The sequence below is a fragment of the Capra hircus genome, chromosome 28 (genome assembly GCF_001704415.2).
Source record: "Capra hircus breed San Clemente chromosome 28, ASM170441v1, whole genome shotgun sequence".
Taxonomy (NCBI): domain Eukaryota; kingdom Metazoa; phylum Chordata; class Mammalia; order Artiodactyla; family Bovidae; genus Capra; species Capra hircus.
In genome coordinates, this window is record NC_030835.1 from 18,177,817 (window position 1) to 18,320,838 (window position 143,022).

General features: G+C 50.6%; 1 protein-coding gene across 2 annotated transcripts; it reads right to left on the reverse strand.

Annotated features, from left to right (window-relative positions):
• On the reverse strand, nucleotides 285-88,704 carry UNC5B (unc-5 netrin receptor B). Of its 2 annotated transcripts, XM_018042461.1 has the most exons (17): nucleotides 88,144-88,704; nucleotides 20,813-21,037; nucleotides 13,789-13,932; nucleotides 13,228-13,331; nucleotides 11,776-11,956; nucleotides 10,887-11,054; nucleotides 10,570-10,734; nucleotides 10,321-10,353; nucleotides 8,246-8,440; nucleotides 7,402-7,791; nucleotides 6,740-6,827; nucleotides 5,734-5,902; nucleotides 5,367-5,600; nucleotides 3,320-3,469; nucleotides 2,592-2,756; nucleotides 1,595-1,776; nucleotides 285-1,096 (listed from the first exon to the last, which is right to left on the reverse strand). In XM_018042461.1, the coding sequence occupies exons 1-17, from the start codon at nucleotides 88,220-88,222 to the stop codon at nucleotides 931-933; spliced, it is 2,838 nt and encodes a 945-aa protein (XP_017897950.1). In that variant the 5' UTR covers nucleotides 88,223-88,704; the 3' UTR covers nucleotides 285-930. The 2 variants fall into 2 exon arrangements, with proteins under 2 accessions (XP_017897950.1, XP_017897951.1); XM_018042462.1 differs by lacking the exon at nucleotides 10,321-10,353 and having other exon boundaries at nucleotides 395-1,096.

Consider the following 143,022-nt stretch of genomic DNA (forward strand, 5'->3'; position numbering starts at 1 on the left):
CTTGGCTTTACTGATTCAGCATCTGTTTAAGATTTCAGAAACACGGGACCACGGCTCAGACCTCATCTGACCCTGGAGAAGTGCGGAAGCTGAGGGCTTGTTAGAATTTAGTCTAAGATGGAATCATTAGCAGCAAAGGGTTCCTATTCAGTCTCTCTCTCTGATTCTCTCTCTCTCTCTTACACACGTACACACACACAGGCTGCTGGCCAGAATCACAAGCACGCCCACACCCACACTCAAGAAAAGCGTTTTCTATTTTTGTGTGTTGTTTTTTCATTTTCTTTTTTTTTTTTTTTTCTTAAAAAGAACTTATCCAAATATCTGGATAATAAATCATTTGCGTTTCCTAAGAAACTGGGTTTTCCTTTCCCTTGTGGTTTTGGTGTTTTTCTTTTTTTTTTTTTTTTGAGCCTTACTAGTGGTTGGAAGCTTTCTTTCTTTCCTCTTCCTTTTCGCGTATGGACAGGAGAAAGCAGTTTCTCTGAATTGTACTTGACTCTTCAAAGAGGAAAACGGTGTGAACGGAGAGGGAGGAGGGAGAATCAATAACCGAGGAAGAGAATAAAGAACACAGCTAAAACAGGTGCCCCGAGAGTTCCCGGGGCTGAGGGTGGGAGGGCCACCTCCTTGTTCCCCTAGCTGCCTGCAGAGGGCCTGGCCCCTCCCGCTTCCTGCACAGAGGTCTGAGGTCAGGAGAGACAGCGTGGGGTGGAGAAGGACCGCCGAGTCCTCCCAACAACGAAGTCCATGGATCTCCTAAGGCTGGTTGCGGTCTGCAGGTGGGGCAAGGTGGGGGAGGAGGAGGAGGGGCGATTCTGGCTGTGAGCTCGGGGGCAGAGGAGGCCCCGCTGCCCCCCGGGAGGCTGCCCCGGGCCTGCCTGTGCCCGCCTCCCGCTGGCGCCTCCCAGCCCGCAGGTGCAGGCCAGCTCAGCACTCCCCATTGGTGGCCACAGCCACCAGCATCTCACTCTTGCCCATCTCCTCCAAGGCACTCGCCAGGCTGTTGAGGTCCCCGTCGTCCTGCTGCAGAGCTTCCCAGAGGTCCAGGATCACACCCGTGGGGCTTGCTTTGGTGGCAAAGTAGTTCAGGTACCTGACGGAGGGAAGGAGAAGGACCCTGGGCTCCCCAGATGCTCAGCCCCTCCCAGGGGCCGCGGGTTGAGGGGCCCCTGGGAGGACCTCCCCAGAGCACCGGGACTGTGGGCTCTGGACCCCCACAGTCCTGGGTCTGAGTCCCAGCCCCTCTGCTTGCAGGCTGTACGGCCCCCGGCCATACACTGCTCCTCTTTGAGCCCCACTGAGGATGACTATTGCCATTATATTTGTCCAGCATTTTAAGTTCTCCAGAAGAGTTCTGACACCTCGATGGATTCTGCCACCCAGCAAGCATTTCCAGAACACCTGATGTTCTGGGCACAGGGCTGCTGCTGCTGATCACACCTGGCTGGTATCCTGGCTTGACCTCATCCTCACGGGCTGGCACTCTGAGCATGATGCTCTTCAAGGAACCACTATCAGGCTGCTTACCCCATGCGGACACCGGGAGAGGGGAAGCTGTGGTCCCAGCCCGGCAGACCATCTTCACACTCACCGGTCCATGGAGAGCTTCTGTGCCAACAGCCGCCAGTCGTTGCCACGTGAGTTGGGGGCATCCAGGCTGTTGCATATCTTCTGGCGGATGGACAGGGGGATCTTGAAGGCGTAGGGTCCCAGTTGGGTGGTGACCACACTGCTGGGGGCGGAGCAGAGGGCGTCGAGGGAGCCAGCGGGCGTCTGGAAGGACAGGAAGCAAGGGGGAGATGGGGAGAGGGCTCCCTGTGTGCAATGCCACTGGGCATCTGTCCCTCCAGCCTCCCTGCCCAGGGACTGTGAGCTCAGGGAGTCTCCGGCACCTCTCTGTGCTCTGAGTGGGCTCCAGCTGCTCAAAGGCCTCGTCCCCTGGAAGGTGAGCTCTCCAGGACTGGGGCGGGACACCCTTCCGCAGCCTCAGGGCATGTGCTAATGCACGTCGGGCCAGTGCTGATGCTGTCTCGTGATTACAAAGCCACGAGGGCCTCAGCCACAGTCTCATCCACATGGACCCACTTTTACACAAGCAAAAATGAAGTCTAGAAAGGGGAAGTGACTATGGTCACATGGTGAGTCAGTGACAGGGCTGAGTCTAGATGGCTTCCAGCACTCTCTCCACTGCACGGCAGGGAGTGCCCAGCACTGTCCCCAGGGGTGCCTCAGGTTTTATAAGCCTCAGTCTGGGTTATAGTGCTGGAGAACTGCAATCTGGGTTATCATGGAGATACAAGAACCACGATCCCTGCCCGCCATGAAATCTTTTCTCATCTCCCAGGTGGGAATCCTTGTATCTGTCTCCCTGGTGGCTGTGAAGATGTGGTGAGATTTGGTGCAGGTCAGGCCCAGGCTTGCACTCAGTAAGTCACAGCTGTTGGCCAAGAGTGAGCACGTCCCAGCTCAGACATGGGGGGTGAGGGCACATTTCTGTGGGAGGTGGCCCTTCCCCCAGATGAGGGGGAGCCTCGGGTCTGCGCCCTGCAGCGCCCAGCCCCACAGGGTGTCTGCACTCTGGCCCTCACCTCTGCCAGCGTGGTATGAAGCTGGAATATCTGGCCCTCCCCCTCCACCTGCCGCACGCAGATCTTGCAGGTGAGCTCCGTGGAGGCCAGGCTGTGCCTCTCCAGCGTGAAGGTGCAGTGCAGGGCCTTCTGGCTGCCACTCCAAATGTGGTAGAAGGGGATCTCCTGGGGGAGGCAGGCAGGGTTAAGGAGGTGAGGCCAGCTGGCCCTGCCCTCAGGGAACGGAGGCATGGGCAGGGGAGGGGGCCAGCCTCAGGGAAGGCTAGGACCTTCCCATCCAGGTAGGCAGAGGAAGAAGAGCTGGGCAAGGGCCCTCCAACTGAGAAAGAGAGTATACGGGCAAGAAGGCACGAGTCTGAATATATGACTGTGTGTGTGTGTGTGTGTACTTATGTGTGTGTGAGACTGTGGGACTGGGAAGCCTTGTGGACTCAATAGCTTCACACAGACGGGTATGGGCAAAGGGGTGTGACCATCAGAGATTAGTCTGGACAATCTGGCAGGCATGAATGCTCTTAGAGATGGTAAGACCTCTTTACAGATGATGCATACAGACAGTGTGCGTGGGAGTGTATGACTGGGGTACCGGGGGAGAAAGAGGGAGACACAAGGGTGGGTGTGGGGACCAGGGCTGCAGGTCAGAGAGGGAAGGTGGGAGGAGGGATTGGTCTTCTCTGGGCAGCCCCTCCCCAGCTCCATCCCTCCCCCTCCTTAGGCCCAGCCCTCACCTGGTACTTGGCCAGCAGCTTGCTCCTCCAGTGGGCATGGGGGATGTCGTGGAGGGAGAGGCGCAGGTTATGGTAACTGTCCTTAAACAGCAAGGGTTTTGGCTCCTCCACTAGGTAGCCACCCAGTGTCCGTTCCAGCTCCAGAACCTCCTGTGGGCCAGGGAGCAATGAGAAAGGGGAGCCCATCACATTGGGCCAACAGGCTCTTTCTTGCTGCAGGTTTGAGACTTGGGGACACATGTGGGCAGAGGGAACCAGGCTGTAACATTGAGAGCAGGGTCCATCCGAGGCACAGGACTGGACATTTGGTAAGTACTCAAAGAAAACTTACTGTGTGGGTGGATATATGGGTGGATAGACAGAAAAATGGATTAATGAATGGACAGATAGTGGGACAAGAGGATGGATGGATGGATTTATAGATGGCCAAATAGACACATGAATGGCTCAATAGACAGGTTGACAAATAGATGGGTGGATAGATACAGACAGACAAAATGACGTGTAGATGAAAATACAAATGGATGGGTGTGTAAACGGAAGAAGGAAGAAAAGATAAATGGATTGGTGAGTGATGGCTGGATGACTGGATGGATGGACAGAGATTGAATAAACAAAGAATGACATCAAACCAACATGTGGCAACTTCCCTCTTGATCTCCATTCCATTCTCTGACCATAACTGGATGTTAGCCAGTGCCCTAGTACCAAGAGATCCAGGCTGCAAGAACATTTCCCCAGAGCCTCTAACCCATTACGGGCCTCCTGGAATTTCAGGTCAGCCTGGTCTCAGGAGGAGACTCTCTCCCATGAGGCCTTTTCACCTGTGTTGCATCAGTCAGCAACTTGGAGTCTGAGACAAGTCACATGAGACTGGGAGGCAAAGGAGCTAGAAGAGCCCACAGATCATGGGTGGAAGAAGCCACAGGAGCTCTTCCCTGGAGCCACAGGAATGGAGGAGGCTTCACAGAGCCGGGAGACGGAAAGATGGAAAAGGAAAAGGGGTTTAAACAGGGCCAAGGGTCTGTGCTCTCCCACGGTGGCAGGATGAGACTGAGGTCCTGGGAACCGCTGGGAGGGTGAGCAGAGAATGGGCAGGGTCTTAGAGGCTAGGGAGACAGGGAGGTACTAATACCTGCTGTTATCGGGTTGCAGGTGCTGAAATCCTCTCTACCTGCCCTGAACCCCTCCTCATCTGCCACGGCCCCCCTCACTTAGGGGCGCTATCCACTGTTCTGCACACACTAGGAGCTTGGCTGTCAGTCCTGACCCTTCCTCACCTCCCCTCTCCATTGGTCACTGCTTCTGTCCATTCTACTAACTAAACAGAGTTCAGCCCCCTTGCCTGCCTGTTGTCCAGGGTCCAGCGGAAGGCCTGGCTGCAGCCTCCCAGTCTTTTATCTATCCACCCCCACAGTGTAGCTTTCAAGAGAGCACCTGTGAATAAGTGTCCACCAGGTTTCTGCCCCGACCCACTGGATGGCTTCCAAATTCCCTGGCATGACCCCAAGGCTGTTGGGAGGCCGAGCCCTGCCATCTCTCGAGCCCTGGCTCTCATACCCCAGCACGCTTTGGCACACAGGACCCCACACCTGCCTCTGCTTAAACTGTTCTGTCTCCCGGAATGTCCTTCTCCCTTCTCTGCCTGGAGCTCCCACCTGTCCTTGCGAGCTTAGGGCCAAGGTCAGCTCTGAGAAGGCTGTTGGGCAGACCCCCTCCCCAACAACCAAGCCCCGCCAGCCCGCATCCCCAGGCTGATGCTCCCGCAGCCCTGCATCAGTGATGCTCAGGTCTGGCTCCACCTCTAGCCCGCAGCTTGGTGAGGGCTGAACTGTGCCCGACTCATCTCTGTATCACGAGGGTCTGATGCCATTTCAATGTTTGAGGAATGAAGGAATGACTGGATGAGGCTGAGGCTGGCAGAGGGTGCCTGGCAGGTGCCATGATCCTGGGGAGGGAGTACTGGAAGGTACCATGCAGTGGGCTGGCTGTGGGCGAGGCACCTGCAGTGTGTGGGCCTGCGCGGGCGTCCATGGTCTGGCCTTACCTTCAGCGCTACAGGTGTGTCCTCCAGGCAGTAGACTCTGAGGCTGTACTCCAGGGAGGTGCAGAGGGCCGGGGCAAAGATGGCCAGCTGGAGCCGCTTGACTGCCGAGCGGGAGTAAGACTCACCCGTGAACACGTAGGTACCCAGCTGGTCCAGCAGGATGTGGCAGGACCTGGCCTCCAGCTGGCAGTAGCAGGGAGTATTCAGGGTCTCCTCATCCAGGGTCACCACTTCCTGTAGTGTCACAGAGGGTGGGGGTGAAGTGGTCGGGCTCCCTCCAGCCAAGGCCCTGGAAGGGGTCCATCCAGGTTGGGCCAGGATGAAAGGGGCTTTCAGATCCTAAGGCCCCCCAGCCTTGCCTCCTCACCTCCCAGTGGCCCTGATGGGCCTGGGTCTTGAGCTGGAAAATCCAGTTGCCAGCACTGACTTCTGCACAGTGGGGCACCGTGAGGATGACGGGGCGGCACAGCAGGAGGCCCGTGGGCCCGCAGGTCACTGCGGGGCTCAATACTGTCTGGGTCCCTTCTGAAAGCGGGCTGGGGCAGGGTGGAGGGTGAGAGGGAGGCAGTGAGGAAGCGGGGCTGGGCTCCCCCCGCCCTGGCTGCTGGGGTGAGAGAAGGCAGTTCTGTATCCCTGGGGCTCCCAGAGTTAAGGGAAAATGGTACAGGCCTTGAAATCGTTTCTAGATTTTTGCTATTACATTGCAACATTCTCATAGCCAAACCTTTGCTCCTATTTTCAAAGATTCTGCACTCTGCAGATTCTGTGGATAGGTACTGCTAAAAAGCCCTCTGGAAAACTGGTACCCATCCACACTCCCACCAACGTTCCATGGGAGGGCTGTGTTCCCACACTCTTGCCAGCATGAAGGTACTATGACATTTGAAAATATCTTTGCAAATTCACAAGCAGGGAAACTTCCAGCGCCTCATAGCTCTTTCTTTTACTATTTCTCTGATTTCAAATTAAGTTGAACATTTTCCCATAACCTACTGGCCACTGTGTGTATGTGTGCATGCATCTGTGCGTATGACATTGTGTGTGTGAATCACTCGTTCATACCCTGTGCCCATTTTTGTACTGAGATGTTCAGTTTTTCTTACTGGTCTCCCAAACCTCTTCATACAGTTAGGATATTAGCTCTTTGTCATACTGTAGCCAGCTGGTCATCTGGCTTTCAGTTTTATGATTTGTTGAGCTGGTTTTGCATGACTTAGATGGGAACAAATATCAAGCAATGTTTTCCTTGGAGAACTATCTCTGGTCTTGGCACTGGGTTTAGAAGGGGATATACTTGAGCTCAAGGTGGGTAAGCAGCAGGGAGACAGGCTAAGCAGGGGACAGCCAGGCTGGGGCTGGGTCTCTCTACTCACAGGGTGTTTTCTGCCTTGTTGATGAGGAGGTACATCTCATAGAACTTGCCCTGGGGGATGGCTCCATTGGGCACCAGCAGGCTGACCCCTAGTGGGAGAGAGAGGTCAGTAGGGAGGGGCTAGAAGGAGTCCAGAACCTTAGCACAGGGGATGAGGGGATGACGCATGGGGAGAGTGGTTGGGTGCCAGGAAAGGCCCCTAGCCTTTCACTGACCACAGTGGGGCTGTCCAGAGGGACTGCACAGGGGAGGTATTGCAATGGGATATAGAGATAGGCCAGAGTCCTGGAGGCCGAAGGGGTGGTTCCAGCCCCAGCCTAGCTCAGGGTATGACACGGGGAAACTGTCAACTGCTGGCTATGCAACTGAGCTGGGCAGCCCTGTCTTTTTAACAGCACCCTGTGGTTTCTTGACTACATGGCAGTATTCTTTCCCACTTACTCGATAGTGAAATTGAGGTTTAGCGAGATTGCCTCCCCTAGCGAGGCAGAGGCAGGCCTGGACCTCAGGTCTTCATTTATCATCACTTTATCCTCTTGGGCCTCACTTCTCATGTCTGTGAAATGGGACCAGGAAGTCCTATTTTTGGCTGGGTGAATGTTGGACTGTCTAGAGGGGAACATGCCGAGGCCAGGCTGACGGGCAAGCAGAGCAGGGACTCACCTGTGCCAGGGATGCTGAGCCTCCCGCCCAGGCAGCCAAAGGTGCTGCTGACACTGCTCCCCGGGTCACGGGGCAGACCCAGGAGCTGCTGGGAGCCAAGGCTGGCACTGCGCAGGTGCAGGAACTGGGTGTCCCGGGAAAAGTCACCAGGGTACGTGCCGGGCGGCAGGACTCCCAGCAGGTCAGCCCCGTCTGCCAGGCCTGGCCCAGAGCCGGTGGTGCCAGAGCTGTAGACCTTGATCTTGAGGTTGGGCAGCGGGTCCAGCAGCGGCGAGTTGGTCATGGGGATCTTGTCGGCTGAGTCCTGCAGGGCGTACTTTGGCCCACGGTAGACGCTGGCGCTGGCAGTGAGGTCAGGAGGCACGGATGGGTGCAGGAGCTGTGGGTTGTCTGCAGGGAGGGGCTGCAGTCAGACTCAGCCTGTGGTGCCTCCCTGGCCCCATCCCACCCTCTGCTACTGTTGGGGGCCCTTCTTTCACAAAATCCCACCCAGATTCCAGCTCTGAAAGGTTCCACTGCCAACTGAGGCAGGAAGCTTAGGGACTTGCCACCTGAGTTATTTCTTCTCTTTCCTGCATCGCTCTCATCCATACTTGTCCAGTGATCTTTATTTTAAAAAATTCACGTACACCTGTGGTGGCTTCATGTCAATGTATGGCAAAACCAATACAGTATTGTAAAAAAATAAAATTTAAATTAAAAAAATAAAATAAAAAAATAAAAAAACTCTAGAGAACCCTCAGGAGGGAGTCAGACGCCTCTGCTCTGGTCTGGCTCGCCTGGCTGCCAAGCCCCCTGGGGACCCTGTCCGCACCCACCACCCCAGGTGTTCCCAGGTGCTCACTGGGCCTTGCAGTCTTGAAGTTGACTGGGTGGAAGCCGCCGGTGAGGGCGGCGGATGAGTCGGTGATGTCGGTGTCAAAGTCCCGGCAGTTGCGGCGGTACACCACCACTGCCACCACTATGAGGACAGCCACCACCACGAAGATGGACACCACAAGGCCTGCATACAGCGCCATGTCCCCCGAGGTCTCCAGGACTGTGGGGACAGGAGGGCTGAGTGAGGGGCAGGGGGCAGAGACCCAGGCCTTGGGGGAGCCAGATTCCCTTGGTCCCCGGGGAGAGGCAGGGCCTGGGACAGACTGGCGCTGTCCTAGGTTTAAATCTGAGCCCTGCCAGACAGGCTGGTGACCTCAGGCAAGCCTTGAACCTCTCTGAGCATCAGTCTCTATAAGTGTACCGGTCTAAATGCCCCTGCCCCCATGCTCTGCTTCCTTCCCAGTGTAGTAAGGAGAGGCACAGGCGCTCTTGGAGTGGACACTCCCAAGACCGAGGTCACTGCTCTCTGCTCAGGAGGTGACAGGGCCTGTGGCTCAAAATCAGGGGGCCACAGAGTCTCCCGTCCAAGGTGAGAGTAAACCCAGGGCCTCACTTGCAGCCTGCAGCAACCTCCGTAGGACCCAAGGTCCTGGTTCCCAGAAATCTCTGCAAGTAGCCACTCTGAGCTCACTTCCATTCTGGGCTGAGGACGGGAGGGGGAAGGGAAGCAGGAGGAGAATGAGATGCATGGTGATGGATGGAGAGGAGGGAGGGGAAGGGAGAGCTGGAAGGGAAGGAAGGGGCTCAGGGAGGCAACCCCAGGTTATACTCCCCACCCCAGACAGGCTGCTAGGCTGGAGGACACCCCGCTCTGGACAGTGGGCAGGGCAGGCTGCTACACAGCTAGAATCAGCTCCACACAGCCAGGCAGAGAGGTGTTCTGTCCAACAGAACTTTCTAGGATGATGGCGTATCCCATGTCTACGCTGTTTCCCATGACAGCTGCCAGCCACGTGCGGTTATTAAACAACTAAAATGCGGCTGGCTTGGCTGAGGAAAAGAGTTTTTAGACATATTTATTTTCAGCTAAGACAAACAGAATTTTCAAGCCACACATGTCTAGCGGCTACTACACTGGACAGCGCAGCAGAGCCAAGACGGCTGCCCCCACCCCATCCCATTTCCTCTGGGAGCTCTGGGAAGCCCCTGTCTACTCTCCCCCAACCCCCAGGGCCCTCAGAGAGGGAGGCTGGCTTTCCTGCCTGAACTGGGGGGAGGCCTGAGCTTCAGCAAGGTGGGGCAGGGCCCTCAGCCCTGAGGTTTGGCTGATTCCACCACCTACTGGACCTCCATCTCTCCTCATTCTTGGGCTCCCTGGGAGAGCTGCCAGAGAAGGTCCCCAGGGCTGGGCTCCCATCTCTCTGGGGGCTCTGCCTCATCACATCATCGCTATCATGGGGGGTGGTCACTTGCCTGGTGATTTACAATATCTAATCAGTCACTCGTCTGCCCCCGCTGTTAGCTGCATTCAGGGCCTCACTACCGATTTTATAATTCTGGAATTATTTGGAAATTGTGGCTTAATTACTGCAGGCCAATCTGCCCAAGCTGCAGCACAGCCCCTGGGGGCTGACGCAGGGCAGCGGGTGTCCCAGGGACCTAGGAGGTGTCCGTCGGCTGCTGGAGGGAACGGTGAGAGGCACTGGGAGGGGTAGGTGTGGGCCTGCCTGCCGGTCCCACCCCGCAGAGGAAAACTGAAGGGTGGGGCTAGGAGCAGCTCTGGCCAAATATTTAGGTTCCAATCGTAACCGGATCCTCGGGTAAGTCCCTTCTCTCTGAGACTCAGTTTCCTCTCCTATAATGAGAGGGCAAGACAGTGCCTGGGGGCCCTCCTTTCAGCCGAGGGTCTGCCCGTCTGACAGTGATGGAGACCATGCCACATGCAGTGCTGGGTGCTGGGAGCCCCACAGAGCTTGTAGGGGGCACCCTCAACTCTCCCTGCCCCTTGCCCTGCCCTGCACTCCACCCCTTGAACAAGTCAGCCAAGGAAAACCCGGGGTCCCCCCAGAGGAAAGAGGACAGCCATGAAACGGGACTTACGGTGGCTTTTGGGGTCACTTAGAGTTTTCTTATCTGTCGAGGGAAATAAAGGGAAAGAAAGACAATGACACAGATGACAGGGAGAGGGTGGTAGAGAGGGTGATGGGGAGATGCGTGGATGAGATGACAGGCTGGCGGGCGGGCAGGGCCCAAGGGACTGCTTCAGTGCAGGCCAGGCGGTGGGGGCTGGGTGGGGGGCTTATCTGGCTCCAGAGCCGCCACCCTGGGCCCCGCCCTCTGGAGACTCACTCTGCACGCACAGCCCATCAGTGCAGTTCTTGGAGTCGAGCAGTGTCCCGCTGCAGTCGCGGCCTCCGTTCTGGGGTGGGGGCGCCATGCACTCGCGGCTGCGCCAGTGCGCACACTCGGTGCTACAGGCTGACCACTTGCTCCACTCTGTCCACCCGCCGTCGACTGTGGGGACACAGCATGTGGTCCATGGGCACATGGGCACACACAGGCGCCTGCACACACGGCCGCATGTGCACAACAGCAGTGCACACACACACATAGCACAGAAGGCAGGGCTGGGCGCGAGTGCGGTGCCACCTGGCTTGCAGCCTTACCTGGGCACACGGTGGTGCAGGCAGTCTTCTGGAAGGCCTGGCCCTCGCAGAAGGCGCCTCCATTGAGCGGGGCAGGGTTGGTGCAGGTCCGCGTGCGCTTCTGCCAGCCGCGGCCACAGCGGTTAGAGCAGGGCGACCACTCTGCCCAGCTGGACCAGCCACCATTCACTGCGAGGGTAGTAGGTGTCACCCAGCTGGCCTGGCTCTTCACCCTGTGGGGCCGCCAGGCCCCATCCCACAGCCCTGAGGAGGCCCCTCTACTGAAGACTGGCCTTCTGGAGTTGGAGCCTTCTGCCATCAAGGCTGGGGACTCAGACACCAGCAGGCAGACCTGGGTTGCACTCAGGACCAGAGGGGAACCAATGACTCCCTGCCTTTCTGTACAATGGCAAGTAGAGGTCCAGAGAGGGCTGGCACCCAAGGTCTCCCCTTGAGGAATGGAGGGTGTCTGTAACTGGAACGCAGTACAGGGTTCTATCTACAACACTCATCTCAGCCATGGCTCCACCCTCCCACTCAAGGGGACAGCAAGGAATTACTGAGGGGCCCAAGCAGCAGTCCCCAACTCTGCGCTTGGGGATAGGGACCCGAAGTGGGCCCTGCCTCAGCCCTGACTCCCAGAGAACTGGGTCTTCTTCAGGGATAAGCAAAGGGCTTGAGAAGGGGCGAGTGATCCTGGCTGGGGGCCCAGGAGTGCCTGGCCTCACTAATAAATTTGCTGTGTGAGCTTGGAGAAGCTACCTCTCCTCTCTTGGGCCTCCTCCTCCCCACCTGTTCACCAGGGTCCTGCTGGCTTTTGGGTAGAACAGGGTCAGGTGGGCTATATAGCCCCAGGTTCCCGCCCACCTCCACCACGCGCCCTCTCCCCACCGCCCACTCTGGGCCACACCGTAGACAATGACGGTGGCCGTGGTGCTGCGGCGCTTTGCCACGATGTTCTTGGCCACGCAGGTGTAGTTGGCCGTGTCCGACAGGCGGGCCTGGCGGATAATGAGGTTGTGGTCGATGGTGAGCAGGAAGTTGGTGTCCTGGGTGGGGTCGATGACGTCCTCATTCTTGAGCCATTCCACCTGCAAGGGAGAGGTTGGGGGTGTGTGAGGGCCAGTGCCTGATCCCTGCACCCCGGAGAGTGGGCCCTCTCTGCAGGGGGTAGGTGGGGAAGGCTGAACTAAATAGGCCAGCAGTTCTATCCCTGTCCAACCTTGGTGGTGACCCAGGAAGCAGGGCCTCTACAGGCCAGGCACTGTGCGGGACACTGCAGAACACAGTGGTTAAGAAGACCACCCACCAGCTGGCGGCCTTGGGAAGGGACTTCCGCTCAGCCCGTTTCATCAGCTATATGTTGATATTCAGTAGCACTATCCAAAGGGCTACTGTGAGGATGAAATGAATCCATATATAGAAGTGTGAAGCACATGCCTGGCTCACAGTAAGTACTAAATAAATGCGTGTCTTCATCATTAACTCTGTAAACCGACTCCCTTAGTCGCGGTAAGAGGCCTGGCAGGTGATTAGAACCAGGGTCCCCATTTTAGCAGCTCTGGGTGCGCAAATCCCAGCTCCACCACTCACTAGCTGGGTGACCCTGGTTGACCGCTTCGCCTGTCCCAGTGCTGTGCTCCCAGCCGTTAAGATGGGATGACGTGGGTTGCTATGAGGACCACTGTGCCAGGTGCTGGGCACATGTGGGAGCCCCACGAGGGTACCTGTCATGAAGGGAGTCTGAGTTCATTTCCAGATGGTGGCCTGGGCTGGGGGGAGTGATTAGAGCCAAGATTCTGATGTCTGATTCGGAGCTGGAAGCCCAGGGGTCCATCTTCCCCAACCCTGCGCTACTAAGGTCCCTGGCAGCAAAGCTGTTTCCCCACGCCCTGCTCTGACTCCAGGACCACCGGTGCGGGCAGTGGGAGAGAGGAAGCAGGTCTGGAATACAAGCAGGGCAGTGAGGGGACAGGCGGGCATCTCCCAGGGATACACATGCAGCACCAGAAGGTGTGATGAACTCAGACACGCGCGTCGTGAGACTCTCTGGTGTCCATAAACCCGGGTTCTTGGCTTCTGGGAGATGGTGTGTGCAGCCACTCCCCTTGCAGGAGACCGAGCCTGGGGTCAGCCCAAGGCGTCCTGGGGGTTCCTTCCCCAGTTCTGCCCCATCCATGAGGTTAGATTATGCCTGTGGAGGGCCCAGCTGGGATCTGGGATGTGCCGAGTTCTAAAGAGATGGCAGTTCTTTCCTCTGTAAAATGGGAGGACTCTGGGAGGCTGAGTTACCGTGGCTGGCGGTAAACACCACACCTGGGTGGCCTCTGCCATGCCCAGTATTTCCCACCCCCTCACTCACCTCAGCCACAGGCACGCCCTCCGGTGGGCGGCACTGCAGGAGAACTTCATGGTCCAGGGGCACTTCCTTGCCCAGAGGCTCCTGATCAAAGTTCTTGCGCAGGTCTGGGAGAAGGGAAAGGGTTCCAAGGCACCGTCAGGCCAGGGCAGGGGGGAGGCCAGTCAGGCAGAGCTGGATCCTGAAGTGCCCCCTTCTAGCCACGAGGTGGCAGTACACACCAAGGAAATTTCACCAGGACTCCGGGCCTTTATCAGGGGAATCTCTTCTCCAAGATAGGGGCCTTACCAGGTAGACTGAGGGGAACCAAGTTCCCGCCCTAACTCTGGGATCCTATGCACATGATGACTAGGGAAGCTGATGGCTTTGTTATATAAATAAGTAGGCAAAAAAGGGTCATTAGAAATTCTGGCCAAAGGTGGCACAGGCTCTGGGTCTTGGAGCCTTCCTCTAAGCTGGTGGCCCCCGTGCCCTCATGTCTGTGTGTAGAACTCTCCCTCCAGGATCCACGGGGAAAGGGGAGAGGGCCCAAGGGAGCGGGGTCGGGGCGTCTGGGCAGCGTACATGCGATGCGGACGTAGGCCCGGCGACTCTTGGTGGTGCCCGCAGAGCTCCAGGCTACGCACTGGCACCAGTAGTCCTCCAGCCCGAACAGCTCCTCTACCTGCTGCCGCGACACCTCGATCTGCACCTCTCGCACCTGCAGGCCTGGGAGGAGGAGAGAGGCGTGGTGGGCGGGGGGCAGGCCTGGGAGGAGGAGAGAGGCGCGGGCGGGGGGCAGGCCTGGGAGGAGGAGAGAGATGCGGTGGGGGGCAGGCCTGGGAGGAGGAGAGAGATGCGGGGGTGGGGTGGGCGGGGGCAGGTCTGAGGGCAGGAGACACAGGATGTGGGACCATGACATCTCACTCCCTACCCTCCAGTCCTGGGGGCTCCTCTCCCACTGCCTCCTGTTTCCCTTTTTCTCATCTCTTCTGCTTCGAGCCCGGCCCAAGCCACCACCACAGCTCCCCTGGAAACTCAATAATGGCTAACCCAAGCCCTCTGCCCTCATCAGTCCACTTGCCACCCTGCAGACAGCGCGTGCTCTCTGAAAGGTCCAAGTGGCATGCCGCTCCCCTGCTACGTCCCTGCCATCCCAGTGTAAAGACCCAGACCCTCCGTGCGGCCTCCAGGCCCTGTACGATCTATCCACTGCAGCCTCATTGGGCGTCTTTGAGGCCCTCATGCTCCCCCAGCCTCCCTAGTCACAGAGCCTTTGCTCATCCAGTCCCTTGCCTGAGACTCTTCCTCTGTCCTTTCTGTGTCCAGTGAACTCCCAGTGAGCATCTGCTTTGGGCTAGGTCTCACTTTGGAGGGAAGCCCCTCAATGCTGGCCCACCCCCACCAGCTCTCAGAGAACCACTCAGCACTCCCATGGGTGCACTGGACACTGGTCTCTGCAGTTACCATTCCCCACCCAGCCCGACTCCTCATGGCACTGCCATGGTCTGAAACTATACTATGTATTGCCATGTTCAGGCATTAACTGTAACTCCTGCAGGAGAATGAGGTGGGGCTTTGCCCTGTTCACTGCTGTGGCCCAGGGTCTGGGACAGTCAGCAAGCTCAACCAATATGAGGTAAGCGTGTGGTCTCTGGTCACTGCTCAGGAGACTGCAGGGCTGAAGCTAAGAGGAGGCCCCTTTTCTCAAAGGCTCCTTGTTGGGGCCCGAGGGGTTCCCTGGATAACTGGATCCACCGGCACACACAAAAGGAATCATTTACTCTTTTGCCATCGCTCCCTCAATGACAAAATGCTCTATGTTCAAGTAAGGGATGAAGCCTCCTGGATGAGGGTGTCCATCTGAAGCTCCTCCCAAAGCTTGTGAAAGAAGTGAGACTGCCTCCTCCAGGAAGCCCTCCCTGACTGCCCTGTCTCTCCTCCTTGACATCAGGTATCTCAGTTCATCCTCTCCTGGTTGCACGTGGGTTCTGATAAGCCCCTCGAGGGCAGGAATGTTGAGTGTACACCTTGTGGAACTACGGCATGCTGGTTAGGTGGAGGACTGGATGGGTTCTTGACAGGTTTGAAGCCTAGCCCCACCCTCACTCCCCATCTGTGTGACCTTAGCTAAGTTATGGATACTTAGCCTCTCTGAACCTTGGTTCCCTCATCAGAGTAAAACACTCAAGGTAAATTCTAAATGAGTCATGGCAATTACAGTACCCAGACCAGGCTGGACACACATCTACTCTGGCAGCCCATATGGATCTCATTCAGTTCTAGGGAGAAACTGAAACGCAGAGATGGTAGGTGGCAGGCCCAAAGTCCCACAGCAAGTTGCCAGCAAAGCTGAGATCAGCTACTAGGCATCTTGCCCCAGTTAGAGCTCTGCCTGGTAATAAATGACACCTCTCTGGACCTCTCCCAATGAAATCACTGCCTTAACTCTCCTGCATCCTAAGGGAGGGGGGCCCTTACACTGGGAGCTGAGGCAGTAAGGAATCCCCTCCTGATGGCAGGGGATCTAAATTGGGGGTGGGGGCTGGGAGTTTGCTAGCAGGGAGCACCAGGAGGGAAGAGGCTTCTTGCAGAGGGCTTTCCGGGGGGTCAGGGGGAGCGGTGCCTGGCCCACAGGCAGCCACTGCTACCTGGAGTGCTTGCTTCCAAGAGATGCTGCATGGTCTGGGGTAGGAGAGTGGGGCCCCGCCCTTTACTTACCAGGCTGGGAGCCTGGAGGAATGGCCTTTCTCAAAGGGGCCATCCATCCAGGTTTCAGGAGCACCCAAGAATTGGACAGACAAACCACCACCCAGTAGGGCTGGACACCTTGGCAGTGGTCACCAGCAGGAAGACAGGAGGCCAGGGGCCTTCAGTCTTCTGGACTTGGGCCCCAGGTGAGGTGTCCCCCAGCACGACAGGCAGTGCCTGACCTGACACCCAGGGTTGGGCTGCCTGCCTCGATCTGGCATGAGCTACTGGGTGGGCTTGCCCTGCCTCTGTTGGCCCCCTCTGTCATCCTCTGTGTTTCCAGGGCTTCAGGGAGGGCCAAGGAGGGCCAGGGGCAGGAGCAGGAGGAATCAGCCACAGTGCTGCCAAGGGTGTGGCCTGCTGGACCATTGTCCATTCTTTGTAGCTAATGGGGACAACGGTGCCTTGATTTCTAGGATGGGCAGGGCTTGTGTGCCTGGTAGCAGAGGACTAAGAGCCACCCTGTTGCCAGTAGTCACAGGGTCTGTGAGGGGCCTTCAGGGCCAGAGGGGGTCAGGGGGACAGAGAAGTAACAACAAGTTTCCAGAGGAAAGAGGCAAACAAAAACCCAGAAGGAAGATGGAGGAAATGGGCATTTATTAAGCACCTGCCGAGTCCCGGCAGTGTGCTCAATGCTGTGTAGGCACCACCTTGCTCCGTCCTCACTAGGGCCTTCTGTTAATATCCCAGTTTATAAGGAGAGGAACTGAGGCATAGAGAGGTTGAATGACTTCCTCAGGGTCACACAGCCAGAGCATGGAGGCAGCTGGGATACAGGTTATTTTTTCCTTTTAAAAATTCTTCTTTTAAGATTTTGGGTGAGAATGGGATTCCAAATCTAACTTTTTAAATTCTTGAGATTCTTTAAAAAATTTTGGTGAAATATACATAAACCTACAACTTACCATTTTAACCAATTTTTAGGATATAGTGTTGGGTGGCATGAAGTACCTTCTGGGGTATGATTTTGAACCTGAATGGTTCTGAAATCTGTCAGCTTTTCATAGAAAAATAGAAGTTGAAGAAGGAGAGAGAATGAAAGAGAGTATGTCAGGGGAGAGACACTAGAATGAAAAAGAGAGACACACAAGAAAAGAGAGACGTAAAGAAAAAAGACAATATACAAAATACAGAACTGATGAGAATCTACAGTATAGCTCAGGGAACTCTACTCAATGTTCTGTGGTGACCTAAATGGGAAGGAAATCCGAAAAAGAGGGGATATATGTATACATGTAACTATCCACTTTGCTACAGCAGAAACTAAGACAACATTATAAAGCAACTATACTCCACTAAAAGTTAGTTAAAAGAAAAAAGGAGAAAAGGCAGACACAAAAAGGAGACAGGGATGAGAAGGGAGAGGCAGAGAGACAGCAGGAAGGAGGGAAGGGATGAATGAGGAGGAGAAAGAAAAGATCAGGGAAGAGAGGTTAAAAATGAAATCAAAGACAAGGCAGGCTCTGGGGTGAAGGAACCACCTGGAGGCTGGGGTTGGCTGGCATTGCATAAAGCTGGCCGCCCACAGGCAACCAGAGTGGATGGCCCGCGTTGCTGGCCTGAGTCTAGGAAAGGCTTTCTACCCTCAAGGGTCCTGTACTGTAAATAGGGGCTGGGCTCATGAGATGAGAGGAACCTGGGGCTCTGCCTCCTGCCCGGAGCTGGGGGTTGCCCGGGGAGCCGCACACACCTCACTTTTCCTCCTCGTTTCCCACGCTTCTGTCACCCTCCTTTCCTGCAGGACTCGGGTGACATCCTAGCACCACCTCTATGGTTATTTACGTAGTATTATTAAGCTGGGTTTTTTTTTTAATTTGTTTATTGAAGGATAATTGCTTTACAGAATTTTGTTCTTTTCTGTCGAACCTCAACATGAATCAGCCATAGGTATACGTATATCCCCTCTTTTTTGAAGCTCCCTCGCATCTCCCGTCCCATCCCACCCCTCTAGGTTGATACACAGCCCCTGTTTGAGTTTGCTGAGCCATACAGCAAATTCCCGTGGCCATCTATTTTACATATGGTAATGTAAATTTCCATGTTACTCTTTCCATACATCTCACCCTCTCCTCCCCTCTTTCCAATTCCATGAGTCTATTCTCTATGTCTGTTTCTCCACTGCTGCCCTGTAAATAAATTCTTCAGTACCATTTTTCTAGATTCCATTTATATGCATTAGAATACAATATTTATCTTTCTCTTTCTGACTCACTTCACTCTGTATAATAGGTTCTAGGTTCATCCACTTCATCAGAACTGCCTCAAATGCCTTCCTTTTTATGACTGAGTAATACCCCATTGTATATATGTACCACAGCTTCTTTATCCATTCATCTGTCGATGGATATCTAGGTTGCTTTCATGTTCTGGCTATTGTAAATTGTGCTGCAATGAACAATGGGATACATGTGTTTTTTTAAATTTTGGTTTCCTCAGGTACATGCCTAGGAGTTAGATTGCTTGGTCATATGGTGGTTTTATTCCTAGTTTTTTAAGGAATCTCCATACCATCTTCCATAGTGACTGTATCAATTTACATTCCCACCAACAGTGCAAGAGCATTCCCTTTTCTCCACACCCTCTCCAGCATTTATTGTTTGTAGACTTTTTGATGATGGCCATTCTGACCAATGTGAGGTGATATCTGATTGTGGTTTTGATTAGCATTTCTCTAATAAGGAGGGATGTTGAGCATCTTTTCATGTGTTTGTTAGCCATCTGTATGTCTTCTTTGGAGAAACGTCTGTTTAGGTCTTTTCCCCACTTTTTGATTGGCTTGTTTTGAATGGGGCAATAAACAATTGCCCCATTGTATACTCTTGCCTCCTCTGTCGAAAATAAGGTTCCCACAGGTGCATGGGTTCATTTCTGGGCTTTCTATCTTGTTCCATTTGTCTATATTTCTGTTTTTGTGCCAGGACCATACTGTCTTGATGACTGTAGTTTTGTCCATTTCCTCATTGAGTTGTACAAGCTGCTTGTATATTTTGGAAATTAATCCTTTGTCAGCTGTTTCATTTGCTATTATTTTCTCCCATTCTGAGGGTTGTCTTTTCACCTTGCTTATAGTTTCCTTTGCTGTGCAAAAGCTTTTAAGTTTAATCAGGTCCCGCTTGTTTACTTTTGGTTTTATTTCCGTTACTCTAGGAGGTGGGTCATAGAGGCTCTTGCTTTATGTCATCGAGTGTTCTGCCTATGTTTCCCTCTAAGAGTTTTATAGTTCCTGGTCTTCCATTTAGGTCTTTAATCCATTTTGAGTTTACCTTGTGTATGGTGTTAGGAAGTGTTCTAATTTTGTTCTTTTACATGTAGCTGTCCCGTTTTTCAGCACCATTTATTGACGAGGCTGTCTTTGCCCCATTGTATATTCTTCCCTCCTTTGTCGAAAATAAGGTTCCCACAGGTGCATGGGTTCATTTCTGGGCTTTCTATCTTGTTCCATTGGTCTATATTTCTGTTTTTGTGACGTACTGTCTTGATGACTGTAGTTTTGCCTGTTTCCCCTTCATTTATTTGGACTTCTGTGTTTCTAGTTTGTTCCTTCATTTATGTAGTATTTCTCTGCCTTTTCATCATTTTTTTTAAGTTATTGTGTTTGAGGTCTCCTTTTCCCGGGCTTCAAGGTTGAATTCTTTCTTCCTTTTGGTCTCTGCCCTCCTAAGGTTGGTCCAGTGGTTTGTGTAAGCTTAGGGTGAGATTTGTGCTGAGTTTTTGTTTGTTTTTCCTCTGATGGGCAAGGCTGAGTGAGGTGGTGATCCTGTCTGCTGATGATTGGGATTGTATTTTTGTTTTATTTGTTGTTTAGATGAGGCGTCCTGCACAGGGTGCTACTGGTGTTTGGGTGATGCTAGGTCTTATAGTCAAGTGGTTTCCTTTGTGTGAGTTCTCACTATTTGATACTCCCTAGAGTTAGTTCCGGAGAAGGCGATGGCACCCCACTCCAATACTCTTGCCTGGAAAATCCCATGGATGGAGGGGCCTGGTGGGCTGCAGTCCATGGGGTCGCTAAGGATCGGACACAACTGAATGACTTCCCTTTCACTTTTCACTTTCATGCATTGGAGAAGGAAATGGCAACCCACTCCAATGTTCTTGCCTGGAGAATCCCTGGGACGGAGGAGCCTGGTGGGCTTCCGTCTATGGTGTCGCACAGAGTCAGACATGACTGAAGCGACTTAGCAGCAGCGGCAGCAGCAGCAGGGTTAGTTCTCTGGTGGCCTAGGGTCTTGGAGTCAGTGCTTCCACTCCAAAGGATCAGGGCTTGATCTCCTTCTTAATATTCTCTTCTCCTCCTCTTTCACTTCCTGCTACCCTTACCCAAGAACACCTGCACCGCTGCACTTGCCGGGCCTCTCTGCGCCTAAGCTGGTTTGCTTTAAAATAAAAAAACCTAAACCAACTAATTTCTATGAATGAAGTGTTGCATCAGTATCGTGAACAGAAAGCAGTATCACTTCTCACAAACCCAGAGGACCTGGTTGAGTATTCTGGTTGGGGCTGGGGGCAGGGCTGTGAGACAGGACCAGCTCCTCTCTCTCAACAGGGAGCAGAGCAGGTGCTGGGGAGAGGGGGGAAGAACCCTAGTGCCGGACTGGACCTGCTCTCTGATGCAAGCAGAGGCTGGAAGGGAACTGGAGCAGGGAGCAAGCACTCAGCAAGCGATGTGGTGCTGTTTCAGCTGGTCACCCAAAGTCAGACACTGATCCAGGGTGAACCCGAGGGGAACCCGAGGCCCTGGGGGGACCGTGGCTGTGTGAGGGCTCACACGGAGCCAGTGTGGAGCCAGGCCCAGAGCCCTCTGGGCTCGGAGTGGCCGGGGGGTGCCGGCGGGGGGTGGGGTGGGGTGGCGCAGGCTCACCGGTGGCCTCGTCCAGGCCCTCTTGGGTGATGTGGCCACTCTGGCTGACCCACTCGCCGTTGCACTTAAAGTAGATCTGTGTGGCAGGGAAGGCGCGGCAGCCCAGCTCCACGGGCTTGTTCTTCACGATGTAGGCGTCCTGCGGCTCCTGCAGGAAGTGGGGCAGCGTCTCTGCTGGCGCCGATGGGAAGGAGTCGGGGAGCTCTTCCCTGCCCGAGTCAGTGCCTGCGGAGAGTGGAGGGCTCTGTGAGGCCACGGGTGGGAGGTCCCAGGTCCCTTCCATCCCCTGGGGGCTGCGACAGAGAGAGGAGCTGGGGGGAGACAGAGGGGTGGGTAGCTGGAGGAGACCTGCCAGGATGCCCGCTGTGACCTAGGCAAGGTCTGGCACTTCTGGGGCCTCAGTTTCCCCACTGTGCCCTGCTTTTAGGATTGTGTATTTTGGAGCCAGTCCCAGCTCTATGATGCTATGTGAGTCTATTTCTTTACAGATGGAGGAGGCAGGGGAGCCCAGGGAGGTGAGGCAATCCATCAGGGCAAGGACACCCCTCTCCGGTCCTCTCCAGGATCCCCTGCACTGGCCTTCCAGGGTCTTCCTCCAGTTTCCCGTGGTGATGCCACAGCATGTGAAAAGCTGGAAAAGGGCCTGAGGCTGGAGCGCAAACCCAGCCAGCTCTGCCCCGAGGCCACAGCTGCCCTTTGCAGCCCCAGCCAGGCAGGCTGATGGACATGGGAAGATGAGCCAAGTCCCGCAGGGGTGAAGGGAGGGGTGAGGTGAGGTGGCAGCGCCAGGCTGGGCTCCCCAGTGCTTGTTCCCAGAGTGCCTCCTCTTCCCGGAAGTCCAAGGCAGGCAGCAACGTGGAGGGGCAGACCACGTTCCTTGCAGCCTCTCCCCCCACCCCCTCCTCTCCTCTGGTCTGTGGCTCTGATCCACCCACTTCAGCCAAATCCACACCCTTGGCCTATGGATGAGGACACGGGGAGGCTGGGAAGTCACTGAGGCTGTGCCGGCAGCCATCTCCTCCCCCAAAGGGGCCAAATGGAAACCCTGGCCCTGCCCGCGTCCCTGGAAAGAACAGCACCTCGGGAGGTGAGACAAACAGGAAGGGAGAGGGGCCTGGCCACCACCAGCGGAGGGAGGGAGGAAAACCAGGCCGGGCCAGGCGACTAGTTTACAATCCACTTAGGAAAATTGACTTTCCAGTGCCAAGCGCCAAACAATCAGTTGGCTGGGGACAAGCGGTGGGGGGCTTGTCCTCCTCTGCTAACTGCTCCTGAGGAAACAGCAAATTAAGCTGCAAGGGTGCGTGTCTGCCCAGCCCCTTGCCAGCCTTCTGCACGCCTGTCCCTGTCCCAGCGCTGCGTCCCTCAAGTGCAGCTGGGGTCCCAGGAGGCCAAGGGTGGGACACACTCTAGGGAGTCCCCCTGCGGGTAGAGCTGCCAAAAGGACACCTAGCTCTTCAAGAGCAGAATGAACAACATGTGCCCGCCATGTCTAAGCCATGTCATCTCCTGGGGGACCATGAGCTCCTGCTAAGATGTGGGCTCTGAGAAAACGCACAGGTTGTCACTGGCTCTCAGCTCTGGGGCCTGGGTTGGGTGTGTGTGCACGGCCTGGGGGAGCGAAGGGGAAGCCAGCAAGGAGGAGGAGGAATCCAGCTCCATCTGGCATGTTCTGTGTGACCCAAGGAGAGCCCATACTCCTCTGTCTCATTACTCCGACCTTATTCCTCTGTCTCTGAAGTGAACGGGCAAATGAACACACTTCCTCTCTCTGGGCTCTTTTGAGGATCAGGCGAGATAAACGAGCATGAGTGCCTAGGAGAAGAGGTCTAGCACCATAGGTACAAATTGCTGCATCAAAATAGCAACGAATGCTTCCCTGGAATTAGCTGCTATGTTTTCAGTTACACAGTTAACTTACCGAATTCTTGCAACAACTTTGTAAGGTATGATATATTGGTCCCCAGTTTATTGATGGGGAAGCTGAGGTTCAGAGCAGTTAAGCAACCTGCCCAAGGTCACACAGCTAGTGAGAGGCAGAGCCAAGGTCTGAACCCAGGAAATCAGATTTCAGTGTTTGGGATGCTGCCTATCCCAAACAGGACTCCACACTGCCTATCCCTGGAGTAGCTTCATAACACTGTGAGTGTCCCCGTACCTGAGAATCCTAATAGACCCTGACACTGGCCAGGTGTCTACAATTATGGGACTCTCTCACAAAAAGACTGGGCTTCTCCAGTGGCTCAGCGGTAAAGAATCCACCTACAATGCAGGAGACACAAGTTTGATGTCTGGGTCAGGAAGATCCCCTGGAGGAGGGCATGGCAACCCACTCCAATATTCTCGCCTGGAGAAACCCACGGACAGAGGAGCCTTGTGGGTGACAGTCCATAAGGTTGCACAGAGTCGGACGCAACTGGGCATGCACACATGTACACCAAAGGGCTAGCAAGGCCAGGACTTGTTTTTCTTGTTTCAAAGTTGGGGAAGTTGAAGTCCATCCAAACTAATGCACGGTCACCTGGTTAGTGGGCATCAAAGCTGCGGATTCCTAAGGCCAGGCCAGGACTCCCCCACACCTGCTTCCCTCTGCCAGACAGGGAGACACCTTCTCTGTAGGTAAACTGGCAGTCTAGGGTCTAGGAGTGTGGGCAGTTGATGGCGAGATGACACTGTGGCCTGAGAGCTGCTCACTGTGGCCCTCCCGCCAGGCCAGGCAGTTTTAGGGAGAGCAGGGTGGAGCCAAGAGGACTCCACACCCACCTCCTGCCACAGCATCCTGCATCAGTCTTGGGACCGAGGAGTGTTGGGCTCAGGCTTCAGACCCAGACACCCCTTGGTCTCAACCAGTCCTTACTGGCCTCAGGAGCGTCATCTGTGAAACGGGGGGAATGGGCCTCCCTCTGGGGATGGTGGCCACAAGGGCAGCTCATGGGTGCAGTTACAGACTTGCCCTGCCTCCTAACCATGCAGCCCCCAGCTGCCAGGTGACAGAGCCCTGGCTTTATGTGGCACTGCGGGGTGCGTTTACGACTTTGTCTTATAACCCTAATGCAGCTCATTTGTAAAGCAGGTGCAGACTCGACTGAGGAAAGTAAACATGAGAGATCTATTAGGGCAGCAGGCCTGAGTCTGGTGGCCCCGGGGCCCCCGCCCTGCCTACCCCACCCCTCCTCTCAACCCTGGCTCAAAGACTCTGCTCTAGTCTCGGCTGGAGGATGCCTGGGTTTTCTCGTCACGGCCTCCCCGTCATTCAGGGCAGCGCCAGTGGCTCTCGACGCAGCCGCTGCCCACTCGTCAAGGTCCCTAGCCCCCAGGCGTCCCAGACGACAAAGAAGAACCAAGGGCGACCTGAGGTTCCTATCCCCAGGGCCCCATCAGCAGACTAGGCGCTGGCCGGCACACAGCAGGTGCTCAGTGAACACAAATGAAAGGTGTGTGTGTGTGTGTGGGGGGGTGCTGCCAGCCCTGGGTAGCGGTTGAGTTGGGCCCCAGTCCCGACCGGTGGACACATCACCCCCTTCTTGGCCCTGGCTTGGGCCAAGGGCTTGCTGGCCCTTAGTGGCTGAGGAAGGCTCCTCAGGGATCCTCGGGAGGGCCACCTGAGCCTGCCCTCTCCAGCTTAAGAGGGGAAGGAAGAATAAAGCCTTGGAGCTCCTGGGCGCTTCCTCTACCAGAGGCTTTTAGAAGGTATTTTCAATGAACTCACTGAGCCCCTCAACAGTCCTAGACCAAACTTCCCGAACTTTTTTGGTCTTCAGTGTTTTGGTCAGTTTTACCCAGTAATTTTACCCCAAAGCCAAAAGAAATTCCTAATGGTTCTGTTTATTAAGTAGTTAAATCCAACCAGCTTACGTGTCTGTGTGAGGGTGTGATCTCCTAATAACTCAGTAGCATTGGCAGGCGGATTCTTTACCACTAGTGCCACCTGGGAAGCCTATTAGAATAAATAATACTCATAAATTAAAAGAAAAAATAATATTAGTATTCCATTTCTAAATGGCCACACTGACTTATAATGAGGATGTATGTGTGCCTGTTGGACATGGCACAATACCTCAAATCTTAGAATCACAGCAGACACTGCTACCTCATAATTTGCCTTGGGGTACTCCCAAATGCCAAAATTCCCAGCTTTGCAAAGGCATGGTGCCATGTAAAGGAAAGAAGTGTGATGTGATGCTAAAATTGTAAGCTATCTTGAGCTAGTAGTTGTTGCAGTATCTGGCAGCTGTCCAGTATCGCTGTGTTTCTTTGAAGATTCAAAATAGCCCACAGTACCCCTGTGAATTTGCTATACCACCCTAAGGTGCCTAAGCACACAGTTTGAGAACCATATCCCTCTGGTAACAACATCTCTATCAGATAGGTACTATAATTATTCCCATAACACAGATGAGGAAACTGAGACCAAGAGAGTTTATAAGTAACCGGCACAGGGCTGTAAAACCATATAGCAGAGTTGGGAAGCACATTTAGGCAGCTGGATGCCTGAATCTGACTTCTACACTGGGAACTGGCATTTATGTCCACTGTTTGGGGGATGTTGCAAACAGTTCGCCTAGGTGAGCATTATCTTCCCGTGTTACAGATGAAGACACGGGGCATCAAGGGACTTGCCTGAGTCACCTGGTCAGTGGGAGGAAGCCACTTCTGCAGGCTCAGAGCTGCAGCCCTTGGTCGCCATCTCCCTGGGTTCACTACCACTCTCCCCACTGCCCCATCTTCACAGGGGAGAATAAAATACCTTTAAGAGAAGGTCCCTGAGGAGGAGGCTTTGCCACTGCCAGGCCAGATCTGGATTTCCTCCTGGTGGGAAAATGACTCACATAAAGTGTAGTTTTCCAGTAGCAGAATGCATTTGAACCTATAGTTGCAAAAATGCAACCTGCCTTACAGCTGCATCCACAAATGGCCCAGCTAATTTGCCGACTAAGGTCCGTCTAGTCAAGGCTATGGTTTTTCCAGTGGTCATGTATGGATGTGAGAGTTGGACTGAAGAAAGCTGAGCGCCGAAGAACTGATCCTTTTGAACTGTGGTGCTGGAGAAGACTCTTGAGAGTCCCTTGGACTGCAAGGAGATCCAACCAGTCCCTTCTGAAGGAGATCAGCCCTGGGATTTCTTTGGAGAGAATGATGCTAAAGCTGAAACTCCAGTACTTTGGCCACCTCATGTGAAGAGCTGACTCATTGGAAAAGACTCTGATGCTGGGAGGGATTGGGGGCAGGAGGGGAAGGGGACGACAGAGGATGAGATGGCTGGATGGCATCACTGACTCGGTGGACGTGAGTCTGAGTGAACTGCGGGAGTTGGTGATGGACAGGGAGGCCTGGCGTGCTGCGATTCATGGGGTCGCAAACAGTCGGACACAACTGATCGACTGAACTGAACTGAATCCAAAACGAAGGTATGAAAGAGGAAGCATCCTTACACAGATGTAACCAAAGACAGTCAAACACAGGAAAAGAAAAACCACTGAAGTCAGGACCCTGGGTTTGCAGCCCAGCTGGGGACTGGCACTGCCATGTGGCTTTCCTCTCAGGCCTCAGGAACCCCATCTGTAAAATCAGGAAGTTGGTTGAGTCAACTTCCTGAGTGACACTCTGGTTTCCACATTTTGATATTTGAAGATGGCCTGCTGGGGAATCTGTTAATGGAGGACATGGCCCTGTTGGGTAAAGTTTTTCTCATGAAGCAAATTTGCTTAAAGTGGGGTCAACTTTCTTGCCGTTGTTATTCTGGCTCAAAGACCCAGCACCTACTGGGGCCCTAAGGCACAATGTTGTGGGGAGGCCGGGGAGGGAGGAGGAGGAACTGTTTGTTGGTGGTGGGTTCCATTCAAACCCTCACTTCTCATTTACCTGTTCCTGCCTGTATGGGATCTCCTGTCAGTTAATCTCACTTGGATGCACAGATTCACAGGGATAGAGGTTACTCCAAGGGCTGTCTTGCACAACACCCACCCCGCCCCCATCAATTCTGTATCCAACCTTGACTCACATACCTCCAGGGACGGAGACCTCACCACGCCTTTCTCAGCCAGGTTCTCCTTTAGACAGATCTAACAGAAAAGTCTTCCTTACTTTCACCTGAAATTTGCTGCTGGAGGTTCTAGCCATCACTATAATTTCAGCCTCTGAGGTCACGCAAAACAGTGCACTTCCTCTTCCCCATGATGGCGTCCTAGCCTCTGCCTACGAGCCCTAGCCTTCTTGTCTTTCTCACCAACATTCACGAGGCACCATTCTGCATGCCCTCGTTACCAACCCGGCTTCCTCGTGGGCAAGTTCCTTTTTGCTCACAATCCGCTTAAAACGTAGGGAGAGGAGGTGACGAGGATGCGGGTCTGGTGGCGCCTGCTTGCTTTGGGCAGCTCAAAGCTTCCTTGGTAGAGCTGGATGGCTGCTTCTAGAAAGCAGGGAGCACGTCACACTGTTCTTGGGGTCCCCATGATGTTCAGGACAGGGTACCTATGCCCTGGGAGGGGCGTGGAGCTTGCAGGACACAGGGAGTCTGAGCTTGGTCTCTGCCTACCGGCAGGATCCATGCCAGGCTGCATGCTCCTTCCCAGGGCTGGGCTTGGGCAGTGCCCAGTGTGGCGACACACCTGGCAAGTGGGAGGTCTGATGGGGTGGAAGTCAAGGCGCTGGGCTTATTTAAGAGGTACCAGAATCTAAGCTATTAGAATAAACAAAGTCCGGGGGCCTTAAAGATGAAGGAAGGTACTTTAGGACAAAGGTAAATTAAAGACCCTGATGCCGGAAAAGATCGAGGGCAGGAGGAAAAGAAGGTGACAGAGGATGAGATGGTTGGATGGCATCACCAACTCAATGGACATGAGTTTGTGCAAACTCCAGGAGATAGTGAAGGACAGAGAGGCCTGGCGTGCTGGAGTCCATGGGGTCGCAAAGTGTCGGACATGACTTAGTGACTGAACAATAACAAAGAAACCATATTTACCAGAGCTACACCTGGGAGGAGAGGGTAAGGGACTAAAACCAGTGCTCAGACATCCCTGGAGGGGAGACTGCCACCAGTTGCTAGGGAGACCAGAGGGGTTGCGCTTCCCTTATGGTGACCCTGAGCATGGGGTCCAGCTTGGACAGGCACACATTGGAATGGGTTGGCCTGACAGCCAGCAGACCAGTTCAAACACTCACTCTGCCGCTGAGACCTTGGGAAGGCCTGTTTCTCCACTGATGAGAAAAGGACCAACAAGTGCTGCCCTGTCAGTTCTGAGGTGTGGTGGGGAAGGTCAGCTGAGCATACAGATGCAAATGTGCAGTATTAACTGGGAAGAGCTCATGCCAGCCACATGGAGAAGTGCCAGGCAGGAAGGATTCTCCAGCTGAGCCCTGTACGGGGAGTCCTGAAACCTGTTCTACCAGCTCAGAGAGGGGAAGTGACCAATGCCACATCACGCAGCAAATTAACAGCCAAGCTCGACCAGAGCCCCATTTCTGATTCAGGGCTGAGGGAGACAGCACAGCATGGCATGGCTATGGGTCAAAGTTCGGGTTCTGTATGTCCCATGCCTGGGATGGAAACTCACTATGTCCATCTTAGCCAGGTCCATCACTGCCCAATAGCACTGAGACCTCAGAGGCGGCAGTGATTTAGTATAGGGGGCCTTGATGCCTCCGTCCCCTGGTTTCTGTGCCCATATGGATGACAAGGTCTGGCCTGGGTCCCTCAGGCTTAACTGCAGGGGACAGGCATCTGTAGCTGAGCAGGGCTGGCTGGTGCAGGATGGTGCCCACAATGGGGGGCAGGACTGGGAAGGGAGAATAGGGGGCAGGCGGGAGGTGAAGGAGAAAGAAACACTCCATGCTGGGCACATTTATCATCAGCAATCACAGTCTTTCTCTAGCCCCTGGACACCGGCTAATTCTCGCCAGACTTGACCTCCCACTGCATGGAAAATCTCTCCCATTCAGTGCGAGGTGGATGTGCTCAGTGGGGAATGGGGAGAGTTGTGGGGGGAGAGGAGCTCGCTTATTATTATGTTTTAAAACACACAAACCCCATATGCAAGGACCCCTCCCTGGACACAAAGCTCTTCTTCCATCTGGCCCTGGCCTCTGGCGGCTGTGGGGTTCAGGCCGGGGCTCCCCTCAGAGGTGGCTACAATGGCTGTTACTGATGACGGATGGGGGCTGGTGGGCTTGGGGGGCGCCAAGTTCTTCCTAACAAAGGAGGCCGCTTGCACAGTCCTTTTCCCATACCCTCTGCAGACCTGCCTGGGCCCATGACATCATTTCCTCTGCTGGCTACAGGAAATAGCCTCACCAAGATGGCCATTTGGGGCAGGAGCCTGCATCCGAAAGGGGTGCCTGGCTGATCCTGAGAAATCTTTCCCCTGGAAGGACTTGGGGCAAGTAAAGGATCTCATGGGAGGCTGGGGACAAGCTTCAGGGCAGGCACAGATTCCTGGCATGAAGCCAAGGGCCACACAGCTTCCAAAACAGAGAGAGGACACTTCAGGTCCCGGGCCGCTGGTCTGCCCTAGACTCTCAGTGGTGCCTGGGAAGCTGTACTCCACACCCATGGGCCCAGAATCCCCCCCTCCCCCAGACCCTTCCTCTGGCTCCTGGGTTCCCCCGGCCTGAGCCTCGGTCCTTCTGGGGCTAATTTTCAGTTCCCCTTCCAAGTCCTGGACTTCCCTGGTGGCTCAGATGGTAAATTGTCTGTCTACAATGCGAGAGACCTGGGTTTGATCCCAGGATTGGGAAGATTCCCTGGAGAAGGAAATGGCAACCCACTCCAGTACTCTTGCCTTGAAAATCCCATGGAGGGAGCAGCTTGGTGCAGGCTACTGTCCATGGGGTCACAAAGAGTCGGGCACAACTGAGCGACTTCACTTTCACTTCCAAGTCTAGTCACTGTGCCTAGAGGTCTGGGCCCTGAGCAGGGGGCATTCTGCTTCCACTTCCTCTCTTAGACAAGGAACGCAAAACTCTCTCATCCATCACCCTCCAGATAATAACCACTTATCCAGTACACAATGGGATAATAAACACCATCAATATAATAATCCTGTGAAGCAGGCATTCCATTTCACAGAAGAAACTGAGGCTCACCACTTCTCATCACTGAGAAGTGAAAAGGCAAGCTCAGGCTCTCAGCTACCAAGAAACAAAAGTTCTTCCCATTAAATCACAGGTGTCCTCTGGCTGACAATACCCCCTGAGGGATCCTTGGGCAGCAGCTGAGTCCACGAGCTTGCTGGAAGGGAAGAGGGCCTCAACTTCCTAACTCCAGCACTTGGCCCCCTTTCCTGTCTGGGCCTGACAAGTTTTGGACTTGTATGAGGTGCCCCAACCAGACATTTAGCCTAGCCTGGGAAGGGCCCGCTGATAGCCTGGTGCCAGCCCCCAGGATGTCACACTCAGACACACATGCTCACACCAGCAGAACTACCCATGCCTCGCCCAGGGTCACAAGCCTCAATCACCTCCCTGGACACCCAGAGAGCCCCAGCCAGGCTGGGACCATGGCTCCTTTCTTAGGGCTGCTGACATCTACTTCAAGGCAATGACAGTGACTTTGGCCTGTGAGGAACCTCCTATCTTATTTGGTCATCTCTCCCCCATCCAGAGTTAGATGCTGTGAGTTTGAGCTGCAGTACCAGGTTCCATCAAACACCCACTAGCTTGGGTCCCACATAGGGAGTCCCCTCCTTCTCTGGGATGGATATGTACGCACTGCTATATTTTAAATAGGCAACCAACAAGGACCTAATGCATAGCGCAGGGAGTTCTGCTCAATGTTACACGGCAGCCTGGATAGGAAGGGGTTTAGGGGAGAATGGATACATGTATATGTACGGCTAAGTCCCTTCACTGTTCACTTGAAACCACCACCACATTGTTAATCAGCTATATCCCAACACAAAATAAAGTTTTTTTTTTTTAAAAGAAAAAGATTTGCTTCAAACTGCATGACCAAACTCCTACAGTCTCCAAGCCCACATCTTCCAGCCCAGACCCCGCCGCACTGTGTTCCCCCTTTTCCCCTCTTGCTCCCTCAAATCCACTCTCCTCACAACAGCTGGGGCAATCTTACAAAATGCAAACAGATCACTCCCCTGCTCATACCCTCCAATGGCTTCCATTTGCACCTGGAATGAAGTCTGAACCTCTACCAAACCCCCAGACTTCAAAGGTTCCAGGCCACCCAAGGGTGCTTCCTGCCATCGAACATGCCTGGTTAATGTCATGGCAGGACCTTTGCTGCTCTCTCCTTCTGAAAAGCACCCCTCCCCTCCTGTCTCCCGATATTCCTGGGGCTAACTCCTGTCACTGACATCTCAGTTCAGGCCACCTCCCCAGTGAGGCCTTCCCTGATCACCCAATGCAAATTCATTCTCTCCCCTCCCTGATGCTATCTCCACACTGTCCTGTTTGTTTTTCTTGACAGTATTCATCTCTCTCTGGAATTACCTTCTCTATTTGATTGTTTGATGTCTGTCTGGACAGGTCTACTCTCTGAAAGGCGAGCTTCTTGAGAGCCTGGAAATCCTGTTTGCTTGTTTAGCTGGGTTCGCTGAGGATACAAGCTGGCCAGCTACACTGCCCAGCCTCTCTGGAGATACCTACGGTGGCAGGTCGGGGTGGGAGGGAGCAGCCAGAGGTGGTGGACACAGGCAGGGCTAACCTGGGCCCTGGGAACCAGTCCCTCTGGAAACTCCATCCTGTAGGATGCCACCAACTGATAGAACCTCAGAGACCATCTAATTAGTGTTCTCCAGGACAGAAACCAGAAGGGCATGTGCTAGTCTTAGATCACACAGCATCTGAGCAGCAGAACTCATCAAAGAAACTGGGCTCTAGATTCCTGAGGGAGTAGGACTCTATTTTATAAATACTCTTTTTTTTTTTCCTGATGAAAGTACTTTTCTTGGCCTTTTCTGACTACAATTTAGGAAAAAATGATGATGAAGATAAAAATCACCCATTCCCAGCTCCAGCTGAGCAGAATTAACACTGGACATTGGTCTTAACATGTTTTCTTAGATGTGCCCATGTTCTGTGACCTGCAGGGTCTCACCATACACAGTCTGTATCCTACGCTTTCCTTCAAGGCTGTTAACCGAAGACTTTTAAACCTTTTAAACAAGCAAAGTGCACGAGGCATCCCGCTCTCCCTCTCCCAGTCACATACATCACACGGGGTGCTTGCCAGCTGGGCTGACTGCCCCTGTGCGGCATTCCAGGTAGCTGGAGGAGCCACAGGACGCAGAGCTGGTGCAGACACCCACTGGACAGTGGACGTCAGGAGCTCTTTGCATGCTTGGGCGCTGGGAAGAAAGACGCCAGTATCCTGTACCCATGTCCCAGAAAAGTCAAAACGCCCAGGTGTATAGCCTCTGGCCCTGGGGCTGCCTGATGGGTTATGTCCACGTTGCTCTTCCAGGCAAAGTGTCCCCATGCCGCCCTGGAAAGCTCAGAGTCGGGACTGTTCTTGGAGTGCCCCAAGGCACAAAGTTCCCCTGCCTTCCCAGCGTCTTGCTCTAGCTGCCAAAACGTTGCAAAGTGGAAAAACTGTGGCACTGTCGCCCGCTGCCGTCAGCACCATCACCACGCCTGGCCAGACCCCACCCCAGGGCTGGCTGTGGGCACCCAGGCGGTACTAGGAGGTGGCTCAGACCCCTGGGCTGTGGGGCCCTTAGAACTTCCAAGGGCTTGGAATCCAAGCCCTTCACTTCCAGAGAGGGGCCTGAGGCCAGAGGGGAGCTATGGATTGTCCCAGTGCAAAAGGCCCGTCAGTGGCTGTGGCACGACTGGTACCTCGGCATCACACTGGCATAAAGAGAATTGCAACCAGGAGAGACAAAGGCGTTGCCTGGATTCTGGCCTTTGTCAGTCTGTGAGATGGGTGTTGGACAAGCCGGGCGAGGTGGAGAGAGGTAGAGATGGAGTCGCAGTGACAGGGACAGAGAGAGAGAAGTTTGAGAGCACCCAGCAGCTGGGGGTGGGGTGGGGTGGGGGAGGGGGAGGCTCTGTGGGCGCTTCTTGTGCTTTTCTGAACCTGGAATCCGCTTGGGCTCCTAATGGGCCCCAGGGGCAAGGGAGGAAGGTGGCTCCCCACCTCCAGCCTTCCACCACACTCTGCTCTGCCTCTTCCACAAGGCTGGCACTGAGCTAAGGCTCCACGGGCCCCAGGGGAGGCGCCCCTTACGGACTAGGCTCCTGGGAATTCCCTGTGCACCAGATGAGGGGAGCTTCTGGTCTCAGGCCACACAGAGGGTTGAAAGCAAAGCTAGGACTGGAATGTGGGTACCCGGGCACTCAGCCAAAAGCTATTGCCCTGGCCTCCCTCTGGTTCCGACACTCTAGCCCTGAGTTCAGGTGAGCAGCTGAGCTGTCAGGGGTGGAGACGTGGGAAGATGGGTGCCACTGGCCCAGAGGAAGGCCTAGATGGCTGTGCAGGTGCACTTTGAGGCGGGCAAGGCAACGGGTAGGGACTCACCTCCATTCTTCCATTCATTCATCAGATATTTCCTGAGTGCGTCCCCTCCATCATGCCTATCGCAGGGTGTGGAGAGCAATGACCAAGCTTCACCTCCGCCAACAGGGAGCTCACAATAAAGGGTCAAGGTTAAGGACCCAGACACCCTGACTCAGGCTCCTGCTCAGTCCACTTCCAGCCTAGCCCCCCAGTCATGTGGTGGCCCTTCTGCCTGCTGACCCACCGTCAGTGCAGAAGTTAAGTCTACAGCTTTGTCTGTAGCTCTCTCCTTCTACAAAGGAGTCAGGCCCCCTCCTCCAGGAAGTAGGCTTTGACTACTTCTGCCTTGGTGACTATAGGGATTTCTCATCTTCCAGTCTCCTAAAATCCTTTGTATTTCTTGGGCTGAAGCACACAGGTGCTTCCACTGGCTCATGAGGTGATACTGGGTAAACCGCTTCCCTCTAGACCATAATCTCTCCTTCTGGGAAATGGGGCCACTTTGACTTGCTTTACCCTTCAGGGTTGTTGGGAACATCAAGGTCAGAAGTGTGACTCTGTTTTACTAGCTGGGCTGCCTTGTGTGTTTGCTAATTTTTATGATTTCTCTGTGTAGTGAAAAACAATAGCTTTCTCAGGGCTGGCAGGGGCACTGGCTGACATCTTGAACAACAGCTCCAGGGTCTTCCTTTACCTTCCAGGCGCTGGCCAGGTGTCCTCCTCCCCACCCCCTACCTTGCTTGCCCTCCCAGCTGCTGCCCAGCCCACTCAGTGATGACACGGAGCTGCAAAAGGCTGATGCAAGCTGGAAGGAGGGAATGAAACAGACTTGAGTGGGGCGGACAGAGCTCCACCCCCAGCCCCATGGGATGCTGGGCCCGGCCCCTGCCTGCTTGTTTGCACCTGCTGATGTAATTGCTGGGCCTCCTTGGCTCAGGGCTCGGCCTGCTCGCCTCGGCTTTCGGAGCCAGAGGAAGGGTGTAAGGTCACAGCCGCGTGTACCACGAAAGGGCCCTTCTCTAGGGAGGGTGGCTGTGCCCCAGAGAGGGGAGGGTGAGGAAAGAGCTAGAAGAACAGCATGAAAAAGAGCATGGTCCAGAGGTAAACAGGATCTCGGTCAACCCAACTTTGTTACTCTGTCACTTCAAGGGAGGGAGGGGTCTCATGTCTCTGAGTCTCAACAGGCCCTCAGCTCGTCACTTTTTTCCAGGGATGTCTCAAGGGGGATGAAGAAGTCTGAGAAGGGAAAAGAGAAAGGATGGAAGCATGGCTCTGTTGAATGAAAACACTGGAACAGTCCAGGACTGGCCACCAGCTCATTTCCTGGGGCCTCAAGCTTGCTGATCTGTAAAATGGGCACAACATCTCTGTGGGCCACCTCACAGAGACAGCTGGGGCCAAAGGTATGAAAGTGTGAGATGACACTAAAGTCCATGGATAGCTCGGTGGTGGTAGGGGGCTGGGGATAGTTGAGGGAGGTTCTTGCCAGGAGCCTGGGGTGCCCAGAGGCTGGGTAAGGGAGGAAAGAGCCGCACATAGTTCACGAGTCTTTTTGGTGGACACTGAAGCAAAAAGACAGGGACCAGCCAGGTGGGGAGGAGACGTCCATCTCAGCCGTGCCTACCTCCTCAGTCTGGGAGAGGATTGCCTTTCCTAACTGGGCCCTCAGTTCTGCCTGATTGCGCTGGACAGGGGAGCTGCACTCCAGCTGGAACTCACGCACTTCCTGGCCACAAGAGACCCGCCTTCCCTTCGGGCAGAGACAGCTACTGTTTTCAGACTAACCCACTCCCAGGCACTGCACAAATCACTTGGTGTGCGTACATCACCTACCTGAATCCTTCCAAGAACCATGAAGGCAGGTACTCTAAATCTGATCCCCAGATTGCAGGTAAGGAGACTCCGAGAGAGAGAGGTTAAGTAACTTGCCCAAGGTCACAGAACAGGGTTGTCAGCACTTCAACCTGGATCTCCCTGACCCTAAGACCATACTTGTTAACCTCTGTGCCAGTGGTTCTGAAACTGCAGCATGTCCCAGGATTAGCTGGAGGCTTGGTAAAAAACCTCTGCCTCCACCCGGAGGTTTGCACTTAGCAGGTCTTGAGGATGTATCCCGTCTAACAAGTTCCTAGGTGCCGCCTCTGGTCCGCTTCTCGTTGCTCCCGTGCCTCCCGACAGAAACATACAACACCAGCACACATAATGCTGCTTAATGCAAGTCAGCTCCTTCCCCGGAGCACATCTGCAATTCAGCTGGAGACCTTTCAAGAGGAACAGTGGAATTACATGGCAGCGCGGTGCCGGCTGCTTTTGCTTGAGTCAGGCCCCAGCGTGTGGTAATCAAGATTACGATAGCCATCACCTGCTCCTCTGTTCTTGCAAATTACTTAGCCTCTCTGGGCCTCAGTTTTTTTATCTGCAAAATGGGAGTAATAATACTTCTAGGAAATACACTATCCATGCAAGTTGCTTAGTGCCTGGCACATCCAAAGGGTTTATTGAGTACAGGCTGTATTATAGTTTTTCTTTTTAATTACCATTGTTACTATCTACTTCATCTATGTTATATTTCCAACAACCCTATCCACCTCCACTGTTTACACACAGTCGCTCGGGGGATAAGCAACTGGCCCAACTCACACAGTCGCTAAGTTGCAGAGGGAAGATTCTAAGCCAGGTTTGGGACTTGAGTGGTAGAAACCGTCTACCATGAGCAAAGACAGAAGCCTATTCTGGCTGCTTTCCTTCCAGAAAGGATGAAGAGTTATTTTCTTATGTTTCCTGTGCTTTCTTCTAGACCCCTGAGCTTAGCTCAGGGTTCCATCAGGTCACCAGCAGGGGAGCAGAGGCTGTCAGCCACCCACACTTGGTGACCTTGGATGGCCAGACTCCTGCCCCCTATGTCTGTCCATCTACCCCCTGCCTGCTCCTCCTTACTGGGCATCCTCGAGGTGTGAGGGCTGGCCAGGCCTTGGCTAGTCCAGATCCTGGGAGAGGAGACACTTACTTGCTTATCCGGAGACTCCCTGCCCCCACACCCCCTGGGATCCCCAGTTCAAAACAATGGAGGCTTCAGGGTTCCCTTGATGTAAAGGCTCAGTAGGTGGCTAATTTTAGCTGAAAAATACTCGGCATTTTCCCAGCCGCCGTCACTGCCGCACTCTGTGCTGGACAAATGGCCTAGGTTTTCCTCCCCAATTGTTCTCGGCTGGGGGGCTAGGGGCTGACTCCAGCTCAGGACAATGCCCTTTGTGTCTGCTTCCGGGTGGCTCTTACTAACTCGTGGGGACAGCCTGGAGCTCTCAGGCCCCCACCCCCATCCAGGCTGCAGGGCTCCTGGCTTCACCATCAGGGCATCTCAAAACACAGCACTGAAATAGGACCACCTCCTCAGGGGTGGAGGCAGAGAGGACTTGTGGTCTGATTCAGGGGCCTCGTGTGGACAGCTGGGGAAGCCAAGGCGCAAAGAGGGTGTGACGGGCCTAAAGTCACACGGCACTCTGGCAGACTGAGGCCTGGCCTGCAAGTCTACAGACACAGAGTCCAGCGCTCTCGGCACCATGTGCAGGGGAAATCCCTGCTTTGTCCAGGCTGCCCCCCAGCGTGGGCGCACCTCAGAGGATGAGGTCCCAGACTGCAGGCCTCCATGCTCCTGGCCTCCAGTGGACACACCTACCCTCTCCTCCACCCCCAGTGGCTGAATCCCTCCATCCTCAGGTCTTACATTGAAGGTCACCTCCTCAGAGAGCCTGGCCCTGTCTGCACCCTCCCAACCACACTGGGGCCCTGGCTCTTTATCTGGTATTTCTTTTCCTTATTGCCCTCATCACCTTTTTAAGTTATATACTCATTTTAAGTTATATACTCATTTTAAAGTTATATTTCCTTATTTAATGCCAGGTCCCCACCAGACTCTGGGGTCTCAGGGGCAGACACATATAACCACCTTTGTGGGCCTTGGGCCAGGGTCTCGGAGCTTCTGCTGTACTAAGGGAGGCTGGGGGTCCCAGGAGAGTGACTAGGGGCATTCAAGGCTCAGGATAGGTAGTATATTCAGCTATTCTCAGCAGCAGGACAGCACTTTCTGCTGGATGCCATCCCTGGCTGGATGGCACCTGTGCACCCACTGATGACCCCCAGTACCAGCCCAGCACACAGCAGGTGGTCAATAAATGCTTCTTACATGAATGAATGAACCTTGTGGGCTCCTTTGGTTCCTCTTCTCCCTGAAAGAGGACCCCAGATTCAACCTATGCCCCACCCTTCCCATGGACGACTCTGGAAGCAAGAGAAATGAGGAGACTTAGGGAAGGCACCCAGGGCCCAGGGTGGCTCCACCCACAAGGGCTGTTTGTTGGTCTCGCAGCCCCCAGCTCTGCATAGCCCCCCACCGCCCCAGCCGGGACCCAGCATGCTATAATTAGAGTCCTCCTTCCAGGCTCCAGTAATGAGGGGTGTTGGGTGCCAGCTGTAATTACAGCCTGGTTAAAACGAACAGGAGCCGCCCCCAAGCCAAATTACAAAGTCTGCAGCCGGACTCCCTCCTGCCCTGCTCCCTTTTTATGGGGCTGGTTACAGGGAGGGACTGGGAGTTTACAGAGAAGCCAGCTCGCGCTGGAGCTGCGGTTTCAGAAGAGTGGAGAGCCGAGGAGAGCCGAGGAGAGCCGAAAGTCTGGCCTGCGCTGCTTTGAAACTGTCCTCAAACCTCCTTTGGCCCCACCCTCATCAGAAATGCCCATCCAAAGCCGAGGTCAGGAATGGGCAAAGAAACCAGCTGAGGTTGCTTCTGCAGTCCTTTCATCAGCAACCCCATCTCGGCACTGAGCTCTCTGCCAGGCCCAGCTAATGGCTCTGCACAGTCGTATTTCATGGGCATAGCCAACATCAACCCTGTGATACTAACCGAGGTTTGGTGCTCAACTAACTGCCCCAGATCACACAGCCAGTAAGAGGCAGACCCAGGCTTGAGCCAGGCCCACACAGGGAGAAGGTTCTGGAGTGTGGGTACATTCCATCTTGTGCCCCTCATTGCACTGGGCACAGGGTAGAGGACAAAGAAGGGCTCAGCGAATCCCGAGAACGATGTGTTTTTCAGATCAAGGCGTGAGAGGTCCAGCTGAGTCCTCTTCTCCCTTGTAGAGATGGAGAAATCGGGATTCTGATTTTCACTGGCATCTCAGGATCCAGAGGCAGAGCCAGGATGTCGGTGGCCTTATTAGTCTCAGATTAACCAGTGAGACCTCTAGAGAAAATCTCATTCAGGGGCAAACACACAGCAGCCTGGCCCACCTCAAGGCTGTGGCAGATATCACTAATTGATCATCATGGCAGGTCTGGATGAGGCCTCAGATTCCTTCTCAGTCCAGGACCACACAGCCATTACCAATCAAGCAATGAAGATGATTCCATCGTCCCTGATCTGATTAATTTCCACTCACTCTCACTTACCCCAGGGGAAAATGAAGCCCAGAGAGTTGGGGTGACTTGCCCCAGTAATGGAGTGGCTCTTAATCCTCAATGGCCCAGCCTCTGTGGATGCCAACACACCATTCCCACTGCACCCTCAGCCCAGCCCTGTTAACTCAGGGCTTCCTGTGTGGAAAAGACTTCCTTAAGGCTCCCTGCAGGCCCTGCAGTATTGACCCAGCTGGCTGATCTGCAGCCCTGACCAGAAGGAGGGTTTCATAAGGGGCTGTGGGGAAGCAGGCTTGCTCACTGGAGGAGGGGCCCCAGCAGCAGCAACCTCCCCACACGACCCTCAGCTGCCCATATGCCCCTTCCTGGGCCTCTTGGCTGGGCTCGCCTCCCAGCCCAAAAAGCTGGCTCCAGCCACCCGCTGCCCACTCACCGCAACTGGCCTGCGGTGATTCAGTCTCTTCATTACGCACCCCCTCCTCCCCACGTCTTCTGCCCTCGGCGGCCCCGCTCTGACAAGCCTCTTCAATAGCGCCTTTGATCCAGGCTCTCCAGCCTCTTAAACAAGGATGGCGTGCAGCCTTCAGCGAGGGGTGTTGGAAAGAGGTGGTTCTGGGAGGACAGGGATCATGACAGGACAGGCACCACCGGGAGGTCTCGCTTTCACGTGACCCCGCCCCCCGACCCCCATCCAGAGCCTCACTAGGATGACCAAAGGCCCTGAGCTCAGGGGCCCTCCAGGGAAGGTGTGAAAGCCGCTGAGCTTTCTGGGAGGTGCCTCTGCCTCACCCAGCAGTTCCAGGCCTGGACCGGAGGGCATTTTCAAAAGGACACTTTAATTAGGGAACAGGGCGGCCAGCCAGCGGGATTATAGGCCACACCCGGAGCCGTCCGAGGCCTCTCAACTCCCAGGCCCAGCCTTCTGCTCCAGCCTCCATCTATTGCCACCTCCTCCCCGGGACTATGGGAGGGGAGAGCCCTGAACATCCCTGTATGCTGCCCCCATGGTGGGTCCCCGAGAAAGGAACACTGGATGTGTCAGGGGTGGCTTCTTGAGCTGAGGTTTGGGTCTCAGGCATGAAAACCAGGGCAGTGAAGACTGGCATGCCTGGAGAAGCCATCCTCAGGCAGGAAGAGGGAGCAGTGGCCGCCCCTATGCTGGGCCACAAAAAGGACTGGGCACGGGAGAGCCCACCCCTGGCCCTCCGCGCCCTCACCTCTCTCCACCAGTACAGACAGTGACAAAGGTCTGTCTGTCTCCTAGCAGCTCTGGCTTAAACCCAAACCGTGCTGTTCCAGGCGTCCTCCCCAGCAGACAGCGTTCTCCCACATTGAAGGTGGGCAGCCTTGGAGCTGCCCAGGGCTGTCTGCCCCTAAAGGTCAGGAGTGGGACAGAGGGCCCAGGCCCACTGCCCTGGCTGAGTTTGGCTGTGGCTGAGGCCCAGTGCCCACAGGTTTTTCTACATGCCCTAAGTTCTTTCTCTATAAAATGGGGCGAGCCACAGGAATCACCTAGGCCCATAGTTCATGTAAACAGTCATGAATGTGAAAGAAATCAGCACAGGATCTGGCTGGGCTGCTCAGAAAACTCATGTCCAATTTGGTTTACGTTGAAGTCCTGTCCATATACTAAATTCACCTCTCTGGGCCTCGGTTTCTCAATCTTCAGATAGGGTGAACAGTGCATTCTTCTTAGAGATATGAGAAGTGCTTTATAACCTATAAAAGGCTGTCCAAGGCTAAGATTACTCATTGTGATTTTTCTAACAAACAGCTACACTTACCCTCCCTCCACCCTGCCCACAAGGTAAGGCTAGCCCATTCTAACCCAGGTCGCCTGTGCGAATCTGGTGACATCTGGCTCACCTGGCCCCACGCAGCCACCTGCCCTGAGGCTCAGGCTGTTGAGCCTTGGACAGGGAGGTGATCGGGGGGTCCTGGGCAGGGAGGATGGATAGAGGCTTTGGATGCTCGGTTCTCAGGGGAAGAAGTCTTCAACCATCAGGCGAATCCTCTGCCCAGCTGGGCATCAACTCCGAGAGAAAAGGCAATGTTGGGCCCAGATTGGGGTGGGGACCCTCAGGGCAGACGGGCATGGGTGGGAGCCTGCTGGGCAAAGCCCATCCTTGGTTCTTCCTGCTCTTTCTCTGAGGGAGCTTCAGAAAGATTCCCTGGAATGCTCCTGCTGTGTAACCCTAGACAAGTTCCTCCTCTTTCTGGAATTACTTCCTCTGAAAGGAGACCTGTCAAGTACATGGCTTGTCCTGCTGCTCTTGGGTTGGCAGGAGGTGGGGTGGGGGGGCGGCGGCGGAGGGGGGGTCCTGGGAAAGGCACGAGGGAAGCCAGCCCTTCCTCACAGCTCAGTGAGGGGCCAGGTGTCCTGGAAGGGCCTGGTCTGGAGGGACATGGGATGGCCTCTGGACACTCTGGAAGCAAGAGTGGTTGAGACCACGAGGGCTGCACTCCCGTCCTGCTGGTGTCCAGAGACCAGCATGTAAGTAGCGCACAGGTTCCTCCAGCCTAGATGGAGAAGTGGGGAGCCCTGGCTGGAGCTGAGGCGTGGGGAAGGTGAATGGGAAGAGCCAGACACACTCAGGAGAGACTCAGCATCAGCAGCTGCGGGATTTCAGGCATAAGACTTTACCTCTCTGGGCCTTGATTTCTTCACCTGTGTCAGCCCCAGCCTAGAGGATAACTGGGAGGAATGAGTGGGGCCACATGTGGAATACTTAGCACACCAACAGCTCCCAGTGAAGCAGTCCTTGGACATGTCGCTTCAAGCCCCCAGGCCTCTGCTTTTTGGTCTGTTAATTGGGTATCAGGATCTTGCCAGCCTTCGATGGATCACACGTATAAGAGGCTCTAGCAGAGGCCTGGTGCACAGTAGGCTTGCTAGGTGTCTGGTGAAAGCTGCCATAGCCAGGTGACCTGGCAGACTCTCCCAAACACCTGGCCACACAGCCCATCCTAGTTCCAGGGAGGGGACCAAACGTCATCCCAGCCCTGCAACAGGCGTGGGTTGTCTTCTCAGCCTTGGTTGTCAAGTCCTAGATGGCTGCTGGGCCCCCAGCCAGGGGCAACACCTTCCAAACCCACGCACCCCTCTGTGAAGCACCTGGCATGAGGAGGCGGGAGCTCACCTCTCAGCCGGGGATGCTTTCCTGCCAGGGGCTGGAGGGGAGCCGGGAGCCCAGGTAGGTGGCTTGATTCTGCCCATTTCACAGATGGGACCCATTTCACAGAGTCATTCACCACTAGGAGACTGGTCCGGGTGAGCCTGGAAGGGGATGGGGTCCAAGGGGGCACTGAGGGTCCTTAGACCCCTGACATGAGGCCAGCACTCTCTTTTCGCTTAGACTTCCTCTTAGCCCAAACTGCTCAATTCACTCTCTCCTTGGGCAGAATGGTCCCATTTAACAGATAAGGAAACAGAGGCTCAAGAGAGGTGAATGGCGGGCCTGGCTCACAGACTGAGCTGGTGGCAAAGCTCGGGCTCAACCTCAGGGCTTTTCTCTGCCCACCAGGAGGGCAAGCACATTGGCTGGCAGATGCCAGCAGAAACAAGGCAAGATCTAGAGGTACCACTGCCTCTCGCCCCTCAGTGCTAGGCAAAGAACCTCAGGGACACTTGCTAATTAACAGAGGGGTCTAGCAGGGTGTGGCTTTCCAGGGTCCTTAGACTTGCCCCTGCCAGGATGGAGGACACTAGCCCCCCGTCCCCTCCCACTGATGCGGCTGTCCCAATCGTCCTTCTTAGTAAACTTGCTCAGCACACCTCCTTCTCCCTGGACCCTGACTGCCCCCTACCAACTCCACAATCTCTGCTTCACCTCACCCTCTCTGCCTTCTTCATGGTCTCCCTTTCTACCCTGCGAGGCTCCACACTGGCTGGAGTGTTCTTGTGACATCCCAAGGAGGCGGGGAGCCTGGGTTCTTGTCTCAGCTCAGGAATCGACTGCTGCCCTGACCCTCTCCGGGCCCCTGCTTGTCCCTCTGTCACTGAGAGGTTAGGTGAGAAGTTCTGATGCTCTGTGAATATCAAAACCCACCAAATGTTCAGACTGATGTGCTGGTGGGCATCTGGGACCTTGGGCTCCTGGATCACCTCTTGGCTCCCCGCTTGGGGCCTTGGAGAAGCTGGTCCAGGGACTGGGCTGCCAGACAGTACCACCCTCTGCATCCCCGAGTCCCTGTCTGGCTCCATTTGTTTTCTCAGAGTCTTCAATGCGCCTCTGTCTCTGGCCTCTGCCTGAGTTTCCTCTGTTCCCTGACCAGTCCTCACCCCATGGCAATGGTGGTTGCCCCTGTCACTGGACTCAGCTCCTGGCAGAATTATTTCCTTCTGGGCTGGGCTTCCATTAGTCAGTAAGTACACCGGCCTGAGCGGGGCACTGGGGGATGAGGTGGCTGTAAATTACCGTGGCTCCCTCTCTCCCGGCCTGGCTGCTGACAACGTGGAAGCTCTGCTGGCTCAGCTGAGTATCCCTTCCTAGAGGGGCTGGGGCCAGGCCGGAGGGGCTGTGTGAGGGGCAGTGGCACGGGGTGTGGCCATCACACAGCCGTTCACGCTGTCCCCTCTAAGGCATGACACTGTGAGCAGGAACCACAGTTGCCCGCACAGAGTGTCATCCAGGGATCTCTCAAGGAAAGGGACATGGTAGGGACCTCGGCAAGTCATTGTGACCCTGAGCCTCAGTTTCTTGGTCTGTAAAATGTGGTGATAATATACCAACCCCACAGACTTCATGGGAGGATTACCTGAGACCCATCCACATATAACGCAAAAATGCCACAGAGTATGACTCAGTAAATAATCACCTGCCTTCCCTCTATGGGGGCTCAGAGTTGGGAGTGCTTGCCCACCTTTAGTGGAGAAGGTGATAGCACCCCACTCCAGTACTCTTGCCCGGAAAATCCCATGGACGGAGGAGCCTGGTAGGCTGCGGTCCATGGGGTCGCAAATAGTCAGACACGACTGAGAGACTTCCCTTTCACTTTTCACTTTCATGCATTCGAGAAGGAAATGGCAATCCACTCCAGTGTTCTTGCCTGGAGAATCCCAGGGATAGGGGAGCCTGGTGGGCTGCCGTCTATGGGGTCACATAGAGTCGGACACGACTGAAGTGACTTAGCAGCAGCAGCAGCAGCAGCCCACCTTTAGAGCCAACATCTTTAACACTGTACTCTTCCCTCTTGTAGCTGGACAGAGACAGCGCTTTTGCTTGAAATCTAGTCTGCCAGAGGCAAAACAATGTTCTGCAGAGCTGCTGGAATCAGACCCACTGTTTGGAAAGGGTGAGAACCCAGCCCAGGCTGGGAGAGCACAGGAGCCTCTGGCATCCGGTGAACAAAGTTTGGTTGAGAAAATTAAATGAGATCACAGGGGTGACATTAAAAGAGCAAATTACTTTAAAGGGTTTCCGCTCACTGCAGATCTGACTGCAGATGGATGGCGTTAATTACCAACAAGGAGTGGCCCGCTCCGTAAGACAGGTCCCTGGGGACCCTGTGTTTCTAAGTTAGGGACTCTGGAAGCGGGAGCCCTGAACTTCTTGTGTCTCCGATTCACATTCCCTGCCCCCATAACTAGGAGTACCTGGTGAAGTCTGGGAGTCTGTGCTGTCTGGGAAACACCTGTTACCACCTCCTGTGCCCATGCACATCTGCCGGGACTCTTAGGTCGAACTGAGGATAAGCTTGCTTCACATCTACTGGCCAATACAGACAAATTCCTCTTCTGGGATGCATAGAGATGTTCACTGCAGTGTTATTTCAGTTCAGTTCAGTTGCTCAGTCGTGTCCGACTCTTTGCGACCCCATGAATCGCAGCACGCCAGGCCTCCCTGTCCATCACCATCTCCCGGAGTTCACTCAGACTCATGTCCATCAAGTCCGTGATGCCATCCAGCCATCCCATCCTCAGTCGTCCCCTTCTCCTACTGCCCCCAATCCCTCCCAGCATCAGAGTCTTTTCCAATGAGTCAACTCTTCGCATGAGGTGGCCAAAGTACTGGAGTTTCAGCTTTAGCATCATTCCCTCCAAAGAAATCCCAGGGTTGATCTCCTTCAGAATGGACTGGTTGGATCTCCTTGCAGTCCAAGGGACTCTCAAGAGTCTTCTCCAACACCACAGTTCAAAAGCATCAATTCTTCGGTGCTCAGCCTTCGTCACAGTTCAACTCTCACATCCATACATGACCACAGGAAAAACCATAGCCTTGACTAGACGGACCTTAGTTGGCAAAGTAATGTCCCTGCTTTTGAATATGTTATCTAGGTTGGTCATAACTTTTCTTCCAAGGAGTAAGCGTCTTTTAATTTCATGGCTGCAGTCACCATCTGTGGTGATTTTGGAGCCCTAAAAAATAAAGTCTGACACTGTTTCCACTGTTTCCCCATCTATTTCCCATGAAGGGATGGGACCGGATGCCATGATCTTCGTTTTCTGAATGTTGAGCTTTAAGCCAACTTTTTCACTCTCCTCTTTCACTTTCATCAAGAGGCTTTTTAGATCCTCTTCACTTTCTGCCATAAGGGTGGTGTCATCTGCATATCTGATTTACCAGGCTAAAATATTCAACAGAGGGGGAGGGATGTGAATAAATTAAAGATGGGAGGGGTGAACAAAGTACATCAGCAATGTGAATGATCCTCAGGCAACACAATGCTATGTGTGAAGTCTATGCAACGGCACAAGATCCATGGAACCATGCTAAATAAGGAGGCCAGGTGTGAAGGGAAGCATTAACTTGTATTACACCATGAAACAAACCTGGACAAACCTGGGCCTGAGCCTAAAAGGAAACATCCTAATGTGCAAACAGCAATTGAGTCTGGGTGGTGGTATTATGCCAGATTATTTTTCAGACTTTTGTTTCCCAATATCTGGGGCAACAGGCAACACTATTTGGACTTATAAACAAACAAATGCCTCTCAGAACCAGAGGTACTGGAGAGAGGGCCAGAGAGCCCCTGGTGTTCTTTCAAGGGGCCCCAGGGATTCTAGCAAGCGACCTTCAGACTGCATTCTGGAAGCAGAACTAGGATCATCAAATACCTAAAAGCTGAGGGGCTGGGAGCTTATGGAGGCCAGTGGTCATTCTCCCTACCCTCTGCACCTGTCTCCCCAGGAAGGCCTCTTAGGGATGCCCCATTGTTCTCTGGCTGGGAAGGTGGGGGCAGGGAGAATGGCTGGCTCCAAAGCCAGGAAATAAATCTTCTCCCGCAACCCAGCCTCTCCATTCAGGCTGGCTTATTGATGGGGACCCAGGGGGCCTGGGGAGAACGAGCTGCCTTCCCAGGATGCGTGAGAAAACTTCCCTGTGCTGAGCCCACGGCGTCTTGCAGACTCTGGGGGCCCATCCTGGAGGCTTCCTCTGGCTGTTTCCTGGCGTCACTGGACTCACGGCCGGAGAATGCCAGGTACTCACAGTCCCAGAGCTAGAGCTGACTTGTACTTCTCTCCTATCACCACAGTCTGCTGGGACCCTCGCCTTGGGGTTGAGGAGGATGATCCACTTGCCTTATCAGATCTGATAGTCTATGAAGGGAGAAGATCTCCATCACCCCCTAGGAAGTGCACCCCCCACTCCTGCTCCTAGGTGTAGAGAGCCACAGCTACTTACATATAATTTACATTGATTTGCATAACCACCAGCTATAGTGGAAAGAACATTGAACTGAAGAGTCAGAAACCCTGGAGTCTAGTCCCAACACCACTGCTTACTCAATGTGACCTTGAGCAAATCCCGTCCTCTCTTGGCACTAGTCTCCCATCTGCTGAACTGCGGATGGCACTGTACAGTGGGCAGGAAGGACCCACATGGTGTAGGGAGGAGGTCCCAGGGACCGCCCCTCCCAGCCAGAGACCCCTATCTAGGACAGGTGCTCCCTAAACACTTCCTGAAAGACATCCCTGAGCCATCACTCGGACCACCTGGGCCACCCCTGGAGAATCCCCAGACTGAGATGTCCCTGGGGAGGGGGAGTGCTCATGGCCCTGCCCAGCTCTCCTGCCCCTCCTCCCCTTGGCAGCCTTTGGGAACCCAACAGCTCCGACACCCTAGAAATGCTTTGAGCCAGGTGCCAAGGAGATTGGCAGGGCCCCAGCAAGAGGGAGGCAAGCCCCAGGCTGTCCAGGGAAAGACTCAAACAGTGCCACTCCTGACACATACCACCTTGGCCTTCCCCACAAGCCTGCCCACCTATTGCAGGGGAAATGGAAAAACAGGTGGTGGAAGGAAAACCTCATTCCTGGGAAGCTCAGCCATTGCTTCACCTTGCATCAGGATCTCTGGGGCATGGTGTTGGAGAAAGGGCAGGCAGAATGCCAACACTCAGGGAACTGTCTATTCTGGCACTTGTGCCTTGCTGATGGGGTGCCTAGTATGGCCGCCTTGGGGGTGTGGCCCTTCTGATACTCAATGCTGGGGAGGGCTGGGCCTTTGGGGGGTCCCCTAAAGCTGGAGGAGCTGTAAAAGATGCGGGTTCGATCCCTGGGTTGGGAAGGTCTTCTGGAGGAGTGCATGGCATCCCACTCCAGTATTCTTGCCTGGAGAATCCCGTGGATTGAGGAGCCTGGCAGGCTACAGTCCACAGGGTCACACAGAGTTGTACACAACTAGAGTGACATAGCATTTAGCACAAGGCTGGAGTCTACAGTGAGCAAGTGTTGGGGACAGAGGGCACAGGTTCAGAGCCCATAGATGACGAGAGATCGGGGGCGGCGGGACAGGATGAGGAGTTAAAGGTCTGAGCCTCCAAGAGGCAAAGAACTAAGAGGGACAGGGTGGGCTGAGCTTAGACCCTGGGGCTCTGGCACTTATGCTTTGCTATCCTCCTACTCTTTAACTTCTCCAGGAAAGCCTTCTCTGCTCCCTTGACCCCCACTGCCTTCCCCGCCACTTCCTCCCCCATCTCTGGGTGTCACTTTAAGGCCTCAAGCACCACTGCTGCTGCTGCTACTAAGTCGCTTCAGTCGTGTCCGACTCTGTGTGACCCCATAGACGGAAGCCCACCAGGCTCCCTAGTCCCTGGGCTTCTCCAGGCAAGAACACTGGAGTGGGTTGCCATTTTCTTCTCCAATGCATGAAAGTGAGAAGTGAAAGGGAAGTGGCTCAGGCGTGTCCGACTCTCAGCGACCCCGTGGAATGCAGCTCCTCCGTCCGTGGGATTTGCTGCTGTCTATTGAGGCAAGTCCCATGAAATGGTCTGGCCTTGGGCAAATCACTTCACCACTCTGAACCCATTTCTTCCACTGCAAAATGGGAAAAATGACGCCTACCTCTTGCATTATTCCGAGGACTAAATGAAGGCAATTTAATACAAGCTTAGCACAGTGCCAGGCACATAATAAAAGCTGGAAAACTACTAGTGGCTTTTATTATTAGCAACCTCTTGGAGCCTTGGTTTCCTCTTTACTACAATGTGACACAAATCCCACCTTCACAGGGTGACTGAGAGATTAGAACGAGATGAGAGAGGTGAACGCACTCTGTAAACACAAGCAGGTGAGGCTGCCGGCATGAGGTTGCTGTTATCAGTGCTCTGGGACTGATGCTGGGCCCCTTATAGGCAGCAGGTCAAACCCTGCCCTGGCCCGATACACAGCCACAGAAGGGAGCTGCCTGCTGAGGCCTGTTGTTCTGTCATTGACGGCCCAAAGTCATCCCAATTGATGGGTGAAAAACTGAGGACCAGAGAAGACTCTTGAGAGTCCCTTGAAGAGCAAGGAGATCAAACCAGTCAATCTTAAAGCAAATCAACCCTAAATACTAATTGCAAGGACTGATGTTGAAGCTGAAGCTCCAATACTTTGGCCACCTGATGTGAACAGCCGACTCACTGGAAAAGACCCTGATGCTGGGAAAGACTGAGGGCAGGAGAACAGGGTGACAGAGGATGAGATGGCTGGATGGCATCACTGATTCAGTGGACATGAACTTGCAACGTTCTCCCATGAAACTCTGGGAGGTGGTGGGGAACAGGGAGGCCTGGTGTGCTGCAGTCCATGGCATCTCAAAGAGTCGGACATGACTCAACAACAACAGAGAGGGCAACAGACCAGCCTACAGTCACACAGCACAGTGAGCAAGCAACTCTGAAGGAACCAGACCCAGAGAGATGGAACTCAAGATTCAGACCCGCTGGAGACAACACTGGACAGAGAGTACAGACACTAGGGGAATATTGTAATATACATGGCAATTATTTTAACCCAGATCTCAAGTCACTTTTTTTTGTTGTTGTTGAGGGAGAAAAAAAAAGCACTATATCTCACTTCCTTTACTTATAAAAACTGGCATATCTGATATACCTGAAGTTGCAAAGCCCCAGAAAAGTAAGGTCAATATGAGGGCAAATGAAATGACTGGCTTGAAATATCCATTCCCAGCCTATGGATTTTTTCAAAAAAAAGAAATTAAAAACTTGAAGAAATATAAATAATCTCCACTTCTTCCCCACCTGTGAACCACACAACTGTGAGATTCTCCTGGGACAGGAGTTATTCCTTGGTTCATTCCTTCCTTTTTTGGCCCAGGACTGACAGTGCGGCAGGAGGTTCAGAGAGGGATGGAGCTGATATGGGGGCCATGCAACTTCCATCACTTGGTGGGCACAAGCGAAAGAATCTGGAGAGACAGTATTTAAAAGCGAACTTATTGAAGTGCAGGCCACCCTCACCACGCGCCAGCACACGATGGATTCTCGTTTCCCATTGACGGGCAAATGGAAAATCGCTCTTGCACATAAGGAGGGGCTCTGCGGCCTGCGAGTCTGAAGTCCAGGACAGAGGCCAGAATAAAATTCAATTCATCTTTAAATGCCGTTCACAGAGTGTGTCTTATCATACCAACCACCCACGATATCAAAGGGAAAAAGGGAAAAGTGTAAAAACTGCAGGAAGTCTTACGAAGACTGCAGCTGTCGGGACCAGCCTCAGACACACATTGTCGATGCGTCTGTCCTGGCTTCCTTGGGCTGTTGCTGTGTCCTGCTCACCAGCTGAGAAAGGATGAGGTTTGCCAGGCGATAAGGCAGAATGTGTGTGTGTTTGTATGTGTTAATGAATATGTGTATGTTATGTGTATATGTGTATGTAAGGTATATGTTAATGTACATGGATACATGTGGGAGTAGTGCATACATGAGTGTATGTGTTTCCGGGAGGAGGTGAGTATGTAAGCACAAGTGGAAATTTATGAGCATGTGCTGGAAAAGTTCCTTTCCTTACCTTGACTCCCTTAGCAGGAGCCAGGATTCTCTAATCATTCACTAAGCAAAGGGATGACCTCTGACAGATTACCCCTTCCTGGGTCCTAGTTTCCTCATCAGTATATTTGGAAGACTGAAATACAACAGAGACAGCAATACTGTGGGCTTCCCTGGTAGCTCAGCTGGTAAAGAATCTGCCTGTAATGCAGGAGACCCCAGTTTGATTCCTGGGTCAGGAAGATCCCCTGGAGAAGGGAGAGGCTGCCCACTCCAATATTCCTGAGTTCCCTGGTGGCTCAGAAGGTAAAGAATCCACCTGCAATCCAGGAGTCCTCGGTTCAATCCCTGGGTTAGGAAGATCTCCTGGAGGAGGGCATGGCTATCCACTCCAGTAATCTTGCTGGGGAAAATCCTATGGACAGAGGAACCTGGTGGGCTACAGTCCATGGGGTTGCAAAGAGTCAGACATGACTGAGCGACTTAGCACAGCACAGCACAGCAATACTGTAGTACTACTGCTGTCATGGCTGAGCCCATGGCAGGCATCACTAATCAACTGTGACACTTTCTGATGGAGCCTGATCTTAGCCTCGGAACAAGCCCAGCTCCTGGAAATCATTATTGCTTGTTCACAGTTGGTAGGCAAGAGGAAACCTATTTGATATCCCTGAACTCGATCATCTCTGGAGTTCCTTCCACCTCTAGAATGTTATAGGTATTGCTGTCTTCAATTTCTTCATGTATCTGGACCTGTGTTAGAATCTGTGGGAAAGAGAGATGTATGCTCTGCTCACATGAAAAGTTATCCTCTACACTGGGGTGCTGGGAGTCAGGAGGGAGATAGGATGACCCTTCATGAGAACACTAGAGTGATAATGAGACTTTGGGATTTAGCCCTGATCAGTGATGGCAAATACCTGGCATTAGTACCACCACATTCCAATCCTGGGCCCACAGCAGACATTACCGACTGATGATGACCTTTACAAATAAGTCTGGATGTGATCCTGGAATTCGCCTCAGTACAACACACCACATAGTCACCCTAAGGTTTTCAAAACAGCCATCTGAGATGCACCATTTTTGGGGGGCCACTGCAGCCCTAGATTTTGAGAAATGGGCTAAACAGTTTCAGGGAAGCTGGGGTTATCAAGAAAGACTTCTTGGGAGAGGCAGGAATTAAACTGGGACTTGAGGAAGCACCCAAATACCCAAGCAAGACTAGAGGGATGAGAGAGAGGGAGGCTGGGACTGGGGCGGGGCCATGGCAGGGATTCCCAGGAAGACCTGAAGGCATGCCAACCAAGGAAGGGAATCCTGTTTGGATCCAATAGAACCGCTGGAGGGTCAGGGTCATTCCTGGGGACCAGGTAAAACAGGCTCTGAAGTCTGCCACACTGGCACTGCCCCCTGACTAAAGACATCCTGGGGAGCAGGGCCTGGGGTCCCCACAGGGTAAAGGGCCTTCAGCAGCCAGGAAGTCCAGGTCCAGCAGGCCCACAGATTCCCAGCAGCCCTGCCCTACTCAGAAGTGCCAGGAGCTTTTGCCTTGATAGACCTGGAGGGGGGCAAGGAGATGGGCACCTCTGGCTCACACATTTTTCCACCTGGCTCCCCTGGGCTGCTCTCCTGGGCCTGGACAGGTGCTTGGGAAGGAACTACATCCCTACCCCATCCCAAGGCAGCAGGGCCACAGCCTGAGTACCAGTATGAGAAGAAAGAAATCTGGGCTCCAAAAGGCCCCACTGACACTGGGATATGTGGCCAGAATCCTAAAAGGGACCTTTCGAGGGGCCTCTCTAAGTACTCTGTCCTGTGGCCTCACCTCCTATAGCCTTGGTTTTTCCTTCTGTATAATGGGTCATCTCACCAATTGTAAGTGTGAAATGCCCACTGGGCTACCTGGCTCCTTGCCATCTTGCGCTTTGGGGACCATGGGGGAGGCATGGGGGATGATGTGAGGGAGGGGCCAGGAGCCACACCGGGGGGCTCTCCTGAAGTTAGGGATGAGAGCTGGAAAGCCAACCTTGAGGACAGCTCTGGATCCTAAGAGCCTGGCCGGGAGAGCATGGTCTCAGCAGAGGTACAAGGTGCCCTCCCACAGGGCTCAGGGCCCACCTCATCTGCCACCGAGCTGGGAAACACACACACACACACGCGCACACACACACACACACATAAGGGACATTATTCTCTGTCACTGCTGTCATCACTCCCTGAGGAGCCCCCAGCCCTTGCACGCTGGCACTGGGGCAGCCAGGCCGGGTCTTGAGGGCAGTCAGGAGCTGGCAATCCTGAAAGCACTCCCCTTGGCAGCTTGGCTGTGTCAGGGCAAGAGCTCAGGCTGCCGGAGCCCAGGCTGCAAGACTCTGCTGCCAAGGCCAGGTGGGCAGCATGCCTCAGATGCCCAGGGGAGTTTGGAGCTCGTGCCAGCCCACGACACGTGAGCAGGCTGGGGACATAGCCACAATCGTGTTCTCACCTGTGCATCCTGCCCTGGGGTCACTCAAGGAGGGATGGAAAACCAGCATACAGAATGGCCCACCTGAACGCCATCTGGGCACCGCCACCCCCCCACCCCCCAGCCTCTTTGCCAGAAGGAGCTATGTTTGGGACCACCTGGCCAACTCAACTGATGGATATCCAGGCCTATGTGTACATCACTGCCTGGAGGAGAAAGGAAGAATGTACAGGTGGAGTGGAGACGGCAGGGCATTGGGTTCTGTGTTTTATTTCTTTTTGTGTGTGTGTATAAAACCTGTATCCTCTGCCTCAGTGTGTGTGGTGTGTGTGTGTGTATAAAACCTGTATCCTCTGCCTCAGTGTGTGTGTGTGTGTGTGTGTGTGTGTGTGTGTGTGCAAGAGGGTGTATGTTCATACTGGCTGTGAGTTCAGGCCTCCTCCTGTGTGCACCTGTGAACACGTGCACAGGCCTGTACAAACGTGCATGTATAGGAGCCGCTTTTAAAACAAAGACCCTGGGCTGCAAAGGAAAATGATGAGATTCTTAAGAACAGCCAGTACAGCAGATACTAGCCAGTCTACTGGGGGCTGTTAGACTAACCGCGTGTCCATTCTGCCTAATACATAAATTACTAATGTAAATTAAAGGATAATTGAAGCCCTTTAGGCCCAAATATTTAACAGGCAGTCAGGAATGGGAGGAAAAAGGGAGGAAGAGCTTGAGTTTAACACCCAGAGGAAAAACTGCCAACTCAGGGAAAGAAGGGGAGGGTGGGCCTCCCCACTGGTTCGTTTCTCTGGGATGGGGTGAGGATGCACTGGCTCCTGGTGGAGCCGAGGGAGGGGAGGGCCACTGCTGCTCCAGGACTCCTCTCCCTGGGCTCTATCTGTACTGTCTGCCTCCCTTTGTTCCCTCCTCCCCTTTGGCTGTAGCCTCCCGGGGCATTCCTGCTTGGGTAAGCACTGCTGAGGCCAGAGGCAAGGCTGCCCACCCAGGGCAGTGGTTGGGGAAACCTAACTGTCTTCTGCTTCTCAAAGCCTCTGTTACCAGGAGCTGTGAGCTTGTCCAGGGGCCCAGGGCCCACAGAGAAGTCCTCAGGGTGGAGCCGGATCTTTATCCCTGAGACATCATACATGCAGCAAGCCAATCCTGGAAGAGGGGTTTAGGGGCCGCTGAGTCCATCTCTTATCTCAGAGGAGGACAAAGGCATGCGGCAGGAAGGCGATCACAGCAAGCTAATGGCACGTGTGATATTCCCCATCTCTTAGCCTATTCTTGGAGGTCTCAAGAGAGGTCTCCCAGAAACAAGCTGGTCTCCAAATCACAAAGGGGAGCCTTACTTCCTCTGGCATCAGACCCCAGGGCAAACCAAAGGAAGCATGTCTTTCTTCAGGCCCTCTGTCTAATGCCTATGGACCTTACTGCCTGGCTTCTCATAGACCCTGGTGGCACAAAACTCCCAAGCTTGCAAGGGTTCCCGTTTGGGGAATATAGGTACTGCTCACAATTGCCAGGGCAGGGGAACTAGGGATGCAGAGAGAGGCCTGGACGTGGGTCTCTGAAACACTTACACTGGGCTGGGCAGTGAGTATCATGTTAGACATGCAAAGGTCAGGGATAGGAAGCTCACAGAGGGCAAGGTCCCCAGCTGACAGCATCTGCAATGTATGGGAGCTCATCCAAGAGCAGAGCCCTCAGTGGACGGACAGAAACAAGACAGGCCTGCTGACTGACCTCTTCTCTCTTCTCCGGCACGATACCCAGCCAGGGTGGTGGGGAACTGCTGGCCAGGCTGGCCAGATGGGACAGCACCTTCTACAGATCCTCCCCAGGCTCAGCTCCAATGGCATCTGCCCCCAAAGCCTTTCCTACATGCCAGGGACCATCACGCCACAGCCCGAGCTGCTGTGGGCACACCTCTGTGTGACCTCTCTGTTCCCAGATATCATATGTGCCTTTGCCGCAGGAACAGAACTTTACTGTCCTTCCTGTCTCAATGAACCACCACCAAACAGCTGGTGCTCAATAAATGTTCAGTGATGAGCTTCCTGGATAGCCCTGCTGGACCCTGACCTGCCTCAGGTGGACAGTCAGGGCCTTGGACTTTCTCACTGGGTTTGCACTGGCATCTGGGGAAAGGCTGGTATCGGCACACTCCAAGCAGCAGGAACATGACTAGATAGACAGGCTGTGGGTGGCCTGCAGGCTGGGGCCCTGGTCATACAGGGAACAGGCAAGGGAGTGTGGACGAGTCAGTGCCAAGCCCGCCTTGCAGCGGGGAGCACAAGGAAACTCTTCACGGGAGGCTGCTGCTGGTCAGGTGGCTGCCGGCTTCCCCTTCCTGGGTCCGGGTCTTAATCTTATTGATCCTGTCTGTGGAGAAATACGGTGGCTTGTTCTCCCTCAGAGGGCAAGTGTGGGGTCAAAAGGATGGCGGATGTGAAGGGGCTGTGACGGATGCAGGTTAGGACGGCCAGCCTCCTCTTCCCCCCCTTCCTTCCTGCCTCCCGCCTCCCTCCCACCCATTCGTCCATCCACTCCCCCCTCTCTCCCTCCTGTCACTCACCTACTCATTTATCTTCCGATTATCAATGAAGAAATATTTACTGTGTGCCTACTCTGACGTGTGACTTGGTCACCTTCTGTAGTGAAAGATCTCAGAGTGCACACAAGGGCATTCCCTGTCGGGACTCCGCTACCGTCAAGCGAGGACTCGACCATCCTGACCCCCACCCCATGAGGACCTCACTTTCCTGGGCTTGGAGAACCACAAAGCCATCCCTCTGGAAGAAGCCCTCTGGGATCCTCTCCCTCTGGGGTCTCCACCTTTCTGAGAGCTCACCACATCCCTCGCTCCCCTCAGAATCTCACCCCTCCCAGCCTGCAGCAACCCCTTCCCACCTTATCCATGAAGGAACTCCTGTCAGCTCTATCCTTGCTTGAGGGCGCAGCCTTTGCTCTCTGGGAGTCTCCTGCACTGGGGTTCTGATTTTTCCTTAACCTTCCAAAGGTAAGAGTCTTGTTTCCCTGGTTAAGCTACCAGCTTAACCAGCTGAGGTCAAGCCCAAGCCTGGGTCTCAGGCCTCTCCGAACATCTCCTGTGTCCATCCTGAGCCAGTCATGCCATGCCTCTGCAAACCCTTACTGAGAGATGGAGAGGAGGCGAGACAGAAGCACAGGGCAGGTGTCAGGTCTGACAGTTTATGGGGCAGTCACAGACACAAGTTCCCCAGGTCTCTGTGAGGCAAGTGGAGTCTACTGTGCGGGCGTGCTCAGTTACTCAGTCATATCCAACTCTTTGTGACCCTATGGACTGTAACCTGCAGGCTCCTCTGTCCATGGAATTTTCTAGGCAAGAATAGGTTGCCATTTCCTCCTCCAGGGGATCTTCCCAACCCAGGGATGGAACCTGTGTATCCTGCGTCTCTTGCATTGGCAGATGGGTTCTTAAACACTGCGCCACCTGGGAAGCTCAGAGCTGACCTTACTCTCTCTGTTTTCACAGAAGGCAGGACCACAAGCCAGGCCACACAGGGACAGGAGAATACAAATCATGTGGCATCCCACCTGAGATGGGGGGGCAGTGATCCCACAGGTCACTTGGGGACAGAGCAGGGACAAACAGAGCCCAATAAACAGAGGGCAGGGCTGGCCAGAAACCACTCTTCCATGCTGCATGGCTGGAGCAGCGTTTAGCCTGCTGCCCTCCTGGCTGCCAGGGCTGGGATGACATTTGGGAGAAGAATCTGCCTGCCTGGCTCCCCCGACCAGGGGCTCCCTGGGCTGCCTCTGCCCTTGGCCCACCCAGGCTCCAACTGCTGGGGGCTCAGAGCCTCTGGTGGTCTGTACCACCAGACCCTAAGTGGGTTGTGCTAAGGAAGGCCTGATGTCAGGGCCCTCCACCCCTAGAGTCAGCCCCCATTCCTCATCAACAAGGCCTGGGCCCAGATCACCACTTCTTGAACTTGAAGTAGGTATGAATCAGCTGAGACCTTGTGGAAATGTAGACTCTGATGCAGGAGATCTGGGGTAGGGCTGAGACTTTACTTTTCTACCAAGTTCCCAGGGGACGCGGGTCCAGGGACCACACTTTGAGTAGCAGAGTTCTAACAGGTTCCCTCTCTGCTCCAGCTTCCCCCGACTCTTCATCCAGCCCCAGCTTCCCAGAGAACCAGCATCACAGAGAGGAGATACGTCATGTAGAATAAAAAGAAATCTTTTCAAAAGTGGTCCCGGAGAGGGGGGGCTGTGGAGGGGCGAGTAGAGGTCAAAAAGAAGAGAGCCTGGGGACAATAGTGAATAGAGTTGGGATTATTTCCTGAACTCTGACTCCTCGTGGGAACGGGGTTATGAAAAGCTTTTCTTAAAATGGTTATTATTTAGTGGGCTGTCCAAAACAAACACACAGGCACTGCACGGAGCCAGGCAGGAAGTGAGAAACATCTGGGAGACATCTGTCTCCTGGAGCCCAGGGAGGAGGGCTGGGGAGGGCAAGAGGGAGCTGGAGACAGTGTGTGTGCCGCGGTCACCCACAGGCACACGCTGCCACGGCAGCAAGCCCCCAGTCGGCTGGCCAACGCGGAGCGTCACACGCACGCGCGTGCGGGGCAGTCCCAGTGACCCGCAGGATCCTGAGTCACAGCGGGACTGAGAACACACGCTCTCGGAAGCGGACATCCTTGCTCTCAGCATCCGGCTGCCCTCCTCCCCACTCTGGGAGGTTATTATATTGATGACTTGCCCCCCTGAGTATGTAAGCTGAGTGTTTTCCTTCCACCTGCTCCCTGGTTATCCTAGAAAAGCAGCCGCAGGAGTCAGACAGAGCCTGGAGATGGCGTCAGGAGAGGGGGAGGCCACCCTGCTCTGCTTTGAGCAGGGGTACGAACAGGGGTGACCCTCGAGGCTCCTCCAGGTCTCAGTTTCCCCTGGAAAACGAGAGATGTGATTCTCCTGCCTGGCTCACCAGAGAGAGAACATTAGAGAACATCCATCCAGCTATTTACTTTGAGCCAGAAAACTGCCCGGTGCTGGGTATCATTTTAAGAGATTAAGATTCAAACTTCAGCATCCAGGTTTAGGGTGTAGCCATAATGTCTGAGTGGTCCCAGGACAGGAAGACAGGCTACAGGGACGGACCCGGCACACTCTGTGAAGGCTGGGCTCAGACACTCCTGCTGATGGGACACTGGGGCCCCCTTTACTGTTTCTGTACAGAGAGAGATGTGTGAAGGAGTCTTGGAGGGCAGGGACCTTGCCCGTGCAATTTCTTGTCCCCAAAGATGCCTGGCCTAGTGCTGGCCACAGCAGAATAGCGGAGGGTAAACAAACATGGAATTGTGAAAAGAACACAGACTCTGGAGACAGACACACCCAAGGGCAGATCCTGATCACACTAGCTGTGTGACCTTGGGCAAGCTACTTCACCTCTCTGGGCCTCCGTGTCCTCAACTACAAATTGGGAAGAGCAATGCTTAGCTCCAAGGGCCAAGCAGCATGACATGTCCAGCAATTGGCACAATATCTGGTGCTTGATTCACACCCAACAAACATTACAATTATAAGGCACAGGAGAAGTTGCCCCACGTGATCAGCACTGCCATGGTTATTATTTCCCTCTCTGTTGCAGAAAGCTCTGAGATAAGCAGGGAGCCTTCCAGTCCACCCCAGACTCTGGTCCTCTTGCCTTGGCCATTCAGGTGGAGTGGTCTGTGAGGAGCCCCTCGGCGGAGCAGGGAAGGGGACCAGGCCTGACTGAGTGCCTACTGGACAAATGGATCTTCCCAGAACCTTCAGAGCTGTGCTATCCAACATGGCTGCCTCATGTGACTTTTAATCTTGAATTAATTAAAATGAAAAATCCAGTTCCTAAGTTGCACAGCCATAATTCCAGTGCTCAACAGCCACCTGCAGCTGTGCTACCGTCCTGGACAGTAGAGAACATCCCCACCCTGCGGGAAGGTCCGCTGGACAGCACTGGTCTAGAGGAGGGTATGAGGGTGCCCTGCACAGACAGGGAAGCCCAGCCTGAAGCCCAGGCCCTTCCTGCTTGGCCGAGGGCTGTCTCCCCAGGCTCCTCAGTGGAAGGGCTGTGTCCTCACGAGGTGCTCCGCAGTCCCATCCGCTGCTCTGCTGCCAGCAGGGCCAAGCCCAGGACAGAGCGGTTAGCACACATGGCCAGCTCTCCCTCCCCCAGGCCTCCCTGAGGCGCTGTGTGTCTGTGTGTAAAGGCGGGGGGTGGTTCTGGGAGCCCCGAAGAGCTCAGACCCAGGGGTCTACAGGGAACAGACATGGCAGGAGGGGGCCGTGGGCACTCGCGACCTGTAGGCTAAAGCCCCAGCCCTCTTCTAGGGGCAGAGGTCTCATGGGAGACAATGGATATACAAGGGCCTGAGAGGCATTCTCGCCGTGTCCCACCAGCAAAGCTGGTGCCCGCATGTTTTGTCTGTCACTCTCAGGGGGCGGGCCGGGCAGATAGCAGGCCCTCTGCACTCACCCCTAGCACCCCAGGCAGAAGAGGGGGTCTCCCGACCGGATGATGCAGGAACCAGATGAAGATACTATCGCCCCTCAGAAGCCCAGGGTGGTCTCCCCTCTCCCTCAGCAGGCTTCCTCTTGAGGGACCTCACAGCACCTCTGTGTCAATTTCACTTGTCTCTGGCCTTGTCACGTGGGGCACGCTGGGCCTCTGCACCCTCACGGGCACCAAGGTGATCATCTCGTCTGTAGCAGGATCAGATGAGCTCCTGTGTGTGAGCACCAAGCACAGGGCCTGGCACATGGTCAGGGAGGCCACACGGGACGGGAGACAGGGAGGGACAAGGCCAAACTGGCCCCCTGAATTGGGCCCTCCCCACTCTATTCTACGGGGATGGTGCTGGCTATGCTTAGTCCAGGAAGAAGGTGCTTGAGACCTCAGCAAAGCAGAGAAGCGTGATGGGCTACTCTGCAGCCTCCTGGAGCACCAGACTGCATGTGAGCATTCCACTAGTGCCAGGGACTCCCAGGCACTCCTCCCTGGGCTGTAACCCAGGGCAGCCCCACATCCTCTCTGGGCTGTAATCTCACTGGAGGTGAGGTACAGGATAACAGGGCAGTGCCCTGGCCTCTGATTATGCCCATTGTTAGAAGTTTGCTATTAAGACTAACTTGGCTTTAACCCACTCTAATGGCCCAGGAGCACCATGATGATGTTGTGTCCTTGGTCGGCACTTGAAGGCTCTGGGCCTGGACTTGGGCAATGGTAATGGGAGGTTCCTTCCAGCTCTGACAGCCTGTGATTTAAAGATAGAGATCTCCTGGGGAGGTGCTAGGCTAAGAAGAAGATGGGCCTCTGGCTTGGTGCCAGTTACTACTGTTACTGTTCAGGTCCGGCCCATGCTCTAGGGACAAAGCCAGATATACCCAATAAGCATACTTCCCCTCTCTCCCGGCCTTCCCCCTACTCAGATAATACGGGGCTCCCTGCAAGGTGCTCAGCAGGAGGCAGTCAGGGTGGGGAAGGACGGCAAGGCCACCCTCAAGGGCACCTCTAGGGCTCACATGCTCTGTGTGGCCTCTGGCTCATTTCCTGCGCAGATCAGGTCACTGGGGCCAGCACAAACCTTGGCCGTGGTCAGCCACCAGGTTCCATGCCACAGCTGGTTCTCTGACTCCAGAGGGCTGAGCTGTAGTACCGATGTGGAATGTCTAAGGAAGGCTTTGAGGAAGGCTTCAAAAGCCTTTGCAACGAGCCAAGGCAACGTGGAGGATATGTGGGGGGCACCTCTCGCTGCTGCCATGCAGTCGGTAAGTCTCTCTAGGGGGTCCCTTGGGCCTCTGTGACCCCTCAGGCTTCTTGGGGAGGCCTGGGAAGCCTCTCCCCAGAGCTCCAAGACATAGGCTTCGAGAGCTGTAGAAGGCAGCGGGAGGCAACGGCGGAGTGTGGTGATTATGGGGATGGGGTCTGCAGGTGTGCTGCCAGAGTACGAGACGCTCTGCTTCTCTGAAGATGGAGACAGAGTTCCCGCCTAAAGAGGCTTTCAGAAGCAATGGGGTCGTTGTACACAGAGAGCACAGAACTGTTACTGCCACACATGGAAGCTACCAAGATGATGGACTCTTAGAAACATCAAGCCTTGAAGCAAAAAAAAAAAAAAAAAAGTCATAGAATCCCGGACTCCCAGGCTGCTAAGTGAAAAGAAGCCAAGCAAGCCATCCTGAACTCTGCTCCCGGCAGGAATTCCGCCAAAGGCTTCCCTGACCCTTGGGGCCTCGTTCCAAGGAGCTGCTCCTCTTACTTCTAAGGGCTGTCCAAGGACCCTGCTTCCGTTTCCTCAGCCACAGGTGTCCTCAGGATGGAAGAGGAGCCAGAAATATCAAATATGCCTTCTGCTTTCTCCTGCCGCTAGAGGGGCACTGGGGGACGTACGGGGCAGGCAGGGGCACAGAGGGTGGGTCTTTGTCTTGGTCAGAGAGGAGACAGCTGTCTACCAGGCAGGGAGGAAATCATTGCTGCTGGTCTCTGCTTGGCCGTGACCCTAACAGGAAGCGATGGTGTGGGCCCCTCGGAAGGCTGGAGTCTGAGGACACAAGATGCAGGACAAGGGATGGAGGCTGGACCTTCCAGCCCCCACTGTGCCAGCCCTGCTCCCATGCTGGAGCCTAGCAGAGGAGGACCACAGGTACTACCATCCCCTCCACGGCTGGGACACTGGTTCTTGTGGGCACTGCCCACGCCCTGGGAGCCTTCACTCCTTTCTAGGGTTACAGGGGTCCCGGAGGAAGGTAAGACTCAGGGACTCAGGAGGTTACATCAGCAGAGGAACTATTGCTTCCTTAGTGGCAAGTGGCTGGCCCAGGGCCAGAGAGTGGAAGCCAAAGGAGGCAGATTTAGGCTTGATATCAACAGCTGTTCAAGCCATCCCCAAACGTAGCAGGGCACCGGCAGAAGAGCAACAGTGTCACTCGGGGTGAGAAACAGAGGTTGGCACATGAGAAGTACTGTTCATAATTCTGGGGCTCTTTGCAGGGGGTGGGGGGTGGGACAGGGGCAGAGCCTCTGCCAGGGAGGAGAGATGAAGGGGTAGTGTCACAGGCTCAGAAGGGATAGAATCTCATGTGCCATCTTCTTGCCCTGTCTGAAGTCCCCAGAGCCCAGCTGCTCCCACCTCCAAGCAGCTCACATGGGACAGCTGTTCATTTCTTTAGGAGTCCAAGGTCGGTCTCCCGCCTCGAAGCAGGCAACCCCTAGAGGGCAGCCCTATGTACAGGGTGCGCCTGCAAAAACAGGGCAGAACCCTGTGAAGCTGACCTGAGAAATCTGGGCTTTGGGCTCACCCAGGAACCGTCTGGCACTCGCGACCACCCATAGCCCAGAAGCCTGCTGCCCACCACCCACCTGAGGAGCCCTGCTCTTGTGCTGCTGAACAAAGAACGGGGTGGGATGGGGTGGAGTCCAGCTTTGCACCAAATACTAGTGTGAGCACCGGGAGAGGCAGGCGTGCACTTCTGAGCACTAACAATGAATTACCAGCCCTGAGCTGGACACTTCTCGGGGATCCTCAGTCAGTCTCAGGCTCCTATGGGTAGCAACAAGGACAGTGGGGGTGCAAGTGAAGTGATCGGGCAGCCTGGTGACTCACAGTGGATGGAGGGAGGAGCTCCTCACTGCTCAGCAGGATGGGGACTCTCGGTCTGCTGTCCCTTGTCCCACCGCCCTGCTGACAAGACGGCTACAGTCAGCCTCAGTCAAGCTGCTGCTGCTTCAGCACCCCTCCCCCATGATTAGGCTCAGCTGGGGGGAGGGTCTCTGTTGACCCTGCTAAGGGGTTTCCCTTCCCAAGATGCAGCTAAAACCCACCCTGCTGGTGGTGGTTTAGTCGCTCAGTCATGTACGCCTCTTTGCAACCCCATGGACTCACCAGGTTCCTCTGTCCGTGGGATTTCCCAGGGAAGAATGCTAGAGTGGGCTGCCATTCCCTTCTCCAGGGGATTTTCCCAACCCAGGGATCAAACCCAGGTCTCCTGCACTGCAGGCAGATTCTTTACCACTGAGCCACCAGGGAAGCCCAGAGCCTACTCTGCTCCCCCTGAAGTCATCACTGCCCTGTGAACCCCGGACTGCTAGGTGTCTGCAAGTTGAGAGGACGCTCCTCCTGGGTTATAGCCACCCTGGGAACAGAGAGTAGGGTTTGCGGTGCCTGGTGGACAGGCTACTCAAATTTGAAACCCCCTCTCCCCTACCAGCGACCATCCAGGGCAGCTCAAGGGCAGGGAAACAAGCTTTCAGGTCTCAGTTTCTAAGTCTGAGCTGGAGGAGGCCCAGCTGGAGACTGAAGATGCTGGGGAGGGGAGAGGTGGAGCTGGCAAGGTCAAGGTGGGTAGGGAGGGGCGGCAGGGAAAGAGTGGAGATGCAAAGCCTGGCGTCACTGGAAGCCCAGGGAAGACAAAAGCAGCTTGGAAGTGACCCACCGACAGTTTTGCCCCCCTGCTCCCCGGGCAGGCACGAGAAGGGTGTCTGCACCTTTCTGTAGTAGTCAGAACTCTCCACAAGTCTACCCCTCAGCTTCCTGAGCAGTCCCTTCCCAGGACTCCAAATGGCCCCAAGACTGGGGTTTCCAGCAGGAAGCAGGTTTTCCACCTGGGGTGGGGGTCACCAGTGCCGTCTTATTTTTAATGATCACTCTCCTATTTATTTAGTTTCTGAACAGCCCCTGATTTCTGCCTGAGGGAGTTACAGGGCAGTTGGGCTATTTGTGGTGAAGTTAATGAGGCGAGGAAGCAGTGGAAGCCAGGTCTCTCCCAGCCCGCTGTGGGAAAAGACAGGAGGCCCCTCCATCCCCAATTACCTGCCCGACAGGGGCCTCTCCCCACCTTCCCCAGCCTAACCAGCTCAGGTTACCATCCCTCCTCCCCCAACCCCCTTGCCACAAACCAGGGAAGTGGACTGGCTGGCGTTTTAGTTTTCACCTTGCCTTAGGGTAAGCATTAAACGTTTCTTAAGAAAGAAAAAAGGACTTAAGAAGCCCTGGTAAAGATCATTCCTGCTCCCGATAAAGCTGTCCCTTCCTGAACCTATAGGCTGAGTGAGGCTGGAGGCAGGGGCTCCCAACACACACTTGACCCTGCATCTACTCTGCGCCAGCCGCTGTGGACATACTGTGCCTGTTAACAGCTAACATCAAATCTTCACTACTCTCACCCCCGTTTCACAAATGGGAGAACTGGGGCCTCGAGAGGTGAACTAACCACCAAGGTTACATGGTTGGTAAGAGGCAGAACTGAGTTTGGGATCCAGTCTACCAGACTCCAAAGACCCCTGATCCACTCATTATGGAGTGGATCGCTCTTAATTACATTTCAAGGTTGAAGATGAGTCTCAGATAAGCTGACTGTTCCAGGACACACGGCTAAGGAGTGAAGGTGGCATTTGAGCCTAGGCTGTTGCCAGAACCCGTCCACACAAGCACAAGTTGACAGGGGATCCTCAGGGGATGTGTTCACAAAGCTCCCCGTAGCCCCCAAGTTCAGATGCTGGCTACTTGGCCTCTGCCTTGACTCTGAGCTGTGTTCCACCCCATTTGCCCCCACATACCTGCTTCCTCAAGGAAGCCTTCCTGCATCCCAGCCTTGGAGACATTCTTCCTCTGAGCTACAGAAAATGTGAGCTCTCTCTTCCTAGGCATTCACCTTCTCTCCCTAACTGCAATTTTGAGAGGTCCTTGGGGCAGGTTCTGGATCCACTTAGGCTAGGCACAGAGAAGGGAATTAGAAATAATGGGGGTTTCCCTGTTCTCAGGAAGAGAAATGCAGGAGCAGAACCCTCTACGACCTCTTGAAATCTCCACTGAACTTCAAAGAGCCCCCAGGGACCCCTGAGCCTGGGCCTCCCCATCCATCTCCCCAGACTTCCTGTGCACAGAGGAAAAACCAAGGCAAGGCTAGTGGTGGGAGTGACTGGCGAGTTTAAACGGGGATTTGGGCAGAGGGAGCCCAGCACACTCAGAAGAGGAGACCACTGCCCATCAGGGCGAGGTGGGAGAGACCTGGGCCAGCTCCCAGGAGCTCCGAGAAATGCTTTACGACTTTCTAAGTGGGCAATTCGCTGACAGCTTAACGGCCAGCTCCTCCCAGCCCTGGGCTTCATATTTATGAGCTGAAGGCTCCGAGGGGGAGGCTCAGGAATCCAGCCCACACCACCAGATCCTCAGCCCTCTGGCTCTGGGGCCAGGAAGCCATAAAAAATGATGTTGCATTGCTTCCCCTCCCCCAAATGGTTTTAGGGGTGTGGGGGAGGGGATGGCGAGTGGAGGCCGGGGGCAAGGAAGGTATGGGGCCTTTTCCAAAGCCTGCACAAGCAAATACTCATGAAGAGAGAAGGCTGGCCCCTCAGCCTCCTGACACTCCACAGCCCAGGCTCCTGCAGCAGCTGTGCCAGTCCTGGGTTTCCCAGCCTGTGCTGCTAACAGCTGGCCATCCTTGTATTTAGGGAGCACCTACTCCAAGCCAGGGTATCACCTCCTACATCTCATTCACTCTTCACAAGAACCCTTGGAGGTCTGACAGAGAAGCGAGGTCTGTGAACCCAGGCGTCTGCTGTCCTCTCCCGTTCCCACTGAGAGAAGGCTGTGTGTCCTCATTCCACATAGGCTGCCTCCCCAGTTTATAGCGGAAGAATGTGAAGGCCCAGAAAGGGAAAGGAACTTGCCCAAGATCACACAGTATGTTAGCAGTAAAGTGTAGGCTCCCAAATCCCAGTAAGTGGGGCCCGCAATGCAGACTCCTGACCCCTGGAAGATGGAATCGCATCTGACTTGCTAGAGGGTGAGATGAGCCCAATCCCTTCTCTTTCTGAATGGTCTCCTTGTCTGGACACTGCTTGATATAACCGGATGCTCTCCAGGGAAGCCCTGGCCTGAGAAGGCTGGGCTTCTGTGATGGTGCTCAGTCATGTCCAACTCTTGGCGACCCCATGTTCTATAGCTAGACAGGCTCCTCTGTCCACAGAATCCTCTATGTAAGAATACTGGAATGGGTTGCCATTTCCAGGGGATCTTCCTGACCCAGGGGTCGAACCTGGATCTCCTTCATTGTAGGCAGATTCTTTACCGTCTGAGCCACCAGGGAAGCGGGATGCCTTTCCTCTTCAGGCTGAGGCCGGGGGGCCATGCTAGCCTGGCTGCTCTCTGACACTAGTCCTCGGAGCTGGAGGCCGGGCTCTGGGAGCCCTCCAGCACCCTCCCTCTCCTGTCCCTAAGTGTCCTTAGACCCTGTCTGGCCTGGGAAGGGCCAGCGTCTCCCACAGGATGTGGCCGTCTGGCTGGCTGCAGCCTCCACCACATCCCCTCTGGGTATTGTCCAGGCCCAATGCTGAGGAACGCTGACCACGACAGTGACCCCACCCTCTGTCCCTATCCCGGGCCCTAGCTCGCATACCCCTTCTTTCCACTCAAGCGGGTCACTCCACCCAGAAAAAGCAGTCCTAAGCTCTCCCCTGAGCTGGGTGCTCAGGTCGCAGTGGGGGCTTAGTCAATGGCTGCCACGACCCCAGATGGGTGGCTGCAGGCCTCCTGGTTCCCTCCTCCCCCATGCCTTTCTCTCTGCTCTGAGCCCCCTCCCAGGTGGCCCCCCCTAGTGAGGGGCTGTCTGCAGATAATCAGGGAACAGATTCGGAAAGCAGGAGAAAAAAAGCACTCAGGCGCCAGACAGGATCCTTATCTTCTGGGGCGGAATGTCAGAGGCAGCGGCAGCAGCAAGGCAGGAGTCCTGCAGCAGAGGGGCCCTGCAGCTGCCGCGGGAGGGGGAGGGGCAGGCACCCTGGGCACTGGGGAGGAAGGGGGCCATGCAGGTCTGGTCTGGGCCAGAAGAGACGGAATCAATGGGACTCTGGCCTTGCCTGGGAGGAGGTCTAGAAGCAAGTCTTCCCCCCTCTAGCCTGGCTCTTAAGCCCTACTTGTTCAGACTGGCCCTGGGACCTCCCCGAGAGAACAGGGAAGGGGCACTGAGGTGAGTCTCTAGACCCTGCAGCCCAGAACTGGCTGGATCGTAAGACTCCCACCAAGTTCCTGACTGGCCATGCCTCGGTGCTCTCACCTGTAGAATGGGGATTAAAAGCCCCACCGGCTCTTGCACTGCCCTACGGGCATCCTCTGTAGACATGTCTGTGGAAACCCGCAAGGGGGCTCTGTTCTGTAGACATGTCTGTGGAAACCCGCAAGGGGGCTCTGTTCTGTCTGGTCTCTCCACCCAGGAGGCTTCCCCACTGGTTCTCACACAGCTTGGAAGCCAAAGAAACCCCATGCAAGAGGTTTTGCTTCTTAGCACTGGCTCCCCACATGCAGCGGCCCCTCTGCTAGAGTGGAAAGCAGGTTTTCTGATGATGCAATGTTTTCCCAGAGTAGGCCATAAACCAAGCACACAGCACCAAGGAGCCCTGACGGCCTGGCCTGGACTTTCTCCTCTGGGGCTGGGCTAAACCCCAAGGATGAGGCGTCATCTTTGTGGGGCCCCAACGAAGGCCCCCGGAGAAGGGCAGTCAGTGGGGTTAAGGGCAGAGACCCTAGCTGTGGGTTCAAATCCAGGCTGTCATTTGTCTGGGCAGGTATGACCCTGGGTAGGTGTCCTCACCATCCCGTCACTACCTTGAGACCTCAGTTTCTTTCTCTGTAAAATGAGGGAGACATCTTTTTTGCTCTAATATGCCGTAACTTGACACTTGATCCAACAGGTGGGGGACAGGAAACACTCATATACATATCAGAGAAACATCAAACCAAGTGTGAGCCATCTATCTGGAAACACCCCGGGGTCACCTATGTGCGCTCTGGTCCTAATATCCTGGTGGCCTCAGCCAGAAGTCGTGAGTGGACCAGCCTCCTATTGGGTTCTGGCTACTCCATCTCCCAGGGTGGGGGCCAGATATGCCAGGGTGTATCCACAAAGAAAGGCCGCTGGCTGGCACTGGGGATTAAAGGCATGCTCCCCTGTGTACTCCTGACCCCAGCCCCATGAGGGCCTGGCTGGCCTGTCCCCCAGCTGTCATCTTCAGGACCTGGTCCTCATTAGCTGCTGCGGCAGCTGGGGGTGGGGTAGGGGGCAGGCCATGAGCTAAAGCCAGTTTGGGACAATGCCCGCCTTTGGGGCTGGAGTGAGTGATGGACAAGGGAGGGGGCAGGGGAGGCACAAAGGCACAGCCAGTGGGAGGGGCGAAGGTGAGAGCTGGCTGGAGCCCCAGCATTTTCCGGGCTGTTATTCTGGGCAACTTTTTATTTATTCAGAGGCTGGGGATGCGGCTTAGCATCTGTCAGCTCAATATTTATTGCCAGCACACTGGCCTTGTACCATGGACCCTGCGACAGGGCCACCACAGGACCCTCTCCCCACATCTCCCCCCTGCCAGGGCACATGAACACCTTCAAGGGAAAGCTGAAGGGCAGCACCTCCCCAAGAGACTACCTTTTCCAATTCTTTCGGTTCACTTTTGGGGAAACCGAGGCCCAGAGGGAAAAGCAGCCTTGCTCAAGGGCACAGGGCACTCTGGTACCTGATCCTTGGTCTGTCAGCTCTCACACCAGCAGAACAAGCAAACGCCACTGGATTAAAAACACCACGGACCACTGAGATGCGACAGCGCCCTGCCCTGCTTTCCAGTCCCCTCCAGGTGCAGGCAGAGCAGAGAAGGATCTTCGGCACAAGGTCACAGCTTTGCTTTGTAGAGGCACTCAAAGCCCCCACCCCCGCCTCAGTTTCTTCCCCTGCGTAAGCAAGGTGATCACACCCACCTCACAGAGCAGCTGGGAAGACTGCATGGAAAAAACCCCGGAAATGTTTAAGTGCTGTGCAACTGGAATTTGTTTATTGATTTAGATGCTGCATAGTCTGGACTGAGAAGAAGGGAGGAGGGATGGCCATGGGGGAGGGGTGGTGTCTGTCTGTGGCCACCAAACCCCTTCCTTATCCCAGTCTTTGAGGCAAGATGGGAGGCGGCTGACACGTCAACAGCAAGAGCAACCAACGGAAGACACATAAATGACCCAGAGCAGACCTGTGGGCACCAGTTGGCAGAGCGGGTGTGGACAGGACATTCCCTCCCCACCCCCCAGCAGCCATGAGGTCAGCTTGCAGAGTGGTGGCACCTCCCCCACCCATTGCACGGAGCCCAGAGGAGCATGGCACTGCCAGGGCTGGGGCGGGCGCCAGCTCGGATTCCCTGGGCTCCTCCTCCCTCCTGCACCCCCTCTGCAGTAGCTCTCCTCCGCCAGCCCCCCTTGATCGCGTCCCAGAGCATTTCCCCACGAACACAAGATTGCTGCTTCTCATATAACACATAAGCTGTGGTGTGAACTTCTGGTAAATGAAGATCTTATTTAAAACTGTGTGCTATCAGGGGAGAGGAAGAGACAGGTTCCAACACAGCTCAGCCGAAATCTTGCCAGGAAAAGGAGGTGGGACAGTGCAGAGAGCCACCAGTCACTCCTAGGAAGTCACTGGAGAGGGACTGTGGGGTCCCCAGCCACGCTCCCAACTCATCCACGAGGGTCAAGCAGGGTTATCACTTTCTTATCTATGCAGGAGGGTAGGACAAGGAGCTGACCCCCACTGGAGGTTTGGAAGAAAGTGCGGCTTAACCTTGCAGGGCTTTCCAAGAATCGCGGACCTTTGGATCCGAGAGGCCTCGGAGAAAATAGGGTTCTGAGGCCTTTACATTAGCAGTACAACAGAACCAATGGAATTGCTTTTAAAGCACAGAATGGCCAGGCCAGATTCTCAGTCCAGGTAAGCCAGAATCTCTGGGTGAGAACCAGGCAGCCGTGATCCCACTGATCAGCCAAGGCTAAGAACCAAGCAAGGGGCGTGCATCTGAATCCCCTGGGGTGCTCTGTCTAAATTCATATGCCCAGACTTCCTGAGCCAGCGTCGCTAGGGGCAAAGGCCGCACATGTAAATTTTGGAAAAAACCTTGAGGCGATTCTTAGGTACAGCCCCAGCTATTCATTCACTGGGCACCTGGACATCAAGGGTCCAGTCTGTGCCGGGCACTGTGTCTGTGCCGGGCACTGTCCCGGATCTGGAGGGCACAGTACTGAGAGTGGCATGGCCCTACCCTCATGGAGTTGACATGCTGGAGGGATGCCAGGTGATGAACCAGCAAGCACATAAGTACATGCACAAAACGTAATCCCCAGTGGTAATAAGCACTAAGAAAAAAGTAAACGAGGCAGAGCGGTGGCAGTGTGGAAGGACCCTCTGAGCAAGGGACATCCCAGCTGGGACCCAGACGACAGGAAGGAGCACACCACGTGGACGTCAGTGGTGAGAGCATCCTGTACAAGGCATGTTTACTGACGTGGGAGCTGCGTCTCCTGTCAGCTGCAGACCCACACTCTCACCAGACCCCCTGCTTACATGACCTGTTCAGGCAGGAAATGCTGAGGGGAGGCGAGTGGTGCCACAGCCGCCCTCCTTGGGTTCTCGGGAAATTCAGCAGGTGGCTGGAACGCGCAGATTTTAGAGAACGTACACCTGAAAGCTGACAGGGTCCTCTGAGTTCCCTGGTCCAGCCCCCTTAGGTAACAGATGGGGGAACTCTGGCTTTAGCCAGAGGTAGCAACTGGTGTGGTATCTCAGTTCACAAAGGGTTAAACAGGACCATGACTCCAACATGAGTCACTGTCAGGCCCAGTGTCCACCCTTCCCCCCAATTCCCTTCTGCTCTTTTTCTCTGTTATCAACAACCTGTGTGTTCCAGCCACAGTACAAGGTCATGACACACTGTGGGGTGGCGGGGAGAGGGTCGGGTAGGTGGGGTGGGCTTGGGTGGCAGGAAAGTAGACCCCCCATTGTCTCTCTGAGGGTGGGGAGGTCCTTCCTCCCACACCAGGAAGCCCATCAAAGGTCAGAAAGAATGGTGCCAGATAAGGCGGTGGAATTTGGAATTTAGAATTTAGTGGGATCTGGAATTTCCCTTGTGTGGAAGGCTGATCTCTGCTGTCCACCATTGGTGAACACACAAGGGAAGAAACGGTATATCCCGGGCAGGGGGTGGGTAGCCCAGGCACTCAGGATCAGAGGCGGGATGTCGAGGAGAGGGCAGTGTGGGCAGAGAGAAGGTGGCTGGCTGTTTCTGGAACATCCCTGCCTGGAGAGGCAAGCTGGGCCACTGAGTCACTCCGTGGACACACCACTGAAAGCAGCCACTGCTTGTTCTTGCTCAGCCCTCATTCCCACCTTTGAAAGGCCAGGGCCTGTGTCAGCAGCTTCCCTCCCAGGCCATGCAGTGAGGCGTGAGGAGAGTTCCTGTTTCCTAAACAGCATGTGCCCACTACCCTCTTGGGCCAACAAGAGCTAAAGCACTGATGTTATTTAGTCGCTAAGTCATATCCGACCCTTTGCGACCCCATGGACTGTAATGGTTAGATAGCATCACCGACTCAATGGATATGCCCAAACTTCGGGAGATATTGAAGGACCAGAGAAGCCTGGCATACTGCTAAACCCCTGATAGCTCCTCTTGATCTGCCGAATTTCCTGGGCTAAAACCTGGAGGTAAGACAGGTTTTTGCCCTGGAAGGACAATCTAGAAGAATCTAGAATGCCTGTTAATCTTTCTCAGCCACGTTAAGAGTGGAGAAGGGCTGGTAAGGGTGGAAAATCAGGCAGCAACCAAGCCAGTCCAGAGATGACATGGGCATGTCAACCCCTTGAACCTCTGCCTCAGATCCCCCAGCTATAAGCCGGGGGTGCAAGCGCTCAGCCGGATGACATCCTGAGGTTGTTGAGAAGCTCAGCTTCATTTGTGAAGGTGCTTTCTGCATGCAGTACTCCACACCTGTGGGCAATGGACACCATATTGCCATGTGGTGGGCCGGAGAGCCGAAAATAGCATGTGCCTGATTCACACCACCAGCTCCTGCTCAAGCTAAGAGGACACTGGGCCTTCATGAGACCCTTTCTAAGGTCTACCAGGCTGTGGTTCCTAGGACTGCACCCTCCCTGAAAGCACTACAATTCCTGGAAAGGAGCCTTGGAAAGGAAGTCCAGGGCAGTGAGACAGAGATGCCCAAGTACCTGGGAACTTCCATTCAGCCAGCTTTCTTCAGCAGTGATCAGGATGCCTGAGGGCTTGGGCAGCCGCTCTGGTCCAGTGGGCTGTGATGAGGAGATGGGAGGATGGTTTACTTCTGGCTCCCAGCAGCCCCTCTCCCTGGAGAGGCCAGACTCTCTGCTGGCCTTGCCCTTCCCTCTGCAAGCTGCAAGAACCCAGGGTGGGGCAGAGGAACATGCTGTCAAGGGCATAATAAATGACTTATTGATTGGCAAGCAGAGTTCTCAGGGCTCAGACCATGACCTTCCGGCAATTACACCCTCCACTGCCTGCCCAAAGCCCCTCCTGCTCTGCAGAGACTGACGTCTGGCTTGGCCCCTTCCCCCCAGACCACTGGACCTGCAGGGGGCCCAAGGAGCACAGACAGCCCCCTGCAGGCTCCTCCCCATGCTCCCATATGAACATATGACTATATGGGTGCATAGGGAGGAACATGTGAGAAAAGCCCTTTTAGTGAGGCCAGAATCACATGGCTAGAAGATTCTGCATTTCACAAAGCAGCTCCAAGTTCTGTCTACTCACCAATCACTCCATGAATTATCATTAAGCAGCCAGTGCTCACTGGGACATCCAGGGAAGTACACAGAGGATAAAACCTGGTCCCAGCCCTGAAGAGTGGATGCAGAGAGGGATCCTGGAAGAAGCACTAGATTTGGAGTCCAGAGGCTAAGGTTAGATCTAGACTGGGCTCTGACACCAAAGCTGGGAGATTAGCAGGGATCACTTCACTTCTCCAAGCCCCATTTTGCTCCTTTGCTAGGGTCTTCCTCCCAGAGACGTTCAGTTCAGTTCAGTCACTCAGTCGTGTCCAACTCTTTGCAACCCCATTAACCGCAGCACACCAGGCTTCCTTGTCCATCAGCATCTCCTGGAGCTTGCTCAAACTCATGTCCATTGAGTCGGTGATACTATCCAACTATCTCATCCTCTGTCATCCCCTTTTCCTCCTGCCTTCAATCTTTAAGAACTAAATAGCACAATGGGTTCAAACTGGCCAATGTGGACGAAAGAGCAAGCCCAAGAGCAGGAGGGAGGCTGGGAGCCCAGAGGGCCTGAAACACACATGATGGGCAGTGGAGAGTATGCGGAGAGGACCCTCACAGGTAAAGGAAACAACAAATTAAGCAACCACCTCCACATCTTCCACAGCTCTGAGTGGGGGTGTACAGTACAGAATGGAGTGTGTGTGCACACACATGTGTGTCACAAGGGACTGGAAAAGAGGATCTAATACCCACCTGAGCCCCAAGGAGCAAGGTACAGAGCCTTATGGAAGTAGATAATAAATAACATATTCCACATCATGCAAAGCCCTTTGCATATATGAATAATTATGTTGGTCCCACCTCCTGCCTGTGTAGCCAATGGTGTAGGATTCATTATCCCCCATTCAGTGGAAGAGGAAAGTGAGTCCCAGGGGGCTGCAGGACCACATAGAGCCAGTAGTCACAATTCAGGCGGCTTGTGGGTCCTGCCCCTCTCCTCTCTATCTTCCTCGAGGACAGCACAGGAAATCTGTCTCCCCATGCAGGGATCACTGCCCAGATATTTAAGCAGACAGGAACTGGGCATTTGATGAGCAAACAGAACGCTGTCAAGAAGCCATGAAAAAAGATGGAGAAAAGAGATATGGGTCCAGCCTGGTCTTATACCTACTTCTTTCTTACATGAAAAGGAGCAGCCTTTAGATGCTATTTTGTGGTTTGCTTTTTTCACCTTTACTTGTCAGTATGTCCTAGGAATCTCACCATATCAGTTCTTAGAGAGTTTTAGGATCATTTTTTATAGCTGCATAGTACTCCAATATGTGGCTGAATCATAGTTTATTCAGCTCCTCTACCAGGGTGTTCAGGTTACTTCCAACATTTTGGAATTACAAATAATGCTGCAATCATTCACCACGAGCATAAGTATTTTTATATTGATAAAAGTGTACTTTAAGGGTAGATTTCTAGAAGTAGGACTGTTTGGCCAAAAAATAAAGCATATATGAAGTTTGTCAAGTATTGCTGTATTAGCTCTCCAAAGGACTATACCAATTTGCATTTCCAACAGCAGTGTCTGAAAGTGCCTGTTCCCCACTGCCTCCCCAGTGGAATGTTTGGTCACAATTTTTCATTTTTTCTAGTCTTGTAAGAAGTGGTATCTCAGAGTTGTTTTAATTTGCTTCTAAATATGAATGAGTTGTAACATCTTTTTCCAAGTGTTTGAGTGTCACTGTTAATATCTTATTTCGTGAATTATTTGCTCATGTCTTTTCCCACTTAAAAAAAATTTTTTTTTAAATTTTCATTGCACCTGGTCTTAGTTACGGGATCTTTAGTTGTAGAATGTGGGATCTAGTTCCCTGACCATGGATCAAACCTGTGCCCCCAATGTTGGGAGTGTGGAGTCAGCCACTGGAATACCAGGGAAGTCCCCTTTTCCTACTTTATAATCAAGTTTTTTGGTCCTCAATATTTAAGAGTGTTTTATGTATTAGGGATATTAGTGTTTTGTCTGTAGCATATATTATGAACATTTCCTCCTCATTTGTCAAATATTTGTATTTGACTTTCCTTAGGGTGCTTAATTGTAAATTAAAAAAAAATTTTTATCTAATAAAAATTAGCAAGTTTTAATTTTATTGTCTCTGGATTTAGAGTCATAGAAAGCCTTCCCCTACCCCAACACTGGGCTTCCCGGGTGGCTCAGTAGTAAAGAATCTGCCTGCCAACACAGGAGATGCAGTTTCAATCCCTGCGTGGGGAAAATCCCCTGGAGGAGGGAGTGGCAACCCATTCCAGTATTCTTGCCTGGAGAATCCCCATGGGCAGAGGAGCCTGGCGGGCTACAGACCATAGGGTCAAAAAGAGTCAGACACAACTGAGTATGCACGCATCCGTACACCCCAACATTAAAGAGAATTCACCTGAATTTCCATCTAGTACTACCTGTGTGATACCTCTGTTTACATTTAGATTCCTAATCCATGTAGAGTTTGTTTTTCTCTTTGGTGTAAAATATGGATCAAAGATTATCATTTTCTAAATGGCAACTGAGTTGTCCAAGCAGCATTTATTTAAAAGTCTGTCTTTACCCCGGTGGTCTAGGATGTCACCTCTGTATATACTATATTTTCATAAGCATACGGGTCTAATTCTGGGCTTTCTCTCATTTTCGACTGGTTTATCTGCCAATTCAGGCAACAAGTTTCACATTATTTTAATTATACAGGGATTACAGTATGTTTTAATATCAGTAGAGATAGTTTTACTTCTTTATCCATTCTTGGGCCTCTAATTGATCTCTCTTGTTTAATTACATTGGCTAATACTTCTAGCAGTGTTGGATGTAAGAAAAATGGTGGGTGTCCATGCTTTATACTGATCTTAATCAAAATGGTTTTATTGTTTTCTCATTAAACAAGATACTGGCTTTAGGATCAGGATATATATATGGGTCTTCCCTGGTAGCTCAGTGGTAAAGAATCCACCTGCAACGCAAGAGACATGGGTTTGATCCCTGGGTGGGGAAGATCCCCTGGAGAAGGGACTAGCAACCTACTCCAGTATTCTTGCCTGGGAAATCCCAGGGACAGAAGCCTGGCAGGCCACAGTCCATGAGGCTGCAAAAGAGTAGGATACAACTTAGCAACTAAACAGCAACAACATATCAGTGTATCAGTTCAGTTCAGTTCAGTCGCTCAGTCGTGTCCGACTCTTTGCAACCCCATGAACCGCAGCACGCCAGGCCTCCCTGTCCATCACCAACTCCCGGAGTTCACTCAGACTCGCGTCCGTCGAGTCAGTGATGCCATCCAGCCATCTCATCCTCGGTCATCCCCTTCTTCTCCTGCCCAAACTATTCTTTCATTCCTATTTTCTTGAATGTTTATATCATGAATAAGTGTTGAATTTTGTCCAAGGCATTTTCAGCATTTATAGATATAATCACATGATTTTGTTTCCTTAGATTTATTAATATGGTATACGATACTAATTTGGCACGTTATTAATATTAATGGATTAGTCTTGAACCAACTTTGCTTTTCTAGAATAAAAAAGATTTAGTCATTATGTATAATTTTCTTCAAAAAGGCTGGAATTGGATACCAATGATGACAGCTACCACTTATTGAATGCTCTCTCTGTCCTCTACATGCATTATTGTCTGATTTGATCCTCAGGATACTGATATGAACCCCTTTATCATTCAGTGATAAGTGAATGAATTGCTTTATCATTTCCATTTCATAGATAAGGAAACTGAGGCCAACATTGGTGAAGCTGCCTTACCAATATCACACAGCTAGCAAATAAAAGACAGGACTGAATTTTGGGTCTCAGTGATTACAAAGGCCATAGCAATACATGGGTAGCATTATCTAGCTGTTATTTAGATACAATTAAAATGCTTAATATTTGATAAGGTGTTAGAAGAGGAACACCTCTGTAGGAACTGGGGGGAGGGTCTGCCCCTACTTTCCTGAACCCTGAGCTGCCCTCCTCAGTTCATTCCGCCTGAGCTCAGCAGAGGAAAGATGTGAGAGGCTGCAAGGACTGCTCCAGCAGGCTGCCCCCAGGCCAGGCAGCAAGCAGCCCTCAAGGACTGCCTCATCCCCCTCCAACCTCAGCCTGGCTCAGTCCCAGCATTTATGTCTCAGGCTCTGGACAGTATGAAAACAACTCGGAGAATGAAGATGGGTCCAGGAAGGTGATGGGCTGTGAGGGAACAAAGCGTAGGGAAGAAAACTAACCTCCACTCTCTGCTGGTCCTGCCTGCCCTGTTTTCTAAGAACAGGCAGTCGGCCGAGGGATTACGTAACTTCTAGTGGGCATGGCAGATGGCGTGCTGGCTCGGACACATCAAACCCAGCCTGACACTAACCTTCCCTGACGTGGTACCCCAGCCTCCCCAGCTCTGGAGTATGGAGCAGAGAGGGATGGGAAGCGACCCAAACTCTTGTCATCCAGCTCAATAGCCAGGGCCCACCCGCAGCGGGAGTTTCCAGCCAGGGAAGTGGAAACGCGGGCCCTCTCCTACCTGCCCCACAGTAAGCAGCTCCCAGGACGTACTACACAGCCCCTGGGGATAGACCTTGCTGTGTGGACCTCGTTCCCAGTCAGATCAGCAGCCCCTGGGGTTTGGAGAAGTTTCCAAAGCACCTGTCCAGGCATTTTCTCCCTGAGCCCTGCCTAGCATTCGGCTTCTTTTATTCCTTTTGCTGATGGGTAAACTGAGGCTCAGAGTGGGCGAATGATTTGGTTGTCACACAAAGACAGAGTTGGTCTCAGGGCTGTAGCTTCCAGACTCCTAGTCCAGTGCTCTTTCCAAATGCATATGACAGTGCAGGCTTTCCCTCTTGATGTAACCCCCAGGAAGATCATCAGGTCAACCCCGTGGGCCATCCTGAACCTTAGGTCTAATACTCGATGTGTCAATAGGGTAATATTGGAAATAAAGGAGGCGTGTATTCAGTGGTTTGCAGATTGATTTCCTCCCAGGTAGAAACAAAAAGGAGCTGACCTTTACTGGCCATGCCCCGTCTCATTTCATCCCCCCAACAACAACCAATCAGGCCCCAATTCACAGTGAGGCAATGCAGGCTCGGGGAGTGAGTGAGTTGTTGGAGCCAGGACTTGAACTCAGTTTACTGATTCTAGGGCAGACCATCTTCCACTGGACAGATGAAGACACTGAAGCCCAGAGAGGGAAGGGATTAGCTCAATGACACACAGCAGATTAGCTGTATGGCTAGGATTAGAATCCAGGTTTCCTGATCCTCAACTTTGAGTTCTTTTTGTATGTGTGCGTCTGCACAGAGTGGGGTTGCACCAGCAGGAAAAAGTGGAGCCGGATGAGATGTGTGGATCGGCTCTGGCTACCTCGTGCTGCCAGGCAGGAGTTCCAGATTAGTGCTGGGGACTCCTGGCAAGAGCCAGCAGGTGCCCAGCTGTGAGGGTGGCAGTGGGGCTCGGACTACTGCTGCCTCAGCTAAGCGCCTGGGGGTATTTAATCTCCCAGGGATGCTCTCTGAATGTTAACATCGGATGTAGTGCTGGGGGAGCATGCCTTAGCCAGACTCTGCAGCCAAAACTGCTTCCCTGCATCAAACCCAGCTCCTGCCAAGATGCTGGTGGCAGCTCTTCTGGAGGGCTGAGGTCTTCGGGCAGACCCTGCCAACGAACTTGCAGATATACGTCTCAGCCCTTGCCTACTCCCAGGTCTCAGGACCAGTGTATCTGCAACGGACATTGTCTTGAGCCACTAGACAGCAAGGTAGAGGGGAATGTTCAATGGGCTTGGGGCTGCAAACTGGAAACAAACATCTTTAAAGGGCTGGACCAGCCAGATGGGCCTTGTGAAGGCCACCTTGCAGGTAAGTACAACGTTTACCAGCCTAGCAAGTGTCTGCCAGTCTGCTTCCTCTGAACGCAGGCACAAAGGGCACTTGACTGCAGTCCTTGATCAATTCTTTGTGGCTCCCCTGGATTTCATGAATAAATTCTTTCCTACCTCAGGGTTCTGACCACTGAAGACTTGGCTCTGATTTCCATGATACCCCATGCACAGTAAGTGATCAAAGATGGAAAGCAGGAGAAAATGAAGGGAGAGAAGCAGGCAAAGCGGGGGTGGGGTGGGGGCTACAAGCAAAGCAGCGAGACTCTTCTAAAACAGCAGCAAGTCCAAAGTGTGGCAGGGAGTGAGTCACAGCAACCTCCTGAGTGAGGAAGGCCTGCATGAATTCCTCATTCATCTGCCCTACAAGTGTTTATCAAGCTCTCTCTTTGTGCCTGGGATGGTGCTGTGTACCAGGGACACGTGATTGAGCAAAATCAGCCAAATCATACCCAGTCTCCCTAGGCATGGCGTGTCGCAGCGGCTCTCCCATCATCTAGTTGTTTCAACCTCATCCTGCCTCCACTCACTGACCCTGCCTCCTCACCCCCAAGGCCCTGGCTTGAATGACAAGGAAAACGAAGGGTGGGAAGCTGCTCCATAAGGCATTCCCTACATGTCACACCTGAGTCCCATCTCTGGGTCTCACTCTGTCCTGCAGAGTGTCACAGAATGAGCAAAGGTGGGATGGGGAGGGAGCCAGGAACAGCATTCCTAGAATCCCCGCTCAACTTCTTGTAAGCTCTTCATCCTCCATGGGTGCCCAGGCCCAGGCTGGGAAGGCGGGCACCTCTGATCGCATCACAGAGCTGCTTGCCTTCAGCTCTGTCTCCTGACGCCAGTAATGCTACTCAAGGCCTCTGGGGGTTGCAGGCTCCTGGGTGATCTCAGCAGAAGATGTTCCTCCCAGATCTTAGGTATATTTCTTGATATCCTCTCTGGTCAACCAGGAAGCTACCACTAGGAACTCTCTGACCCCTGCCCAGAGATGTACAGGGAGAGAAGCAGGGCCCAGGCCCAGCCAGGGGGAGACCAGACTGGGGGTGGGGGGGAGGCAAGCAGGAGGGAGGCCACGGGAAATCAGTGGAACCTGCTCTGTGCCAGGACCGCATGTCTATCTCACGTCACATCACCATCCCAGGAAGGCAGGGGGGTCATCCCCACCCCACAGATGGGGATGCTAGGGTACACGGAGGTTCAGCCACACAGGACTGCCACTCAGTAAGAGTCAAATCCTTCTAATTCCAAAGCCTTGGCTCTTTCCACCAGGAAGGGACCCCTGGCTCCCGAAGTCTTGTTTTGTCAGGTGATCAGGTGGCTGAACTCAAAATCCATCTCATGGGTGGATACGTCAGACGTTCCCACCCCACACTTTAATATACACACCCCATACCAAGAATGCCCTTTTTGTTCACCTGAGCTCTGCTTATCCTTCAAGGCCAGTTAAGTCCCATCCTTCCCTCCTCCAGGAAGCCTTCCTTAACCAACCACCTGGGTCCACAAGAGCTTTCTGTCAACACCTGAAGGACCTCCTGTTGCATCACTCGATACTTGGCACCAACAACAATGAGGAGGAGGAGGACAGCGAGTGTTATTGAGTGCTTTAGAATGTGCAAAGCACCTGCATACATTATTTCATTCATCCCCACAAGGATCTGATGGGATTGGCACTGTTATCACTCCTCCTTTACAAATGAAGAGACTAAAGCTCAGAGAGGGTAGGTACCTTGCTCCAGGATACACAGCCAAATGCTGGAATAGCCAGGATTTGAACCCAAGTAATCTGACTGCACAGCCCACCCTCTAAACATCATGCCAGACCCCACTCCAGCACCACAAGCCTGGTACATGACTCATGATTCAAGAAGCAACACAAACCAATCCAAGGGTCAGGCCAGGGCTTTGCCCACCTCTGACCCAGTACTTCCTCCTATCAAATGAACCTCCATGTGTACCAAGTTTTAGGGCTGAGTGTATTTGTGTTCCAATACCTGGTGTGGGGACAGGATTCTTAATCCCCCAATCCTGAGTTCAACTACACTCCACCCCTGGAAATGAAACAGTGAGTGGGATGGCCAGGTCTGGACAGTGTCTTCCAACCACACCCCCACACAGGGCCTCCCTGGCCTTGGTGGGGGTGGCAGGGTCGGGGGAGCAAGTACCTCTTTGTTCACATGCTCAGGGTGCTTTTGACAGTGGGGGCCTTCTCTGTCTCCCCAGCCCTGAGTAGCATCTGGGGTTCTCCGTCTATGAGGCAGGAGATGCTTATGAAACAGGAAAAAGGGACTGAGGTCCCAGAGGGTGATTTATAGGTTGAGAGAGAGAGAGAGACCCAGGGCCGCATAATGCTCACAAGGGCATTCTAGTCAATATATTGACTTTCGAGAGAGGCCTCTGTAAACACAGTGGTTGTGGGCCTTGGTTACCTCTGTCTCTTGCTGGGGCCTCTTCAGATGGAACCAGACCAAAAATCCTAGAGCCCTTAAGGATGGATTATCCTTCCGCCTTTCCCCCATCCTGAATTTACAGAGGGGACCCAGAGAAGGAAATCACTTGCCTAAGGTCACAGAGCAGAGAAAGAGCAAAAGCCAGAACCTCCCAACTCCTAGGGCAGGAATTGCCAGGACTCCAGGCCCTGAACCTCCTGGCCTCCTGGAGGCGGTCGTCTCTGGCATCGCAGGGCTGTGCCGGAGTGCTCCCTGAGCTCATTGTGTGCCAGGCCCTGGGCTAAGTGCTTTTTCATATGTCAGGTCATGTGAGCCCCAAGACAACCCTGTGAAGACAAAACTAGCATTACCCCCATTTTATAGGTGAGGACACTGAGGCAAAGAAGAGTTAGGTGAGCTGCCCGAAGCCATAGGGTTAGTGAGTGGCAATGCTGGCAATATTAGTCTCCTCAGAACCTCAGTTGGCCACACCATGCACCTGCAGCTGAGGTCCTGAGGGTCCTCCGTGAGGAGAGGGGTTGGAGGGGCTGGGGGTTCCTAGAGGTGTTGACAATTGAGCTTGTCCTCTCCAACTAGCTCATGGCAGTAGCTGGGCTGAGGATTCTGTCCTTCGCTTGTACTCCACTCTGTGTCCTCTGGTGGGGGCCTGGCAGAAGGCAAAACAGTACACCTTCCCACACCTCCATCCCCAACGTAATTCCTATCATTGCTTAAAAAGTGTTTTCTGGGCTCACTCCATCTTCAAGAACCACAGACAGCAAATCAAAGAATAAGAAATCTTTTCCTCTCAAGTGCCAGCCCCAAGCTGCAACTACTCAGAGGTAGTTGAGAGAGGCACCACCCCTTCAGCTGAACCTGGGAGGGCCAGGATGGAAGTCTGGCTCACCAAGAATTGGTGTCCACACAGGATGGGGCCCTTGCAGATGCTGGCAGGGCCAACTTCTCAAGATTTGGAGACATCTCAGGTGGGCACCCCTGTCCCCACCTGTCTCCTCTTCAGCAATGCTCTTAGAAAGACCTGAAAAAGAGAGTCAAGGTCTGGCTCACACCACCCTCTCCAGGAAGCCCCAAGGCTCTCTTCCTAGAATAGACAGTTGACCCTTGAACAACAAGGCCTTGAACTGTGTGGGTCCACATAAATGTAGATATTTTTTCAATGAACGTGGTACCCGTATTTTCATTTTATAGATGTTTAAGCTTGGGGGTGAGTTTATGTTTGATTAGAGATTACAATATGTGGAATTAAAAGAACTGTTTTGAGTCCTGATTCTATCCAAACCATTTCAGCTTCCTGCTTTTGGGTGAGTCATTTGTCAATTTCTTTATTTTTGAGGCTGATGTAGCAAAGATATTTTCAACTGCTGGGGAGTCAGCGCCCCGACCCCCACATTATTCAAAGGTCAGCTGCAGTGTCATTGGCCTCATTTGCCACAGAGGCTGTTGGAATGTCACTTACCAATCTTTGGAGTGGACATCAGCATCCCTCACACACAGCAACCACCTTGAGGGCTGGGGCCAGGGCTGCTCTGGTTCTGAGCCAAGTCTGAAGTGCGCATCCTAAGTGGCACCCGCCTCCCCAGTGGGGTTCTTACAAGGACAAACTGAGGTCTTACCTGTGAGAGGGTTTTATAATCTGTTAAATAATACGTTTATCGGTGGGACTATGATTTTCCTAAAGGTCTCTCTAGCCTGCAACAGCACACCTTATCCTAGAGTTAAGGATGGCAGGGGAGCCCTTTGTGACCAAGGAAACGAAGAACAGTGGAGTCCAGGGCTCATGTATGTGTCTGTATGTGCCTGCATGCTCTTTTACATCCACTGAGAGTCCCAGGCCCAGCCATGCCTGCCCATGTTGCTCTCCATGGACGATGCCACTCATCCGAGCTCGGCTTGCTTCTTCCCTGGCAAATTCCCGAGGACCCCACTCCTCCTGGAGGACTGAAGCAGGAACCTGACCCAGAGCAGAGAGCAGACCTTCAAACCACAGGACCTGCCACTGTTTTCAGAAAGCAGACTGCAGGAGACCCCAGGACTCGGACTCCTGTCCTCCTGGGGGGAGTCACCCAAGCTCCTGGTCTAGCTAGCTATAGGGCCTGTGGTCAATCCATTCCCCCTGCCCTCAAGTGACGGAGCTTCTTGCCCTTCCAAGGCCACAACCTGGCATGCAGACCAAATGGATCAAATCTCACTCACCTGGGTTCCCACCTCCTAAGAACACCGGAGCTTCCCTAGTATGGTGGTGACTCACCGTCCCCATGCTACACACACCTGTTTACACACAAACGCACCACAGCTGCACCCACTTGCATTACCACCCCAACCCAAACACACGCACCGCCATCCCGAATGCAAAAGGCACAACGCAAGACACGCCCCCTATCCCTGCTGCACGCTTCACCCCCCCCACACACCCAGCACCCAACGCAACACCACAGCTACCCTCACCTCCCCCTGCACACTCCCACCTCCGCCCACCTCCTTCATATACATTCTCACCCCCACCCCGACCCACTCTTCCACGCACACTTTCACACCGCAGCCTGCCTTTCTCGAAAAGAGCCGCGCAGCAGCAGGCGGGGAAGCTGCGAGACGCTGGGGTCAGCCTGTTCTGGGAGGTGAGAAGGAAGCTCCGCGAGCTCACTCCTTAGCCGTGGCCCGAGAGCTGCCCCGGCTCCTCGGCAGGGGACGGGGTAGAGGCGGTGGGAAGGGGGCCGAGGAGGACCAGGGAGTACGCAGGAGAGGAAGCGAAGGGGGAGCCGTTGGTGTCGGTGCCGAGATACGTGCGTCCCCCAGGTACCCGCGAGCTGAATCAGCCCCGCCAGCGCCAGCCCCGGAGATGCTAACCGGGCCGCTTTGTCCGCAAGGGTAAATTCGGGAGCTTCCAGCAACCCAGGGCTTCGGAACATAAAGAAGAGGGAACAAAGCGGGTAGGGTCGCGGGAGCGGGGAGGCGGCTGATTTATGCCTTCACTTCAGCAAATGTTTTCGCTGCCATTAGCCTCGCCAAAGTGGAGGGTCAGAGAGACAAGGGCGCGGCGAGGACTCGCCTGCCCTGAGGGGGCGCAGTGACTGGAGCGGTTCGTGCTGGCCGCCGGAGTTCGAATCCAGCGCAATCCAGCCGCCCGCCCAACTCCCAAAGGGAAGCCAGGCTTCTCTCAAAAAACACAGAGGAGGGGCTCACGTGGCCCTCGGTCACCCGGTCAGGTTGGGGGTAAACTCCCGAAGCTCCAGCGGCACCCGGCTGAGCGCAGGCCCATGGTGGGGCAGGAGGTGGCGCCCCATCCCCAACTTCAGGAGCAAAGCCCTTCCTCATATTATTCTAATTACGCTATTTTAGGTTTTCCTTTAAAAAAAGGAAAGTAACAGAAAAGCACAGAACACACTTGTTTGGTTTCATTTTGCCTTCACAGCTTTGAAGATTCCATTTGTGGAAGCTGTTTAGGAAACTGGGGAGGAGGAGGAAGAAGAGGCCAGAAGCGCCAGCCCTGGTCTTAGTGTCTGAATCCTTCTCTCCCTGCCTTGAGAGTAGTTTCTCCCTACAACCAACCCCACAGGCAACCCGTAAATCCCAACCTATGACCCCCTGCTCCTTAACCCTTTCCTCCAGGCCTCAGGGGGCTCCAAGATAGTTCCTTGCTACCCTAATCCCAGCCATAAGGTTCAAATGACCATATGTTTGGCCAGCAGGCCCGGGAGAAGGCTCTAGGATGGGGCATTCAGAAATACCAACCAAGCACTTGGAATGTAAGAGATCCACCTCCCCTTCAGCCTCATCGCCAAAGTCCAAACCCTCCTTAGAAGATACTGCTGGTAAGGAAGTGGGAGGCAGACCTGCCAGCCTTCTCTGACAGCCAGGAACAGGTCACAGTACCTCAGTGCAGGAAAAATTCAACAACAAAATGGGTGCAGGAGATGAGCCCCTAAAGCTTCAAAATAAAAATGTAAAAACATATTTTGCCTCCAGCTATACAAATGAGTGTCCAACACCTTGTGACCCCATGGACTGTAGCCTGCCAGCCTCCTCTGTCCATGGGATTTTCCAGGCAAGGATACTGGAGTGAGTTGCCATTTCCTTCTCCAGGGGATCTTTCCCACCCAGGGATCGAACCCTCCGCTCCTGAATTGCAGACAGATTCTTTACCATTGAGCCATCAGGGAAGCCTCCATACAAATCAGTACAGAGCTTTAAAATGCTAATATGCAGTCCTGCAGACCAAGGGAGCCTGGATTGTGATTTATCTCACTGGGGCAGGTGGGGGCTTTTACTGAGAAGGATCAGTGTTGGAAGACCAGGGATGAAGCTACTTTTGGGCACTTGCCTGGTCTCAGGGTCTCACCTTGACTTTTGGCCCAGCCCTCTCCCAGGTCCATGCTCCCTGCAAGTCTTGCCCCTGCAAGTCCCAGTCCAACTCAGTTACCAAACCGACTCCATCTTTAGCTGCCTGCCTTAGCCAGGCCTTGATTTCAAAATCTCAGTCCCAGACCCACGCGGACAGTCTACAGCCCAAGTGGAATAAAGGAGCCCTGACAAGAATGAGGTTTATGAGGCCTGAGTGCAAATCTCAGATCTCTTCCTGAGTCCAAGTGTAGTCCTGGGCAGGTCAGGGCCTGTCCCAAAGCTTCAGCAGTTAAATAAGTGGATTGGAAGAGAGGGGAATTAATTTGTCCTATGGAATTCCCAGCTTGTGGGATGGGGAGAGAAATTACATACAGAATTCCTCTCCTGCAGTGGTACTCCCACTTTAATGAGAAAAAGAATTAAGACACTCTTGATTTTCCATTTGTTTAAGTGAACTTGGCATTTAGTATAATGTACTGTGCTGTTGGAGAAGATTCTTGAGAGTCCCTTGGACTGCAAGGAGATCCAACCAGTCCATTCTAAAGGAGACCAGTCCTGGGTGTTCTTTGGAAGGAATGATACTAAAGCTGAAACTCCAGTACTTTGGCCACTTCATTCGAAGAGTTGACTCATTGGAAAAGACCTTGATGCTGGGAGGGATTAGGGGCAGGAGGAGGAGATGACAGAGGATGAGATGGCTGGATGGCATCACCGACTTGATGGACATGAGTTTGGGTGAACTCCGGGAGCTGGTGATGGACAGGGAGGCCTGGTGTGCTGCGATTCATGGGGTCGCAAAGAGTCAGACACGACTGAGCTGAACAGGAAGACAAGGACAGGCCACCACCAACACACACACACACACACACACACACACACACACACACACACACACACACAGCAAAAACACTAGGAAAACTCCGATTTTAACTGCACCTTAAAAAGAAGCGTTATCATGACACCGTGGTTCCTTCTCAACCATCCTAGCCAGAGGCCAAGGAAAGGCTCATTAATAGCTCTAGGAAAGGCTGAGGGATAGGTGGCAGGAGAGTCTCAGGGTTAACCTCAGCTTTTAAAGTGTCCTCTCCTGCCAGTCACTTGCTGACATCTCCTTCTAAGAGTCTGGGGCTTATGGTTCTGGGTTTGATTTCTCCACCATCAAATTTTATGGCTTAAAAAAATTCTCAGTGCTGTAAAGGGAACTCATTTCCAGATCCACTGGGAATAGGAGTAGGGGAAAGGACAGAGAGGTGCCTGCCCATTCAGGAGAGCTCAGAGACTTCCAAGAAAGACCGTGGATGGGACCATAAGCACGAATTCAAAGTGGACTGAATCAGCCTGGCTACTGAACAGGAGCCTTGGATACAAATCTGCAATCTGTGGTCAAGTGAAGGTAAGATTTGAGGAAAGGCATCATCTTGGCCTTTTTTCCCCCATCTGTGCAATGGAGCTCACAGGGGACGCTGGGAAGACCTAATGAATATTCTGAAAGTTGCTCTGTACATTGGAGTACAAGGGCTGTGTAGGAGGAAGGGGCATGTTCTCTGTCTTAAAGGCAGGCTTCTAAGGGCAAAGGGAAGGCAGCAGGCTGATCCCACTGGCTGGCCCCTCTCCAGGCTGGTGGGCAGGCAACCCCTGCTGTGCTAAGTAATGAGCACAATTCCAACGCCAGTTCTACTCTGCTAGTGAGAAATCAAAGCCCAGTATTATAGGCCATTTCTGGCTGGGCACCGATCGTGCCCAAATCCATCAAAGCCCTGGGCCTGGGGTTTCTTTGGGGGAAGGTGGAGGCTGGATGCTTTGTTAAGCAGGCAAGGCGGACCACCCCCAGCCTCCCAAGGGAGCCTACTCTGCAGCTCTGGAGAACTCCAGGCCAATCAGTCTTGTCTTTCTCCTGCCTACCCAGCCCCTCACCCTCAGTAATCTCGGTATTTATTCCTTATATCCTTGCCCTGCTGGTCAAAGACAGCTTCCCAAGACCCAGTCCTGCCCATGTGCCATTTACAGAGACTTCACCCAACCCTTCAATCACGTCCCCTCAAACACCCCAAAATCAGAAACCAACACCCCAGCCCAGCACCTCCCACATCCAACTGTACTCTTTAAAACAAAGTTGGTCATTCAGCAGCCTGCCCCCTCCCCCATCATTACCTTCCAACTTCAAAACACTGCTTTAAATACCAGAGTCTGCCCAAATCATAATTAACGTGGATCAAATGATTATGTCGTAACTTTACAACATAGGGCTAGGGGAAAAAAGGAGAGGGGCGGGATGTGCTAAAACCAAGTCCTCACTTGGGCTTGGGCCGTGGGAATCAATTCCAGAGTGAAGAATCTCTGACTGCAAGTTGGGGGGGGGGGGGCGGGGGTGGGAAGGTCGCCGGGGGAGGGGGGCCGGACAGGAGGGCGGCGGACGTCAACACCTCAGCGGAAGGTTGGGGGGGGGGCGGCTGCGTCATCTGTCCACTTTATGCACCAATTTTCCTGCCCCATTCTCAGCCGCAACTCAGAGGACTCTGCAGGATGTGGCCTTTCCCCACCCTACCTCGAAAGCCCGGTGCTTCGGTTCCGGAAAGAGGGCGAGAGAGGTGGATGGCTCCCATGCGTCCACCCTGCTCCCCAGGAAGACTCAGCCCAGTCAGCCGTGCCGGACCCAGCTACAGACCAGCGAGACGTGTACACATCCACCGCGGAAGAGGCGGAATAGGGGCTTTAATTTTTAGTAGCCCAACGACTCCCTTAAGGCACCTTGGTGGGTCCAGAGTAGGAATCTGGCGAGCGCACCCAGTCGACCCCCCGTCTGGGGAGAATGTCAGTGATTCATTTAAAAAGAAATTAGGCAGATCGCTACGTACTCCTCCCGTCAACCATCAACACACAGAGGAAAAAAAAAATCTTCTAGACCCGCGAATCCCAAGATCTCGGGGAAAACTGTACGTGCAAGACTCAGCCCTATTCTCATCGGTAACCAACCCCCTGCAAGCTGGTCTCATTCGGCTGGTGGAGCGGACCAGCGCTTCTCGTGCTCCCCAGGTTTCTCGCTCCCTCCTTCTAGTCTGCGGATTCCGGTCGGTGCCGCGCTAGGAGCTTGGGCGAGCCGGGACCTGGACTAGGAAGTTGCCAGCGAACTGGGAGCGAGCGCACACCTGGCCTGTGCAGCGACTGTGTGTGTTCGTTTTTTTGTTTTTGTTTTTTTTTTTTTTTACGAGACGCTGCCAAGCACGCGCAGAACCAGGGGTCCCCTGGAGGCCGGTCCTCCAGGAGATGCAGACCCCGAATCGGATACTATTCCAGGGAAAAGAAGCGACCCCTCCTTTCCAGGCAGGAGCTGGAGGGCCTGCGCACCCCCCGCGAGATGGCTGCACCAATCGCCCACTTTGGTGGGGCAGAGAAATCTACCTTCGAACTTGGGCGCCCTTGCACCCACTAACAGAGCACTAACTGCGCGCACTAACAGAGCGATGGACCACCTCAACTTCGGGGCAGAGTGAGGCGCCAGGGTTCCCTTGCCCCACTCCCCCATGCCCGATCGCTCCCTACCTGCTTGGCTCAGCCTCAGGTCCCAGCAGAGCAGCAGCGCCAGCAGCAGCGCGCCCCGCGCTCCGCTCCGGGCCCACATGCTCCCTCGGCCCGGCTCGGGCGCCTCTCCCCCGGGGCTCTCTCCCTGGCCCCAGCCTCGCCGCCGCCGTCTCCGCCGCCGCCGCCTCCTCCTCGCCGTCCTCCCCGGCGCCCGGTCGCGCCAGCTCGTGCCCTCCGTTGGGGCAGAGGCAGCCACGCTTCGCGGAGGGCTGCCGGGCGCTCGGAGTGCGACGGGTGCCTGGAGTCCGCTCTCCGGTCAGGCTCCGGCGCGCCCCTCTCTGCACTCCGGCTCCGACACTCGAGCGCTCTCCGGGTTCTCACGTCCTGGCTACGAAGTTGCACGACTGAAGGTTAGAGCGCTCAGCGGCGCTCGCAGCGGCTGAAGCCGCGCGGTCCGAACCCCAGTAAGCGCCTTCCTGCGCCCAGTTGCTCCCCGCGGCTCCGGCGTCTTCGCCGGCCCCAGCCTCCTGCCACAACGCCGAGCGCTGCCGCTCGCTCTCCCTAGTGAGTCTTTGAGCTGAGGAGGACCAAGCACAGCCGGGGCGGGGCGGGGCGGGGCCTTGGGTGGGCAGGGGCGGAGCCGGCGGAGGGCCTTTCGAGGGGGTGACCGACGGCCTCTTGGGCGCGGCCTCAGCGAAGCTGGGGGCTCTTCAGGGAGGTCCTCGAGAGACGCTGGGCCCGGAGCGTTGGAAAACTCGGCCTCTGGATCGAAACTGGAAGCGGAGTCTGCCCAGTTTTCCTTCCCAGAAACTAAGGAAATGTATTTTTGCTCTTCCATTTGGCTTGGCTGTGTCAGCTTTCTCCTCTGATTAAACTCAGGACTGTCGTTTTTGGCTCCCTGGCCTGTACTGTGTAAAATCTATGTCTTCTACATGGGAAGGGGGTGGCGGTGGGGGTTCTTTCCCAGAAGACGCTCCTTAAATGAGAAAAATCTCAAGCCCTCAAGTCCCGGGTTAAGTTGGAACTTACAGCTCTGTGAATTTGACTGTGGATCTGGTTCATCCTGGTTAGCCCTACTTGTTGGCATGACCTTGGGCAGAACTGTTTGACCAGACCTGGCTGACCCTCCTGTAGCACCCGGGGCCGAGGATGTTACCCCCATCCCAACTGACAGTGAGGCACGGGGGAGCCATTTTTGGTTTGGTGTAAATTTGGGCTCTGCCCCTTGCCTGCTGTGTGACCTTGAACAAGTTACTTAACCATTCTGATACTTCATCATCTCCAAAATGGAGAAAAATGATAATAACAATTTTAATAAGAGGGTGTAGAACTGTAGGGCTTCCCAGGCAGCGCTAGTGGTAAAGAACCCGCTTGCCAAGGCAGGAAACAAAAGAGACACGGGTTTGATCCCTGGGTCAGGAAGATCCCCTGGAGGAGGGCATGACAACCCACTCCCGTATTCTTGCCTGGAGAATCCCATGGACAGAGGAGCCTGGTGGGCTACAGTCCACGGGTCGCCAGGAGTTGGACACACTGAGACGACATGGCAAGGCACTGCAGAACTGAATTTTTAAAATACGTGCGGAGGGAATTTCCACCTGGCAGTTCAGTGGTTAGGACTCTGTGCTTCCACAGCAGGGTACATGGGTTCAATCCCTGGTCTGGGGAGCTAAGACCCTACATGCAGTGCAGCGTGCCTCCCAGGCCAACGTACAGAAACTGCAGTACAAATGTCAATAATCTCTCAATCTTTCTTTCCAAGATCTCTCCTCTCAGTCAATCTGATTCCTGGTGGAAAATCCTGACCACCCAAGAGTGAGCCAAAGAACATGAGGGGCCAGGTGGAGTTTGAGGGTTAGGCAGTATCTTGGGATTGAAACCCAGTGACATTAGAAGGGGTGGATCAGCTAATGCCGCCAAGGTCCTTCTATGTGCCAGGCACCAGGTTAAGCTCTTTATATGCATCACTTCAGTTAATCCTCACAAGTCTGGGAGGTAAGTACCATTTGTAATCTCATTTTACCTGTGAAGAAATGGAGGCACAGAGACATGAAGGCATTTGCCTAAGATCACACAGCTTTGAGTGAATGAGTGGATGAGTCAAAGTGCAAGAGAGATAGGACTGGAAAGAAATGCTGAGCCGGGGATCCTCCACCCTCTTGCCTCTTCTGGGGCTGGTGGGTGAGAAAGGACTGGCAGCCAGCAGGAATGCCCCTTCCTCTAGTCCTGGTCCGTTCACTACTTGGGGTTTTTCCAGAGCTGGGACCTGGAATCACTCCTCCAATACAGAGGCAATGGCTGCTTCAAGAAGGGGTAAAGGAAGGCAGAGGGAGGTCCAGCCAGGCCAGTAGGAAGTAGACTGGAATATGGTCAGTGCTCCCAGGATCGATTCCTAGATTGGCAGTGAAAGAACTTGGAGGCCAGAACTACAGGTTGGAAAGGGAATTTTTTGGGTGCGGGCAGGTAGAGAAGAAACAAGGGCCTGCCTCAGCTGTTTCACCAGAGAACAGAGAAGGGCAGGACTGCCCAGGACTCCCGTCCATACAAACTTGCCTCCACAGCTTGGGTCTGGAATATGTAGGGAAGAGGGTCTGTAGATCAGTTCACCTCCCCAGCCCTTCCTGGCCAGGCAGCCAGGATCAGGAGGGTGGATATGGGGGAGTAGGACTCCCTGGGAAGAACTTAGGCCAACTAAGAAAGGCCCCCATGTGCAAAGACAGATAGGTTATTTTTAGCTTGGCCCAGGCAAGGGCAGTAGGTGAGGGAGTCAATTGCTCCTCACACCCAGCCAGCCCCGCCTAACAACAGAAGTACAAGCACATGCACACACACCCACCCCTAGACAGTTACAGGCACACCTACAAAGATACACACACAAGCAAACATGACCCAGAAACATCACAAAGGCACCCACCAGCACAGAGGCCCACATACTTAAAACATAGGATTTTAAAAAGTACACACATACACCTTGTCACAGACACACACACACAAGCATGCAAATCCAAAAGTACAAATACATCCTTAGACAGACGACACTAAAGACAAATAGATATTTAGGTACTTAACTTCCACAGGGCAACACATATAGGTACATGTACTGAGGCCCAGCATCTGACTGTCAACCCCTGGCACAGGCACAAGGTCAAGTGCATTTTGCTAGATAACTCAGCGGGGACCTCAGTAGAGCCTTGGCAGGCAGGGACCACAGGACAGGCATGCTGTCTCTCGTAACCAGAAGACCAATATGATATTGGACATTTTTCAAAAAAGTTCCAGTGCACAGGACTTTGATGTTTAGATAGTAATTGCACCAGGCAGGCCCTTCTAGTCCTGGTGTCAGATTTCGTGACTTTAATTTCTAACTGGAGAGAAGGGGTCTCGGGGACAGGGGTTGGGCAGGCAAAAGGAGAGCAGTCCATTCCTCTTATTCTGCTGATCCTCATCCCATTTCCCCTGATCCTGGAAATATGCCCATTGGAGGTCCTGGACCCTTCTTTGCCTCCAGGACTCCTGCATCGGGGTAGGAGACTTAGCACATTGGGATTCCTCCATAACTCCTCTGCACCCGCTCCCCTGCCATTCCAGTGTCTGGGAGAATGTCCCTTTCCCAGACACCTGCAGTTAAATAACCACTGGGGGTGTGGCTGTCCCCCAGCCTGGGCATCTTCAAGTGCCAGCCCTCAACTGGGGGGCAGCAAAAGGACTTCAGAGGGAATCACACTACCCTGAGCTCACACCTTTCCCCAGAATGGGTGAAGAATGGGCAAGGTCCTGGCCCTGGGATGACACATTGGAATATCTGGATTAACACCAGGGTGTTCCCAAACCCAGTGCTGTCAGACTCACAGTGAAGAGGTCTTGCTGTGAGTTAAGAAAGAGGGTGAGGGACTTCCCTGGTGGTCCAGTGGTTAAGACTCTATGCTTTCAATGCATGGGGCCTGGGTTGGACCCCTGGCTGGGGAAATAAAATCCCACATGCATGACCAAAAAATAAATAAATAAAAGATGCTTGGAGGCCAGGGCCCCCTTTTCTTGCTCACCATGATATATCCAGCACCTCAGACTGTCCGGCACCTATATGAGCATACATAAATATTGGTTGAGTGGGCGCATCAGTGAGGCTGGGGAAGGGTTACTGGTTAAAGGGCCTACAGCTTTGCCAGATAAGCCCTGGAAGGAGCCTCCCACCTCCCCTCCATTTCCTAGGGGGTTCTACAGGGCCTGAGGTTGGAGGTGAGGCAGACTTTGTGCAATGTAATTGCTTTGAAATCAGTCTCAGAGCTAGCTTTGACCCTTAGTGGGGTCTGTAGTGCTTCCTTGGGTTACCCTCATTTATCCCAAATCAGGAGAGAGCATCAGAGACAGTTCTGGAATCTGGAGCTGAGCCGATGGATGAACAGACACGGGGCTGCTCTTCTTACCTGCTGGGAGAACTGGGGTTGGCTGCTGAGCTTTTCGAAGCATCAGTTCCATCAGTTGTAAAATGGGAACAATAACTAGCTCGTGGGATTAAAAAGAATATGCAGAAAGCCCCTAATCTGGCTGAATACACGCCACCTATTTTATAATATGGAGCAGCTGTCCGGGGTTCCCTGCAGGCGTGGCTAGTGGCTTTGGTTGGCGGCTTCCCCAGGCGGCCGGTACCGCTGTGCTCCAAGGAGCCACTAGGCGGCGCGCTGCAGCGCATACCTCCTCCGTGGCTGCTTCGGCTTGCTTCCTAAAGCGGTGGGTCTGGAATGGTGATGCGCTCTGGCTTCCACCCTGGGGCCGCCCAAGAGTGGGTTTCCACTCCAGGTTGTCTGGGGAGGCGGCTCTCAGACCACTCTGTTTGCAAAATTTTAGGTGGGAAGTCTTGGGGATGAGTTCATAATCCCTCCCCTGACCCTTCAAGGCCGGGATGGACTCCAAACGCCTGAATCCTGCTGACAACAACCTTATGAGCTAGGGACTGTTACTACCTCGTTTACTGGATGAGGGAAATGAGGCACAGAGAGGTAATTTGCCCGAGGTAGCAGACAGCTAGTAAATGGGACCCTGGAGATTCAAATCCAGACAGACTGGATCTCAAGCTTGCACTATATTTTTTTAATCAAGGTAACATAACATTTACAATTTCAACTATTTAAAGCCTACAATGTAGTATCTTTTAGTATCTTCACTTTGTTGTGCAGCGATCACCACCATTTCATCACCCCAAAAAGAAACCACATACCATTAAGCAGTCACTCCCTATGCTCCCCCTCCCTTTCCCCTGCCCCTGGCAACCAGACAACCAGACTTTCTGGCAACCAGACTTTCTGTCTCTATGGATTTTCCTGTTCTGGGAATTTCATATAAATGCAATCACACACGATACAGGACTTCCCTGTAGTTCACATGGTAACGAATCTGCCTACAATGCAGGAGATCTGGGTTCAATCCCTGCGTCAGGAAGATCCCCTGGAGAAATGGCAACCCACTCCAGTATTCTTGCCTGGAGAATCCCATGGACAGAGGAGCCTGGTGGGCTACAGTCCATGGGGTTGCAAAGAGTCAGACACGACTGAGCGACTAACACACACTATGTGGCCTGAGTCATCAAGACTGGGCTCCTAACCTCTCTACTAAATACTGTGACAACCCTCCACCTCCTCCCCAACTCCATACATCTTTTCTCTTACCTCTAGGAGAGGGCCTTCTCCCTGGAGTTCAAGCAGTGTAAGCAGTCATTCACAAAAGCTTTAGGGTCAGACAGATTCGGATTCAAATCCTGGCTCTGTCTTGCACAATTTTCTCCACTATTGCCTTCTCAAAATTCTTTGTTGTTGTTACTTAAAAAAAAAAAAAAAAAGTTTTAGAACAGTTTTAGATTTATGAAAAAATTACCTAGCACAGAAAGTTCCCATAGTCCTTCATCCCTCTTTCCCCTAATATTAATAACTTATGTTAGTGTGGTGGATTTACTATAATTAATGAACCAGTATTGAAATACTATTATGAACTAAGAGTCATTTAGATTTCCTTAGCATTGACCTAATGTCCATTTTCTGTTCTAGGAGCCCACATTACACATAATAGTCAGGACTCTAAGGGCTCCTCTAAGAGTTTCTCAGGTTTTCTTTGTTTTTGATCATCTTGACAGTTTTGAGTATTATTTATCAAGTATTTTGCAGAATATCCCTCAGTTGAGATTTGTCTATCTTGAAGTTCTTAATAATTTTTGAATGAGGAGCCCTGTTCCAAATAACTTTGCACTGGGTTCAGTAAATTGTGCAGTATGTCTGCTTGTGGGTTATGGGGCATAGAAAACGCAGGTGAAGACAGAGCCGGAACAGGTTGCCGACTGAGACTACCATGCCTGGGGCCTGCTTGCAGGGGTGAAGGGGGTTTCCTTAGTGTTCTGAAGGGGTCGTGTTGGGAATTAGACCCGGGGGTGAGGAGGAAAAAGCAAACATGAAAGACGACTACATTCTAAGCAGAGGGAGCCTGGTGAGCAAGGCTCAGGATCAGGAATGTGGACGGTGTGATTGGGAGTAGCTGGGTCCAGGTGCTGACATGGTGAGTCAGAGGTGCCTGTGGACTTCCCCGTGCAGAGCTGTGACCGCAGCACCAACCAGTCCTTACAGGAGGGGCTGCCGTCTTGAAAAATAAAAAAGCCAGCTAATGAAACTGCAACAAGCCAGACACCATACCAAGGGTGCTGCGTGAATTGGTTCCTTCAATCTCCATGATAACCAGTGAGGTTGATGCAATGATCATCCCCATTTTAAAAGGAAAAGTGTGACAGGTTTTCCTGCTTAGCTAGAGATGGAGGCCAGATTCAAACCCAGGAAGCCTGGTTGTAGTTATTTGTTTTTAAATCTTAACAACATAGTTTTTCATTGTTCATTTCCATTTTTCTTGGAGATAGGTGTTAAACATGGGCCCATGAAATGGAAACTGGGGCTCTGAAAGGGAAAGGGACACGCCTAAGGTCAGCTGGTAAGTACTGACTCTGAGCTTAAAACCCACATTATTATGACCAGGCCATGCTACCAGCGTCTTCCAGTTCTTCTCTGGAATTCAGTAGGAAATTATCCATACAGAGGGAAGAGGGTACAGTCTAACAGGGTATAGTCTAAAATAGCAAGATAGACCTTTTGAACTTTCTCATACTCTGTTTTTTAATAAACATTCCAATTTAAATGTATTCAGGTAAGCACCAAGGTACTTTGCCTAAGAAAAACATCAAGGCACTTCATATTTATTTGAAAACTATGGAATACAGCCCTTGGCATATAAAAATGCCTTTTGCCATTTCAAAGATGTCTAATTTCCCATACAGATGGCCAATAGGCAAATGAAAAGATGCCTAACATCGCTGATTACCAGGGAAATGCAAATCAAAACTGCAATGAGGTACTGTCTCACACTGGCCAGAATGGCCATTATCAAAAAGTCTGCAAATAACAAATGCTGCAGAGGGTGTGGAGAAAAGGGAACCCTCCCACACTGTTGGTAGCCGTGTAAACTGGTGCAGCCACTATGGAAAAGAGTATGGAGGTTCTTCAAAAAACAAAAATAGAGCTACCATATGATCCAACAATCCTAATCCTGGACATATATCCAGACAAAACTATAACTTAAAAAGATACATGTACTCCTCTATTCATAGCAGCACAATTTACAATAGCCAAGACAAGGAAACAACATAAAGGTCCAACAACAGATGAATGGATAAAGAGGATAGGGAATATATATACAGTGGAATATTATGCAGCCAAAAAAAGAATGAAATAATGCCATTTGCAGCAACATGGATGGACCTAGAATTTACAATACTAAGTGATGTAAGTCAGAAAGAGAAAGATAATACCATATAATATCACTTATATGTGGAATCTAAAATATGACATAAATGAACACATCTATGAAACAGAAACTCACAGACAAAGAGAACAGACTTGTGGGTGCCAAGGGGGAGCATGCCGGGAGAGGGGAGGACTGGGAGTCTGGATTAGCAGCAGCAAACTATTACACACAGGATGGATCAGCAACTAGGTCCTACTGTATAGCACAGGAAACTGTATTCAATAGCCTGTGATAAGCCATAATGGAAAAGAATATGTAAAAGAATGTATGTGTATAACTGAATCACTTTGCTGTGCAGCAGAAATGAGCACATTATAAATCAACTGTATTTCACCAAAATATTAAAAAAATAAGAAACCCCAAATAGTCTAATTTCAGAATTGCTCATATAATAAAGAGAATTAACCAAATTAAACACAATATTTAAACTATCTAGAAATTACAATATAATGGAAATAATTCACTCACTGAGATTAATATTCCAGAGAACAGCAAGGAGAGATAAGAAGGCCTTCTTAAACGAACAATGCAAAGAAATAGAGGAAAACAATAGAATGGAAAAGACTAGAATCTCTTCAAGAAAATTGGAGATATTGAGGGAATATTTCATGAAAGGATGGGCATGATAAAGGATAGAAATGGTAAGGACCTAAAAGGAGCAGAAGAGATTAAGCAGAAGTGGCAAGAATACACAGAAGAACTGTACAAAAAAGGTCTAAATGACCAAGATAACCACGATGGTGTGATCACTCACCTAGAGCCAGACATCCTGGAATGCAAAGTCAAGCGGGCCTTAAGAAGCATTACTACAGACAAAGCTAGTGGAGGTGATAGCATTCCAGTGGAGCTATTTCAAATCCTAAAAGATGATGCTGCTAAAGTGCTACACTCAATATGCCAGCAAGTTTGGAAAACTCAGCAGTGGCCACAGGACTGGAAAAGGTCAGATTTATTCCAATCCCAAAGAAAGGCAATGCCAAAGAATGTTCCAACTACTGTACAATTGTGCTCATTTCATACGAAAATCCTTCAAGTTAGGCTTCAGCAGTACATGAACTGGGAAATTCCAGATATACAAGCTGGATTTAGAAAGGACAGAGGAACCAGAGTTTAAATTGCCAACATTCATTGGATCATAGGGAAAACAAGGGAATTCCAGAAAAAAAAAAAAAAAAAAACTACTTCTACTTCATTGACTTCTACACATTTGACTGTGTGAATCACAATGAACTGTGGAAAATCCTTAGAGATGGGAATACCAGACCCCCTGACCTGGCTCCTGAGAAACCTGTATGCTGGTCAAGAAGCAACAGTTAGAATTGGACATGGAACAATGGACTGGTTCAACACTGGGAAAGGAGTACAACAGAGCTGTATATTGTCACCCTGCTTATTTAACTTCCATGCAGAGTACATCATGCAAAATGCTGGGCTAGATGAATCACAAACTGGAATCAAGATTCCCGGGAGAAATATCAACAACCTCAGATATGCAGATGATACCACACTCATGGCAGAAAATGAAGAGGAACTAAAGAGCCTCTTGATGGAAGTGAAAGAAGGGAGTGAAAAAGCTGGCTTAAAGCTCAACATTCAAAAACCTAAGATCATGACATCCGGTTCCCTCACTTCATGGCAAATAGATGGAGAAAAACAGAAACAGTGACAGATTTTATTTTCTTGGGTTCCAAGGTCACTGTGGATGGTGACTGCAGCCATGAAATTTAAAGATACTTGCTCTTTGGAAGAAAAGCTATGACAAACCTAGACAGTGTGCTAAGAAGCAGAGACATCACTTTACAAAGGTTGGTATAGTCAAAGCTATGGTTTTGCCAGTAGTCTGGTACACATGTGAGAGTTGCAATATAAAGAAGGCTGAGCACTGGAGAACTGATGCTTTCAAATTATGGTGCTGGAGAAGTCCTGTGGGCAGCAAGGAGATCAAACCAGTCAACCCTAAAGGAAATCAACCCTGAATATTCATTGGAAGGACTGTTGCTAAAGCTTCAATATTAATACTTTGGCCACCTGATGTGAAGAGCTGACTAACTGGAAAAGACCCTAATGCAGGGAAGGATTGAAGGCAAAAGGAGAAGGAAGTGGCAGGGGATGAGATGGTCAGATAGCATCACCGACTCAAGAGACATGAGTTTGAGCAAACTCTGGGAGATAATGAAGGACAGGGAAGCCTGGCATGCTACAGTCCATGGGCTCACAAAGAGCTGGACATGACTAGTGACTGAACAACAACAACTTTATTTACAACACACTGTCTTGATACTTATAATTCTGTAAAGCTTTCATTTGGGCAAAAGTATGACCACTTAAGTTATAGCAATTTCTTAAACTAAGACTGAGGGAGAATTCAAAGTGAACTTGGAAGAGAGACAAAAATCCCTGTGTTTCTTGCTGCGGTTTTGAATTTTTAGGAGCAGTTTCCTTTGAAACCTGAAGATAACTCACTATTGTTTTCAGGACATACACCAAAGAGACTCTTCAGTGGAAAGGATTCTTGAGGTTTAGTATACAAGCTTCCCCAGGAGTGGGAAGAAGAGGTACCTGAGTTGTGAACTCTGTCCCCTGGGATGTATTGGCAAGAAAGATCTTAATTGGAGGGAGAAGCAAAGAAAGGAAACCCCATAGGAAAGGAGAGGGTGTGTAAAAGGGAAGGGGTAGTGAAAATCTTTCCTTATGAGGAGCATTCCTTGTCAGATCCTCTGAGCCCCTGCTCTTCTTGCAATATCAGCTGTCAAATCTCCTGGTCCCCTCTGTTCCGTATTTTTGCTATAAAATCGATTTCACTCTGAACTATGAAGTTAGACCTATTAGCTTTTCATTGTTTGCGTCTAGAGTTGCTGTTCCTGATTTTTTTTAAATTTAAATTTATTTATTTTAATTGGAGGCTAATTACTTTACAATATTGTATTGGTTTTGCCATACATCAACATGGTTTCTGATGATTCTTCATCATTGCTGACATCTTTTAGCAGGACTTGAAGCTGTCAGTGTGAAGGCCTACACATATGCTATCTCAACATGGCTAAGCTTTTTGAGAATTTTCCCTTTCTTTCTCACAGCATAATGACTGAGATTCATTCCAGGGTGCTGTGGTGTTGTAGTAATGGAAGTTCATTCCCTGTGATTGTTGAAGAGGATTAATTATTCGAACACTCTGTAATTTGTCTATTCACTTATGAGGTACATTTGGATTGTTTCCCATTTTAGTCTAGTATGAATAATGCTGCTAAAAATATTCTCAAGCAATTATTTTGTGGACATATATTTTTATTTTTCAGCAGGAAATGTATAGGAGTGAAATTGTTGGATCATCAGGTAAGTATATGTATAGTTGTATACGAAACTGCCAAAGCGGTTTTCCAAAATTATTAAAACATTTTAAATTCCTCGTTTCAATGGATGAGAGTTCCAGCTGTTCTTCACCAGCATTTGATATTGTCTGGCTTTCTAGTGTTAGCCAGTGGGTGTGAAGTGGCGTTCCAGTTTAGTTTTAACTGGCACTTTCCTGATGATTAGTGACGCTAATCACTTTTTTATGTGCTTATTAACTCTTTGTATATTTCCTTTCATGAAGGATCTGCTCAAACTGATTGCTCCAGTTTTATTGAGATGTTTGTCTTCTTATTACTGATTTGTAGGAGTTCTTTAAACATTCTCAATACACATCTTTTGTCAGGCATATCTGTTCTGAATACTTTTTCCCAGCCGATAACTGCTTTCTCATTTTGTGAAATGTGTTTCAAAGAGCCAATGTTTTAAATTCATAAATTTTATACTTTTTGTTTTCTTTTATGGTTACTGCCTTTTGTGTCATAAAGATATTCTGTTTCCTTTCAGAAGTTTTATCCCTTTTTGTTTAAGTCTGTCCATATCCAATTTTTAAAAATGTATAATGTGAGGTAGTGGTTGAGGTTCACTTTTTTTTCCCTGTATGATTATACAGTTGTGCCAGCACTATCCTTTTGAAAAGACTTTCCTTTTCCCATTGAATTGCTTTGCCCCTTTTATCAAAATCAAGGGACTGTATAAATGTGAATCTATTTCTAGATCCTTTATTCTGTTTCATTAATCCATTTGTCTATCCTTACCCTAATATCATACCATCTTTAGCACTATAAGCTTACAGTTAATCTTTAAGCCCTCTAGCCCTGTTCACATTTTTCAATTTGGTTTTGGTCTTCTAGATCTTTAGCATTTCATTTAGAGTCACCTTGCTAATTTCTGTACCAAAACCATTGGGATTTTGAATATATAGATCAATTTAGGGCACTGACTATATAGATCAATTTAAGGGGAACTGATATCTTGATACTGAGTTTTCCAATCCACAAACAGGCATATCTCTCCATTTTCTTAATTTCTTTCAGCATTGTTTTATAGTTTTCAGCATAGAGGCTTTGTACATTTTTATTAAATATCTTCCTATATATTTTATGGATTTTTAGCTATTCAGTTCAGTTCAGTCTCTCAGTTGTGTCCGACTCTTTGCGACCCCATGAATCGCAGCACGCCAGGCCCCCCGTCCATCACTAATTCCCGGAGTTCACTCAGATTCACGTCCATCGAGTCAGTGATGCCATCCAGCCATCTCATCCTCTGTCGTCCCCTTCTCCTCCTGCCCCCAATCCCTCCCAGCATCAGAGTCTTTTCCAATGAGTCAACTCTTTGCATGAGGTGGCCAAAGTACTGGAGTTTCAGCTTTAGCATCATTCCTTCCAAAGAAATCCCAGGGCTTATCTCCTTCAGAATGGACTGGTTGGATCTCCTTGCAGTCCAAGGGACTCTCAAGAGTCTTCTCCAACACCACAGTTCAAAAGCATCAATTCTTCGGCACTCAGCCTTCTTCACAGTCCAACTCTCACATCCATACATGACCACAGGAAAAACCATAGCCTTGACTAGACGGACCTTAGTCGGCAAAGTAATGTCCCTGCTTTTGAATATGCTATCGAGGTTGGTCATAACTTTTCTTCCAAGGAGTAAGCGTCTTTTAATTTCATGGCTGCAATCACCATCTGCAGTGATTTTGGAGCCCCCAAAATTAAGTGTGACACTGTTTCTACTGTTTCCCCATCTATTTCCCATGAAGTGATGGGACCGGATACCATGATCTTCGTTTTCTGAATGTTGAGCTTTAAGCCAACTTTTTCACTCTCCTCTTTCACTTTCATCAGGAGGCTTTTTAGTTCCTCTTCACTTTCTGCCATAAGGGTGGTATCATCTGCATATCTGAGGTTATTGATATTTCTCCCGGCAATCTTGATTCCAGCTTGTGTTTCTTCCAGTCCAGCGTTTCTCATGATGTACTCTGCACAGAAGTTAAATAAGCAGGGTGACAATATACAGCCTTGATGTACTCCTTTTCCTATTTGGAAAAAGTCTGTTGTTCCATGTCCAGTTCTAACTGTTGCTTCCTGACCTGCATATAGCTATTAAAATATTTAAATCTCATTTTTATCTCATTTTCTAATTGTTTGGTTAAAAATACCATTGACTGGATAACCACAATGGTGTGACCACTCACCTAGAGCCAGACATCCTGGAGTATGAAGTCAAGTGGGCCTTAAAAAGCATTACTATGAATAAAGCTAGCGGAGGTGATGGAATTCCAGTGGAACTATTTCACATCCTGAAAGATGATGCTATTAAAGTGCTGTACATAATATGCCGGCAAGTTTGGAAAATTCAGCAATGACCACAGGACTGGAAAAGGTCTGTTTTCATTCCAATCCCAAAGAAAGTCAATGCCAAAGAAAGTTCAAACTACTGCACAATTATACTCATTTCACATGCTAGCAAGATAATGCTCAAAATCCTTCAAGCTGGGTTTCAGCAGTACATGAACTGAGGATTTCCAGATGTACAAGCTAGACTTAGAAAAGGCAGAGGAAGCAGAGATCAAATTGCCAATATCTGTAGAATCATAGAAAAAGCAAGGGGATTCCAGAAAAGCATCTACTTCTGCTTCATTGACTATGCTAAGGCCTTGACTGTGTGGATCTGAAAAAGCTGTGGAAAATTCTTAAAGAGATGGAAATACCAGACCATCTGACCTGTCTCTTGAGAAACCTGTAGGAAGGACAAGAAGCAACAGTTACAACTGGACATGGAACAACGGACTGGTTCAAAATTGGGAAAGAAGTGCGTCAAGGCTGTATACTGTCACCATGCTTATTTAACTTCTATGCAGAGTACATCATGTGAAATGCCAGAATGGATGAATCACAGGCTGGAATCAAGATTTCTGGGAGAAATATCAGTAACCTCAGATACACACGTGACACCTCCCTAATAGTAGAAAGCGAAGGGGAACTAAAGAGCTTCTTGATGAAGGTGAAAAGAGGAGAGTGAAAAAGCTGGCTTAAAACTCAACATTCAAAAAACTAAGATCATGGCATCCAGTCCCATCACTTCATGGCAAATAGGTGGGGGATAAAAGGAAACAGTGACAGACTTTATTTTCTTGGGCGCTGAAATCATTAAGGATGGTGACTGCAGCCATGAATTAAAAGATACTTGCTCCTTGGAAGAAAAACTATGACAAACCTAGACTGTGTATTAAAAAGCACAGATATCACTTTGCCAACAAAAGTCTGTATAGTCAAGCTATGGTTTTCCCAATATTTTTGTACAGATGTGAGAATTGGACCATAAAGAAAGCTGATCCCTGAAGAATTGATGCTTTCGAACTGTGGTCTAGAGAAGACTCTTGAGAGTCCCTTGGACAGCAAGGAGATAAAACTAGTCAATCCTGAAGGAAATCAACCCTGAATATTTATTGGAAGGACTGATGCTGAGGCTGAAGCTCCAATATTTTGGCCACCTATGTGAAGAGCCAACTCATTGGAAAAGACCCTGATGCTGGGAAGGATTGAAGGCAGGAGGAGAAGGGTATGACAGAGGATGAGATGGTTGGATGGCATCACTGATTCAATGGACATGAGTGAGCAAACTCAGGGTGATAGTGAAGTGACGGGAAGCCTGGCATGCTGCAGTCCATGGGGTTGCAGAGTTGGACACGACTGAGCATCTGAACAATAACAGCCATTGACTTTGTATGTTGATTTGTGACTTACTAAATTAACTCATTTGTACTAGTTGTTTTATTCTCAATTCCTTTGTATTCTGTACACACACGTACTGTATGCGTGCTAAGTCACTTCAGTCGTGTCCAACTCTTTACAACTCTATGGACTGTAGCACACCAGGCTCCTCTGTTCATGGGTTTCTCCAGGCAAGAATACTGTAGTGGGTTGCCATACGCTTCTCCAGGGGGTTTTCCAAACCCAGGGGTCTAACCCATGTCTCTTATGTCTCCTGCACTGGGGTGGGGTCTTTACCTCTACCGCCACTTGGGAAGCCCACACAAACACAGTTATTATCTATGAATAAAAAACATTTTATTCATTCCTTTCCAGTATTTATGAGTTGTATTTATTTCTCTTGTCTCATTGAACTGGCTAAAATCTACAGTACAATGTTAAGCAGAAGCGGTGTGGATGGACAAGTTTACAGAGAAACTAAGCAATTCATCAGCCAATAGGATCTGATAGATACTGTGAAACACTAGCATATTATCTAGATAGATGGTAAAACACTCCATCTCAAACAGTAAAATACACATTCTTTGAAATGTTCATGGAAAATTCACAAAAATATACCATATCCTAGACTATAAAATTAATCTCAGTGAAAAGAATTGAAATCATAAAAAGTCTGAAATCTGACCACAATGGAATCAAACTAGAAATCAATAACAGAAAAAAAAAAAAAACCAGGAAAATCTCCTAACACTTGCAAATTAAATAATTACATAATATGTGGTGCAGTCAGGAAGTTTCAAAATAAATTTAAAAAATACTTAGAACTGTGATAATGAAAATATACAATATCAAAATTTCTGAAATGCATCTTAGTATTGAGAAGGAAATTAATCATACTGAATACTTACGTTGGTAGAAAGAAAAGGTTCTCAAATCAGTTTCATTCAGTTCAAAACATTGTCTAATTTCCCATGGGATTATTCTTTGACCCATGAATTATTTATGTGTGCTGTTTAATTTCCAAATATGCAGTGTTTTCCAGATACCTTTTGTCATTAATGTTTAATTTACTCAAATGTGGTCACAGAGCAAACTTTTCATGGTTTCAATCCTTTAAAATTTATTAGAATTTGTTTTCCGGATGATCTATCATGATGAATATGCTATATGCATTTGTAAATAATGTGCATTCTGCAATTGTTAACTGTAATATTCTAAAAATGTCAATTAGGTAGTGTTAGTTGAGAACAACTAACAAATTTATAATTTTGCTTGAATCTATATCCTTACAAAAATTTTAATTTCATTATTCCATCAAGTGGTGAAATAATAGTGTTAAAATATTCTTATATGATTTCTCTATTGCTTCCTTTAATTTTGTGAATATTTGCTTCATGTCTCTTGAAGCTCTATTATTAAGAACTTAGACATTTAGTAGTATCATGTCTTCTTGATGACTGACCATTAATCTTGATGTAATACCTCTCTTTATTGCTGATAATAGTTTTTGTTTTGAAGGCTATTTATCCGATATGAATATCAGTTCAGTTCAGTCGCTCAGTTGTGTCCGACTCTTTGCGACGCCACGAATCGCAGCACGCCAAGCCTCCCTGTTCATCACCAACTCCTGGAGTTCACCCAAACTCATGTCCATTGAGTCGGTGATGCCATCCAGCCATCTCATCCTCTGTCGTCCTCTTCTCCTCCTGCCTCCAATCCCTCCCAGCATCAGAGGCTTTTCCAATGAGTCAACTCTTCGCATGAAGTGGCCAAAGTACTGGAGTTTCAGCTTTAGCATCATTCCTTCCAATGAACACCCAGGACTGCTCTCCTTTAGGATGGACTGGTTGGATCTCCTTGCAGTCCAAGGGACTCTCAAGAGTCTTCTCCAACACCACAGTTCAAAAGCATCAATTCTTCAGCGCTCAGCTTTCTTCACAGTCCAACTCTCACATCCATACATGACCACTGGAAAAACCATAGCCTTGACCAGATGGACTTTTGTTGGCAAACTAATGTCTCTGCTTCTGAATATGCTATCGAGGTTGGTCATAACTTTCCTTCCAAGGAGTAAGCGTCTTTTAATTTCATGGCTGCAATCATCATCTACAGTGATTTTGGAGCCCCCCCAAATAAAGTCTGACACTGTTTCTACTGTTTCCCCATCTATTTCCCATGAAGTGATGGGACCGGATGCCATGATCTTCGTTTTCTGAATGTTGAGCTTTAAGCCAACTTCTTCACTCTCCTCTTTCACTTTCATCAGGAGGCTTTTTAGTTCCTCTTCACTTTCTGCCATAAGGGTGGTGTCATCTGCATAGCAACAATAATTTTTCTTACATGTTAAGAAAACTTGTTTTATATGGTAGGGTACAAAATTGATAATACAAAAGATAGTTACATTTGAGCAATAAGGGAAGAGACAAATAAATCAATGTGAATTTAGATTCATTGTACATATGGATCATAGCATATAGTTAAAAAATGTAGATGGCTGTACTGAAATATGATTGACATATAATAAACTTCATTTTTTAAAACTGCATATATTTGACACATAGAAACACATTCATTCTGGAGATATATATGTGAAGCCTACACTATAATCAAGATTGTGACTCTGTCCATCATTCCTGAAAGTTTCCTCATGTGACTTTGTAATCTCCGTCTACCCTACTCAGTCCTCTCTATCACTGCCAAGCAAACACCAATTTGTTTCTGTCACTGCATGTTAGTGTGAAGCTTCTACAGTTTTATAAACATGGAATCATACAATATATACTCTTCTTTTGTCTGGTTTCTTTCATTCTGCATACTTATTTTGAGATTCATCCATGTTGTTGAATATATCAATCATGTATTCCTTTTTATTTCTGATCAGTATTATGTTGTATGGATTTACCACAATTTATTTATCCAATCACCTGTTGATGGGCACTTGGGTTGTTTCCAATTTGGGGCTATTACAAATAAAATTTCCATGAGCATTTGTGTCCAAGTCTTCATATTTAATATATGCTTTCATTTTCTCTTGGGTAAATATCTTGGAATGGAATACCTGGATTATGCTATTGGTGTATATTAAACTTTTAAGATACTGACAAACTGTTAGTTTTCCAAAGTGGTTGCACCATTTTATATCCCCATCAGTAGTGCATGAATGTTCCAGTTCCTTCACATTCTTGCCAATGTTTGGTGTGGTCAGCTTTTTGAAGTTTAGCCATTTTAACAGGTATGTAGTAATATGTCACCCCACTCCAACACTCTTGCCTGGGAAATCCCATGGACGGAGGAGCCTGGTAGGCTGCAGTCCATGGGGTCGCTAAGAGTCGGACACGACTGAGTGACTTCACTTGCACTTTTCACTTTCATGCATTGGAGAAGGAAATGACAACCCACTCCAGTGTTCTTGCCTGGAGAGTCCTGGGGACGGAGGAGCCTGGTGGGCTTCCGTCTGTGGGGTCGCACAGAGTCGGACACGACTGAAGCGACTTAGCAGCAGCAGCACTAATATGTCATTGTGATTTTAATTTTTATTTCTCTAATAACTAATGATACTGAGCATCTTTTCATGTACTTTTTGTATCATCTTTGATGAAAGATCTGTTTAAATCTTTTGTCCATTTTTCAGTTGGTTATTTCTTTTTTTTTTATTGTTGAGATTTGATATTCTGGGTATTAAGTCCTTTATCAGGCATAAACTTGAAAATATTTTCCCCCAGTCTGTGGCTTGTCTTTTCAGTCTCTTAATAGTGTCTTTTAAAGACTGGAAGCTTTTTATTTTGATGAAATCCAGTGTATTGATTTGTTCTTTTATAGATTGTTTCTTGTGGTATATCTAAGAAATTTCTCTTTTCTTACAAAAATTTTTCTCTATGTTTTCTTCTATAAGTTTCATATTTTATGTTTGTCTATGATTCATTTTGAGATACTTTTTTGTATATGGTACAAGGTAGTGAATGGCACCCCACTCCAGTACTCTTACATGGAAAATCTCACGGACAGAGGAGCCTGGTAGGCTGTAGTCCATGGGGTCGCTAAGAGTCGGACACGACTGAGCAACTTCACTTTCATTTTCACTTTCATGCATTGGAAAAGGAAATGGCAACCCACTCCTGTGTTCTTGCCTGGAGAATCCCAGGGACGGCGGAGCCTGGTGGGCTGCCATCTATGGGGTCGCACAGAGTCGGACATGACTGAAGCGACTTAGCAGCAGCAGCAGCAGCAGTGATCCAACTCCATTTTTTTCTTTTCTCTTTCATTTGTTTTTTGCATATGGACATCCAGTTTTTCTAACACCATTTGTTGAATAGACTAACTTGTATCCGTTGATTTGCCTTTGCACTTTAGTAAAAAAACATCCTTTATCCATCTACGTGTGGGCTTAGTTCTGGATTCTTCATTCTGTTCCATTTATCTATTTGTCTATCTTTGTATCAGTACCACACTGTTTTGATTGCCCTAGCTTTAAAGTAAGGCTTGAAATCAAGCAGTGTTAGTTCTCCACTTTTTTTCTTCTTTTTCAAAGTAATTCTGACTATTCTAACTCTTTTCAATTTCTGTATAAATTTTAGAATCAACTTGTGAATTTCAACTAAAAACCTGCTGGGATTTTGATTAGAATTGTATTGAATCTACACGCCAATTTTGGGAGAATTTATATCTTAACAATATTAGCTTTTCTTTCATTTCTCTTGGCAATGTTTTACAGTTTTTGATGTTCAGGTATTTACACATTTCATCATATTTATCCCTGAATATTCTATATTTTTACACTGTTGCAATTTATATTTTAAATTTCAATTTACAATTGTTTCTTGTCAGTATATAGAAGTACTGCATAACTGTTTTTAAATATATTGATCCTATATTCTGCAACCTTGCTAAACTCATTAAATCTTCTAGTTTTTTGTAGATTCCATCAGATTTTTTACATAGACCATCAGCTTATTTGCAAATAAACAGTTTTATTTATTTCTTGCTGATTTGGTTGCCTTTTATTTCTTCTTGCGTGATTTTACTGGAAAGAACCTGTATAATATTTTTCTCCAACAAGCTTTATTGAGATATCATTGATATAAAACATTGTGTACATTTAAGGTGTATAACGTATTGATTGATACTTTTATGTATTGATTACCACCTCCATCATGTCACATAGTTACCATTTCTTTTTGTAGTGAGAACATTTAAGAGCTATTGAGAAATTTTTAAGTATATAATACTGTATAAGGAACTATAATCACCATGTTAGACATTAGATCCCCAGAACTTATTTATCTCGTAACTGGAAGATTGGACCCTTTGACCAATATCTCTCCATTCCCTCCACCCGACATCCCCTGGCAACCAGCACGCTACTTTGTTTCTATGAGTTTGGCTTAATTAGTTTCCACATACAAGTGAGGTCATAAAACATCTGTCTGACTGACATTTCACTTAGCATAATACCCTTAAGATTCATGCACATTGTCACAAATGGCAGGATTTCCTTTTTCTCGTGACTGAATAACATTCCATCATATATACATACAGACTTCCCTGGTGGCTCAGACGGTAAAGCGTCTGTCTACAATGCAGGAGACCCAGGTTTGATCCCTGGGTTGGGAAGATCCTTTGGAGAAGGAAATGGTAATCCACTCCAGTACTATTGCCTGGAAAATCCCATGGACAGAGGAGCCTGGCAGGATACAGTCCCTGGGGTCGCAAAGAGTCGGACACGACTGAGCGACTTCACGCATTCATTCACATTCATATATACGCACGAGGGTTCCCTTTTGTCCACATCATTGTCAGTACTTGTTATCACGTCTTTTTGGCAATAGCCATTCTAACAGGTGTGGGGTGATAGCTCACTGTGGTTTTGATTTGCATTTCTTTCATAATCAGTAATGTTGAGCACCTTTTTAGGTACTGATTGACCATCTACAGCCTTCTTTAGGGGTTTCCCTGGTGGATCAATTGTAAAGAATCTGCCTGCAATGCCAGAGACTGCCTGTAATGCAGGAGATCCAGGTTCGATTCGTGGGTTGGGAAGGTCCCCTAGAGAAAGACATGACAACCCACTCCAATATTCTTGACTGGGAAATACCATGGGCAGAGGAGCTTGGCGGGCTACAGTCCATGGGGTCTCAAGAGTCGGACGCAATTTAACACCTAAACCCATCACCACCCCCACCACCAAGTCTTCTTAAAAAACTGTCTATTCAGTTTCTCTGCCCATTTTTAAATTGTGTGTGTGTGTGGTTTTTTTTTTTTTTTTGGCCATTGAGTTATATGAGTTCTTTTTGTATTTAGCCATTAGCCTCTTCTCAGATATGATTTTCAAATATTTTCTCACATTTCATAAGTTGTCTTTTCATTCTGTTGATTTTTTTCTTTTGCTGTGCAGAAGCTTTTTAGTTTGATGCACTTAATGTAGTCACACTTACTTTTGCTTTTGTTGCTTGTGCTTTTGGTCTCACACCATAAAAATCACTGCCTGGCCTGTGTCGAGGAGCTCTTCTCCTGAGTTTCCTTCTAGGAGTTTCACAGCTTGGCTTCTTATGTTCCAGTCTTGATGCATTTTGAGTTAATTTTTGTGAGTGGTGTAAGATAGGGGTCCAATTGCATTCTTCTGCATGCAGCTACCTAGTTTTCCGAACACCTTATTTATTACTCACAACTCTATTTCCTTTACAGACGCATTTCTCATACAATCGTCTTTCCTTCTACCATCATTCCTATTAGCCTGAAGAGTATCCTCTCATTATTTCTCTTAATGTGCATAAAATGACTACGAAAAATGCTTGGTTGTAATTTTTTAAAGACTGTTTTTGCTGAATAGTGACTTGTAGGTTGACAGGATTCTTTTTCCCCCAGTTCAGTTCAGTTCAGTTCAGTTCAGTTGCTCAGTCATGTCTGACTCTTTGGGACCCCATGAATTGCAGCACACCAGGCCTCCCTGTCCAATACCAACTCCCGGAGTTTACTCAAACTCATGTCCATCGAGTCGGTGATGCCATCTAGCCATCTCATCCTCTGTCGTCCCCTTCTCCTCCTGTCACCAATCCCTCCCAGAATCAGACTCTTTTCCAATGAGTCAGCTCTTCGCATGAGGTGACCTAAGTACTGGAGTTTCAGCTTCAGCATCAGTCCTTCCAATGAACACCTAGGACTGATCTCTTTAGAATGGACTAGTTGGATCTCCTTGCAGTGCAAGGGACTCTCAAGAGTCTTCTCCAACACCGCAGTTCAAAAGCATCAATTCTTCAGCGCTCAGCTTTCTTCACAGTCCAACTCTCACATCCATATATGAATACTGGAAAAACCATAGCCTTGACTAGATGGACCTTTGTTGGTAAAGTATGTCTCTGCTTCTGAATATGCTATCTAGGTTGGTCATAACTAGGTAGGTCATTCCTTCCAAGGATAGGCATCTTTTAATTTCATGGCTGCAATCACCATCTGCAGTGATTTTGGAGCCCAAGAAAATAAAGTCTGACACTGTTTCCACTGTTTCCCTATCCATTTCCCATGAAGTGATGGGACCAGATGCCATGATCTTCATTTTCTGAATGTTGAGCTTTAAGCCAACTTTTTCACTCTCCTCTTTCACTTTCATCAAGAGGCTTTTAGCTCCTCTTCACTTTCTGCTATAAGGGTGGTGTCATCTGCATATCTGAGGTTATTGATATTTCTCCCGGCAATCTTGATTCCAGCTTGTGATTCTTCCAGCCCAGTGTTTCTCATGGTGTACTCTTCATATAAGTTAAATAAGCAGGGTGACAATATACAGCCTTGATGCAACCACTGTAAAAATCTTGTTCCATTATCCTCTAGCTTTCATTGTTTCTTTCTAGAAGTCAGTGTTCCTATTGTTCCTCTGAATATAATGTGTCATTTTTCTCTATCTGCTCTAAGACTTTCTTTTTGCATTCATTATTTATTGCTATGTAACAAATTACCCCCAAACTTAGTGTTTTATAACACTGAACATTAATTTTTTCATAATTTCTGTGGGCCAGGAATTTGGGAGCAACTTCATTCATGTTTTTTGCTTCATATCTTTCATGAGATTGCTGTCAGGATGTTGCCTGGAACTACAGTTTATTTAAAGGTTTGACAGACCAGAGGACACACTTCCAAGATGCTTCACCCACATGTCATGAGCAGGAGCGACTATACTGCTATTTGGCAGAAGGCCCCAGCTTCTCACCATGTGGACCTCTCCATGGGTCTGCTGCAGTCTCCTCAGAGCGTGGCATCCGACTTCCCCCAGAGCAAGTGATCCAATAGTGAGCATCACCTCTCATGACCTAGTCTTGACAGACACACTCTCCCTTCTGGCATAGTATTTATTAGAAGGGTGGCACTAAGCCAGTCAGTTTTTCTTTCTTTTTTTTTCACCTGATTGCTCTGGCTAGGTCTTACTACCATGCTGAACGAGAGTGGCGAGAGTGGGCACCCTCATCTTGTTCCTGATCTCAGCCCTGTGTGACATTTAGGCAATGTTCTTTCAAATCATGTTGGTTGGTTCCTACCCTGGCCTCGGGTACTTTCCTTAGATGAATTTGCTGATCAGTACTCTGCTGAATACTCAAAGGGCAACATCTGCAGATCTCTCGAGTTCTTTTTCTGTACCATCTTCTTCTCTCTAGTGCTAACGCTCTGTCTTGTGAATTCTAGATGACTTAATCTCTCTGGACTCACAGCTCTGTGTCCTCAACTTAGGATATCTTCCAGGCTTTACCTGAAATACCCCTCCTTGCACTGTAGCCTAGAAGTATTTTCAAGACAGTAAGCTTCACTTTCACTTTTCACTTTCCTGCACTAGAGAAGGAAATGGCAACCCACTCCAGTGTTCTTGCCTGGAGAATCCCAGGGACGGGGTAGCTTGGTGGGCTGTCATCTATGGGGTCACACAGAGTCGGACACGACTGATGTGACTTAGCAGCAGCAAGCTGAGGAAATCATCAGATATACCTCATTTATTTCCCATATCTCAAGAATCACTGTCTGTCTTCTTTTAATTATTTTTTTCTTTTATTATTTATTATTATTATTATTTTATTTTACAATACTGTATTGGTTTTTAATTGCAACATGTGGGATCTTTTAGTTGCAGTGCATGGAATCTTTAGTTGTGGCATGCAAACTACTAGTTAGGCATGTGGGAACTAGCTCCCTGACCAGAGATTGAACCTGGACCCCCTGTATCAGGAGTGTGGAGTCTTAGCCACTGAAACACCAGGGAACCCCTGTTCTTTTTTTTTGATGTCTGGTGTCTTGAAAACCATATTTCATGTATTTTCTCATTGTCAACATTCAAGGGGCGAGAAATTAGGCATAACCTCCTGCATGGAAGGACTTCCCTGGTGGCTCAGATGGTAAAGCATCGGCCTACAATGCAGGAGACCTGGGTTCAATCCCTGGGTTGGGAAGATCTCCTGGAGAAGGAAATGGCAATCCACTCTAGTATTCTTGCCTGGAAAATCCCATGGATGGAGGAGCCCTACAGTTGCAAAGAGTCGGACATGACTGAGCGACTTCACTTTCACTTTCCTGCAGGGAAGGTCATCAACGATTTGTAGACATGTTATAAAACTACCATACTTTTCATTTTTAATGTTCATCAATTTGACTATGATATACTTAGGCTGTGTGAGTCTTTTTGTTTGGTTGTTTTTTTTTCTCCTTGTTTATTTGCTTATTCCACTTGGGATTCATTGAGCACCTTAGACCTCTGAGTTAATATTTCTCATCATTTAATCATTATTTTTTCAAACAAAATGTTTTTTGTCCCATTATCTGTCTTTTCTTTCTGGGACTCCAAACACATATCAGACAACTTAATATTGTCTCACAGGTTATTGAGGCTCCATTCATTATTTTTATATCAGTTTTATATTTGGATAATTGTCACCTAACTTCAAGTTTCACTTATCTCTTCTTTTGCAGTGTTTAAGTCTATAAGTGAATTATTTCATATACATTTTTTCTATTGTTTCTGTTTTAGAGTTACTATTTCTTTCCTGAAATATTCCATCTATTCACCTGCAATGCCCATCTTTCCCTGTACATAGTCTCTAAAGTGAATTTGTAACAATTCTGTTAACATCCTATTCCTCTGATTCCAATAACTGGGTCATCTGTGGGTCTGCTTGTAGTGACTGTTTTCTTCTTGATTACGGATCACATTTGCAGTGGTATAAATGTTAAACAACCAGCTCTCTGAAGAAGGAGAAGGAAGAGGAGGGTGAGGACGTGGAAAAAAAGACACAGCAGCAGCAGTCATTATTTGTGGGGTTTGCCAGTTTTCATTGTGTGAATACCCCCATTAGACCTGAGTTCAAGTTACCAACATATCAGAACTGAACACAGTTGTTAAACGAAAATGTGCAGAAAAGTCTCTCAAGAGCAGAGCTAGCTCCAGCACCCCACTGCAGGTTTTCTTATTCCCTCATGTGTACAATTGTTCTAATGACTACTATCTAGAAAAAACAAATGTGGGACTGAAACGTAATTTTGCTTTCTTTGCTTATGGTTTTCACACAGAGTATAAACTCTTTCCTCTGTCTGTGGCAAGCAGCAGATCAATCAGATTCTTCCTGGGTTGAGTTGATTGGTGTTGGGCTTCAGCTTTAATTAGTTCGAGTCACCTATAATTAGCTCTGTTGGCAACCTCAAGCAGCAAGAGCAGGTTTTCAGTCTCGTTACTGAGCTGGGAATGGGTTTGGCTGCAGCTTCAGGCAGTCTTTTGGTTTACCTTTGGATCCAATTCTGGCAGGACCTTGGAATTCAAGGGCTTGAGGAAGGCAGAAGCACCATGTGATTCTCTCTCTCAGAGCAAACATAACTTAGTGGTGGGACCCAGAGGTGGTGGAGTCAGACTGCTTGGATTGGTATCAAAGCTCCTGTCCTTGACAGTTGTGTGCATTTGAACACGACCCCTTACTTGTCTCAATCTCAGTTTCCTAACAGGGAAATAGGCATGATTCCTACCTGGGAAAGGGTTCTCATGGGGCAACTGGGAGGAGGAAGTAAGATGAGATATGTGACTTGACTAGTACGGTGCCTGACACCCAGTCCTTCCCCTTCAGCACTATTACTCCAGTCTGAGGTCACAGTACTCACCTCTCCTGGAGGGGCTACCTTAGACCTCTCTCTTACCAGCGGTAACAACAAAAGGGGCCTGGTAGGAGCTTTAGTCCCTTCATGATGCTATTCCGTCTTTCCTTCACGCCATCACTTAAAATAATATCGCTTGATATGGGTGGGCCCTAATCCAATAAGACTGGTGTGGTTACAAGAAAGGGACATTTAAAGATGACATGAAGATACACAGGGAGAAGGCCACGTGAAGACGCAGGATTGGACTGATGCAGCTGTGAGTCAAGAAGCTCCAAGGACTGCCAACCAAGAAGCTAAGAAAAGGCGAGGAGGGATTCTGCCCAGCGTCAGAGGGAGCACAGCCCTGCTGACACCTCATTTTAGACTTCTAGCCTCCAGACTGTGAGACAATAAATGTCTACTGTTTTAAGCCACCTAGTTTGCGACATTTTGTTGTTGCAGCCCTAGGAAATGAAGCAAGCCCCTTTAGAAAGAGTTACTATAATGACCCTAATATACGACAAGCATGTCTGCTACACCCCTCTCTGCACTCCCTTAATATCTGAGTTTCTTCCTCAAAGTCCCTCCTAACTGAGGCTTTACCGCCCCTGCCCCACCCAGAGAAGAAACTACTGGTTCCCCCAACCCTCCTTCTTTTGCTCCCAGTGTCCCAGTCCCATCCTGGCCTCACCTTCCAGGAATCACCTCTGCCCTCATGCTCCAAAGTGGGGACCTGGACCCTCAGAGGGGCAGACAAGTCTTGAGCCTCTCCTAGGCTCTGCAATACTTGGTCCCTTGGGATTCTTGCAGCCCTACTCCCACAAGAAAGATGCTGCCAGCCCTGTGTTTTATAAAGACAGTGAGGCTCACAGTCACTGGGGAAAAGCAGACTCAAGAGGGGAATGTCAGGAATCAGGCTCAGCGGGCTCTCCAAAGCCTTCCTGTTCGCACTGCCGGAGGCAGTGGCCAGTGCGTTGGCCCCCAGCTGGCCCTCTATTCTCCCTGGGGCTCTCCCAGCCTGGGCAGGCTGAAGGACTCTCCTACAGTCTTTGGGGATTCTTGCTAGACAAGCAAGCTCCCTTCCTCATGGTTCTAATAGGGCCAGAGGGCTTCCCCAAGCAGGGGTGGCCTTTTCTGTTCAACAGTAATTTATTGTGTCTCCCACTGAGCTCACTTCAGGGGAAAAACATGCTGGGAAGGAGTAGCAGCTTGTGAAGACAGTGCGTCCTCTTAGGCTCTTTCCTTTTTTTTTTTTTTTTTAAATCACTACCCTGATGTTAGTCGGTTGCACAACATGCTATTAATTTTTTGTCCAGTCTTCAGCATCTATTCTGGAAACTCCATTGCTAGCTGACAGGATCTTAGTGGGTGCGGCAGGGCACTGGAGGCTTGGAGTCCAGTCCTGGCTTCTCTGCTTGCTTCCTGTGTGACCTGGGTCAGCTCACCCAGATGATTATGGCAATAATAATGACGCTGTTTTCTGAGCATTTACTATATTGAGGGCTTCTCTGTGGCCCAGTGGTAAAGAATCTGCCTGCAGAACCCAAAGCCAGTGCTCCGTGACAACCTAGAGGGGTGGGACAGAGGTTTAAGAGACAGGGGACATGCGTATGCTTGAGACTGATTCATGTTGATGTATGGAAGAAACCATCACTATATCATAATTATCCTCCAGTTTAAAACAAAATTTCAAAAAGAACTCACCTGCCACATTTTGTCTTATGTCTGTTTTTGGTACAAGAGTAGAGTTGAGTGGAAACCATATAATATACAAAGCCAAAAAGATTTACCATCTGGCTCTTTACAAAAAGAGTTTCAATCCAGGGTCTAAAAATAGTGAAACTCCTATTCTATTACCCAGGGAACAACAGGTTTAACAGTTTAAGTCAAAATAGGCCAGTTTATTTCATTTTTGTGATAAGACCACTGGAGAGAATTGTAAAGACTATAAATTTGGGATTTCCTGGTGGTCCAGTAATTAAGACCCTGTGCTTCCAATTCAAGGGCAATGGGTTCAATCCCTTGTCAGGGAACAAAGATCCCACATGCTGTGTGGCATGGCCAAGAAAATAATAAAAAATTTTTTTAAAGACTACCAAAGGAAAGAACCCATTTGCAATGCAGGAGATGCAAGATACTCAGGTTCTATCCCTGGTTTGGGAAGATACCCTGAAGTAGGAAATGGCAACCCATTCCAGTATTCTTGTCTGGAGAATCCCATGGACAGCGGAGCTTGGCAGGCTACAGTCTACGGGGTGGCAAAAAGAGCTGGACATAACTTAGTGACTAAACAGCAACAACTCTGCTCTGGGCTTTTTGCACAAATCACCTCATCCACACTCATAGGCCCCTCCGAGGCAGAATGGGGACTATACTACCAGATGCGGGAGGTGAGGCTCAGAGAGGCTGAGGAACTCCAATGAGGCCACCCAGAGAATGATGTCAGGTTGGGGTTTAGGATGAGACCAGTCAGCCTAGATCATCTTCACTACACCAGGCTGCTGCCCTTCCCCCTTTGGACAAGATGTCCCCAGTTAGACAAGATGGCTATTGGGCCCATTTCCAGCTTCCTGGGCAAATGTGTCCATTCTTGTCTTCCTAAAAATCCCTTCTGCATCCAGTGACCAGTGACCCTTTAAAGCATAAACCAGATCATGCCACTTGCAGAATCTGCTAGGGACTGGTTTGTTTATTGTGTGCCTTCGTCTGAGGGCAGGGACCTGGTCTGTCCTCTCAAGGATGAACCCCAGGCACAGAGAACAGTGCATGGTGCGCGGCAGGTCCTCAGAGAGTGGCTGCTGGTGGAGTTAATTCAGCACAGCATGGGGCCTGGGTGGGAGGTGAGTTTGTAGGGAAGTTTGGCTGCCCTGGATTGACCCTGAGGTTGGTTAAAATCTCAAGTTTGTCTACCGGAGTGTCTGTTGGTGAAAATGACAGTGGTGGTGAAGCTGGTCTTTGATTTTGGGCTGACCTCCTTGTCATTCCAAGCCCACCTCTGCCAGATGCTAGTTCATATTCTCCAAGGTCTTAGCTGATGAGCTGTTTCTGTCTCTTATATACATTGTTATTTTTTCAGTCACTAAGTCATGTCCAACTCTTTGCCACAACATGGACTGCAGCCTGCCAGGCTCCTCTGTCCATGGGATTTCTAGGCAAGAATACTGGAGTGGGTTGCCATTTCCTTCTCCAGGGGATCATTCTGACCCAGGGATCAAACCCCCGTCTCTTGTGTCTCCTGCATTGTTAGACAGATTCTTTACTACTGAGCCCCTGGGGAAATCATCTCTCATATATAGCTTCTATGAGAGAATGAAGCATAAATCTGAATGAAACAGAAAACCCTAGGGATCCAAAGAGATGCACTTTGCTAATGGTGGAATTTTAGACATTGTGAAAGATTTGAGGAGACATATTTTGGGGCAGTTAGTGTCTTTGCTGGAGAAGGAAATGGCAACCCACTCCAGTATTCTTGCATGGAGAGTCCTGTGGACAGAGGAGCCTGGTGGGCTGCTGTCTATAGCGTCGCACAGAGTCAGACACGACTGAAGCGACTTAGCATGCATGCATGCGTTGGAGAAGGAAATGGCAACCCACTCCAGTGTTCTTGCCTGGAGAGTCCCAGGGACAGCGGAGCCTGGTGGGCTGCCATCTATGGCGTTGCACAGAGTCGGACATGACTGAAGTGACTTGGCAGCAGCAGCAGTGTCTTTGCAGGACCTCAAAACCTTCTCGTATGCAATGACTCAAGCCAGAGCGGGACTGCCATCTGAAGAGATGTGGCTGCTCTCAGGTTGCCTGTGTCAGGATGGGTGAGACACAGTCTCACTTATGCTCACGGTAACCTTCCCTCTTCTCCCCATGTAGGGTTATGCTCATGTTTTCAGATTCACCCATCTCACCCTTCTCATCTGACTAAAATGGACCTGAAGCCCAAAGAGGGTAGTAACTTGCCTGAAGCCACACAGCAAGACGATGACTTGTGCCGTGTAGCCCAATTCTTCTGACTCCTAATCTTGGTGATTTTCAGTCTGTGTTCTAGGGAGTCCTGGGGTTCTGCACAGGTATTCACGAGGCTGCCACAGCATCGAGTTGGGGAGAATGGATATTGGGTAAGAGGATTCCACAACCCTACCCCCTCCTTCAGTGTAGCTGATTTACACATTGGGGTCTATTCAAAGAAAATGTTTGATTACTAAAAGAAAAACATTTGGAAACCTCAGTGATCCTGGGTAATGGGCATGAGTGTGCAGAGACTTTGGAAAGATAGAAGAGGCAGTGGATAGCCCCTTCCTAAGGCTGTAGAGCCATCATCTGCATCGTCCCTGGGACACTTTGGTCCAGGGAGGGAATATTCAGTAGGTGATAGTTCCCCCAGGAAGAACATAGTCTATGGGGAAGAGTGTGCTCAGTCCCTGGCGTAAAAGAAGATGATGATGATGATAATAGTAATATATTTTAGTGGACTTTTAGCATTGTTCATAATGCCAATATTATATTGATGTTTGTTGAGTGAAGAAATGAATAAGATGGGCCTATTTCTGTACAGGGAGGCAGACGTCCTAAGTGTTCAGAGAGAGACAAGTCTTTACAGAGAAATGGGGAAGCACAATGTTTGCAGCCTTCACTTAATGAAAGGCTTAGGGGTGCAAGCCTTATGCAAACCCAGCTTTCCATAAAGGCAGCCACTTCTTCTTGGGTACTGGTTCTGTGACGGAATCTCCTATCTCTACATGCCTGCACATATACAACTCATCCTAGCTTTCTTTCCTTCTGTAAAGGTTTGACTGATGTCAGGTATGGGATATCATATGGGATTCCAGGACAGTCTTCCCATTTGGGCAAATAAGCACAGAGAAGCAAAGTGACCCTCTGAAGGCAGCATAGCAATTCCAGTCTAGTATGGAGGCCCCTAGAAACTGTCTTGGCCAGAATTTGGGCCTCTGATTCTCTCCCTATAACAAAGACCAAGTCAAAGTTGATTTCAAGGACTGGGTGAAAACCTGCCCTATAAAAAATTCCAGGGAAACTAAGTAGAGAGAGCAAACTAACAGGCCAGGCCAGCTGATCTGGTTCCTCCCTTTGCCTGGAGAGGATGTGGCCCCAACCTCCTGTCCCCTCTGGCTAGGGAGTTTCTGACAGGCCTGGGAGCCTGGGAGCACCTTGCGAGCTGGTGGCCTAGGCCCAGAGAATGCAAGGCAGCCACCGGGGTCATATTTCACTGGCCTGTGTATCCCTTCTACAGCATCAGAGCTGACAGGTCTGATGTGTCACGGTGTGCTCCCTGTGGGAGACCCCTGCCAGCAGCCAGCCACAGGAGCCTGCAGAGGCCTGGGCTGACAGCCCTGTCCTGGGCCTGTCTGTGCTGCTGTTAGGCTACAGGCAGGGAGGCGGGCGGGGTAGGAGAGGTCTGCTTTTCATGCCTGGCTGGATTTAGGACACTGGGCTTGTGCCTGCTGACAGCTTGGGTGGGCTGGAGGGCAGCAGAGCCTAGAAGCAGAACCCCAACTCACTCACCCCAATCACAGACTCTGGACTTAAATAAAATACACTAATAAAGCCTTAGAGTCATAGTGCTTTCTTTATGTTGAAATGGATGCGAGTGCTTTGGAAGCCCACAGAAGGGGCCCTACTCATTCTTGGGCAGCAAGGAAGACTTCCCAGGGCCACTCACATCTGAGTCACCTAATGGATACTGCATATTCTAAAGCTAAATTTAGGCCAGTGATTAAGACCTTCAGCTCTGTCTGGTTGAAATATAACTCAAGTCACATATGTAATTTAAAATTTTCTAGTGGCTACATTAAAAAATTTTTAATTGAATTAATTTGGATATATTTAACTGAATATGCCTCAAATATTTCAATACATAACCCTGTAATCAATATAAAATTTATTAATAATCAGTCAGTTCAGTTAAGTCACTCAGTCATGTCTGACTCTTTGTGACCCCATCAATTGCAGCACACCAGGCCTCCTTATCCGTCACCAACTCCCGGAGTTCTCTCAAACTCACGTCCTTCAAGTTGGTGATGCCATCCAGCCATCTCATCCTCTGTCATCCCCTTCTCCTCCTGCCCCCAATCCCTCCCAGCATCAGAGTCTTTTCCAATGAGTCAACTCTTCGCATGAGGTGGCCAAAGTACTGGAGTTTCAGCTTTAGCATCAGCCCTTCTAAAGAACACTCAGGATTGATTTCCTTTAGAATGGACTGGTTGGATCTCCTTGCAGTCCAAGGGACTCTCAAGAGTCTTCTCCAACACCACAGTTCAAAAGCATCAATTCTTTGGCGCTCAGCTTTCTTCACAGTCCAACTCTCACATCCATACATGACCACAGGAAAAACCATAGCCTTGACTAGATGGACCTTAGTTGGCAAAGTAATGTCTCTGCTTTTGAATATGCTATCTAGGTTGGTCATAACTTTTCTTCCAAGGAGTAAGTGTCTTTTAATTTCGTGGCTGCAATCACCATCTGCAGTGATTTTGGAGCCCCCCAAAATAAAGTCTGACACTGTTTCCACTGTTTCCTCATCTATTTCCCGTGATGTGAGGGGACCAGATGCCACGATCTTCGTTTTCTGAATGTTGAGCTTTAAGCCAACTTTTTCACTCTCCTCTTTCACTTTCATCAGGAGGCTTTTTAGTTCCTCTTCACTTTCTGCCATAAGGGTGGTGTCATCTGCATATCTGAGGTTATTGATATTTCTCCCGGCAATCTCGATCCCAGCTTGTGCTTCTTCCAGCCCAGCATTTCTCATGATATACTCTGCATAGAAGTTAAGTAAGCAGGGTGACAATATACAGCCTTGATGTACTCCTTTTCCTATTTGGAACCAGTCTGTTGTTCCATGTCCAGTTCTAACTGTTGCTTCCTGACCTGCACATAGGTTTCTCAAGAGGCCAGTCAGGTGGTCTGGTATTCCCTTCTCTTTCCAAAGTTTCCACAGTTTATTGTGATCCACACAGTCAAAGGCTTTGGCATAGTCAATAAAGCAGAAATAGATGTTTTTCTGGAACTCTCTTGCTTTTTTGATAATCCACTACATTCTTTTTTTTTTAATACCAAGTCTTCAAAATCTGATATGTATTTGATACTTCAAGCTTCTCTAATTTGGATGCTACACTTTCATCAGAAACATTTGATCAGTATTTATATTTCATAAAATTCAGAGCAGAAAAGTATCCATGTTGTTCTAAACATACTAAAGCTTTCCAGTAAGTGAATCAAGTATCAGTTTTAAAATTAAAAATTTTAATTTTAGATTGAAATGAATTAAATGAAAACTTTTAAAATGAATTACAATTTAAAAATGAAAACTGAAATCTCAGTTCCTGAGTCACTCCAGCCACACATCAAGTGCTCAGTAGGCGCTCACTGCCAGTGGCTGCGACATTGGACAACACAGACATAGGCTACCTTTTGAATTATCCTCCAGCTTCATGCTCATGCTCCCTTTACCTCCATCCTCTCCTGAACACACCTGGTTACTGCCTGTCTGTCTCTTCACACAGGTGTCCTCTTCTCTTGTCCACTCCTCTAAACACCGCCCCTTCCCCAGATACCGCTGGGTTCACCTTCCCCAGCAGAGGGTGTCAGGGATGAGCCCCCCTCGCCCTGACAGTCCCTGGCTCTCACCGTGGTCTGTCCTTTCCTGTCCCCATAGCCCATGAAGGCCATCTGTCACAACGTGGAAAGCTGGCAGCAGAACTGATACCCAGATCTGCCCTGTACCCTGGTCCCACAGCCAGGATGTGCCCTTTTGCCTGTGGGAGGGGGAGGACCCACGGAGGCCTGCTCCCCTTCTTCAGAAGGCTGAACTCAGGAGTAGGGAAGAGGGGCAGTTTGGGTTGGGGATGCGGGCCATAGCAGGCACTGAGGCTCACCCAGAGAGGGCATAGTTACCTCAGGACAGCCCCTGTCTTGATTCTGACTCTGGGCCCCCTACCTTTCTGAGCCTCAGTTTTTGCCTCTGCCTAGTGGGATCTTTATTATTCTTTGGAGACAGTGACCTTTGATGGGACAGCACGGTGAGCTCACCAGATGCAGCACACGCCTGCAGCTGCCCCCTATTAACACCTCAGCTTCACTCAACCATGCCCCACACCTATTCCTATAGATGCACATTCAATCCAAAGGGCATCTGAGGTCCCCCGAGATCACTGTTGCTGTTGTTCAGTTGCTACGTCATGTCTGACTCATTATGAACTGCAGCAGGCCAGGCTTCCCTGTCTTCACTATCTCCCAGAGTCTGCTCAGACTCATGCACCTTAGGTCATATGGTATCACCACCAGCTCTTCCTTTGTCTGTCACCCCTCCAAAAATGGACCAGCTCTCTCTACCCCTCAATTTCTTCCCCTTGGGAGACTGTTTGCCCCATTCTGGCTCATAAACTTGGATGGTGCACTGCAAGCTCCCAGCATGGTATGGGGCAGGTCTCCAACCCTTTCAAGGAAGCATTTACACTCTCTCTGTCTCGTGTGACACCTGTCAGCCAGGGTCTCTTCGAACCTAACTTTCTGTAGTTGGTTTACAAAATCAATAGTCCTGTTACATATGCATTTCCAAATTGGACAGGTCTGCCCCATCCCTGGCTGTTCTCTCTGTCCCATTCTTCCTCCCAGACAGTAGTACACAGCTATGTCAGGACAGGGAAACGGAGGCACCCAGCATAAGGTCTGGCACTTCTCAGGGGCTTGATGAGTTGAAAGAATACATAGACTTAGTCCCCTGTGAGTGGGTCAGTGCTCTCCGTCATCAGCTGGATCCTTTAGGGCACACGGTGGAAATGTGATAGAAGGATCCAGGGAGGGAGCTGGGCACATAGGAAGTGCCTGACATGACTACTGAATCAATGAATGGATCTTCCCAGAGCCAAGGTCAGTTCTGCAAAGAAGCCCAGAGCCATCCAGAGCCACCTATGGTGTCCAGTGGCCAGCAGTTGACAAAGGTATGCCTGACACTCCCTGGAGTGGAACCCTGCTCTGAGGCATGAACGCTGGGGCACACGTTCCCCAGCCACAGGATTGCTAGTTGTTGTTAGAGCCTGGAGGCATGAATGTGCCACCATGTTTAGTTCTTTTTTAAAGTGGTATCTATTATGGTAGGTTATCACTTCTCCTTTTGGACTAGTATACAGGATGTGTTCATTTCCTCCTGGCTGCCCTTAGTCACTGCAGACAAACAACCTCCTGACCTCTATTAAAGTCTCCTGGTGAATGCCTCAATTAAGTCCTAAGATTATATAGAGGTTTCAGTTTATATCAACATGGTTAAAATATATTGTAGAAAGAAAAATGGGTATATGCTTTACACTGGGGTGCAACTTGCTTTCCCCTTAACATAATTATGGTGATGTTATTGGAGGTCAACAGACAAAGATCTCCATCACTCTTTTCAATACTTATATAGTGTTTTGTAGAATGAATACATCATGATTTGGTCAGCCAGTTATCCATCCATCAGTGGACACTTGAGTTGTTTTCAGCAGTGTGTATGTGTGGGAACATAAGCAATGCTTCTCCAATAAGACATATAGATGACCAAAAAGCACATGAAAAGATGCTCAACATTGTTAATTATTAGAGAAATGCAAATAAAAACTACAGCAAGGTCTCACCTCACACCAGTCAGAATGGCCATCATCAAGAAGTCTATAAATAGTAAATGCTGGAGAGGATGTGGAAAAAAGGGAACTCTCCAACACTAAGGGGGCGGCAGATGGTTGGATGACATCACTAACTCAATGAACATGAATTTGAGCAAACTGCAGGAGACAGAGAAGGACAGGGAAGCTTGGCGTGCTGTAGTCCATGGGGTCACAAAGAGTCAGACACAACAGAGAGACTGAACAACAACAACGACTATGGAGAACAGTATGGAAGTTCTTCAAAAAACTAAAACTAGAGTTGCCATATGACTTAGCGATTCCACTCCTGGGCATATATCCAGAGAAAACTATAACTTGAAAAGATACCCACACCCCTATGTTCATAGCAGAACTAGTTATAATAGCCAAGACACGGAAACAAGCTGCATGTCAACTGGCAGAGGAAGGAACAAAGAAGATGTCATTCCTTATACACAATAGCATACTACTCAGCCGTAAAAAGAATGAAATAATGCCATTTGCAGCAACATGGATAGACCTAGAGATTAACATACCAAATGAAGTCAGTCAGAAAGAGAAAGACAAATACCATACGATATTAATTATATGTGGAATCTAAAATATAACACACATGAACTTACGTATGAAGCAGAAACGAACTCACAGACATGGAGACCAGAGCTGTGGTTGCCAAGGAGAAGGGGAGGTGGGAGGGAAGGATTGGGAGACTGTGATGCAAAGTATTACAGACAGAATGGGTAAACAACAGAGTCCTACTGTATGGCATAGGGAACTATATTCAATATCCTGTAATAAACCATAATGGAAAAGACTATGAAAAAGAATGTATATATATGTATAACTGAATCATTTTGCTATACATAGAAATTAGCAGCACTGTGAATCAACTATACGTCAATAAAATACATTTCTTAAAAAAGCAATACTTCAAGACCATGTGGGCTAGTTGACCTGGTAAGACAAGAGTGGCCATCTCTTAGCTCTACTAGGTGTCCCTGCCACCAGCCTTGTGAATGGATTTTGTAAGTCCCAAGGGTGCTGGGGGCCTGAGTAGGAGGTGGTGAGGTGGGCAGGCAGGGTGTGCAGAATGGCAGCAGCCCCAGCCTTCCTCTGCCCATATCCTGGGTTCTGACTCCCTCCTGGATCTGCCCAGTCTTTGCAGGCGAGAGCCAGGAGTGGTGAGGCATAGGAGAAGCTCTTACCTGAAGCCGTAAGGATGAAAGTAAAGCAGTGTCCCTGCAGGTCCAGTCTGAGAACACTGGTTAATCCGGGGAAATTTGGTATCAAGAGGTGGAGACAGTGTTCCAGGAGGCAAGGGCAGGGCTGGAAATGGCTTCAAGGTTCCCTTTCACAGTGCTGGCCTGGCCCTGGGCCCAGCTGCCAGCTTGGCTGCTATGGGCAGATAGAACTGCTGTGGGGCATGGTTGGTGCTGACCCTCAGTCCCTGAGGAGCCAAAGGAGAAGCTGCTGGCTGAGCAGAGAAGCTGGAGGGAGCCCCATACCCCAGTGCCTGTGGTTACAGCCCTGGACATGGGCAAGGTAGATGGTGGGGACATACCTGCAGGAGGGAGTACGTGTGGGGTCTGCTGCCTGCTCCCTCCTGCTCCCTCGGGCTAGGAGGAGGGAGCTGGGCTGCTGAGTGGTCTAGGAGGGGACAGGTTAGAAGCATCGAGGGACTGGGGAGGAGGGGAAATGCTATTAAAAAAGTCATTTGTAGTGTGTGTTTTTTTTGATTACAAAAGCAATGCATATTCATTGTAGAAAATTTGGAAAAGAGAGATAAGTGCAAAAAGCAAATAAGACCCCTCCTAATCTCCCCCTTCAGACAGATTGACAGTCACTCTCATACCCAGTGAGATGGGTAAGAAAGAGTCCAGGCTTGGGGCCTAACTACCTGGGCCTGAATCCTGATTCTGCCATGAAAACTAGCTGTGTAATGTTGGATGAGTGCTTTAACCTGTCTGTACTTCTCCCATAGCATTGCTGTGAGGACAGTGTGAATATGCCTGAAGCTCTTGGCACACAGAGAGTGCCCACCAAGTGTTAGCCATGGTTGTGATAACAAACATCCTCCCCACCTCCACCTAGATGCCTGGTGGCTTTCTCAAGTCTACCAGCACGGCTGGGTCCACCCCACCCAGATGTCTGTCCCCTAGCTTGCCCTGTCTTGGGATACAGTGTCCCCAGCACTTGGATGTTCAGCACTTGAGTTGTTCTTGATGGCTCTTTTGGATGCCAACCAGTCCACCAGAGGTCCTCTTCCAGGTCAGAGAATAGGAGGAGGAAGCAGAGGAGGAGGAGGAGGAGGAAGAAGGGGCAGGAGGGAAGAAATGCTGGCCCTGGGAAGGGGGATCTCAAGGAAATGTTGAGGAGGAGTGAGAGAAAGAGAGGAGCACTGGTATCACTCTCTTGCCTAGGGATGGGCATAGGTGTACCCTTCTCAACTCAGGTCCTCCTGCCCAAACCAACTGCACGCCTCCCTGGCAGGCATCCTGTACAACCTGGCCCCAGCCCCCTCTCCTTGGCTCAGGCTGCAGCCCCCTGCCTCTCCATACTCTTGGTCCTGTCAATAATTTATGGCTCACCGACTACGATAACTATCAATAATGCACAGGCAATAATGTTCTACAGCCCTCTGCGCAATTGTGTTTCTTCTAATGTATGCAGGCCTCGGTCCTGGCCCTGAGCCTACTCACCATTCCTCCCACCACAGGACCCCCTGTGGTTCATGAGAAGAGCTGGGCTGGCCGAGAAGGAGAGGAGCGGGGGAGTCAGGTTGGGAGGTCAGTTCTGTCCACCTTCCAGAGTTGCCCCTTCTGAGCTCTGTGGTCAGGCCAGGCCTCAGGGCTGCTCCCCTGTCCCTCCCAGGCAGGACCTGCCTCTAGGTTCTAATACGCAAACAGGCAGGGAGTGCCCCACAGCCCACCCCTGTGGGCAGTGACCAGCTCACTTAGTTCTAACCCCACAAGCTCACTTGCTAATCAGTTTTCTCACCTGTAATAATGAGGCTGCTAATACCCTCTCCCTGCTTCTCCCATCACACTTCATAGTGCTTTAGGAGGCAGGTATCACTCCAGTACTCTTGCCTGGAAAATCCCATGGATAGAGGAGCCTGGTGGGCTGCAGTCCATGGGGTCGCGAAGAGTCAGACACGACTGAGCGACTTCATTTTCACTTTTCACTTTCATGCATTGGAGAAGGAAATGGCAACCCACTCCAGTATTCTTGCCTGGAGAATCCCAGGGACGGGGGAGCCTGGCGAGCTGCCGTCTATGGAGTCGCACAGAGTCAGACACGACTGAAGCGACTTAGCAGCAGCAGCATGGTATTGCCTTAGAAAGACAGGAGAGCACTTTCCAAGCCAAGACTGATGGGATGAATGCCTCAGGTGGTCATTATTGCCATGGAGGCAAGCACCTGGACCAGACACTTTGAGGATGGGCTAGGAGCTTGGGCTCTTCCCCTGACTAGAGGAGGAGCTGGCACCACATACCCCCCAGGCTTCACCAGGGTCTGTAGGCCACAGCCCTCCCATGAGTCACTCTTTGGACACAGTGAGACTCAAATGAGAGCACCTGGGTATGGGGACTCCTTGGTCTCTGGTAAGTAGGCCCTCCAGGTTGGATGGAAGCCAACCTCTCTACAGCTGAATTATCTGGTAAATTGCTGCTGCGAACACTAACAGCAAAGGTAGGTCTTCTCCGTGTTGAACTTGTTTCACTATCACATCAAAGCCTTGCAACAATCCTGTGAGGCAAAAGCAGGGTCCCCATTTATGAGGGAGGCAAAAATAAGCAAAAAGCCCACTAAGGTTCAGGGAAGGTAAGCAATTCACCTGAGGTCACACAGGAAAGACAGTGAGTGTGAGAATGCTAATTCAAACCTCCGTGTGTCCAGTTCCAAATCTCAATCTCTTACCACATTCTTCTGCCCCCAAGTAAGTTTGACGTTTATGGCATGTGGCTGTCCATGTTCCACTGCGTGGAGTGGAACTTGCCTCTATGAGTAGAGGTGAATGAGAGCCATGGAGAACAGCCTACTACATGCAGAGCCAGGGTGAAGCCACAGGGAGGCCTGGGGAGACTCTTAGGACCACTGCCTCCTGAGCTCCTCATGACCATCCTGATGGGGGCAGGGCAGAGCGTACCACACCCATTGTCTAGAGGGGAATGTTGAGGCCAGCGGTGGCACTTAGTCCTAAAGTGGCAGAACTCTGAGACTGCAGCGAAGAGCACAGTTCTGGGGTCCTGGCTCTGTCAGCTCGGTGACCCCCAGGTCAGCCGGGGTCCCTTCTGCTCTTCCTCGGCAGGACTTGTGAGAATTCAGGCCGATGGCGTGTGTGGAAGTGCCTGGCTCATATCAGGTATTCAGTAGGCATTTGTGTATAAAAGAAAATATGAAGAGGAGACAAACTTCTTAATTACCACCCATTTCCTTGGTATCTTGGTTGGCGAGAGGAACATGGTGATCGTTAAAATAAGGTGACCTGCATTGCTTGCTACTAGGTTGTTTGATGGGAGGTAGTGGTTTAAGAACACGATTTTAAAGAAGAAAAGGAAAAGAGATGAAAAAGAAAGATGAGGTGAGGCTGTGGCTCACAGACCTTCTGCGGTAGAATTGACAGCGGGGAAATGGTGGGGGTGGGGAAGGTTGGAAAAGACTGAGGCCTTGCAGGGGAGGGGACTTCTGGTTAAGGCTGCTGGCTTGCTCTGTGGCTGTACAGTCACAGGGACATTTATCAGGGGAAAGCCAGTCCCTGGAGGTAGGGCTCAAAGGACTAACCCAGGCCAGGAGCTAGCATTAGGCAGGTCAGGCAGGAAGGGCAGCTGGGCTGCCCTGGGGCTGCCTGCCTGTCTGGGGAGGGGCCCTGCTGGCTGAGTCTCAGGGCCTGAAGCCAAGAGGGGCCTAGGAGTCGAATCACTTTGAAGGACTCTGGTTATTTAAATTTCTCTTTTTTAAACATTGCAATGAGGTACCACCTCGCACCTATAAAAATGGCTATCATTGAAAAGAATACAAATAATGAATGTTGGCAAGGATGTGGAAAAAAGGGAACCCTTCTACAGTGTTGTGGGAATGTAAATTGGTGCAGCCATTACAGAAAATAGTATGGAGGTACTTCAAAAAACTGAGAACGGAACTACCGACCATACCAGCAATTCCACTCCCAGTTACATATCCAAAGTGGGGGCGTGGGGAAGGAAGAACAAATTCAAAAAGATAAACACACCCAGTGTTCATAACAGCATTGTTTATAATCGCCAAGATATGGAAGCAACCCAGGTGTCCATCAACAGATGAATGGATAAAGAAGATGTGCTACACAGACACACACACACAGACACACACACACACACACACACACACACACACACACACACACACACACACACACTGGAATACTGCTGCTGCTACTGCTAAGTTGCTTCAGTTGTGTCCGACTCTGTGTGACCCTATAGACGGCAGCCCACCAGGCTCCCCCGTCCCTGGGATTCTCCAGGCAAGAACACTGGAGTGGGCTGCCATTTCCTTCTCCAATGCATGGAAGTGAAAAGTGAAAGTGAAGTCGCTCCGTTGTGTCCAACTCCTAGTGACCCCATGGACTGCAGCCTACCAGGCTCCTCCGTCCATGGGATTTTTCAGGCAAGAGTACTGGAGTGGGGTGCCATTGAATAGTACTCAGCCATAAAAAATAAGGAAAATTTGCCATTTGTGGCAACACAGATGGACTTGGAGGGTATTATGCTAAGTGAAATAAGTCAAAAAAGACAAATATTGCATTATATCACTTATATGGAATCTGAAAAAAGCAAACGAGCAAATGTAACAAAAAAGAAACAGACTCATAAATACAGAGAACAAACTAGTGGTTATCAGTGAGGAGAGACAAGAAAGGGGCAGGGGATTGAGAGATAAAAACTGCTATGTATAAAATAAATAAGCTACAAGCATGGATTGTACAACACTGGCAATATAGCCAATACTTTATACTAGCTATAAATGGAGTATAACTTTTAAAAACTGTGAATCACTATGATGTTGTACACCTGAAATACAATACTGTACACATCAACTGTGTGTGTGCTCAGTTACTAAGTCGTGTCTGACTCTTTGCAACCCCATGGGCTGTAGCCCACCAGACTCCTCTGTCCTTGGAATTCTTCAGGCAAGAGTACTGGAGTGGATTGCCATTTCCTCCTCTGGGGGATCTTCCTGACCCAGGGATCAAATCTGAGTTTCCTGTGTCTCCTGCACTGCAGGCAGATTCTTTACCACTGAGCCACCAGGAAAGCCCCATAGCTCAATTAAAAAAAAAAAAATCAATGGAAAAAATTGCTTTTTTATTTCTCATCACTCACTTTAGACTTGTCTTACCGTTTTACACCACATGGACTTATATTGATGCCAACTTGATCAGAGCAATGTATTAATAACCCAAGTGAATGTCTGAGTTCTAGCCTAACTTGGGGAGAAGGTAAAGTAGCTCTAATGAGGCCCAGAGAGGTGACACCATGTGTCCAGGTCACTCAGTAAAACAGGTGTGAATTCTGAAGAGGAAACTCTTCATTGTAACTCCCTGCTCCAGCCCCAGCCCCTTAGTTCCTCTTAAAGTCACATGTGTAATTGCATTTTTCCAGGTAAGCTGAGTCTGAGAGAGGCACCTTAGGGTCCTGTCTCCATATCTGCGGCTTGGCCCCTCCTGCATTATTCATCAAGTTCTTATCAATGTTTCATCTGCTTTCTAACCCATATCAACCCTGCTACTGTCTTCTCACATTCGAGCTTGGGATCATGAAAAATAAATGTATTCATTCCACTTTCTTTTTCCCAGGTTTGGGCCTTAACAGGAAGTGATCTTGTTCAAATGTTCTCCCAATCATCTGAATTCCCTGGCTCCCCACCCCCACCCAGCACCTCCTGCCCCAGCTGGACTCAGCAAAGGATACTAGCTTACTTCTGGACCCAGCTTTCACTTTTTCAAAGCATACTTTTGCCCACTGTCTGTATTCCTGGTAGGCAGGAGAGCTATCTTTGACCACTAAGCTCAGACGCACTAACCACTTGCCCAAGGCCACACGGGAAGTTTTAAATGATGGTAAAGGGGCAGGAGTCAGTTCTGATGGGTTGTCATCCTCTGATCTCTTGGTTTGGGGTGTCTCTCCATCAGTGACCTCCTAAAGTTGCATCTTCTAGCAGAATGGGCTCCTGAGGCTCAAGCCCATTCCTTAACGTCTAGGAGGGAGAGAGGAGGCAGGAGGCAGCTGAGGCTGGTTACTCAGCTTTCGTCACTGGTGCCCCTCCTCAGAGATTTTCAGTGGCTCCCCACTGGCCGTGAAGTGAAAGTTTAACCCCTCAGGTTTTCAAGGAAGGCCCTTTGCAGAACTGGGCCCCAAACCGCCTTTCCCCCGCTCTCCCTTCTTCCCCTCCAGCAGTCACACTGGGAGGGTCCCCTTTACAGGACCCCTCTTTGCACTGTCCCTCCCTTGTCTGGAACTGCCCAGTCCCCGCGGATCTCTTTTTCCTCTTAATCTAGGCCAGTGATTCTCCAACCAACAAGGGTTCTGTGCAGAGAACCTCCTGATGCCTGGGTCCTGCACCCAGAGACTCAGCCTAAATGGTCAGACGGAGCCTGGGCCTCAATGTCTTCACCTCCCAGACTCTTGGTAAACTATATGCTTGTATAAACAATAAAACACATCACCCACAATCTGCCTCAGAATGAGCCTCACCAGGGCAGGGAGGATACGTTTTAAAACTTGATTTTGTGTCTAATTTCAGTCTATCACCTCTTCTCCCTGAAAGCTGGTGAGCTTGTTTTCTAGAGCTGGGGAGACAGCTTGCCTCAAAATGCCTGGGCTGGCCTTCCCCTCTGATGCCTCTCCTTCTCTTCAGGTCTGGGGGCGACAGGAGGGGCTGCCCACTGCGACCTGTGTTTGCCCCTGTTTTCCTGTCACTCCCCTACAGGCTGCATCTTTAACCACCACCTCCCAGCATGCAACAAGTGCCCACTTCACAATAGATGCTCAGAAAAGGTTGGCGGCACTAATGACAGATGGGATCCGACCCCAGCAAGTAACTCCGGTGTCCCTTGTGGGAGCTGTGGGCAGAGCTGGGCCCGAGACCCATCTGCTCTGATATCTAGGATGTACTCTTCTCACTCCCCTACCCTCTTCATCTGCCTAACTTCTCCCATCTGCTGCGATTCCACTCTAGGAAGCCCAGAAGTGGGAAAGACACAGGTTCATTTCCAAGACACATCAGTACCCCAGGGTTTGCTGATGCTAGGTGTCCCCAAAGGCCTTCAAGACTAAGGCAGGTTACTCTCCTTATCCAATCCCAGGATCAACCCTGATGCATTAAAACTATTCTGATAAACCCAAATCCACCTGTACCTTCATTCAAGTGAAAGGCGCAGGCCCTTTTCATCTCTGAAAACTCTAGAATTCAATGAGTGGGCCTCACACTAGAAATATTAGTAGCACTTGGAAATATCTTTGAAATGCAGATTCTCCTGCCTTATCCCAGGCCTATGGAATCAGAAACTCTGGGGATAGGGCCCAGCAATTGTATGTTAAAAAGACTTCCAGGTAATTCTAATGTATTTAAAGGCTTGAGAACCCTGGTTCTAGAAGCAGCAGTACAATCAGGGGTCTATAAAAACCTTCATGCAGTGCCTTAGCTGATTTGCCAGACAGGCCGGCTGCTGACTACTGTGCCCCTTCAATGCCTAGCAGAACCCTTGGGGGACATATTTTCTCCCACTCAATCCCAGGCCAAAGTGGGTAAGGATATTGCCTGGACTCCTTACCCACTGACTACAGCCCAAGAGGGTTACTGGCTTCACATAGATCTCTTTGCCCCTTGCTTTGGTCTGGGATTGAGTAGACCTGACTCTAGGAGGGCCATGACCGAGGGAACACATGCACCCTGGTGACTGATGAAGATGAAGTTCCGACTGAAGGCTCGGACCAACAAACTTGGTCTCCCGACTGCGGGGCTGCAGGTTGGCTCTCTGGGTGATGTGCTTGCTCTGGACCGAGAGAAGACACCTGACCTATAACTGGCTGTGCCTCTCTGACTTGGACTTTGGTAAGAGGCTATGTGGGATCTCTGAGAGCCAGCCTGACCTCAGTGTGGTGTCATCTAGTAGCCAGTGCTCAGGATGGGAGGCTGCTGGTCTGGGGATACATCCAGATCCTGCCTCTATCAGCACTCAGGACACCACCCCCCACCCCCACCTCAATACCTCCTGCTTCAGTTGGATGGGGCCTGGCAGCCTCCCCCAGAGGAGGGCAGTCCTGATTGCAGGAGCCAGCATAGACCTGGTGCTCAGCAGAGCAGCCTATCTGAGGGCCTCCCGACCATCTGGGAGGAAAGAACTGCTGGAACGAGAAGGCCCTGATGTGCTGCTGTGCCAGGTTTCCACCTGACTAAGGGTGGAGTTGGGAGGAGAAGGGAAGCTGGGGCTTAGGCCAGCACCTGTGGTCTGGGCTGGATGGGAACCTGGTCATGGCTTTGGAGTGTGGCTGGAACAAACCTCCTATGGGTGGAGGGAGTGGCTGCCAGGGGCAATATCTGGGATCTCTGGACTCCAGGTACTTGGGTCAGACTGATCTGCTAAGAAGGCCTGGGCTTGAGTTCCTAAGCTGGACAGACCCTGGGTGGTTGGCTGGGGAAAGAGGTAGAGTATTGGGCTTGGTCAGTGAAATGACCAAGGTCTTGCATCTCTCTTCTTGGGAGGGCCTCCATTAGCTACTGCTTCTGATGTCCAGGCAATGTCACAGGCTGGATCCCAGAGGAGGACACTCTTGCACCTGGAGCACAAGTTTTGGGCTGGGTCTTTAGAACTAAGGGCCTTCTTTGGGCAAGGCTGGGATTTGGAAAGGAGACTAGGGGCCCTAAACCACTGACTGGCTTGTAAAGGAGCCAATGGCCAGGTGGTCATGAAATTCCCTAGCAGCCTCGGTCTCACCTGAACCCTTGGTGTCTACTGGGAGAATTCCAATCTGGCACCGTCTGGCTTCATCTGTGGCTCAGGAAGCTGGCAGGAAGCTTGGTGCCTGTGTGCTTGACACAAAGGGCTCTGCAGAGATCCAGGTCCTGTGCCCAGGCCTTGTGTGTGGGGCCCACATCTTACACAACCAGCTGTCCCAAAATCCGGGTAGGCAGAATTCTCTTATTCTGTCTTCAGCTGCCATGGTGAGGAAAACAAGCTTGTGGCCACAGAGGCCCTGAAGCCTGGACCTGAGGATTTCCATATATCTGAGCTGAAGCCAGGAGATGTCACCTCAGTTGTATACACTGAAGACATGTTCAGCCAGAGTCTTATGCTGTGGCTCCCAGGTGAAGGAACTAGAACCAGAGGGCCTGGTAGAGAGGAGGCCTGTGGCTCCCAGGTGAAGGAACTGGAACCAGAGGGCCTGGTAGAGAGGAGGCCTGGCCACAGGATCCCTAGTGTGGATGCCTTGCTATTGTCATACCAATACTCAGCCACTGCTCCAGCTACGCTGTTCTTACATGCTTCCTTGGCAGGAGAGCCCTCAAAGGCTGGGTGGGGTTCTCTGTCACCTTCCCTACTCGTCAGTACAGAGCAGGCCCTCTGACTTTGGGGGCAGTTGTAAATGGCTCTTGACTTCCTGCGCATGACATGTGAACCAGCCGTGGCTGGATGGGAAAGGACTTGTGAAAGCCCACAGCCTGGGATGAAGGTCCTAAGCAGAGCTTCTTAGGTGGCCTGGTCCCCTTCCAACCAGTGGTCATGTGGTGGGAACATATCCTTCATCACTATCCTGCTGGGCTTCCAAGGTTCCCACATCCATGTAGTGGGATCTTGGCTCTATGACGAAAGCCAGCGCCAAGGATGAATGGGATGGGTCCTACGCCTTGAGGCCTTCAGGCTAGCAGGGGAGGCTCCTGTGAGGAGAGGCTGGACACTGGCTGATCCCTGCAGGCAGGTAAATGGCCCCACTTCACCAAGTGGGGATGAGGAGGGCAGTAGCAGGAATACAGGCTGCAGGTGGGGAAAGGCTCCTTTCTCCCTCACAACGATGCAGGGTGTTGACACCCCCTTCTTTGAAGAGAAGTCGGACTGTGGTAGATACAGCACTGAGGGCTGAGGTCAAGTTGAGGAGGCTGGAGTCACTGTCCCTGGAGAACAAAGGGCTAGGAGGGTGAGTGGACCACGTGTGGAAAGGACACAATACTGTGAGGGACTGGAGCGAGGCTGCCACCAAAACTAAGTGGAAGCAGCTGGGTAAGTGGCATCAAAAGATTTGCAGGTGCCCCTCCCTATCTGGAGCAGCCTGAGCCGGGCTGCCCTGGCCCTCCCCGGCCTTAGGGCAGCAGCTAGGGCCTCAAAGGCTGGGCCACGCTGGTACCAGTGCCTCCTGCCATCTGACAGGGAGCCAGGGTGCTCTTCTGTCCATCCTGTGGCTATGATGGGCCCTTGCTCAGAGATCTAGATGCTGTCCTGCCTGTGGAGGCAGGGTCCCCAGCTCTCCCTCTGTGCTTGGAGAGCTGCCCTCCTAGCTCTGTTTTCTGGAAGGCCACCTCCTCAGAGAGCCCGGCCTCACCCCTCTACTCACATTCACTGGGAAGCGAGTCTGACTCTGGTCTGGAGTGATGTGCCTCCCTCCAACTTCCAACGACTGGAGTCTAACAAGGCTCTAAAGTGTAAGAATCCCAGAGCCGAATCCTGTAGGGCTGGTTTCCTTACCCCTCCCTTCTCTATGGGCCTCTTTACTCTGTCCTCAATATCTCTAAACCTTGAGCAGTCCCTTCAGACATTCCTGTCTCTAAGATTCCTTCAGCATTACTGCTGGCTTGTCCAGCTTCCATGTCTTGGCTTTTCTAACTACTTTTGATCTTTCCTTCTGGGAGGCTTTTTGATTCATGCTCCAAGTAAGGTTGCCTGTTCCTTAGCCAAACTCAGTCTCTTAGACATCAGTTCAATTCAGTTGCTCAATCGTGTCCGACTCTTTGCGACCCCATGGACTGCAGCACACCAGGCCTCCCTCTCCATCACCAACTCCCAGAGCTTGCTCAAACCCATGTCCATTGAGTCGAAGATGCCATCCAACTATCTCGTCCTTTGTTGTCCCCTTCTCCTCCTGCCCTCAATCTTTCCCAGCATCAGGGTCTTTTCAAATGAGTCAACTCTTCACATCAGGTGGCCAAAGTATTGGAGTTTTAGCTTCAACATCAGTCCTTCCAATGAACACCCAGGACTGATCTCCTTTAGGATGGACTGGTTGGATCTCCTTGCAGTCCAAGGGACCCTTAAGAGTCTCCTCCAACACCACAGTTCAAAAGCATCAGTTCTTCGGTGCTCAGCTTTCTTTGTAGTTCAACTCTCACATCCATAGATGACTACTGGAAAAACCACAGCTTTGACTAGATGGACCTTTGTTGGCAAAGTAATGTCTCTGCTTTTTCATATGCTTTCTAGGTTTGTCATAGCTTTTCTTCCAAGGAGCAAGTGTTTTTTAATGCCATGGCTGCAGCCACCATCTGCAGTGATTTTGGAACCCAAGAAAATAAAGTCTGTCACTGTTTCCATTGTTTCCCATCTATTTGCCATGAAGTGATGGGACTCTTGGACATATCCTTCATTTTAACTATCTTTATGACTAACTGAGCATTTAAAGTCTTTGGTCTGGTCTGTTATTTCTACCTCTGGAATCTGATGCAGTTAACCACCTTGGAATAGTTGCATTCCTAATGTCTCACTTGGCTTGAGCTCATTTTCCCTGGGGATGTTGACTACTTCCAGCACTATCTATTTAGGGAGGCCAGAAAAGGGCTAGCTGAGCTCTGGGTGGGAGGAAAGATGAACCCTAGGGTGAAGCACTCTGGTGTTGAGAAATCAGCTAATCACTCATGACCTCACAAAAGGTTTTCTTAGGGCAGAGCCTGCCCTTGCTTGCCAGGCGTAAGGGATGATAGAACAGAGAGACTGTAAATACCCAGCCATGGGGAGAGGGTGGCAGAGGGGAGATGGTCCCTTGTCAAGCAATTCCCCACCTGTTCTTCCTTAGCTCATGGATTCTGCCAGGTCTTGACTTTTTCCCTGGCCTAGAAAGTTGAGTTGCTGCAGGTATAAGGTAAGCTCCCTCCCAGAGTAATAGGTGAGAAGCAGGAACATAATTCCAACTACCTTGGTTCTGAATTCCTCCACAGCCACCAGGCTGCCTCCTATCCTGGAAGAACCACACCCTTCCAGGTCACAACATCTCCCATCCTGTGGCTCTCTGTGTTTTCAGTTAGCTCACTCTTCTGGGCCAGATCCTGACAGAGGGTAGCTAGCAACTGAGATCAGCACTGTAAGAGCAGAAACTAGATGCAAATCCCTCATTTTCCAAAAGTCTCAAAGGGTATCATCAGTTGATTACAAATTTGGCTGCCCTGGTTCTGGCAGTCCTAGCACACAGAAGTGAAACAAGGACTTAATAAAATATACTAAGTCCATTGTGAAATCCCTAGGTCTTTGCTTTCTTGTACTATGCTTTTAACTGAGTGTTTTGGAAGGTACGCCTTGCCTTCTCTGCTTCAGGGGTAAAGCTGTCTGCTCTTGACCTTAATGTCAGTCTTTTCCTGGTTCTTTACTTTTCCCATGTCTTAGGTCACTGGAGTGTTTGAGAAGTTGTGAGGACATTCAGACCCTCTCTTGGTACCTCTTTCTGTCTCATGACAGATAACGAGGTGATGGGGAGAGCCAGAGCACAGGGTAGGGACTTGCCTGTACAACTTTTCTTTGGAAGATGCAAAGCCCTTTGCAAGAGCCAAAGGACTAAACCGCCTTTACTGTTGTGGCAGGCTTTCAGTTCTCTGTGTTAAAAGACTTGAGGCTTTCCATAGGGTCTTCTAATCCTGAGGCGGATGGAAAGTAACTCTAAGTAACTGACTACTTGAATATGCAGCTTAACCTCACCCAAGGATTGCTGTGTTCCACGTAGGTTCTTACAGCTTTGCTTACATGGTCCTACTGCTTTTCTCTGAATCTTGACTTTACTGACTATACTTTTCCTGGGTACTTCACTCCTCCCAGATATCTGGGATTCCATCTGGAATCACTTGCCTTCTGGCCAAACTCAGTATTTCCTGTGAGTCTGCTGGTGACATTTTGTCTTCATCTTAAATTCTGAAGGATGTCTTTGGCAGGTATAGAGTTCTGGATCAACTCCTGCCCTCTTCGTTATCAAAGTGTCATTCCAACTATGTCCTGGCTTCTTTCGCTCTGGCAAAGTCAGCTATGAGCATTAGCAGTATTCTTCTAGGCTCTTTTGAGGATTTGTTACCTAAACTGACATGCCTACATTCTTAATCTATTCAGCTTGAAAGTTTGAACTTAGACCTTTGGGCTTGTCTTATTTAGGAAATTCTTGGACACCTTAACTTCTGCCCCTTTCTCCCTTCCTCTTGAGTCTTCTATGCTTGACATGATCTCACAAGTCCCTGCTGTATGGATGAAAGGAAGTGGCTTGAGTCATGTTTGTTAATGATCCTGGGTCTTGCTGAACCTGTTACCCCGAGGAAGGAAGCTGGTCAGCATCCTCCTGGGCTGGAGGCAGTGAAGCCTACAATGCTAGGGAGGACAGAGAAGTATGGCTGTGAGCTGGGGGAGCTGCTTTGGGAACTGGAGGAAATTGTGTTAGGAGATATCTGCCCATGTAGGAGGGTAGGGCCATAGCAGGCACCAGTGTCTCTGCAGACTAGGGAAGGATTGATTCCTTATGTGCCCGTTTGCCCACCTAACAACTGCTAGGGAACAGGTAGAACAACCACTGTGTGCCTGCTACTCCATCTTGAAATGGAGAAGGAAGGTCAAGGTCAGTTTCATTAGACCACGGGGCCTCTTCCCTGGCAAAGGGAGTGGAGATGATCAGTGACAACATCCAAGACCACCTAGATCAAGTCAGGGTAGACTAATAGAAACTGCAAGCAACATGAGCATCTCTGGTCCCTATCGGTGGGTCACAGGAGATGTTCCCACTCCCAAGTGCCTTCTAGGCTCAGGTTATGTTAGACACCAGCCCTCATGCTTACATATATACTAGGCACTACCTGAACCTCCTAGTCTTGTTCCCGAACCTTACATCACAGCATCTTGATGTCTACTCAAAAGATCCTTGCCCCTTAGCTTTTATCAGTTCTGCCTCTTGATTCTTCAAGAAAAATCATTTATGGGTTTTTTGTTTGTTTATTTGGCTTGTAAAAACCCTGGGCTTTAACATCCAATGATGCTGAAACTTTTATTCTAATTCTCATCTGGTTTCTCCTGAATCTTCAGAATTCCTAGCTTTTAAAGTCAGATCATACGTGAGTTGAAGATGCTGCCCTAATGACAAGGGCAAATTCCTGTTGCAGAGCATGGGTATTGATTTGGGTAGGGAACCGGGTTGACTTCCTAAGAGGTACTAGTGGTAAAGAACCCCCTTGCCAATACAGGAGATATAAGAGACATGAATTCCATCCCTGCATTGGGAAGATCCCCCGGAGGAGGGTATGGTAACCCACTCCAGTATTCTTGCCTGGAGAAGACAGGCAAGACAGAGGAGCCTGGCAGGATACAGTCCATAGGATCACAAACAGTTGGACACGACTGAAGCAAATTAGCGTGCACACACACAGGGAATTCACATTATACTCTCCCAGCTAAGACTTGTAAGAGACCACTTTTGGTGACTCTTGACTGTCTAGCCTGCCTTTGCTTCAAAAAGAGGCTATGGTTAATTATACACCACCCTTATGGCAGAAAGTGAAGAGGAACTAAAAAGCCTCTTGATGAAGGTGAAAGAGGAGAGTGAAAAAGTTGGCTTAAAGCTCAACATTCAGAAAACAAAGATCATGGCATCTGGTCCCATCACTTTATGGGAAATAGATGGGGAAACAATGTCAGACTTTATCTTTTTGGGCTCCAAAATCACTGCAGATGGTAACTGCCGCCATGAAATTAAAAGATGCCTACTCCTTGGAAGGAAAGTTATGACCAACCTAGACAGCATATTCAAAAGCAGAGATATCACTTTGCTGACTAAGGTCCGTTTAGTCAAGGCTATGGTTTTTTCAGTGGTCATGTATGGATGTGAGAGTTGGACTGTGAAGAAAACTGAGTGCTAAAAAATTGATGCTTTTGAACTGTGGCGTTGGAGAAGACTCTTGAGGGTCCCTTGGACTGCAAGGAGATCCAACCAGTCCATTCTGAAGGAGATCAGCCCTGGGTGTTCTTTGGAAGGACTGATGCTGAAGCTGAAACTCCAGTACTTTGGCCACCTCATGTGAAGAGTTGACTCATTGGAAAAGACTCTGATGCTGGGAGGGATTGGGGGCAGGAGGAGAAGGGGACGACCGAGGATGAGATGGCTGGATGGCATCACCGACTCGATGGACGTGAATTTGAGTGAATTCCGGGAGTTGGTGATGGACAGGGAGGCCTGGCGTGCTGCGATTTATGGGGTCGCAAAGAGTCAGACACAACTGAGCGACTGAACTGAACTGAAGGTCTATATATATGCGTGTGTGTGTGGTCAGTCATGTCTGACTCTTTGCGACCCCATGGACTGTAGCCTTCCAGGCTCCTCTGTCTCTGGAATTTTCCAGGCAAGAATACTAGAGTAGGTTGCCATTTCCTCCTCCAGGTGTAAGGTCTACCTGGGATCATCTTGGAAAGTCAGGGATCGAGGCAGAAAAGTACCAGGTTTATGTTAGGGTAACTGAAATGGCTTTCTGGAAGGCAGCAGAGCCCTCTGTACTTCAGATTGCAGGCACTGAAGCTTCAGAAAGGGACTAACAAGACTGGGGAAGCTGGCCACCTAGAATATGCCTCCATGTGAGAGTTCTTGCAAAGGAGAGCAGCAGATCTACGGTTCTAACATCTCATTGCCTTCAAAACTCTTAGGGTATCAGGATATGCTGGATACTGGGCAGCGGCACTGGAATACTAGGAATTCAAGAACATGCTATAACCATGGGGAAAGAGTCAAGTACAGAGGCCTAGGGCCTGCATACCTCCTATTCCAAGAAAGACAGCTGGCAGAGAGGCCAGCACTGACCTGCAGAACCAGGCCTGGCAGGGTAACCCCAAGCTGGCTACCAGATACAGGCGGAGAGGTAGTGATCTCTATAGAGAACTGGGGAAGGCTCCGCTGCTCTGCCCATTAGCCTCAGACAGGACTTGGGTGCCTTGGGAGAACCTCAGGCAGAGTTGGTTCAGGATCCTTCTTTCTTAGAACGCTTGCTTCTGGGCCTATGCAGAAGAGGACTAACTGAAGACCTTCCGGTCAGGGATCTGAGTCAATTTTTCTTTTTCCTCATTGCATTTGAGAAGCTTATATTGACATTATCTTCAAGTTCTCATTCCTCTCCTCAGCAGTATTTGATCTACTGATGCATCCATCAAATGCATTCTTAAGTTCTGCTAGTGTTTTAGCCTCTAGCATTTCCTTTTTAAAATAATTTATTTGGCTGCATTGGGTCTTGGTTGCAGTGGGGGCTCTGGAGCAAGCAGGCTTACAGCATGTGGGACCTTAGTTTCCTGACCAAGGATCAAACCTTGAGTCCCCTGGATTATAAGGCAGATTTCAGTCCACTAGGAAGTCCTTCTAGCACTTCCTCTTAAACATTTCTAGAATTTCCATCTTATGTTACCCCTCTGTTCTTGCATGTTGCCTTTTTCCATTTGAATCTTTAACATATTAATCAATCACTTTAAATTTCCTATCCGATTCCCATTCCAAAATCTAAGTCTGATTCTGGTACTTGCTTTCTTTCCAGACGTTATGTGCCTTTTGTGTTTTCTGACTGCTTGATGAAATCTAGTCCTATTGGGTGATAGAAAGTGATAATTGGACTTGGCTGAGTAGAGGGTAGCTGAAGGGGCCAGAGGCTCTAGTTGTTTCCCCTTTCCTATTGCCTATCCCCTAAGAACACCTCCTTAAATAGGATCTGGGTCTTGTGGCTCAGATCAACATGTTGTAATCCACATTGGTGAGGGGTAGAAAAGAGAGAAAGCATCGTATAGTCTGATTTGTAGCAAGCCTGAGTCCTTGAGCTGTGATCTTCAGAAGTGCATCTAGGCCTCTTGCCTCAGCTCCTATGAGACAGGAAAGCTAGAGCGGCTGGATCTGGCTAAGTATCCTTCCCTTGGGTTGGGTGAGGCTAACATAGCTGCCCTTGGAAGATATGCCCAGAGCACCCTCCATAAAACAGGTCTATTTCAAAGTGGTGGCTTTTCCCTTCTGCCTGCTGAAAAGAGGATTTTTCTGATGATCATGAGAGGCTGGTATTTCTAAAGGTAAGAAACCCATGAAGTACAGGGCCTTCTACTGCTATGGCCTCTAGAATCTCGCACTCTCAAGCTAGTCCAGCAACTTGGCCTCTAGTTCCCTGTCAAAGAGTTTCTTCCAGTTCCTGGTTCCCAGAGCTTCTGGACGTTGATTGTGATTCCATATACTCCTCTATCTGTAAACTTTGGCATGGTGGTTTGCCCTAGGACCTTCATTTTCTAATGGACCCAAGAAATCATTGACTCTAGTTTCTCGGTGTTTTTTCTCGTGGACAGCAGTGACTTAAGCTCCTCACGTGCTAGAGCTGGTTTTCACCTAAATAATCATGATCCAAATAATCCTAGAACATCCCTGCATGCCATGGTTTCCCCCCTGGATTGCGTGGAACTTAAGAAGCAGAAGGACTCTAAGTTTTCCAGACTGTCTTTGGGTCTTGGGGGGTGAAGTCTCCCTCTCAAGTCTGAGACAGAGCCATAATTGTATATATGATTGTCTCTGCAACACATCTGAAGGGCAGCTGACAGGTGGGGCTCCGTCCTTCCCCAGCCCCAGTATAGCCTGGGGCCTCTGCCTTGGGTGCACAGCAGAGTAAGAATACTGTAGCCCTAGTAATGCTTGGCTTGTTCCTAAGGTGGAGGCTCCACTCTAGGGGAGGCAAGCTGTCCACTCTCCTAACCCCTCCCCGACCCTGACTGCAGAGTACCTGGCTCCTTGGTTCCCTTGTTTTTTCTTTTTTTGGTCCCCTTGCTTTTAAGAGGACTTTGGGGTATGTTTTCAACCATGACCTTGTGTTTTGGATTAAAGCCTCTCAGGTCAGCGTAGGGAAGATGGTCTCTCTTTTTGAGAGAGTTGGCCTCAGCTTGGTTTATTCAGAGGACCTGGTGTCCCCTGCCAATGCTGTTTACCTGAGTTCTGGGTAAGACACGAAGTAAAGGAACAAATCAGTAACTCCAGGGACTTGGTGACTTGAACTGAACGTAAAGTTGAGTTCATGAACATGTA

What these genes read in the sequence shown, in the direction of transcription:
- UNC5B (XM_018042461.1), bottom strand. Translation starts at nt 88,222, where the DNA reads ATGTGGGCCCGGAGCGGAGCGCGGGGCGCGCTGCTGCTGGCGCTGCTG. An exon ending in GGCCACCGTCATTGTCTACG is followed by an intron (nt 11,055 to 11,775) that starts GTGTGGCCCAGA and finishes CTACCCTCGCAG; the next exon opens with TGAATGGTGGCTGGTCCAGC. An exon ending in AACAAGGCAGAAAACACCCT is followed by an intron (nt 5,903 to 6,739) that starts GTGAGTAGAGAG and finishes ACCCTGCCCCAG; the next exon opens with CCCGCTTTCAGAAGGGACCC.